The sequence below is a fragment of the Vanessa cardui genome, chromosome 8, assembly GCF_905220365.1.
Source record: "Vanessa cardui chromosome 8, ilVanCard2.1, whole genome shotgun sequence".
NCBI lineage: Eukaryota > Metazoa > Arthropoda > Insecta > Lepidoptera > Nymphalidae > Vanessa > Vanessa cardui.
The window spans coordinates 4,296,661-4,436,393 of NC_061130.1; the positions used below are offsets into that span (position 1 = coordinate 4,296,661).

Genomic DNA, 139,733 nt, shown 5'->3' on the forward strand with positions numbered 1-139,733 from the left:
AACATGTCAGAAAGTAGCAACAAATACTATATATATAAATAAAAATATAAAATAAATATTATGTCCACCCGAAAACGAGGCCGCCAGTTATAAATAAATTACAAAATAGCCAATAAATATTAATTAATTTATCAAATTTAATAAACTTTATTTTATTTTTAAATTTCACAAGTTTTATTAAGAACAGTTACTCGTTTCAGCTACACGCTGCTAGAATAAGATTACGAAGTAAAAGTTTCCGTTGAAAGACAAACATATAAAGAAGCGTTTCAGCAAATAGTTATTAGGTTTAGCATATAAACTACTTTATGGAAAATTAAAGAAAATACCCCGTTTTCTACATTACTTCTGATTTTACGTAATTCTCATTCACGCTTATAATATTAGAAAAAAAATGTGGGTATTTTTTTTAAAACACGAAAATAAAATTATTTATAATTATTGTTGATACAACAGTGATAACATTTTATATGACTTGAATAGGTGTCACGGATGTAAGATCACTAAGGGAGTATACTAATACGTAAAACATAAAAATATTATTTGTTGTGTAGAAAGTATTGATTATTTCTTATCACAGGATTTTCATAGAATCTTAATTGCATTATTATTATTATTATTTATGGAATAGGTTTGCGGACGAGCATATGAGCCACTTGATGATAAGTGGTCACCATCACCCATAGACAATGACGCTGTAAGACATACTAACTATTCCTTATATCGTCACAGCGCCACCAACCTTAGGAACTAAGATGCTATGTCCCTTGTGCCTGTAGTTACACCGGCTCACTCACCCTTCAAACCGGAACACAACAATACTGCGGACTATTGTTTAGCGGTAGAATACCTGATGAGTGGGTGGTACCTACCCAGGCGGGCTTGCACAAAGCCCTACCACCAAGTGGTATTTCTATTGAAGAATTCCGTATACATGATTCAGTGATGCTGATTCATTTAGACTATGTAAGACAGATTTTATTCTTTAAATGCCAGTTTTATAGGAGAAGATGAATTGTTGAACGGCTATTTTACTTACATGTTATACGTCTTTCGGTGCATTATGAAAAAAATGATGAGAGAATGTTTTTGTGATGCGCGCGCACACGATGTATACAAATTACACGATGAATTTGCTCGTTTGTTTAGCCAATTATCAAGTCGCAAGAAATAGACAACTTCACACCATATCTTATTTTAAAATATCTATTTTATTACAAATTTAAATTTCGAATGAGTGTTATAGCAGTGGCGAGTATAGTGAGTTGCATTTATATTTTATAATAATTATTCTTTTATTATGAACTAGCGACCCGCCCCGGCGTCGCACGGATGCAAGACTGATATTGACAGAATTTGTTTATTTCAGACATTACATTAGAAACTTCTAAAATTATCAGTGTTTCTTTGCCATATTTTACATGGGTTATATATCCGAAAACCGACCTCACTCTATCTATTAAAAAACATCTGCATCTGCATTTTAATGATCTAAGCATACATAGGGACAGACACTTTTTTATACTATGTAATGATACATAGATACATACCTATATACCTTACGTTTACAAACATAAGTATACGAGCCTTTTTCTTAAGAAAACAGAAGCATTCTAAAGATAAATAATAAAGATAAAATGCGTTCGTAAATATTCACTTAATGGCCGGCAACGCACCCACAAGCCCCTCGGTGTTGCAGATGTCCATGGGCGATGTCAGATACTTTCCTTATCAGGTGAGTTTCCTGCGTATTGCCACTTATACCATAAAAGATACATTTTCGTTTGTGACTGTAAATTAACTTATTATTTTTCTTATCATTCATTATCATTGATAAATTAATATTAAGTATATATAAGTCAGTCCATTTGTTAGTAACAGTAGCAACTTAAATACTATCTTAGTTTACCAATACTAAGAATATACAGTGAAAAATTAAATAAATAAACATAAACACAAAATTAAAACAAAAGAATATCTATTTCAATAGCCTTGACTCACCACTACGCCAATAAAATGCTCTAGCATTGGCTCGGCAAGCTTGGCACTGAACATTTTCAGAATTTTGTTAAAATACTTGAAGATATAATACGAAATTACAATTAAAAATAACTGTCAATAGGGCTTTTGTAGAGGAATAGTTATTCATATATTTATTGGTTAAATCTATGAGGAGGGTAGCGCTCATGTGCCGTCTTCGCAAATGTCATGACGCCCTTGTGTCGTCAAATCTACACGCACATACATATGTATACACAGTGTATCGCGCAAATATTATACAGACAATACGCTTCATTGATGTGTGTGTTAAAATTAAAATATACACATCGTAATTTAATAATAATAATTTGAATTTTCGTACACATTTATTTACTAACTATATTTAAACGATTTTTTTATTGCAGGTCATATCATATCTGTCGATAAGAGTAAAATATAAATGTTTTTTTAATGTTCAGTAAAGTAAAGTAAAGTAAGTAAAGTAACAGCCTGTACATTTCCCACTGCTGAGATAAGGCATCCTCTTCCATTAAGGAGAGTGTTTGGAACATATTCCACCACGCTGTTCTAATGCGGGTTGGTGGAATGCACACGTGGCAGAATTTAGATGAAATTAGACACATGCAGCTTTCCCCACGATGTTTTACTTCACAGCCGAGCACGAAATGAATTATAAACACAAATTAAGCACATACCTATAGTGGTGCTGGTCTGGGTTTGAACCCGCAATCATCGGTTAAGATGCACGCATTCTAACCACTGGGCTACCTCGACTCTCTTAAATTAGTAAGTAAGTTTATATTTACTAAAATAGTAATATCATATAATGTAGTAATACATACTTGAGCTATTTTATGTAATTCAAACCGTTTAATAAAAAGTCGACATGCACTCAATTAATATTGAATTTTCAGTCGTCAATTGTGCCATTGACGATATTAATTATTTAAGCACATCGGCATTTTAAATGTTTTATAATATTATATTATTATGAGCTTTAAACCTGTAAAAATATGAGCCGAGGTGGCCCAGTGGTTAGAACCCGTGCATGATTGCGGGCTCAAACCCAGGCAAGCACCACTGAATATTCATGTGATTATGTTCTGCATGTGTCGAATATCATAGAAATTCTACCAACCCGCATTGGAACAGCGTAATGAAATGTGTTCCAATACCTTCTCCTCAAAAGGTGAATTGTGAGCTGTAGATACAAAGATTTTTTTATATAGAATAGGTTAGTGGACGAGCATATGAGCCACCTGATGGTAAGTGGTCACCATCAAACATAGACAATGACACTGTAAGAAATATTAACTATTCCTTACATCACCAATGTGCTATCAACCTTGGAAAAAAGATGTTATGTCCCTTGTTACACTGGCTCACTCATCCTTAAACCGGAACACTACAATACTGAGTACTGTTGTTTGGCGGTAGAATAACTGATAAGTGGGTGGTACCTACCCAGACGGGCTTGCACAAAGCCCTACCACCAAGTATAATAATATCGACAGGATAAGACGATAAAGGAGCTTGAAAGTATCTTTATGCTGGAGTTTTATTTTTTAAACTTACGATTCGTTTCAAGTTAAGAGTTTGGTCTGCTAACAACTAAAACTAAGGTATCAAGTTATCTGAGATTTAGCCGCACTTAATCTTGGTTTCAAGCGGAATATATTCAAAAAAAAACTCTCGAAGTTTCAAACACCAAAGGTTTATTTCGTCTCCATTCACTTTACTGCAATAATTTGTTTTATAATTAATATTAAAATGCTTTTTTGTTGTTACGAGTGTACGATAAAAAATTATTTTATTTTATGTTTCTTGTGGTACCTTTTCTTTCCCTTCCTATCTATTATCTGTTCATGTCACATCTATCTCTTATACCCCCTTACACAATCTTTCCATAGTTTTCTTAGGTGGTTCATTTGCCCTCCCTACCTCTCCACTCATGCTCATCACACTTTTGGTCAAATGTCCCACTTCTGGACTAAGGCCTCGTCCTTCTTCATCGTGAAGTACGAGATAAATTATAATCTCAAAATTAGCACGTGACAATTCAGCGGTGCTTTGCTTTTTAGATATACGTGTTCTAATAATGGGTCATCCCGATTTTTAAGATTTTACGTTTAAAAAAAATTAACATCAAATTCCGCTCTTTTATCATAAAAAATAAAACAAGAGTAGAACGCATAACTATTTTCTTATAATTATTTAAAAATATTGTGATTATTGCCTATTTCAACCACTTAGTGGGCAATATTTCAAGTGTACACAAGTGTAAACGCAAACACGGATGCACTCACTATGCCTCACCTTTCCTGTAGTCTCTGGAGAGGGTAATTTGATAGATTGGCCCAACCCGAAACCCGAACCTAAGACCTTGGACTCATCAGCCTTATAGGCCATTAAATAAACGATATATATATGTATATACACTAGCGACCCGCCCGGCTTCGCACGGGAGCAATACTGATACTACGTATACTACAGAATTTGTTTATTTACGACATCACATAAGAAACTTCTAAATTAGTCAGCGTTTCTTTAATATATTGACCAAATATTATATAGAAAAACCTTCCCCTCGAGTCACTCTATCTATTGAAAAAACCGCATCAAAATCTGTTATGTAATTTTAAAGATCTAAGCATGCATAGGGACAGAAAGCGGTTACCGACTTTTATAATATGATATGATTATACTAAAGATTACAATCAGAATAAAATCATATTTATCATATTCTTTATCGTTTATTATTAATTTCGATGTTTTTTGTAAAACTGATAACGATTTTTTGAATAAGTTTCATTGACATTGAAACATAAATAGAATTATTCTCTTCAAAACATAATATTATTTAGAAGCTTGTATCCACTTCAAAGCAAGTTCTGTGTTAAATCTAGCAACTAAATTTTAAGCCAGTTTCAACATGCCTGAATTGGGCTGAAATTGTTTGAATACTTTTGGTTCTAGCGACCACCACTCCGATTGAACTGAAGTTATTCAAACAGTATAGAATATAAAAAAAGGAGATTCTGTTCTTTTATAATATAGTTGGACCAACCGACCACCTGATGGTAAGTAGTCATCAGCGAAAAGTCAGAAATATATATGATTTCTTTTGCTCCTCAGTCATATCATCAACTACGCGTCAATGACCTTTTGAAGTTAAGATGTTACATCCCTAGTGCGTATAGTAAAACTGTCTTACTGTTGCTGCTATGCAGTAGAATATATGAAGAATGAGTGGTACCTAACCATACAGATACTGCAACGTAGATAATTAAATAATGTTAAATGCAATAAAAATAATATTGTTTTATTACTTATAGTAGATTGATCAAAGCGTTTTCTATATGTATTTTTTTTGAATATAATTTATAATTTCAACATAAAATAACTTTATAAAAAAAAAAAAATATTTCTTTTTTACACTGAATTTTAACACAAAAAATTTCCCTTAAACATTACAGATTAAAATTAATAAAGACTGCTCTATAAATCCGCGTCGAACAGTGACGACAACGAAAGCCAGTCAATACAGATAATTATTTTCAATGCTTATTGTGATTTTGCAACGCGATGGACGCCATTTTCTCTAATCTACCACTCAGTACTCCCAGTTCCTCCCCAGAGTATTGTTATAATTCAGAGAAAAATATTTTCATCGAAATAATATCCCAGTACCAGTTTGTATTTTCTTTATGCTAATCAATAGAAAAGATTAACCCAAATAACAATTATTACATATATTTTTAGCGAAACATTATAGTTTATAAAAAAAAAAATCAATTTTTTTGTGGCGAAGTTTTGTCAGATTCCACCTTCTAATCTTCTATAAACCATTTATTTTGCTATACATACACATACATTACAACGATTATACACAAGAAAATAATTAAATTCAAGGAATACAGTGTAGATAGCAAGAGATTCATCTCAGTATAGTACGCTGTGCTCATGCACAACACTGATTTTCAGATGGCCTCTGACTATTGAGTGAAGTCTAGTCTTTTATCGTAACGCATAATTAATAATCGTATGCATACATTTTGCTATTCTTTCAGATAAACGGATTGCAAAAATGACAAATTAATACAAAGTCTCTCAATTCACGATTTCTACCCACTGTACGGTGACTTCAGCTTTTATTTCTTAATACAATATATATAGTTGTCAACGAAGATATTAAAATCAAAACGACAATGGAAGATTATATATAATTTTGAAGTAAAGTTTAGGTTCAGAGCACAATGTCCTTTAGATCTGACTTGTGCAGATTTCGTAGCAATTAATCTTTGTGATTACTATGTCATCTAGAGCGAGATTTAATATAAAAACAAACAAGGCTCATGTTAGCTTAAATATGCTAGGACGGGCATGAACCCGCAATCATTCGGTAAACTTCACGTTCTCATCCCAGATTACCTGGTTTCTTTGTTGTTTAATACATGCTAAACTAACAACCATATACCATAAAAGTAAAAAAAATATATATCAATCTCATTAGTAGTTGGAAAATTTTATACGATTATTAATTAAGAGTATCCAGATAGGCTACATCTAGTTTAAAATTAAATAATGTTGAATGAATGATATGTTACTTGAAGTTATTATTTTTTCTATTAATGTGATAATTTTGTCCATCACTTTAAAACCAGTACCGTCAAACAAAATTAGTTTAATACACCTTAAGACATTTTCTAAGTGATTTTTTTTTGGTGAAAATAAATAATAGATTCTAATATTATAAATGAGAAAGTCGGAATGCCTGTTACGCTTTCACGACTAAAACAAGACCGAAATCGGATTTTAGATTTGGAATTTCGTGTGGAGTAAGCTTGAACCCTAAGAAGGACATGACTTCTTTTATTTTTTATCTAATTTACCTTTGGGCTAATGAAGTTTTTTTGAGTCGAGATGGCCCAGTGGTTAGAACGCGTGCATTTTAACCGATGATTGCGGGTCCAAACCCAGGCAAGCACCGCTGATTCATGTGCTTAATTTGTCTTTATAATTCATCTAGTGCTCAGCGGTGAAGGAAAACATCGTGAGGAAACCTGCATGTGACAAATTTAATAGAAATTCTGCCACATGTATATGCCACATTGGAACAGCGTGGTGGAATATGTTCGAAACCTTCTCCTCAAAGGGAGAAGAGGCCTTTAGCCCAGCAGTGGGAATTTACAGGCTGTTGTTGTTGTTGTTGTAATGAAGTTCTTCAAGTCGTATGTCGATTTCTGAAAATGGCCGCGGTTTGAGCTAGTGATCTACATTTTATTGAAACCTACACACTAATCGCAAGCACCACGCTGAGACGAACTTTTATATAAAAACCGATTTTCATCAAACATGTCTAAGAACGCTCGTGTAAAACACCTACAATACAAAAAAAACTAAATTGAAATCGGTTCATTCGTTCGGGAGCTATGATGCCACAGACAGACAGACACGTCAAACTTATAACACCTCTCTTTTTGCGTCGGGGGTTAATAAAATAAACAGGTTTACTCAAAATGACATTCTTTTGGTCCATTGGCCAGCGCAGTCCCCAGATTTGAATCCAATGGAACATCTCTGGAACATTTGGAGCGCTAGATTAAAGAGCACAGCGTAACATCGAAAACGGCATTAAAAAATGCATTAGTACAAGAATGACATGCCATTACATTGAGGATTGAACTAAGCTTGTACGCAGCATGCCAGCTAGAGTTAGTGCAGTAGTTAAATCCAAAGGTGAATCGACAAGATTTGAAGTTTTTTTTATTATTTTTTGCGGTAATTTAATAGTAATAAATCAATTAAAAAAGAATAAGTTGTTTTTTTTATTATTTTAAGTAAATTATAGGGTGCCTAATACTTTTGGCGAAGGCTGTATAATAAATAAAAAAAATCATGCATTGAATTGTTTGAGTTTGAAATGCTTATATTGACGTTCTACACAACATTTAATTCAATTTCATAAGGCAGTAAGTATCAAACAAACCAAAGGTACGTATCCTTACTACTGTAAAGTTACCTTTCGTTTGAAAACGTTTCCTTCCCAGTTCAATTATTATCGGAATTAGTACAAGTGGGTGACGGTCGTGCTAACGAGATACGTTTGTGTGCGTGAGACGACTACAAGCAAACAAATACAAATTAGATTATATTTGTTAAGTTATTTAATTAAAAATAAATTAAATTAACGTGGAGGGGCGTACTTTCGTGAGTGAAAAGGACAGATGTTTCTAATCGCAAAGATTGAGACTTCTCCCAATACAATTGTGAAGAAACAATCTTTCAGCTACTATTGAATAGCGAATAAATTTAATTATCCAGTACTTTTCTTTATAAATAATAATAATAATAAATACAGTACAACATCACATACATTACTCTGATCCCAATGTAAGTAGCTAAAGCACTTGTGTTATGGAAAATCAGAAGCAACGACGGTACCAGAAACATCCAGACCCAAGACAACATAAAAAACTAATGAATTTTCTACATCGACTCAGCCGGGAATCGAACCCGGGACCTCAGAATAGCGTACCCATGAAAACCGGTGTACACACTACTCGACCACAAAGGTCTTCAAGGTTCTTAATATGAGCGTTGTCCCGGGTTCCATTCCCGGCCGAATCAAAATAGATCATCATTTCTTTTCTTTCTCTGTTTGTGGTACCGTCATTACTTCTGGTTTTCATTGGAATCAGAGTAATGTATGTGATGTTTTCTCATATTTATTTTATTTATTTACATTCAACTATCATGTGAGCAAAGACATTCCGTATATACAATCAGACGGATAATCAATGTTGTTACATTTACACACAAATAATTTTCATTGTAAAATTAAATACATATAAAACAAAACAAAACAAACAACAGCCTGTAAATTCCCACTGCTGGGCTAAAGGTCTCCTCTCCCTTTGAGGAGAAGGTTTTGGAACATGTTCCACCACGCTGTTCCAATGCGGGTTGGTGGAATGCACATGTGGCAAAATTTCTATGAAATTTGTCACATGCAGGTTTCCTCACGATGTTTTTCTTCACCGCTGAGTTATAAAGACAAATTAAGTACATGAATCAGCGGTGCTTGCCTGGGTTTGAACCCGAAATCATCGGTTAAGATGCACGCGTTTAAACCACTGGGCCATCTCGACTCATAAAACATTAAATACATTAAATACATATATACGAATAAAATTTTATAATGTCTACTATATACACAAACCCGTGGAATGACAAGAATGCCAGCGACATCCCGATGAATCGAAATTCTGGGAGATTTCAATTACAAGTGAGGATCAAAATTGTCCCGCTTAATTGATATTCTATGATCCGGTTTCCGTGATTAATATCTAATAACAAACATACAATATTCATCTGAGCGTTATGTAACGCTGATAATGTAGCGTCAGCAAAACATATAATTTTGGTAGATCTTTATTAAACTTTATTATTTAAAAAGACTACAGGGAAATTATACATAAGTTCAAATTATAATTATCTAAGCAACAACTGACAGATCTTAAATTCTTATTAAGAGTTATGTTTAATCATTAATAAAAAAATGATGAATAAATTAAATTAAATTAATAAATAAAATTGTCAGTTTTGTCTATGATTGCAAAATAAGTTTTTTTTATTTTAAGTTATATGGATAATGGATAGTCACCGAAATCAAAACACTTTTATTTATTTTTTGTCTCTTTCTGTTCTTTCAAGAGTCGATCAGAAAGTCGAACTTTTTAAAACAATGATAACATTTAAAATTGGTAATTTTTTTATGACATAGGTGGCGAACCAACAGGAGGCTCACCTGATGGAAAGTGAATACCACAATAACATTAAATATTGATCATAACGATACCAAACACCCCCCCCCCCCTATATATTCCTCCTTCTATATATTCTCTTTTGTTCCCTCTATATATATCACACTGTCAAATAAGCTACAAGGTAAGTGGACACCCCATAGATATTAGCGCTGTAAAGATAAACAATCTTTCCTTATATTGTCAATGCGCTACTATAATTCAGAATTGAGACGTTATGTTACACTGGCTCAATCCAGTTAAAACCGGAACACACCAATACTGAGTAGCGCTGTTCGCTGGTAAATTATATGTTACAGAGGTGGTACTAAAAATAATAGGATTGTTATTTTAAATACCAAGTAAAAGCTTTTAAACATGCTATTTTATCTGCCTTTAATAGATTGATAAATGATGCAATAAACTTTACTATATATCATATCGAGCTGAACAAGAATTCTCTGCAAAGTTTTGCAATATCTGCCAATAGTTTTGTCAGTGATTGTCAAACATAGCGCCTTGATGGTTTTATGTTATCTTATCTATACATATAATATCATTGGAGTGTCTGTTTGTAATATTAAAATAGCCCTTTTTTACCCAATGCATATGTATGTATTCATAGTCATTTTTTACAATTTTTGTCTCTGACTGTCTGTTTGTTCCGGCTAATCTCTGGAACAGCTGCACCGATTTTGACGGGACTTTCACTGGCAGACATATATATAATAAGGAGTAACTTAGGCTAGTTTTATTTTAAAATTTTACATGACACAGTAATGTCCAAATACTGTCCAGTAACGCGCGAAGACCTCGCGCATTTCACCACTCCACCGTCACTTCTGATGATTTAACATCACAAAAACTTCACACACAGAACAGGAAATCGTTGGAGTTACTATTAAAATAAAGTTAGTAACGTAGAGTGATATCCTTTTAATATCCCAAAGTTGAGCAAATACATCCTCACTTTTGAACTAGTCGTTTGAAGTATCACGTTGTTTTAATGCGGGTTGGTGAATACATCTACGTGATCCGACACTTGCGCCTGTTAAAATCTAGAATAACCCTTATTTCAAAAATGTAAAAATGATACGGAAAATAGTACAATGCTCATTCCACACCTAAAAACCTTGAGACGGATTATAAACACAAACTATATTCAGTAACGCGTGACCGGTTTAAATCCGTTATATTCGATTAAAATTCATATGTTCCGACTAAGCTATATTGGCTTTGAAATTAATGTGAAAAATTTTTTATGACGTTATAGAAATCAACAAACATTTAAGCAGCAACAGCCTGTAAATTTCCCATTACTAGGCTAAAGCCTCATCTCCCTTTTGAGTAAAAGTTTTGGAACATATTCCACCACGCTCTGTTCCAATGCGGTTGGAATACACATGTGGTAGAATTTCCATGAGATTAGACACATGCAGGTTTCCTTACGACATTTTCATTTACCGCCGAGCACGAGATTATAGAATTATAAACACAAATTAAACATATGAATATTCAGTGGCGCTTGCTTGGGTTTGAACCTGCAATCATCGGTTAAGATGCACGCGTTCTAACCACTGGGCCATCTCGGCTCTACCATTTAAACACCCATTGAAAATGTTGCTTTTTTTGCATTGCTTACATTTAGTTACCAATATTTAGTAAAAATCATAATAACAAGTACTGAAATTATTATGATAAATTTAAACAAGCAGCAACCACTAAACTTTTATTTTATGACGCTGTTCGAGTTAGCGAGACGGCTAAGTTTTGGGCGCTCAGAAATTTCTTTTTCAACTTGAAAGATTGAGGTTTGCTTTTGTTGAAATATTATATGAGACATGACATGAATTGGAAAAGTTAACAGTGAAGAATCTTTTTACAAGGGAAGGGTTGTCGGCACGATACAAAATGCTTATTAAAAACGTTTAAAGAAAAAATATTTACTTAGTGGTAGGGCTTTGTGCGAGCCCGTCTCGGTAGCTACCCACTCTGTACTGTACTGTATTGTTGTATTCTGATTGGAAGGATGAGTGAGCCAGTGAACTATAGAATACTAAGATACAAGGGACATAACAGTTAACTTACTCCTAATATTGGCGGCACAATAGCGAAGTAAGAAATAGTTGATATTTCCAATGGCACCAATGTCTATGGCGACCACTTAATATCAGTTGGCTTATTCGGCAGGCTGCCTACCAATTACAGTAAACAGAAAGTAATGAAATGCACTGCATATTCTGCTATGAGATTTACACATATTGGTTCAGTAGTTTTATCAGTTTAGTAATATAAGGAAAACGTCTTCTCATTTATTTCTAAAGATAACTTAAAATTTAATATCTCATTTAAAATTAAAATTTCCGTTTCAGAATTTTATGGATAAGGATCACCATATAACCTAACGAATCTGTCAAATCATTTTATGAACCGGTGAAGCATGGGTTGAATGAACTTTTGACACATGTGTACATGCATAATAAACTCCACCTCAGCCTTAGCCTATGCCTAGAAATAAAACATTCGCATACCCTTAGTTCCTGAGGTATACCGGTCGAAATAGATATACGTGTACGCGATACAAGATCGTTGGCAACAAATTGAAGTTAAAGATAAAAAAGGTCGGTCCGTCATTTTGCTAAACGAGTGGAAGCGCGGGTTGCGGTCCGGTCCCCGCGGTGCGAATCCTCCGAAATGTCTTAAAAAACTGATACCCCTGTCAATTCCACTTGCGATAATTTTAACAAGAAACCTTTTTACTGAAATACCGAAGATCCCTCTACATATGAATTCATCTTATATATGCACGTATATAAAACGATTTGTTACTCTATCTTATGTATAAAAATAGCTTTCAGTATAACTCTTTGAGGAATTCTATTTTACTGAATATAATGTCATCTATTTTAATGTTGTCTTAGATTTTCGCGATTATTACACATTGAAATAAAACTCACAGTTAGACTACAGTCTACCCGTGACCACGAACGCTGTAAAGTCCTCGAAACGTCGGGATGATAAAAATAATTAATATACGCGATTTAAATCCGTAAAAACTAGTTTTATTTCAATGTCATGTATTTTTTCATTGAAAAGTTTATTATACACTTTGTCATAAATAACAGCTTAAAGCGTTGTAATTCATCAATCTATACCGTACAACTGATTGCTACGTCGACTGATATACATTTGGGTACAGAGACTATGTTGACAGTAGTCTTATAGGGTATCTTACAATATATTTTGACACTTATAACATGCAGAATATGAGCTACATTTCTTTGTAATGATAGATGTATTTGAAATTAGTTCAAAAACAATGTTTAAATTTTTCTTTTGTGATAAATTATCTGGTATGGGACAGTGCCAATGTCTATCACTTATTTTCAGATGGCACATATGCCCATCGATGTAACTGGGTAAATAAAAATTATATATGCATATACATATAATAAAATTGGAGTATCTGTTAATAATATTAAAATAACTAATATTAAAGTACTCGTATGTAAACACGGTACATATACAAAAATAACCTTTTATAATATACCATTTTATAAATCGTTTTGGTTTTTAATTTTTTTATTTGTCTATCCGAATGTTCCGGTTAATCTTTGGAATTGCTGGATCTATTTTGACGCGGCTTCCACGGGCAGGTAGAAAGAAGTAACTAAGGTATCGGTTAAGGTTTAGGAAGTAAGTATTGTTGTACAATAACCTTTTTGTTAAATTCACGAAAGGGGCACAGGAAGTCGCGGGCACAGCTAATTAAAAAAGGAATTAGTGTAATTCAATATTTTGTAAAAGAACGTAAATTTATAGACATAATTAAGTCCAATATTTGGATAGTAAAACAAACACATCTTATTCAATTTATTACTGTACCGGTGCGGGTTAACCCGTCCCTGCTCTCACGGATACAATAAGGGTCGATAAAACTTTTTGACTGAAGTACAAACATAAAAATAATTTTCTTTTTCCGGCCAGGAAAGTTGAAATTTTCCGCTTTTCTCTACTAGAATATGCATGTGTTACACTTGTTATCACCCTCTTGAATCAATCTATTTATTGATGGAAATCGCATTAAAATCTGTTGCGTAGTTTAATAGATCTATGAAACTTTGTTTTATACTATGTAGAAATTTTATTGAATGCGTGACCAAGCATTCGTATATAATGTAGAAATATCAAGTTCCATCAATTAAAAAGAAAAAACATGGTAAATATCCCGTTTTTTATAACTGTAATAATAAAATATCCATGTTAATTTAAAATCTTAAAAAAATATTTACTTTTATTATTATTATACATTTCATATTTGGCTTTAAAACTATGGCTAATTGGTTCTTTTTTATGTAATAGGTGACAAACGAGCAGGAGGCTCACCTGATGGAAAGTGACTACCACCGCCCATGGACATCTGCAACACCAGGGGGCTTGCAGGTGCGTTGCCGGTATTTGAGGAAGGTACACTCTTTTCTTGAAGGTTTCCATGTCGTATCGATTCGGAAAAACCGCCGGTGAAAGCTGGTTCCACAAAGTGTTTGTGCGATATGTGCAATTGTGGTTAAATAGTAACAGCTCATAAACAGCTCTTAAGAATTTTGGAGCCAAAGGTCTAGTCTCCATTTGACCAGATCTAATCGCGATCTTCCGTTCAAAACCACGTGTAATAACTCTACCTCAGCTCATACAGTGAAATAAAAAAAAGTTAATCATACACGTAACACGTTTAAATGAAAACATTATCTATATAACAAGGAATCGTAAATTCAATACCGAATCGTTGGTAAGTTTTAATAAAGAAGTATTTGATACTGCTGCTATTGCAAAACAGCCATTCCTGCCTTACTGAGTCACGTTTATTCACCTGCTAAGAAATAGTTGGAAACTTAATTTAATACTATGACGCCGCGTCAAATTATTTCAAAAAAAAGAATTTATTTGTATTCTTTGATACTATCTTGCAACCAATTTTAAATTTAATGAATTGTATAAATATTGGTCAACATCACATACATTACTCTGATCCCAATGTGAGTAGCTAGCACTTGTGTTATGCAGAGCACGAGCAACATGGCGCGCTTTGGGGGAGGACTTTGTTTAGCAGTGGACAGCAGTGGGCCGATGATGATAATTGTGTTATGATAAATTAGAAGAAACGACGGTAGCACAAATACCCAGACCTAAGACAATATAGAAAACAAATGAACTTTTTCTACATCGACTCGGCTGGTAATCGAACTTAGGACCTCGGAGTGGAGTACCCATGAAACCGGTGTGCACGCTACTCTACCACGGAGGTCGTCTAATTTTGCGTTTAACTATCGTCGTGTCTAATTAATAATGAAGGCTAGGTTAGTTGGAATTAGATTTCCCAGAACCTGCCTATTCACTTTACTCTTGAAGGCATCCAAACTATAAATAGCAGATACTACAAATGCTAGAAAGGCATCTCATATGTGAATACGGAGAAACGTTGATGTGAAACGTTTCGTGCGAGTTGATTAGATGTCAACTGCATAAGGACGCCACTGATCACGGAGTTTCAACGTATGGTAGGGAAGATTATGATTTGACAAGGATTGACGAAGATTTTGATGTTCCTGTGTCGCTAGTCGAAATGGCCCAGTGGTTAGAACGCATGCATCTTAACCTATGATTGCGGGTTCAAACCCAGGCAAGCACCACTGTTTCATTTGCTTAATTTTTTCTTTATAATTTATCTCGTGCTCAGCGGTGAAGGAAAACATAGTGAGGAATACAGCTTGTGACAAATTTCATAGAAATTCTGCCACATGTGCATTCCACCAACCCGCATTGTAACAACGTGGTGGAATATGTTCCAAAAATCTTCTCAAAGGAAGAGGCTTTAACCCAGCAGTGGGAATTTACAGGCTCTTCTTGTTGTTTGTTCTTGTGTAGCTAGTAAAATGAAACAACTCTGTACACGAGAGAGATAAGTGGACTGTATATTTTAGTTGATTAAGAAGGGGAGTTGTTACCTCAAATTCTGGGCTCTTGGTTTTGAAGACACTTTCTTCTTCTTGGGAGCGCTCCCTTGGTCTTCGCACACTCGAAGAACACGCCAGAGAATGGGTGATGTTATAGGAGAAGGATAATAGTCCGTTAAACTAATTAATTTCGAAGCGCGGAGCACTCACATTGCACACGCGGCCCACACGAGAAGGGAAGTACGTCATACGACAAAATCATGCCATGGATAAATTATTGACGTTTCAATACACGCATAGAACCTAAATACGCTACAAACTCACATAACATTTAATTGTACCTCTAAATTAATTAACCAATCGATACAAATAATAATTATCACTTTTACAGACAAAAAGAACTTAATTTTTTTCCCCTCCCCGTTCAAAATCAACCGCCATTTTTTTCTCGTGCCAGGCAGTACCAGCTCGCCACACCACGCCACGAGAGGAATTGCCGGGAGCGCCACAATACGTTGTCGATAATCGAATCAATAGACATACTAATAAATGTTATTTCAATTAAAAAAAAAGTATATAAAAATCAAAGCATTACTAAATATTATTATTTCAATTAAAATTATATTTTAAGTATATTTAAAAAATCATGACGCTAACTTTATAATATTCTGTAAAAAAAAACGTTAAACAGACAATCTTGCCTCGTAGTCCCAGATTGATCAAACTACCTATGTTAGCTATTACTTGCCCATCATTTGATTCTTATCGTAAGAGGAAGAAAATGTTCTGGGTGTCAATTTGATTGACAGCGGTTTTTAACCCAAAAGTTTTTATATAGATGTAATGGAATATACACATCTATATTGTATTACCTATATAAAGTTATACACAACATTTAATGAAATATTACACTTTGTTTTTACAATTAAAAAAATATCTAGAATCTTCTAATTAGTACCATATTATACTGCCTGAATGTGTACGAAACAGGTACAATTTTATATTTTCACTCTTAGTTCAATGTCAAACCCTAAGCCATTGTTACTAATTTTAAGAAAGATGAGCGTGAAAAACTGCTAATTCTGTAATAACTACTCATAAGAACAACTAGAAGGGAACCAAATGACATTTATTAAAAAAATACCAGGAGAGAAATTTCTTCAAAAAAGACGGCTATCTTCAAAAAGACCCGATAACTTCGCAAAATATTTAAATACAAATGTACTCTGTATACCCTCGCTCTGATAATCCAATGCATCGGCTCATACCATACAACGGGCACAGGCGCAGAACCTTACCTGCTTTCTGAGGATTTCACATGCTTCCAACTTACCACTGGACTGTTACTGAGAATATTTCAATACAAAAACCCAATATTTTTTTATAGGTTTTATAGGATTTGAACCCAGGATGGCCTTACATCTAACCACTAGCTAGAATAACGAGGCAGTTATACATTAAGTAACTCTATATAAAGGATAATATACAACTTTATTAATATTTAAAAATAAAGTAAGTACATTTTTAAACAGTAAACAAATAGAATAAGGTAAACTTATTACTTTTTACCAAGGTATCCTCACTGCGATGCAATTTTTACAGGTAATATTTTTTTAAAAGGATTCTAAGTCTTAAGTTTTAAAAGTAAAGTGAGGCCGTAAATATCCCACAGGTGTAAAAAATACTTCTTTTCCTTTAAGGGAAAGGTTTTTTGGGATCTAGAATTACCCTGTTATATTTTTAAAGTATACAAATGATGCTTGATTAAACTTTACATTTACAACTTTAGGCTTATATAAAATCACTGCTTTAGTGGAAAAGAGCATAAAAAGCCTTCGCGAAGGTTCTTCACGGAGTTGCACTACCACGTGTGAAGTGAATTATAATTGCACATTAAACTATTGATATTTCAGTAATCCTTACTTATATTCAAAACGGCGATTTTAATTTCTCATTAATATATAACTAGCAACCCGCCCCGGCTTCGCACGGGTGAAATACTAATACTAAATATACTATAAAATTTGTTTATTTACGACATTACAAACTTCGAAAGTTATGAGGGTTTCATTTCTATATATATGTAAATTTATTATATACAAAAAACATTCATCTCGAATTACTCTATCTGTTAAAAAAACCGCATCAAAATCCGTTGCGTAGTTTGAAAGATTTAAGCATACATTGGGATATAGGAGCAGAGAAAACGACTTTGTTTTGTACTTTATAGTGACTAGCGATACTACAGAATGTCTGACTGACTATTTTGGAGACTTTTATAATGTTTACAACATTGTTATTTCGATTTATCGCGTGGGTTTGCAATATAAGCGCAAAAATATGTGTTTACGACATCATTTTAGGAACCTCTAAAATTATCAGTGTCTCTCTACTATATTGAGTCGTTATTATATATATAAACTTTCTTCTTGAATCAATATATACATTAACAAAAACATATTATAATCCGTTGTGTAATTTTAAAGATCTAAGCATACATAAGAACTGACAGCGGTAAGGGACTTTGTTTTGTACTATGTAATGGTTTAAGATTTATCATTTTGTAATTTAATGACATGTTAGGCTTGAGTTGGGATTGGACTTCTTACTTTGGCAATGCTAGCCATTGAAATGTTGAAATTTCAAATACGTAGTCAATACATTTCATTTAAGGTCAGAACGTGCCCGGAACAGTTATATTAAACGTAAAGCTAGAAATATTTAATATTGAAAAACATAATCAGAGCACTGAGTTGACATTTCTATAATTTGAACTGGAAATTTTTTATAATTTTCAGTAACACGTAAACTTAAAATAAGTGAAAATATAAAACAAAGGATGTACTCGAGCTCATTTAACTTGTGAAGTTGACAGTAAATCCTTAAAAAAAATATGAAGCTACATAGATGGCTATGCGATTGTAACCCTTAATGCCCCTACCAACAGACAACTAGGCGTCTTAGAGCCTATATGAATACATTTCCTAATCCTATAGAGGGGAACAGGAGACGCTTAGTACGGCGCAAGCTAGGCTTTGCCTCCTACACACAATTGTATTTATTATTTAAGCGCATCCAAAATATAAAATTAAATGTCCGTGAGAGATAATAGGTGCAAAATATTATTATTACCTTCGACATTCCAGCTATTTAATATATGGTAGTCCATTTGGGTACCACCAAGACATAATATCTTAGTTTCCAAAGTTGGTGGTGCATTGGCGATGTAAAGAACGGTTCATATTTACAGCGCTATTGTATGTGATGTCGTAAGCACGTACCATCAGGTGATCCATTTTTTTCGTCCACTTACCGTCCGTAGCCTTTACCAACGACGCTCTAAAAACGCTTCATACGAATAATTGAATATTCGTATGTAGCGTTTTACATCTTCATCACAACTCAGCTATTTAAGACAATAATGGATAAGCAACTTGAAATCTTTTTCTGTGGTTGGTCGTGAAACAATCAGTATTAAAAAAAATACTGCCCTGAAGTGACTCTGTTTTCAAAGAGGTTGACACACGAATTATCCGCCAAGGAAACTAAAATCATGATTATACCCCTATTCCATAAACACATTGCAGTCGTATTAACAGCAGTGTCAGATTTATAAGATTCTTAGCAGTTTAACATCATTCAAGTTTTAATGTAAACGATATACCGAGGATAAAACTTTAGTCGAATTTATAATTTTACAGAGAAACTGAATAGTATAAGAACAAAGTATTTATAGAAAAACGAAAAGCCAGACGAAGTACAAACTGAACAGAGCGCCAAGCTTTAGATTCTTGAATGAATGCAAGATGCAATCGGAGCCAGGAGGCACATGAGTTCTAGCCGCTTCTGAAGAAAGCCTTCGCCTTCATCTTACATTTCTAAATAAAAACCTAGCTTACTCGGCTTTTACAGTCTTATTCCCATTCCTCAGTATTTTTTTCTTACCTTAATTTATTTTTATTATTTAATAGATCCATTTAACTTAACAACAACAACAGCCTGTAAATTTCCCACTGCTGGGCTAAGACCTCCTCTCTCTTTGAAGAGGTTTGGAACATATTCCATCACGCTGTTCCGATGCGGTTTGGTGGAAAACACATGTGGCAGATTTTTTATGAAATAAGACACATGCAGGTTTCTTCACGATGTTTTCCTTCATCGCCGAGCACGAGATTAATTATAAACACAAATTAAGCACATGAATATTCAGGATTTGAACCCGCAATCATCGGTTAAGATGCCCGCGTTTAAACCACTGGGCCATCTCGGATCTTCATTAAATTTACAGTTATTATACTATCCAGACGACAAATGTCGTAAGTGAGACAGGTACAGTTAAAAGTAATAACATTATTCTATTACATTAACCAACTTATGTCCTCAGCTTTGTTTACGCTGTTTTTATTTAATTATGAAGCCATCAATTCGGCCATCGGGTTCCTTTTATTAGTTTATTTATATTCCTACGGCTCTCGCTATAGCGAAATAAAATGGTACGCAAAAAGTTTTATTCAGGTTGTTCTAACATTGTTTGCGTGAGGTTGGTACAAACAGTCAATTAACATTTTCATAATATTATAAATGCGTTGAATTATGCAATACAAAAATTTTCAATATTAAAAAAAAAAAAAGAATATTTTGATTCATTCAAATTTTGATTAAGAAAAATATGAGTTGCAATAATATAATGTTGTATCATTTAAATGATACTATTTCTGCAGTTTGAAATTATGTCATTTAATACGATGAAATAAAAACTGCTTACTGCTAAACTACTCAGTTTAATTGAAAAGAAATACTAAGTTTCCTCTCGGTTTATTTTCTTAGTAGACTTGTAGCAAACTTATAAAATTACCATTCAAAATTCTTATGAAACTTAAATGTTGGTTTTGATTTATTATATTAGAAAATCTTGAACAGTAATAAATAAGAATCTTTTATATTGAACAGTTAATATCACTGTTTATTTGCTATTTTCTTTTATAACTTCAATGGATAAATGTATAAACTGTTATGATGTGATAAATAAAGTATATATTTGAAATGTATCGAAATTCTCGATACCAGGGTGTCATCTGGAACGAGTCAGATTATATTTATTATTTAAGAATTAATAAATATTTAAGAAGATCGTAACAGCCTGTTACCGTTCCACTGCTAGGCAAAGAAGTAAGGTTATTTCACTACACTATTTTAAATCGACATTTACAGATAATTTGTAAACACAATTTGAATTTGTAGTACGTTACATAGAAAATCAGGGGTAATTTGACAAGGAAATTTGCCCGGATTTGAACGGCCATTTTCGATTCCTATTCAAAACTACCATTGGACTTTCTCGGATATGCCATTATATTTTATATTTAATCAGAAGTACCATCCACTTATTCCCTCTAAACAAAGTATACTTTTCTCATGGCTACATTTTAGATCGAGCCAATATAAGGGATATACTGTCTAAGAGTCAACGGTCTTTTATACATTGATGTTTTAAGAAGTCGGGCGTTTCCGGTGTAAGGAGTGAGGACAGTGTAAAAGCTAGGAGTAGAGTGTAGCTTGGAGTGTATATGCCCAAAGCACACTTAATGTTAATAACTTTTACATTGACTTGACTTAACTTGAGTTGACTCCATATTGTATTTAGTGCTTAGTGGCTAAAATACTGTATATTAATTGAAGATTTCAGTTGAGGACTTTTATGTTGTATGCTATGAAAGAACACATCGTGGGAAAAATTGACACAAGATATGAATTCACCGATCAGCATTAGAGTGTGTCAATAGGGACTCCAAATCTTAAAAGTAGAGGTGATTTTAGCGCAGCAGTGGGCTTAATTAAAATTATCTTAACTTTGTTTATTTTTTGAAATACATCGAATTTTCAACAAATAAATTAATAAAAACAGTGGATCTGATCTTAAGTCAATTTCATAATCACAGCTGCAAGGCCTTATGCATTCTATTGTTGCCAAATGTATATAAAATTAGACATGTTTGAAAAGTTAAAATTAAAAAAAAAAACATATATCAGTAGAACTATCTGATTATTCAACAAAGTCGCCCACATTATAGCCGATTAATATTTGTTAAAATACACACAAATTAATTAAGATGAACATCAAACAGACAAAATATTAAAGCAAAAATATTTTAAATTCAGGTGCAATAATTCCAGGAAGTCAGTTATATGTGGAATTGAATGAACGGGTGAGCGATGACCGCTCTCAAATGAAATAGACCGGATGTTTCGTTCGCGTTTATTTTCACATGAATCACAAGTTGCAGCCACACCGACGGAATATGCGTTGATAGTATTGCAGTTAGTTTGTTCGTATCCATTGCGGCGAACCGACGTTAAATAAATCCTGTCAAATACTCGTTGAACACATGAATAGTTTCTGCAGCATGTGTTACTTACTGTAATTAAAGCAAATTCAATTTATTTATTAACTAGTGACCCGCCCCGGCTTCGCACGGGTGCAATTATATGACATCACAGTACAAACTTCTAAAATTATCAGTGTTTCTTTATTGAATTGTCCATGTATTTTATATAAAAACCTTCTTCTCGAATAACTCTATCTATTAAAACAAACCGCATCAAAATCCGTTGCGTTGTTTTAAAGATTTAAGCATACACATGGACATCGGAATTAAGATTAGAATTAGCAGTGATTATTTATTTATTTATTTATTTATTTATTTGTAACAAAATCCACAGCTTATACAAAAGTTATTAATAAAAGAATTAATTATGATTAGAAATTCTGCCACATGTGTATTCCACTAACCTGCGTGGGAACAGCGTGGTGGAATATCTTCTAAACCTTCTCCTCAAAGTGAGAGGAGGCTAGCTCAGCAATGGTAAATTTACAGGCTGTTATTGTTGTTGATTAGAATTTTACATAAAAAAAAAAATGTGACAGTTTTTAAATTTTTCTCAAATTAGACAAAACCTTCCAAAACCTTTGCGAACTAGATCGGTTGGTTTTACTAGTCCATATCTGTTGACTTCCAAGCAGGATATATTAATATAAATAATTTTATTTAACTAACTTGACTTTGTATTTTTTTAATGTTGAAAAAGAGTAACTAATGACTTACTTGCCGGTTCTTTTCGGTATAATCTACTATTACTACTATTACTTGAATAAAGTTTATTTAGATTTTTTGATTTCATGCTTTCCTAATGGGTACATGTGTAGGTGTCCATTACCATCGAGCTACTTAATCAAATTTGACTCATATTTTGCTCACTGTCTGGTGTCTCAATCCGTCGGCTAATATTCACGAGTTGTACACACTGGGCTGTAACGGCTTATCTTGAGACCTGTACTGTAATCATGCGATTTGCTCCGATTTGATTTGTCCGCAGTGTTAACGTTCCATGACGTAATCATAATAATTATATAACTAAATACTAACCTGTAAATTCATATATAAAACGGCATATAGATTTATGTAATTGTATATAATTATCACTGTACTCGCATATTAACATTGTATCCACGTTAAATTTTATCGGCGTGTTTATTTTTATTTTTTTATGGTATAGGTTGGCGGATGAGCATATGGGCCACCTGATGGTAAATGGTCACCATCGCCCAAAGACAATGACGCTGTAAGAAATATTAACTATTCCTTACATCGTCAATGTGCCACCAACCTTGGGAACTAAGATGTTATGTCCCTTGTGCCTGTAGTTACACTGGCTCACTCACCCTTCAGACCGGAACACAACAATACTGAGTACTGTTATTTGGCGGTAGAATAACTGATGAGTGGGTGGTACCTACCCAGACGGGCTTGCACAAAGCCTTACCACCAAGTAAATAGTTTATATCTACTAAGCGGCGTTCGTGCTTACGAGATGTATTTCTGAGTCGATTTATATAAAAGTAAATTCATATACAGTATGACTAAAAGATGGGTTACTTCCCAAAGATTGGTTGAACGTTTATTTAGTAAAATAAAATCAAACTTTGCCTACTTTTTTTTATATTAAGCAAAATATTTTTTATCTTTTATATTGCAAATTTTTGGGTCTTTTTAACAAAAATATTCAAATCTTGCTAGGAAAAAAAAATAGGCAGACTTTGTCTATGACAACCTTGGCCTAAATAGTTTTGAATTGCCCATACTAGCTTCTCCTTAAAGCTTTGCACCCATCTTTAAGTCACCCTGTATATATTATTGGTTTGAAGTTTTCCGTGAAAGCTCCATCACTTCTTAAGTTAATATTTCTATAATTGTTTCTATATAACTTTCACTAAACAATCCAATCAAAAGCTGTTACTTAACCGAGCGCTCTTAATATTATTCAGCGAAATGTTGCACAGTAGCGCAAGCACTAAACTGAATACTAGCTACCGGCCTTGGCTTCGCACGTGTGCAAATCTGATACTAAATATAATACAAATTTATTTTATTTACGACATTACATTAGAAACTTCTGAAATTATCAGTGTTTTTACTTTATTGGCCATGTGTTATATACAAAAACCATCCTCTCGAATCACTCTTTCTAATAAGAAAACCGCATAAAAGTACTTTCCGTAATTTTAAAGATCTGCATTAATAGGAATATACAGCGGTAAGCGACTTTGTTTTATAGTATGTGAAAATTATATTCTAGTATAGTACGACACAACTTAGATGTAGCATCGGCAAAATTCGTAAAACCAATACGCTATCCCAAATTATCAATATTTATTTCTTATATGAATATGATCTTAACACAAACGTAATAACTTGTGATATCGTAGATTTACATGCACTTGCTTTCTCGAGTAAACTGACGCGAGAATCTATAGCGACAAATAGCATCGAACGGCGCGATGGGAAGCTATTTCTATTAGTTATGTAAATCGGGAGTAATCGCTTTTATTGAATTTGCCCATGTTACATCTAAGTTGCGTCGTACTACAATAATGTGCATTTACTTAGAAGCTAGACACTCGCTACTTTTTGTCGATATATTATCAGCAGTCCATCTAGACATCAAAAAAGTGGAAGATATTTGGAACAATCGCGGTCGCTGTATCTCTCTCGTTGCGATGTTATCTTTATATGTTTTATTTATTGTTTATCTTTATGTTATGTTTGTTCATATGATACAGTCGTTAGCCGTTGCCATAATTCCAAAGAAGATAAAGACTCGGACATATATACCGTAACTTCTCCACCCTGATATTTCATAGGACTACTATAATTATTACTAATAAGTACGAAGCGTATATCCAACCTCCTTACTGGTTCTAATTATTCTAAAGATATATATATAAATATATCATTAAATACGCGTTCAAAGAGAGCTCTAAATTAGACATCAGTGTATTAATTAACGTGTAAATACAAAAAAAGATATAAAGAAATAATTTTTACAAGCAATGCTATGTACACATGCACAGACAAGCATTAAATGAGTATATTCCTTCTTTATTACCTAAATGAGAAATTACAAAATGTAAAGTTTTACAACTTGCCGAAATTAGCACTCAATACCTATAATACCTGTAATTAAACGCATTAATTTCTAATTTTGTTATAATAATAACAATATATTGATAAACACTAATTTATGTAATATATATTCTACATTGTAATAAAATTTTATCTCGAAGTTTAATAAAACCTTTTTGTAAATAAAAAATATTAAAAACCATACGATAGATTTCGATTAAACTCGGAGCCTAATAACTTAAAGCCGCGTCAATATGAAACCTTATAATACCAGAAAATGAAAAGGAAAAGTCAACTGTCCGACCATATTTGACGTCCGCGCGAACGAAATCGTGTTCGAAATTTGTAATATATTTCCTTTTAAACATAAAATCACCTTTTCATTTTAATTCGTAATTTAAAATATTTTACGACGCAACGGTAATTATTTTTCTACTGCCATTTATTTTAATTTTGCCGCTTAAGTACTTTTGTCAATTCATTATACGTAAAAAGATAAACTTTGATTCAATTTAAAATTCTTTTGATACCAACTCGATTGAGTCATAATTTTAATTAGATCATTAGTAGATGTTACCTTTGCTTCATAATTAAAAAAAAAATAGAAATAACTGTTCGAATTTCAAAATATATTTTAAGATATAAAAATATTGTGAGCGAATGTATCGCCTGTATTGACTGGGCTAAAGAGACTTTATACTAGTTATAACTGACCTCAATACTTTTAAATGTATTAAAAACTAGCAGCCCTTCCCGAGTTCGTGCAAGAGTTTTTTAAATATTTATTATTTATTGCTTTTTTCCAACATGTCTATCAATTTTCGTTCTATTATATATATTCAACTCATTTTAACCTTCCTTATGAATCCCTCAATCTATTAGTGAAAACCGCATGCAAATCCGTTCAGTAATTTTAGAGTTTATATCGAATATACAGACAGACAGACACGGCCGTTTGACTTTATTTTATAACATGTAGTGGATGCAACATTAAATCAAATTTTCCAAATCAAACAGCAAGTTCAATTTTGACCTTGGATCAAAGACATAACTTAATGGTACACCTGATAAGTCTTTACTGATAACAGCTATAGTAAATATAAGTCCATACAACGCCACACTCACCATTGGACTTGAGACATCACCCGCATAACTCTACCTGTAATTACAGTGGATCACTCACCCTTCAAACCGAAACACAATGGTTAATTAACGCTTGGTAATTAATTGATACGTGCATTCAAGAATACAGATAAAAAATTGATAGTTTTTTAATCAGATAAGGGAAATAATAATATTGACTAGAAATAAATATAATACATAAGTCACTTTCCCTTACAGACTGTAAATATCTCACGTCTGAACAAAGGCGTCTTATAATCTTGGGGAGAAGATTTGAATCTCATTCCACCATACTCAACCGATGCTCTATATATGTTATATATATATATATATATATATATATATATATATATATATATATATATATATATATATATATATATATATATATATATATATATATATGTATATATTGTATATAGTCCAAGTCAAAGATCTTTATTCAATAAAGAAGAGTTACACTTACTTGACCGTCAAAAATCTACCACGGGTTCGGAAATTAACAGCTCGGCCTCCTGAGAAGAACCGGCGAAGGAAACTCAGCGGGATTTCTTTAAAAGTAATTTTTAATAATTTTTATTTCATTCAATAACATAAAAGATACTTCCGTTATTTTAATCAGCCTGAAGGCAATCTTTATACTATATATAGGCATCACATCCCACAGTGTGAAATCTACTAAGATGTAATCAGTATTGTAATATCCTGTAACAGATAGATCGCAGTATTTGTCACAATTAGTAAACATAGTGATGCTTGTCTGGGTTCAAACCTATAACATTGAGTTTGGATTCAAATCTATCAACATCTAAACCACACAGATCAATAAAACGACTTTGCGAAATGCTTATAAAATCCGCTTTGAAAACAAGCATTCAGTATAATAATCAATACCTATACATGTATATAATGTAAAATACTAATTAGAAAACTTTTTCGATTATTCGTACAAACTTCGTACGTAAATAATACGTAACATTACAGCTGATATATACGTGAAGCCGACTTATAAAGGAACGGATACGACACGACATCGATATTGAGTCGACAACGGCTTCGGAATTTACAGCCTCAATAAAAGTATCGCTTTTATTGTCGAACACACAATTCGTCCGGACAGCTGTAATTGCGAACTCCCGCTTTGTCTATTGGATCGACAATTTAACCTCCATTTTTAGCGCCGTTTCAACGCTCTGTTTTAGTAGAATAAGTTAAGTCGTCAAGTTTACGAATTATTGAATTTGTAACCGCTTTAATCATTTCACAGTTCACATTTTTTATATTTCATAATTAATACATCTCGTTTAATCTTCTTTACTAATATTATAAACGTGAATGTAATTCTGTCTGTCTGTCTATCGTTCTTTCACTACCAAATCGATGAACCGAATTTGACGAAATTTTGGTATGAAGCAAATTTGAACTCAAAGAAAGACAATAGACTACTCTTTTTTATCTAAAACATGACGAAAAAACTCTTAAAACGTTAGCGAAGACTCGGTCGAAAATAGTTATTAAAGAGACTTTTTTAACGAAAAATACAAAATGTACCTTCCGTATTACTTAAACAACTCCAACAGCGTAGTAGCAGCCCCTATGTGAACCCTATGTGTAATTAGAGCTCATTAAGGATATTTTAATGTGCCAAACTAGTCAATCTAATACATCTAAGCTACCCGTATTCTAGTTGAAAATCCACTCACCAGCAAATGCGTTTCCAAGAGTTGACGTCGTGAAGGCCGCTGGCTGTAGCAGTCTACCCATTTCCTTTTTTATGCAGCTTACATAGTACGCCGGCCCCGAAACAGGACAAAAAATTACAAGTACAAAAACGTACGCCTTTTGTATAATTTAATTGAATTATTGAAGTGCTGATAGCTCAACAGTGTATAGGTCGCCTAGATATGAGAATGTAGCAGATTTGATCCTGACCCCATAGAATATCATTCACAGTTCCAAAATAATATTCAAGCTTAGCTGAACCGGAAAATAGAAGTAATAGTAATTCCTTGAGGAAAGTTATTACTATGAATTGATTTTCATAAAAATATGTTACGGATTTTTTTATTTTCGGAACGATCTGGACTAACTCTGAAAACAGTAACTAACATTAAAAAACGTTGTCATAAAAAAAATAAAACAACTGTAAATAAAAATATATTTTCATCGTCTAAAATAGAAATGGCTTGGACACTATTTCTTGAGTAACAAGTTTCTGTTTGATTTTAATAAAAACTTTGAGAGATCGTTATTTTCGATTTCGAGAATTGTCCGGCTGTATAGCGTTCGAACTACGATACACTAATTGGGTTGAGGAAATTTACGACGCTTCATCATTAAAGCTTCCTTTGATTTTCGCGTTACTCAATATTGAAAAATAATGTTATTTTTAATTAACAAACGACTCATTTCATACGCTATAACTATTAATATGATCTTTTTGGGACTACATTGTATAAATATAAAAATATCGGTCGATCAAGGCGTTTTTTCCATACTCAATATGAACTGGAATCAGTTATAACAATTACAATAACATGTGACTCTACTATAAATTTACATCACTTTCTTGATTAATAATTTAATAATTGTACTCTATATTTTTTTTCAAATTGAATGAAAATAATCAACAGGCTTTTGGAGTCCAAATTTATTTTAACTTTAAAAGAATGATACTATTTATCACTTTGCTTACAAACAATTTAATTGCTTATTATAAACATCAGTTCAAATATAAATATTTACAAAGGAGATTTAATTACGATATAGTAGTTGTGTTAGCCATTCCGGTCTCGTCCCTTGAGGCTTATATTCCGGTGGACTTAGAGCCAGTGGAGAAGCGGCATCTGCTAAAGCCACTGAGGACGAAGTTTCTGTAACAGCTATACTGGGTTTCCCTTTAAGAATTGATCTCAACTCCTCGTTTTCAACAGCCCTAGTTCTTTGCAAATTTTCTCTAGTTTCTTTCATTCTCGAAAGTTGTTCCCTTAATGTTCTATATTCTTCTAAAAACTTTTCCAGCTGTGATGCTCGAAAGTCGAAATCTTCAAAGGGCTGGCCCGTACGCGAGTAGTCCCGAAGACCTGACAGATCCAAGAGTGGTGTAGCGGACGGAACAGACAATTGCTCCCTGGATGGTGAAGCTGGTAGGCTGGGGTTACGACGCATGCGGACACCGCCCACGGAGAGATCTAAAAAACTATTCGACCGACGTCCACTCGATCCTTGTCTGCTTTTCTCATAGCTTCTCTCGATAAATGTTATCGAATCACCTCCGGAACTATTTCTGCGACTACTTAAGAGAGGACTACGGCTATCGCCATCTTTTCTTCGGGGTATTGTATAAAAATAATAAGGATCGTGTTTAATATCGTTTCGAAAATATGACGATGAACCTAAAGCACTCATTTCTATCAGATCGGGATAATTCTTTTCACTATCACTACCAGATTGATCATTATCGAGGCGGTCGCTTAAACGAGGGCGCGGACATGATCGAGGATTATTATTAAAACGATTATTTTCTGATAAAATTTCAACGTGGCCGCTTAAAATCCCCGCTGATTTGGAACTCTGCATTGATTCAGACGTTGCGTCAGTTCTGTAACAAATTACATTTAATAAAATAATTTATTTTATGTTGATATTCTCACAACAATAAGTCAATCAAAACATTGGAAACATTATAGTTTCTACGATTATAGCCAGTCCAAATAAGGGTTACATTTATTAGGAAAAGAAAATATTTACACATAAAATACTAACAAACTTATTGCAGACACATAAAGTAAAGTAAAGTCACAGCCTATACATTTCCCATTGCTGAGATAAGGTCTCGTCTTCCATTAAGGAGAGGGTTTGGAACATATTCCACGACGCTGTTCCAGTGCGGGTTAGTGGAATGCACATGTGGCAGAATTTCGATGAAATTAGACACATGCAGGTTTCCTCACGATGTTTTCCTTCACCGCCGAGCACGAGATGAATTATAAACACAAATTAAGCACATATTTATAGTGGTGCTTGCCTGGGTTTGAACCCGTAATCATCGGTTAACTGGTCACTGGGCCATCTCAGCTTCAGTAACATTTTTACATTTGTTTTATATCGTTAATTCTTAAAACTAATCGTCTATGAAACTCTTATAAAGATGCTATTTAGAGAATGTAACAAGTACCTTATATTAAATTCACTCAGTCGCGGTATGTGCAAATCCCGCACCACCTCCCCGGCACTGGTGGACGACGGCTCAATGTCAGCTCGTCGCCAACGGGCGTCGGTTGGTGTAGACTCTCTCCGGTCTTTTACTTCATTACGACCATACACTTCATATTCATCTTCAGGGTCATGCGAAGGTACGTTTCTATAGTCACCTCGTTTTCGATTGATATCAGATGTGACAACTCTAGAAACATCTTCATTCGTTTTCGAATTGACTTCTATTTTCTCGTAACTATTATCATTATGGTTTGATGTAACTATTTGTTCATTCCACCTATTTATTTGTCTCTTTTTACGAGTTTCGTACGCACATAATACTATTAAACACGAACTTAACACTATTACCGCAGACACTGCCATTCCTGCCATGAGTGCCTTTCCACCGAAGCCTTTATTAAGGGGTTTCTTTTCTATTATTAAATTTAAAACTACTTCTGCTTTCCCAGCTCTATTTTCTGCATTGCATGTATAAAAACCAGAATCTTGTAAGTCTGCTGAACGAATGGTCAAGTTACTTGTTTGTCCCTCACTGCGCAATGTAAATGTTCTGCCTGAATTAAAATTGGATGATAAAGTAGTATTTGCGAGGAGACGTCCGGCACGCACCCATCTTACTCTAGGCGCTGGCACGCCATCTACTTTGCATACCAAAGTAACCTCTTCCCCTTCTACCCCTTTAAAATTGTTTGAGCTTACTGATACTTCGGGAAGACACGCGAAATCCTCCAAGTCGAGACGATCCCATGATTGTGACATTAATCGCGCCGGCAGAGCGCAGTCGGGCACGACGGTTGAAGGAACGTTTTTTCTTATCATCCAGTCTCTCATTGGTCTAAGATCACAATTACAATCCCACGGATTATTTGCAAGTTCCAACCCTTTCAAGGACCTCAGAGGTGCTAAAACTGCGACATGGAGTACGTGAAGTTTATTTTTACTAAGTTCCAAGTACTCTAGAGAACCTTCCAAGCCTTTGAATCCACTTGGATCGATTTCTGATATTTTACACGAACTAAGAGTCAATCTTACTAAATGAGGCAAGAATGAGAAAGCCTCGCTCTTAATCTTTGTTATCGGGTTACCACCCAATCGCAGTTCTCGTAGTTCAGGTATCGATTCAAAAGCATGTGATGGCACAGACTCGAGGCGGTTTCGGGAGAGGTCAAGCTCGACCAGATTAACAAGAGCTCGAAATGCGTTTTGTCGTATTACTTTCAAGTTACATGCAGATAAATACAGACGCTGAAGATTAAGTAAACCAGCCGATGAAAAGGCATCGTCACGTAAATTTGTTATTCGGTTTTCTGTAAGGTCCAGTAGCTGGGTGGTTAAGTCTAGACGCGGTGGGACAGCGTTGAGTCCAGCGCGAGCACACAGGGCGGACTCTTTCCCGCTCCGCCACTTGCATTCGCAATGCCGAGGACATTCGGCGGAGACGGCTACCGCCAACGCAAGCATCAGCAGCACCCACATTCCACGCGCCTGTTCAGCCCGCGCCACACCTGCCGTCTTCACTGCCGAGCGTCATTCCCTATACGACCACGATCCTGGAAACAAAGTTCTATTATTATTTAAAATTATGATATCAACCGTTTTCTGGTAATTTAACTTGATATTATTTCAGCAAATATGTAGTCATTCAAATTAATTAAGTGGTTTAACTGGTTACAGAACAAATCATATTATTACATTATTCTATAGATATATATATATATATGAAATATAATGTAATATATATATATATATATGCATTATTACATATTTTCAATATCGGACAACAACACATCCATTACTCTGATACCAATTCAAGTAACTACACCACTTGTGATATGGTAAATACCACAAATACCCATACCTAAGACAACATAGAAAACTAAAGAACTTTTTATACATCGACTCGGCCGGGAATCGAACCCGGAAACTCGCAGTTACCCATTAAAACCGCTGTACACTGTACTCGACCACGGATGTCGTCTAAAAATATACATTATTTTTTTAAATCAAATTTTAAGAGTAATACAATCTAAAACAATGTATCTGCAGATGATTCTCATACTTTCCGTGTCACGAAAGAGATCATTAAATAAAAACGATAAAGAAAAGTTCATTTCATTTCCGCTATTCTGTAAAAACTTCGTACCTTATCCGTCAAATATTGAAAAACGACTCACGGTGATATGCCCTTTTTGATACGTTCATACTTTAAACGTAATCATTATTTTAGCCGATCTCGCTTATCAGTTTTCAACATTTCAGGATCGTATGTTGAATTTTTCTTACAGAATATTTGATATGATTACTCCAGAATGAAAAAAAACTCAATTTAATAGTAAAAAAAATGCTTTTTTGACATTCCTCTAAAAAAAGTACAAATAAAAATAAATCAGTTGTTTTTATTTTACTAAGTTGGCCAACCTGTTGTACGGTAAAATGTACATCCCTATATCCAATAACGTATACAATATTTACTTATTTTAAAAACATTGTCACTTGTACATTAACACAATGTTAAAAACCGATAATATTTTATTTAGCGTTTCTGTTAAGAAAATATTTATTCGTAATCCGCTTATTTATTGTGAAAACATTTTAAAAATACATTTCAAACAAACAATGCAGCATAATATTCGAATTGTATAAATATAAAAGCAACTGATTTAAATACGAATTTGACGGTTTAAATTTATTTTATTATGTTTGCAACACTTTGAGCAAGTCAGCAGAAAAAAAAAATAAACGGTAATGATATCTTGATACATCTATTTTCCTACTTATATCATATGCGGTAACAGTATCTATAACCGATTCTAAATTAGTACGAAATTAATAAAAATCTTTGATCCTTAATTGACATGGTAAGGCATTATGTAGGCCGACCGGAGTACATTAGAGTAAAGTAAAGTAACAGCCTGTACATTTCCCTTTACTGCGATAAGGCCTCTTCTTCTATTAGGGAGAGGGTTTGGAACATATTCCACCACGCTGTCCCAATGCGGGTTGGTGGAAGGCACATGTGGCAGAATTTCGATGAAATTAGACACATGCAGGTTTCCTCACGATTTTTTCCTTCACCGCCGAGCATGAGATGAATTATAAACACAAATTAAGCACATGTTTATAGTGGTGCTTGCCTGGGTTTTGAGCCCGCAATCATCGGTTAAGGTGCACGCGTTCTAAACACTGGGCCATCTCAGCTCGTACTGGGGTATAACTAGTTATATATTCTACTGCCACACAGTAATACTTAGTTTTTTTGCGAAACGTTTGTATGAGTATATTTATAATAATAAGTCAGTATAACATGAACAAGGACAGCATTTTTTTATGGAATAGGTTGACGGACATCGGACGGCTTATGTCATCTGATCGTAAGTGGTCACCATCACCCATAAACAATGACGCCGTAAGAAATATTAACTATTCCTTACATCCTCAATGCGCCACCAACCTTGGGAACTAAGATTCTATGTGCCCTGTGCCTGTAGTTACACTGGCTCACTGACCCTTCAAAGCGGAACACAACAATACTGCGTACTGTTGTTAAGCGGTAGAATATCTGATGATTGGGTGGTACCTACGCAGGCGGGCTTGCACAAAGCCCTACCACCAAGTGCATCTCAGTTCCCAAGTGTTTATCTAAGAAATGATTAAAATTTTACACGGCAAAAATGTCTATTGTAGTCGAGACCATTTGGCCGTTCGCCTAACAATGCCGAAAAATATATAAGTATATATATATATATATACTCTCGGGTGCCTGGTAATAAATGTGAAGTCTGATTGTTGATCTCAATTAAAAAATTAATATTGTCGATTTAAACATAAGTGTTTATTTTTATTACGTAAAATAAGAGACTTTTTAATTTTTTTAATATAAATTTGTAGAAGAACTTTAGTTTCATTTTACTTTTCATTCATATAACTAAACAGTTGTAAAATAAATATAAACACATTATTTGCCTTTCTGACTAATGAAATAAGTAAAAAACAAGCATTTTGTTACCGGGTCCCACAGACCCACCAGGCACGCCATGTGAGTTTTACCCACCAGGCACCCGAAGGATTAAACCACGCTTATGCTACCTTGATCCAAGTTAAAGACAAAGTAATATCCTTACTACACACAAAATTACACTTCAGTAATATTCATTTATTTCTTACAGCTATAAATATGAAATACAAATGCAATCCATTTTACATTCGATTAGATTACAGAACAATTAAATAAATTTATTTTGTCGATAGCTTGGTTAAGGTTGTGCAAGTTCTATACGTATTTGGCATTTTGTTGGCTTAGTTCGTTTTTGTCCTTGGTAGTACAGATAATGAATACTAATATATTGTCCCAAGAGTAACCTTAGCCTTCAATACGGTATTATGACATTCGATTCCATATCATAATTTATATCACATTATTATTGCATATTATGAATATAGCAGGGTCTATTGAATTCACTTTATTACAGTGAAACGTGGTTAAGTGGGACCTGGATAAGTGAAATACCTCCATAACTGAAACTCATGCTGCGGTCCCATCACTTTGGCATTGTATTACCTCTGTTAGTGGGACTAAGCAAACCTCTATAACTGGGATTTGTCATTTTGTTTTATCATTATAATAACCTCTACAAATGAGACAGCACGTAATTTTTCTATGCATAAACTACTGTAACTGAGATAACATTGTTTTGTATTTTTACCAACACATTATTTTTCTACCCGCAAATTCCGCACTTAACTATGTATGTAATTTGAGGTATCAATGACTCCAAGTTTTAGATTTGCTTTACTACCATAATGATGTTTATTTGCAAAATTTCAAAGCGCACCTCTATATCTGAGACAGATATTTATTTATACTTGGGTATCTGGGACACTGGGTTAGTGTAATACCTCTATAAGTGAAACAACATTGCAGGTCCCCTGAAGTTTCACTTAACCAGGTTTCACTGTATATACAATTATATTATTGTAATTAATTGATCAATAATTTGTAAAACCGTAATTAATATTATTTCATATGGCATAGCATTTAATACTGGCATGTAACACTATTTCTTATTTTAAATATGATTGAGTTGTCATTAGAAAACAATTGGACGATAGCGTGGCATTTTAATGAAAGATAGAGAGATTGGAGCATCATTGCAAAACAATAATATTATATTGGCCATCCCGAACTACTGAAATTACAATATATTCGTTGGGTATTCATAATATTAAAATATATAGTCATATATATATTGTCTATAAAATAAAACATGGTATTATTTATTTTCATGTTCCTCGAAGATAATTCTAACTCACCTCAAGATCTCATTGTTGTAAATTCATAGAACATTCGCATAATCTGCAACAAACAATAAAAAAATGATTAAATTCTCATAATATTAACTTTCAAACTGAATTTACTACAAATATATCGTATAGGTACCACTCACTTATCAGTTATTTTAACGCCAAATAACAGTACTCAGTATTGTTGTGTTCTTCCTAATTTTGTCTTCTAATAGACAATTAGCAGTTCCCTAAATGAAGAGTCTTAAAACCGCATACTCAATGCAACGAAAAAATTGAGAATATTAATGAAACTAGTTACAATCCATCCATTACAGTCCATTTTTAAAACAGATTAATATAATAGTAACAGCCCGTAAATTTCCCACAGTTGGGCTAAGACCTGAGTTCTCCTCAGGTTGAGATGGAATGCACATGTGGCAGAATTTCGATGAAATTAGACACATGCAGGTTTCATCACGATGTTTTCCTTCACCGCTGAGCACGTGATGAATTTTAAATACAAATTAAACACACACATATATATATTCAAACCAGGGTTTGAACCCGAAATCATCGATTAAGATGCACGCGTTCTAACCACTGGGCCATCTCAGATCATTTATTATTATAACATAATGGATAAATTCAATGATATACTAATTTGTTATTCTATCCGGTCAACGTTGACTATCAAGTGGATACAATATTCCTTTGAAATATTGAGATCTTAAGAATATTTATTATAATTCTCGTGCATTATCTTTTGTCAGAGATATTATAATTATATTTGATATACGTTTTATAAGAGAGCTTTAGACGGTCCTCGCTCGGGTAAGCACCGCTGAATTATCATTTATTATTCATCTTGACGTATCGATGATCAAGGGAAATCGCGAGACCTGCCTGAGGATTGGATGCTAAAGTTAAGTAAAATAAAGTAACAGCCTGTAAATTTCCCACTGCTGAGATAAGGCCTCCTCTTCCATTAAGGAGAGGGTTTGTAACATATTCCACCACGCTGTTCCAATGCGGGTTGGTGGAATGCACATGTGGCAGATTTTCGATGAAATTAGACAGATGCAGGTTTTGCCGAGCACGAGATGAATTATAAACACAAATTAAGCACATATATATAGCGGTGCTTGCCTGGGTTTGAACCCGCAATCATCGGTTAAGATGCACGCGTTCTAACCACTGGGCCATCTCAGCTCTCCGTTGGATGCTAAGCTACCACACATGTAGGTATAGGGTCGAATGAAAGGCGTTTTATGAAATAAGACTCCCAAAATCCTAATCCTCATGAGGGAATTGACCATAGGCCAGGCGTAGATACATATTTTTCGGCTTTTTGAAATAACAACAGTTACAAAAACTGAATGTAAATTTCCCACTATTGGGCTAAGGTCCCTTTGAGGAGAAGATTTGGAACATATTCCAAAACGCAGTTTCTATGTTGTAGGAGTAATATACGTGAGTCAGAATTTATAAGAAATAAAACACATGCAGGTTTCCTCACGATATTTTCCTACACCGCCGAGCACGAGATTAATTTATAAACACAAATTAAGCACATGAATATTCAGCGATGCTTGTCTGGGATTGAACCCGCAATCATCGGTTAAGATGCACGCGTTCTAACCCCAAGGCCATCTCGGCATACACGGCTATTTTTGAAAGACCTGCAGAAATCCTAACCTTATTTCCTTAATTGAGGATGGCTGTAGCCATGAAGCACATATAAGCTTCAATCGATATAAAAACGTATTTTCACTCGCTAAGAAATGAGATAGCTAATCGATCTTTCTTACGTTACAGAACACCGTTGGATTTGAATTGCTAATAACTACGAGACTAATAAAGTTAACTACAGTCGAGTCCCCAACGAGTAGATCATGTCTGTATGAGTTCGTAGAGCAGGATTTGTTCTACCTGACGCTCGGACTAAGATACAGTACATGTTTGTGATTGTTTCGAATTTGCATTGCGTAAAGTTTTAAATTAGTTTAACGTGGATATATGTTTAGCTAGGATGTTGATTCAAGTATCAAGTAGGTATGTATATGTTGATATAGTAAAGAATTAACAACGCTCTTATAAAACCCAAATTAAGATATCAAAATCATTTTCCAGGTTAAAGTAAAAATCAATCAATATATTTTTTGAAATAAATAATGGACAACATCACACACTTTACTCTGATCCCAATATAAATAACTAGAGCACTTGTCTTATGGAAAATCAGAAGGAACGACTGTACCACATCCACCCAGACCCAAGACAATATATAAAACTAATGAACTTTTTCAGCATTGACTCGGCTGGGAATCGAACCCGGGACCTCGGAGTACGGAGGAGCGTACCCATAAAAACCGGTCACACTACTCGATCATGGAGGTAGTCATATTATAAACAAAATATAAAAAAAATATAAATTATATGTCATAATATGAATCGTCAATATTATCAGAATTATAAATTAACATATCAGGAAAAAAAATGTTTGATACAAAACAGGAATACAAAAATTTTAAGGTCGAAAAAATAGGAGGAGTACAACAGTGTCAAAAAGAAAATGAATATAGCGCAAAGCGATTACATAGCTGGTCCGTCGGGCATACGTCCAGCGACGGTACACGCGCCACGAATCATGCAGACGTCGGAAGGCAATCCAAAGAAATATTAAAGAGATTCCTTATTATGTCATATAAAAAAAACTTGTTATAATTTCATAATTGTTTTATTAAACATTTGCTGTGCCCCGAGACCTCGTACGCGTATGAATTTAACAAAAAAAATTGTTGTAGCCTAAGTTACTCCCTATTATATCAGTTATCTGCCAGTGAAAGTTCCATCAAAATCGGCCCAGCCATTTCAGAGGTTAGCTGGAACAAACAGACAGACAGACAAAAAATGTTATTTTGCTATATATACCAAATATGGTAATGAGTAAAAAAGGGCTATTTTAATAATTCAAACAGACACTCCAATTTTATTATATGTATGTATTATTAATGAAATAATTTCAGTTTAAAAATGTATCATATTTATTATTTTTGATTATGACGTTTATGTTTAATTTATATTTTCAATATTTACATTGTGTAATATACAAATGCCACGAGACTACCTGTTAGTAGTTCAAATTTTGCATTGATAATTTTGAAAAGTAATTATTTTTTGTATGTGATATTGTATCTACTGTACTGTCTTAATGAAAATAAAATAATGACCATTTGAAAATAATGAAAAAACTACAAGGCAAACTAATTCTACTGACGTCATACTTCACTAATTTGTATGAGATATTATCAATGTGTAATTATAGAAAATATACATCATCATAGTCTGTGGATTTCTAAAGGTTTTGTAATCTATGAAATGAGAACATTTCGGGAGATGAAGTGGCGAAATTATGTGCGACGTAGTCAATGACAAAATTAACGATCCGCGCTTTTCTCTCAGCCGCAATTAAACACAAAAACGAAAATTTAATTATTATAATAGAAAAAACCCTACTCACGAATTCGTTTTGGATAGGACCGTAATTGATTTAAATTTATAAGAAGTGATAGATTGTTGTATACAACAAAAACAACAGCCCGTAAATTACCCACTATTGGACTAAATCCTGCTCTTCCTTTGAGGAGAAGTGGAACATATCCCATAACGCTCTTCCAATGTAGGTTGGTGAAATACACTTGTGGCAATTTAATTAAAATTAGGCACATGAAGTTTTCCTTCACCTCCGAGCACGAGATGAATTATAAAGACAAATTAAGCTGTTGAATATTCAGTGCTGCTTGCCTGGGTTTGAATCGGTATTCATCGGTTAAGATGCACGCGTTATAACCACTGGGTCATACCGGCTTTATTTCGGCGTATCGGCGCAGTGGAAGCGTATTGGGCCCATTGTTGCATACAAATACATATATATACTAATATTATACATGAGAAAGTAAATCTGTCGCTTACTACTTCACGCTTAAATTGCTAAATGATTTATATTAAATTTGCTTTAGAGATAGTTTGAGTACCCGTTAAAAGACATGGCTTTTTTTTCAATCACCCCTCGAGGGGATAAATGGGGGCTGACGGTGTGCTATAGGTAAAGTTTTATGAAATTCGTTCTGGTAAAGCCGGTTCGGCTAGTATTTATACATATGTATGTTACTTTCATGTTTATGTCGCCAAGCCTTTGTCGTAACTTAGGCTTTATAATCAAGTCAAATGGTTTTGCTTTTAGGAATATCGTTTTATTTTTTATAAAGAATTCTAGCAATTCCCCAAATTAATTAGGGAATTACTAATGTTCCTATTTACCCCTCCTTTGAAGCTTATCACTTGTGTTAGAAGTGGTAGTGACAATAGCCCTAGGGTTTGTTTTGATCCTGCAACTTAGCAGCATTTTCAACCGACTTCAAAAAGGAGGAGGTTATCAATTCGTCTGTATTTTTTTATTTATATTTTTATGTTTGTTACCTCATTACTTTTTACTGGGTGGACCGATTATGATATTTTGTTTCTGTTTGAAAACTAGTGCCTCCCGGGGGCCTCCATTTTAATTTAGTCCAGTTCTGATGATGATATCCATATGAAAACGATATATGTCTTAAACAAATAAAACTTGCATTATGTGTATGCGCGATAAATGGGTGAATAACTCAAATTTGCGCCAAACAATTTTGATGTTTCTTTTTTTTATTATAAATAATATACTTCGAGGGTAGTTTGGTGAAAGTGTGGTAAGGTTCTGACCATAGGGTCTATGACAAAGTAACTCAAACTTGGAATCCAAGGACTTTTTTGCCTAAAGCATGACAGCTATCTCTCACAAACGAGAGCGAGAGCCACGTGCGACAACGATATATAGATGAATTTATATTAAAATATTATATAGAATTTATAGAGATATAGTACAGGATCCGGGGCCTATTTTGTCACTTGATTACTATCAAGCTAATTTTCCGTGAGTAGCTTCATTTTGATAAGACGCCCAACAATTTCCTGTGCGAAAATTCTCGATATTGGTAGCTAACAGAGGTAGCAATAATAAAATATGTCGATTTGATGATTCTCAAATATTAATTACTAACTGGATTGTTTTTTATTAAATCTTAAGATAATTATCTAAATTATTTGAAAAAATATTTGTCCTACAAAATCTATGGTTTCATCAAAGAGTCCTCCCCCTCCAACATGTATTGATAACGAGATCACCAAAAATTATTACTAACCAGCTGATTTTTTTTTTATTACTTAGTTAATATATATATAATGTCACGGTCATATTGTCCTACAAATTCCGTGGTATGTTATCCCGGTCCTACGATCAGAAATTGTTAATACCATAAGACCATTTTTCTCATTACTAACTGTAGGATAAAAATATTACATAATAGGTTAGTGTGTTCAGTGCCCAAATAAAACAATGTCCTACAAAAAAACAGGTATGTATCACTAGTCCGACAAAAATTGTCATTTTTTCGTTTTCCGATTTCTAACATAAGATACAGTGAGAAAATCTTTTTTTAAATTTAAATAAGTTTATTTTTTTGAAAAATGAGGTACAAAAATAAATCCAACCATTTTGGAACATCGCACTCTCCTTCATTTAATACTTCACTATCAATGAAATCAGTTAAAGGTTTTTTTTTAATTTTCAATATATTTTTTCGATATTTCAAGGCGAAATCCTGTGCTTCTTGTTGAAATAATATATTACTGATTTCTTCATCATCGGTTGTTTCAATATCTACATCAGATGAAATAACAAATTGTTGATTAGAAATATTAACCAATGATATTTTGTGTCTTAATTGAGCTTGTATAAAATCCTTAAGAGCTTTATTGCTAAATGTGGTAGCTTCTAAATTTGCGTGGTCATACATTTCTTTCACAAATTCAGCATAACAATATTTCAAGTGAGCTAATGACATCACTCGTCGATTTATAATAATTTCTTGCTGAATATAATTAATCAATCGTTCTCTGGCAATTTTATGGCCTTCTCGTTTCGTAGCCCAATCATTACTTGGAGGTGGATTCGTTTTCCTTTGGTATTTCGCAAAATAATTCACACTACATATATTGTGATACGCCAAAAAATCATCGTTAACCGAGTTAGTTTCGTCTTGAATTTTTAGTAACATCTCTATATCACCCAGTTCTGTTGAATAATTTTTAATTTTTTCCAGAAAGGACATTTTGTTTTTAATTTTACGACAGTAAATTTGTCGCCCTTTACGTTTTATATTGACTTTTTCACAAAAAAAACATTTCTTTGCTGACTCATCATCTCGAAAACTTTGTACATCTACTTCACAATCTGTATTGTCCCCCTCAACAGTATTTTCCGAGTCTTCGATATTACTGGTTTCATCATTTACTAATGTTTAAATCGACATATTTTATTATTGCTACCTCTGTTAGCTACCAATATCGAGAATTTTCGCACAGGAAATTGTTGGGCGTCTCATCAAAACGATGCTATTCACGAAGATTCAGCTTGATAGTAATTATTTTTACATCAATGATCTGTACTACTACTTTTGACCGTAGGACCGGGATAACATACCACGGAATTTGTAGGACAATATGACCGTGACATTATATATATATATATATATTAACTAAGTAATAAAAAAAAATCAGCTGGTTAGTAATAATTTTTGGTGATCTCGTTATCAATACATGTTGGAGGGGGAGGACTCTTTGATGAAACCATAGATTTTGTAGGACAAATATTTTTTCAAATAATTTAGATAATTATCTTAAGATTTAATAAAAAACAATCCAGTTAGTAATTAATATTTGAGAATCATCAAATCGACATATTTTATTATTGCTACCTCTGTTAGCTACCAATATCGAGAATTTTCGCACAGGAAATTGTTGGGCGTCTTATCAAAATGAAGCTACTCACGGAAAATTAGCTTGATAGTAATCAAGTGACAAAATAGGCCCCGGATCCTGTACTAATACAAAATACATACTAAAAAGTACATAATTACATACATTCTATTCCCCTTACAAATTAACAAGTTGTGTTTCCGCGACGTAACATCAAGTTCACCTAATTATACAATTGTAATTAGACATTTTTTCCGTTATATAATGACAATAAACTTTATTATTTCAACTCACATTCAAATAATAAATAAAAATTATATTGTATAGTGTATACCTTGTTAACACCTCGATTTTTGACGTTTTGCAAGACAGTGTGGCGATTTATTAATATTATTTAAAAAACAATTTTTGTGACATCAAGAATTGAAGAAATACAACTTAAATAATTTGAGGCATATTATCTGATATCTTTGCTATTTGTTAACACATTAAAAATGTTTTCGTTTTGTATATGGAAATTCATAAAACCATACAATTTATAATTATAATTTTATCTTAAAAACGACTCTAATGTTATGATTGCGATAGTAATTCACATGCGAGTGCATCTTACTTTTGAGAGACCTAAGATGGCCCAGTGGCTAGAACGCGTGCATCTTAACCGGGTTCAAACCCATGCAAGCACCACTATATCCATGTGCTTAATTTATGTTTATCATTTATCTCGTGCTCGGCGGTGAAGGAAAACATCGTGAGGAAACGTGCATGTGACTAATTTCATCGAAATTCTACCACATGTGCATTCCACCAACCCGCATTGGAACAGCGTGGTGGAATATGTTCCAAACCCTTTTCTTAATAGAAGAGGAGAGCCTTATTTCAACAGTTGGAAATTTACAGGCTGTTGCTTGCTTGCTGACTTTTGAACTGAACGGAGAATATATTTCGTTTTCTAGACATTCGTATTCGTCAAGAATAACAAAGAAATCACATTCATTACTTTTATATGTCTGGGTCTAATAGCGGCTTATTCGTTGAGCGCTATAAGCCTTGACTCGAAGTTACCCTACATCAATGTCCCTTTTCGAAGCAATGGATAAATACATACGATATGTCATACGGCATGGATTTTAAATAAAGAATCTATTCTTTTTTTAAAACATCTGCAATACGAGTAAGTTTTTTTTGTTATAGATTGGCCGACGAGCATATGGGTCATCTGATGGTAAGTGGTAACCCATAGACAATGATGCAGTATGAAATATTAACCATTCCTTACATCGCCAATACGCCACCAACATTGAGAACTAAGATGCTATGTCTCTTGTGCCTGTAGTTACCCTGGCTCACTGACCGTTCAAACCGAAACACAACAATGCTGATTGGCGGTAGACTATCTGATGTGTGGGTGGTACCTGACAAGGCGGGCTTGCATAAAGCCCTACCACCGAATAAATATGATTTTTAAGATCTCATGGCTATGTAAACTGGCCTACTCAAATTCTAATCTGATCTGAGTTGAATAACTGTGTGGTACCAACTCAGGCGCACAATGCTTTACTTCTCATCGATATAAACATTTAAATAAAACATTGGTGTACCCGATTGACATTACCAAAACAAATAAATTAATTGTCTACTAATTTTAGGTTATACAGTATTAAGCTTTACTAGACTGATTTAATTCGTTTTTTTATAAATGAGACAACATCACAAACATTACTCTGATCCCAATGTAAGTAGCTAAATCACTTGTGTTATGGAAAATCAGAAGTAACGAAGGTACCACAAACACCCAGACCCAAAACAACATAGAAAACTAATGATAATCTTTATCGACTCGGCCGGGAATCGAACCCGGGACCTCGGAGTGGCGTACCCTTGAAAACCGGTGTACACACCACTCGACCACGGAGGTCGTCAAATTTTTTTTCAGAGGTTTTTGATAATAATGTTATTGGAATCACGACCTTATTACCATGTAATTACAGAATTTGCTTAATTTTTATATGTAACTTTTCTAAATCATAATACATAAAATAAAATGCCGTTCGAAATCAAAATCTTATTCGCATAATATATCAATGTTGGATATTTGAATCTATGTGGAGATTGTTATTCGATTTACGAGAAAATCTCTTCAAACATTTAAAGAGATTGTTGGACTTTGTTTACCTATTTCGCTAACAGTCCCATATATTTATTTTACAGCAAGAAAAGCCTTGGACTTGTATCTCAATATTATCTTGCCGTTTTATTATTTCGTTTCTTACTTTTCCAATTTCTTGCTCTTACAAAATTTATCTTTTTTTTTATTCGAAACCTTTCATTTGTTATATTTAAAACATAAATAATAAAGTATGTTATTTATTGCTTGTAATAAATTATATATTTATTATATAAAAGCTGAAAACAACATAAGAAAAGCATGAAATCTCTTCCCTAAATATATAATTTATTGCCGAAGCATTATTAGAACGATTCTTGGATGTAATACTCGTTGACTTCCAGACGGGATATATTACAATACATACATCTATAAGTGTATTTAACAAACATGACTGTATTTTTAAATGTTGAAGAAGAATAACTACTGAGTTTTTTTCCGGTTGTTCTCGGTAGAATCTACTATCCGAACCGGTGGTTAGATGACGATTTAAAAGTGCTTGTAATAGCCTACTTGAATGCAGTTTATTTAGATTTTTGATTTTGCACGTTTATTTGTATGCCAAAAAACTTTTAAAGAACTGTCTTCCTATAAATGAAACTGCATTTACGCCATCTTTATATAACGCAACGTGTTATTCGCGTGTAACTATTGAATAAGTAAGGGTCATTCCGTTTGTAATTGTAATGCGCCCTTTTCGAAACACGCCATCGCGTGCTCAGCATGATACATGACTACATGCCACAGCCAACACTGGAGGTCCGTATTTTCAATATATTTTGCCTCTATTCAGACTTGTTGCACTTTTTATGAACTTAACATCTTTATTTTTTTTTAATTAAAAATAAAATCTTCCTCATTGTAAAAGTCATATTATAAAGTTTAAAATATATAAATTGAACTTTTTAGGTACGCTCGAATTTTCTTCAAAACGTAAAGAACAATAGTCTACTATTAACGGTTCCTTAGATTGTTTTTATAATACATAAAAATTGGACCACATCACATACATTACTCTGTTCCGAATGTAAGTAGCTAAAACATTTGTGTTATGGAAAATCAGAAGTAACGAAGGTACCACAAACACCCAGGCCCAACACGACATAGAAAATTAATAAACCTACATCGAGTCGGCCGGGAATCGAACCCAGGACCTCAGAGTGGCGTACCCATGAAAACTTCGAGGTCGAATCGAACGAAAGGAGGTCGTTATTTGATTGAATGTCTATTAAACAAAATTAAGGCGTCAGACCTTCGAAAACGCGCTGACTTTATTTTTGAAGGATTCGGATTCGGATCCGGATGATTAGTGACGACCTCCATGGTCGAGTGGTGTGTACACCGATTTTCATGGATTTGCCACTCTGAGGTCCCGTGTTCGATTCCTGGCCGAGTCGATGTAGATTACCATTAATTTTCTATGTTGTCTTGGGTCTGGGTGTTTGTGGTACCGTCGTTACTTCTGATTTCCATAACACAAGTGCTTCAGCTACTTACATTGGGATCAGAGTAATGTATGTGATGTTGTCTCATATTTATTTATTCGTCTAGAAAATAAAGGTGCTTAATCAGTGCTCATTCATTACGAAAACTAGCATTGCAGGGATGTAATAGTTACATTAGGCCAAACTGGTATTCGAACCCAGGACGTCGGTTCTGCTGACTTATATACAGCCTGTAGACCATCGAGAGAGCAAAAGAAAAAAGAAATTGTATTCGCAATTCGAATTGCAAAGGTGCTAACCTAACTAGGTATGGCTGGGGATCGCTTGGCGCGACCCTGTTTGTATTAATGTAATTGTATGTATAATAAAATAAAACCCTAATTGTACCCGTGCCAAGTTGAAGCTCGAGGCAGTTAGACTTTTATAAAATGTACGTTTCAGATATCTTTGTACTCGAAACAAAACTTATTGTACCCGTTTTAGATGTTAGTATTCTTCAATATCTGAAGATCCATGTTTTTATTATTAGTTGTTGAAGCTTATATTTAGTGTTTTCCCGCAGGTTGGTCTTCAGGCGTTTGATTAGGTTAGATTATCAAATAGCCTGGTAAATGGTAGCTTCCCATTTTTAAATGTTAATTCAAAAGTACTTGTATAAAGTATATTTTTATTTGGATTTTGAATTTCTATTTAACTTATCTTTAATTATAAATTATTTTCAACTGTTTGACCGTGAAAGAGCAACCGATAGACAGTCAGACATAATTAATTTCCCATTTATAATGTTAATATAGTATTTATTGAGGAATGGTAGAAAATATATTTACATATACATATTTAGTTTTATGCAAACCACCACAAGCGTCAGTCGAAGCACATCTTTAAATAGACAAGACCAACAATGACCCCAATATGTAAAAACGTTTTATTATTCACAAAACAATGAATGCAACCGCTTTGCTACTGAGGAAACAAGTGTGGACGGTCAACAGAAAAATAAAAAAATCAACAATCTTTGATGAAAAACTCACAACAGCTTAGAAATACATTTTTTATATAATCGAATACATTATTTACAAATTGCTATGTTTGGAAAATACGTTATAAATATGTATTCGTTATAACTAATCACTATTAATTGTAAAACAAGGTCACCCAGCTGCATCTGTCTGTATGTTCGCGATGAACTCCAAAACTACTGAACGGATTTTAATGCGGTTTTCGCTGATAAACAGAGAGATTCATATGGAAGGTTTAGGTATATCATTTATTACGGTTCTTGTGTAAATGAGTTGAAATAGAACGACAACTGTTAAAACATTTGACGACCTCCATGGTCGAGTGGTGTGTACACCGGTTTTCATGGGTACGCCACTCTGAGCTCCCGGGTTCGATTCCTGGCCAAGTCGATGTAGATGATCATTAGTTTTCTATGTTGTCTTGGGTCTAGGTGTTTGTGGTACCGTCGTTACTTCTGATTTCCATAACACAAGTGCTTCAGCTACTTACATTGGGATCAGAATAATGTATGTGATGTTGTCTCATATTTATTTATAACATGTCGGAAAAAAGCGACAAAATAATTAAAAAAAAGAACCTTATATCCACCCAATGGAAGCCGGGACGGGTCGCTAGTATATATTAAATAGCACAATAAATTAACACGAAATATAAAATAAAAACAATTGTTAGTATATTTTATAAATAGTATTTGAGCACGAATTCGTGTTACTAATATTCGTAGCAGTTAATGTTCTCGGCATAAGACATAAATAGCAAATTAAAAGATCGAATACGCGTAATGTGCTAGAATAGGAGACTGCCTACAAAACCTTCTGACCCAGATTCTTCGGCACCACGACATTCGTGTCGTTGCACTTTTAAAAACAGTCAAGTTCGAAACGCTTTCTCGTTTTGTACTTTGTACTAACAGTTAAAAACTTACACCACAGACATACTTCACATTTGAAAATGAGAATATTTAGACCTGATATCATTATAAAAAGTTCTATCTTTGTTTATTAAGAAAATAAATGTAACTTTTGTTCATAATGATACAACAATAACAACAGCCTGTAAATTTCCCACTGATGGGCCTTCATCTCTCTTTGAGGAGAAGTTTGCGAACATATTCCACTCTGTTCCAATGTGGGTTGGTAGAATACACATGTGGCAGAATTTCTATGAAATTAGACACATGCATGTTTCCTCACAATGTTTTCCTTCACAGCCGAGAACGAAATGAATTTATAAACACAAATTAAGCACATGAATATTCAGTGGTCCATGCCTGGGTTTGAACCCGCAATCATCGGTTACGATGCACGTTCTAACCACTGGGCCATCTCGGCTCACAATAAAAAGTTTTTAAAAATACCTACCAAGTAAACAATACCTACCTCAATCTGTAGTGTAATAAACAGTTTAAGAATTGATAAGTTACGTTGGTGTTCCAAATAGGCTTTTTAATGAAAGAATAATTACCTGGGGACTACCGTACTTACCTACATCGTTGAAAGCCTTGTTAAGTACATTATGCAGGTATGTTAGGCAATCTAGACTTTAGGTCTACATTGCCTACCTGATTAAATACTGTATATTTTATAAGGTACAAGATTCTTCACCGGAAATTGCGTTAACATGTCATGAAGGTGAATTTATTTTGATGACTTCCGTGGTCGAGTAGAGTATACCGGTTTTCATGGGTACGCCTCTCCGAGGTCCCAGGTTCGGTTCTCGGCCGAGTCGATGTAGAAAAAGTTCATTAGTTTTCTATGCTGTCCTGGATCTGGGTGTTTGTTGTACCGTCATAACTTCTGATTTTTCATAACGCAAGTACTTTAGCTACTTACATTGGGATCAGAGTAATGTGTGTGATGTTGTCCTATATTTATTTATTTAGATTTGGCTAAATGTTTTGGGCGTGACAATTATCTCAATTTAATGACTTTACTGAATGCATTAAAAAAAGTTACATAAATAGTATTTTTCAAGTTTATTATAAGTTTGAAATACGTTTCGCTTACAAACAATAAAACCAATGCTTTACTACTGATACAGCACAATTACATTAAAATAAAATATAAATACACTTCTGAATAAAAAGCTTACATTAGCATAAACATGGAGCAAAATAACAAATTAATGATTTAAAACAATAATTATATACAATTAAAAGTTATCCTTCGTGGAAATCAAAAAATGTCAATGCTGAGATATTTTTTTCAACAATCTTGTAAAGAATTTTATAATGCTTACTGTTAGGTATAGTCGGGGTAAGAAAAGGTTCGTTACCTTAAGATCTATTTTCGTGTCCTCGCTATCGAGAATGACATATTGCGTCGCAAAGATTTGATGTTTAGATTCAAAATGTACTAAGAGTTTAAGATTGATAAAGTAATTAATTTGAAAACTGATGAAGGTTTTCTCACTCTGACTGTACATATATTTCATTTATAAAACATGAGAATTTAATTTATTATTACTTTAGTTAAAATTAATCTACAGCATTCTATTATGGAATCGAAAACCCTGGCCCGTGACAGATGAATGTCGAAAACTTGATGTAACTCGTTCATAATTCGCCTCTCATGTTTATACAATGTTTATTAATAATTCTACGAATAGTCGATACGTTGTGGATGCATATTATTCTTAATATATATATTATGCAGACTTGGCACACTGAATTGAACGTTTTAGAGTATATTTTTAAAATATTGCTTTATAATTTCACTGCTTAAATGCTGTTCACACTATTTACAGAATTTCTCATTACTTTTAGCAACACTTGCAAAAGTCCATTCACTGAACAACTTATGTTATTAAAAAAATATTAAATTCATTTAATATTATTATTTATTTATTATTATTAAGACACACCATCGACTTATCATAATAACTAACACAATATTATAATGCACTAAATATACAATCCAGTATGATTTGTCTTTACAGGTGTATACAACATTGTTGGCATTTGTTTGTGTGCGATTACATGATGCTATTAAAGTATCATCTAAATAGTATAAAACTAAAACAAAACAAAAAAAAGTAAAGCTAGTTGCAAACAAAGTTAAAAATTAAGAACTAAATTAATAACAATATTAATCCACTTAATCTAGATGAGATAGAGAAGAAAAGTGCAACAAATAATTATTAACTATTACTACAATCATTCTTCGTCATAAATAACATCTAAACACTTTCTAACAAATTTAGCACAATCTTGAGGGTGAAAGATATCGATGTCACCCTTAGACGAAAATTCGTTATATGTTGCCATGAGTCTGTTCAAAGGAGAATATTTCCCTACGTTTTTCCTGGAACTTTTCAGATTAAAAATATTCGTAATAGGGTATCTTGGAATAGATCTAATATTAATTAACAAGTCATACTTATGAAGCATAATTATAAAAATCTAGTGTCGTTGAGAATGTATTCATATTGTATTCTTAAATTTATTTTTTGTTTTATTACATCGCGCCATTGTCTGTGGATTGTGGTGACCACTTACTATCGGGTGCCTCTTTTCTCGTCTGGCAATAAGTCAAAGTGTATGAAATATGTTTGTATAATCTAAACTGAACATAGATGGAAGCTATAGTCCCCCAGAGAGACATCCTTGCGGCTACTGTGGGCGGAGACCTCTCGCTGCCGAGCGTTATCAACGCCGTGCTCGATAACGAGATATGCTGGTCAGAGATGCGCTCCTTCTGAGAAAGTTTCATGTCGCAGAAGGAAGGAAGCGGGAAGAGAATACCGCCGCAGAAGACGACGGGGAGGAGGAAAAGGCGCTACGTGCGCCTTCCCCGCCTCAATAGGCGCCGCAGAGACCAGGCTCCCAGTACCCCGGCAATCCTCCCTAGGTGTTGGAGGCCCCGCCGAAAGACGGATAGGGCACCGCTGGTTTTCTAGTAAGTAAACCCGGCGTACTTGGGCTCACTCGGTGCCCAGGGCTCCGGGGATTCCCACACACCCCTCCACTTTCCAACACGTTGGGGAAGCGCCTAATGCGTTTTTCCAGTGAGAAAAAAAAAGATGGAAGCTATAGTCAATTAAAAATGTCTATAATAAAATATTTAAATAGTATACAACGAAATCGCGTTTTGTTATAGTAAGTGCGATAAATGAGGAATTTTCTTATATATTGTTTGTGTATATTACGTACAAAATGTGCGAAATATGTATGACAGTGTTTTGTGAAAGAAATCGTACGGTTTCATGACCGATGCCTTAATCTTAAAAGATATATCACCAATATATAGAATACTGTAGATCTTAAAGTGACCTATAAAAAATACAATAGCAATGGAATCTGTCCTTTTCAGGTACAATATAACTATAATTGTGTATTTTTTTATTGATTACAGATTAATAAAAAATGTAATACGACGTGTATTTAATTGTATCCAATTTATTATTAATCGTGATTCTTATGTGTTTGTTACGTTAGAAATTTAATATACCTAGATTAAAATTGTTTTAAATATTAAAACTTTTGAAATAATATCTTGCGTCAAAAAATTTTGCACCGAAAACATTGGCTTTGAAACAAGTTGCCCGATAACGATAACAAATTAAATTAAAATTTTAATTTTCTCACAATACAAATAACAATTTTATTATTAAAAATTAATGATGGCTCTCATTTTTAATATACATATATATTTAAACTTATATACAAATAAACGATATAAAAGAAATATTTCCTTACAAAGAGCGATTCTCATTTCTTCAACTTAATATTTTTCCTCAAGCGAAGCCGATACAGGTTGCTAGTATTCCATAAGCAACTAAGTCACTGTGGCAAGATGTCACTGAAGCCTACAAAGTAAAAGCCTATCCGTATTTCAATTAGCGCTTCCTAAATCCCGAACTACGGAACCCCAGCATATTACATCAGCTTTTTTATTTCCTTTACACAGTGATTATTACATTGACCCAAGATATTATAGAATTGCTTATACCTACCAGAAAAATATTGTAATGCCTGCATATTTTTCACGTAGCGTTTATTAAAAATATCTCGAAGAACAGCATTTTGACGACCTCCCTGGTCGAGTGGTGTGTACACCGGATTTCATGGGTACGCCACTCCGAGGTCCCGGGTTCGATTCCCGGTCAAGTCGATGTAGATTACCATAAGTTTTCTATGTTGTCTTGGGTCTGGGTGTTTGTGGTACCTTCTTAACTTCTGATTTCCCATAACACAAGTGCTTTAGCTACTTACATTGGGATCAGAGTAATGTATGTGATGTTGTCTCATATTTATTTACATTATATTTATATTTTACTGGCCCAACCCGGGATTTGAAACGATCTGCCGCCTTATAAACTCACTACTAGACTAATGAATTAGTATATATAATTGCAATTACTTTTTTTCGGTTGTAACTCATAGTATGAGTTTTTCTAATTCCAAGTTTTTAAATAAACATTAAATTCTCTAGACTAAACACGCGGTCAAGAGTGATACAGTAACTAGTTTTAATTCATATTTATATAAATTTAAACTTTTAATGTTATTAATTTTTATGTTAATAAAGACTAAATTAATCAATAAATTAAATTGAATAATACTTTTTAAAAAAAATCATAGTAGTACTGACTGAACAACAATTATGTATAATATTGTAAATTTGTTTATTTGAAAAGAGCATCTTTGCAAGTTCCTTGCATTTTCTTTTCGTTATACTGGAGGCTCAGACTTCTTTCCGAAGCGGTCTTTGTTTTTACTGTGGATTCTAAACGTTTCATGGTAAAATACTTTAATAAACATATGATTTTATTTTATTAATTGAATAGGCTTGACTCATGAAATGAAAATATTGAATATTTCCATATCATAGTACTTATATTTATTTTACTTTTAATAAAAAACAGGTTAAAAACATGTTTGAATTGAAATAGTGCAATGTTCGAGGGTCGTCCTATCTATATTAATAATTGTGTTTTTTCTCTATCTAACTATCGATAGTAATAGTTGAAAAGTCAATAGCACAATTGTTTACGGACTGTTTAGCGATGTAAAAGTAGCAGAGTCGACATCTGGGCTATTGTCGTCCCCAATCTTAACAAAATATAAGCTAAATGGAGAGATAAATAGGAATATTAGTGATTAGTTGTACTGTACTGTTACACTATTATAGCACATATATAATATATGTATTATAATAGTGTATATAATATATGTATTATAATATATCAGATTTTTCATTAGAATGAATGTACCTGAAAGGTGAAATGATTTTCAAGAAATTATCCAATTGAAAATTGTGAATGAAATAAACCTACTATTTTCGACTAACTATTTTCGATTAACAATTTAACCACTGTACTCTAAATGGTTCTGTTATTCATGAAAGCACATCAAATAATAGAAGGATATTAAAGATAATGCCGAAATGGTCTAGTTGTTAAAACCTATATTAACCGAAGATTATGTGCGTAATTTGTGTTTATAATTCCTCTAAAGCTTGCTGAATGAAAACCTCGTTAGGAAACCTGCATGTGTTTAATTATAATCTGTCAATTATAGCTATCTAAATCTTTTCTTGAATTGCTTTACGTTACATTACCCCTTAAGGGTCCAATTACGTAAAATTTGGCGGATATCCTCGAAAAATGAACCAGCCTTGGGAACTAAGATGTTACGTCCCTTGTGCTGTAGTTACACTGGCTCACTCACCCTTCAAACCGAAACACAACAATACTGAGTACTGTTATTTGGCGATAGAATAACTGGTGAGTGGGTGGTACCTACCCAGACGGGCTTGCACAAAGCCCTACCACCAAGTAAATAGATAAAGGTTGATGGTCAAATACCGCATTCCAATTCGTTTTCGTGTTCCCGATTCGTTCTCCCCGACAAGAAGTTTGACGTATATTCGTGTCACAGCGAGCGAGCTTACAGTGTAAGCTTATACATCCACGTGTATTTATTTATGCTCCAGCATGAAACAATGGACGACGTATACATCCGCGTTGCATCCGCTAAGTCTTTATAATTAATATATGTATTAAAGCGGTGACAGACTCATGCTTCCGTTGTTAAATCTTTACTGATAAGACGGCGGAGATGGATTATCTTATAATGCATATAAAATGTATAGCAAATAAGTATATTACGGAGATCTGCATGGTATAAAATGTACCTACGATGGTATTTGTACTTCTATTGATTGTTTTTTCACCTTTTTTCCGCAGTACAAATCTTCTGAAAGGCACCTAGTCTGGGAGGGGTTGAACATTGTTATATGGGATACCTTTCATTCACTAAAACCACTGTGATGGCATGGCATCCTCGAAGCAGTGGACCTACAGCTACTACTCTTGGGGACAAAGGTCACCTCACCCCTACAATACTGAAAGACTAATCCAAGACTCGTCCCTCACCTCAAACACGTGTGAAGCTGCGGGCAGAAACTATTGCTAAATATATGATAAAAGTGCAGTAGGTATTCATTGATAGATTAAAAAATTAACTTCCCTACTCCAAAAACACTACGCTAATTGGAATGTGGATAGATCCACTTTGTTGGTTTCCCTAAGACATTGCCCCAATAAAAATGCTTAATAACTATTTATCAACTCGTCCCAACGCCAGCCACATTACGAGTTATATACATGTTAACATTTATTAATTCAAATAAAGAGGTAAAATTTGTTTCGTTATGCGTAGGCGTAAAATTCGAAACGAATGTTCTAATTTTAAAAAAATGTTTCAGTTGTAGAAATCTACATTATTCCTGAGTGCTCTACGGTATAAATTATATTTATGTATAACATGTTCTTTATTAGTAAATACCGTGTGAAGCTGGCTCTGTTAGCAATTTCTAAACTAATTCCAGTATAATATACCAGTATAATCTCAATTGTACCGCAGTAACCTATTTTTCCTCTCGTTTATATGCATCTGTTTCTACATCTTTACTATCAGAAATTGACCGATAGACTGTTTTTTTTAATTTTCAAACACCACCTCCTACTTTGTTTGTACTCGCCGTGGTAAACAGTAACCATAAGGAGCGATTTCGTGATACCCCCTAAGAGACCAGTAGAAACCGTAGGGTTTTAGTAAGAATTCCGTCGTGCAGTGGACAAGACTCTTTTGGGATTCCATTATTTTCATAGTTTACGTTTACTATGACACGGACCCCACTAAACTACTCATTTACCCATTATTATGGCATCTGCTATAGATGTGACTGGCCTATTGCCGTCAACTTCATCATTCTCTGGACTATTTCAGTTCCTTCAGAAAGAGAGCAAGCAATGTCATAACTCTTTAGGCAACCTTGATTTCAATTACTTAATGCAGCAGTCGCATTGTGTCCACCAGCACAATCACCCAAACCCAGGACAACATCGAAAACTAATGAACTTTTTCTACATCGACTCCGGAAATCGAACCCGGGACCTTAGAGTGGCGTAGCCATGAAAACCGGTGTACACACTACTCGACCACAGAGGTCGTCAAATATATGTTTTACCTCTAAAAATTACAGTAATGAATGGGTTTACATTTTACTGGATATATCATGATAGTTGATTTTGATAGTATCGTCAGTGGACCAAGATTGCCGAGTTAGGACACGTGAATCTTAACTTCATCTGCTTAATTGAGTTTATTATTCATCTCGTGCGCGGCGAACTTGAATGTGGTGAGTGAAATTTTTACATGTATCCAACACACATTGAATCCAACGTATTTGGAATAAGCTACAAACTTTCCCCTCTAACGAAGAAGAAAGTTCTATCTATGTTAGTTTAATTTAATACTTGATTATGTTGGGAACCCTTTAGAGAACTATCGTGACACGAATCGCACATTTTTTAATTCTTTTTATTTTCAGCGTTTGATACAATAACGCTCGTACAGAAGATTATCAGACATACAAGTATACCTTAAAATTTAATTATCTTCTAAACCCAGGGCCGTATTTAGGGGAGGGCAACCGGGGCAACTGCCCTCGGGCGTCCATATTAGTGGGGGCCACAATTTCAGTAAGTTAACAAATACCGAGATATAGTCAAATTATAATGATGTTATTATTTAATATTTTAAAAGTTACCGATACAAGTAAATAAATTATATCTTACTGATTGAAATAAAAAAGTAAGTCATTCATGATAATACAATTATTAGGTTGTTCACGCTTCTGTTTGTCTAGGGCCCTCACTGCTTCGTGGCCCGTGGGCCTCCAGACCTTTAAATCCGGCGCTGTCTAAACCCCTAAAAGGCGAGCGAATCCTCGGGACAAAACTAGTTATTAATAAAGCTAACACACTCGTATAAAATATAGCAAGATAACTGTCTAAGACTCGACTCAAAAAGTAATTAAAACCAGAACTTCCCGTACAAGATGACAATAAAATGAAACATAACAAACGTTATTTGCACTTAGCGACTTATAATTGCTTTGTTTGGTGTTGTAAAAGAATATTCGAAAGAAATAATTATAAGCCATGGCCAAGTCTTTGATAAGTAAGACTTAGAATAATAAAAGTTACGACATAAGTTAGAATACGCTCTCGCTTTTCGAGAATTAGGTTTTTTTTCTCATAATTTTATTAGTAAAATCGTTGAAATGAATCTTTGGAAAAACGAACTAAAAAGTATAAAAGATTCTTGACTCTAATCATGATCTTTGGAAAATTCTGGTGGTCATATGTGGTCTTCATCATTTCTATTGGATCACATGTTACTATCTGAATACAAGCACTTGAGTTTTTGATGAAGAGCACTACACTACACTACATGTATTCCTATAATAATACTAAATACAATACACCAGTGATTCTAGCGCCAAATAACAGTACTCAGTATTGTTGTGTTCGCTTTGAAGGGTGAGTGAGCCAGTGTAACTACAGGCACAAGGGACATAACATCTTAGTTCTCAAGGTTGGTGGCACATTGGCGATGTAAGGAATAGTTAATATTTCTTACAGCGTCATTGTCTATGGGTGATGGTGACTACTTACCATGAGGTGACCCATATGCTCGTCTGCCAACTTATTCCATAAAAATAAAAAAAAACAAATAAAACAAAAGCATAATGAGTCACCTGATTTTTAAAATAGTCTTGCATTCAAATGAAAGCAAATCAGTTGAAGGATATGAACAAGAAGCGTCAGTCATATTTATTTAAAAACGACATAAGTTCTGCAACCGTTTTAAGAAATAAAGAGAGTAATTAACTCATTAACTAACTTTACTGAACCGCCCTCCTGGAAAAGTTGCGGTCTGTATGCCACAAAAATTCTTTACTTGGTCAGCACCATCCAGTATTCATGTTGCGTTACATATTATCTACACTAATATTATAAAGAGGAAAACTTTGTTTGTTTGGTTGTAATGAATAGGCTCAAAAACTACTGTACCGATTTTAAAAATTCTTTCACCATTCGAAAGCTAAATTAATCCCGCATAACATAGGCTAAATTTTATTTTGAAAAAAAATAGGGTTCCGTAAGAAAAAAACTACCAGAAAAGATGATTTTTTGCGTATGATGAATAAACTATAAAAGATAGAACTATAAAATGTTCTAATTAAGTGTAGATCTCATTAATATCTACAAAAAAGTCCACGACACACTATACCTATCTATGTCGGGTGTAGCACAACAACCATTTTTTTATTTAAAAAAATTGAATTTTTTTGGGGCTACATTAAAACGCGTTTATTTTACTCATGCTATTAATCCTTATCAAAATAAATTATTTCATCACTAAGAAAAGTTTATGTAGATAATACTTGGTCTTTGAATGATTAAAATTGGACGTTTGGTTTTTAAGTTATGGCGAAATTAAAATATTATTCTGCTGCACGGCCGTCCCGTTGCAAAGTGGGAGTCGCATTGGCGGGGGTGCGCATGCGGGAGAGTCTCTCTGTTGTCTTTCGCGCAACAGTCGAGTGTCGATCGTTCGCAACGCCTTGCCGAACAAAATATAAGGACCTCTCATTTGCGCGAAAGAGAATCACATTGTCCACAAAAACTAAGGGAGTTGTTCGTTATCATACTTTTATTTTGTCAACCATCGGAACCATTGAAGTTATGGGATACTTTCAAAGATCACTTCTGTGAAGATATTAGACACCGTATCAGACAACAAAATCAGGATAACAGTTTACCCTTTACTGAAGGCATTTACAATGAAGGATTAATTGTAATAGAAAACAAACTTCTGAGATTAAACGACAAAAATTTAGGTGATTTTGGATTACCTTCTCCTGTTCGTGACCATACTATTGACACATTGAAACAATAGTATAACAAAAATGATTTAACAGCGTTTGTTGATGATAATGTGCCGAAATTAGTACCAGATCAAAGACTTGCTTATGAGACTATTGTGGACAGCGTGAACAATAACAAAGGGAGATTATTTTTTTTTGTACGCACCAGGAGGCACCGGAAAAACTTTTCTCGCAAATTTGATACTTGCTAAGATACGGCAATCAGGGAAGATAAGGATTGCAGTTGCTTCGTCAGGAATTGCTGCAACTCTCTTGAACGATGGAAAAACTGCTCACTCTACGTTTAAACTCCCGCTCTCCGTATCTTTAGATCAACAGTCTACGTGTTCTATTCGGAAAAATGGGCCTCTTGGAAAGTTACTGCAAGACGCGTCGTTGGTAATATGGGATGAATGCACCATGAGTCATAGAGCTCAAATGGAGGCCGTAGACCGTACTTTAAAAGACTAAGAGCTCGATCTATCGAAGCTCTGGTGATGTCATGGGTGGTATCACTTTTGTATTTGCTGGAGATTTCCGACAAACTCTTCCTGTCGTCAACAGATGTACGCGAGCAGATATTATGAAGTCATGTTTAAAATCGTCTTACCAATGGACATCTGTTCAACATTTGAAGTTGCGCACCAACATCCGAGCTCATCTACATGGACTTTTGAAACTTGGAGAAGGAAATTTTCCATCTTTAAATTTGGGTATCGATTATGCGGTTACTTTGGATGAGTCCCTAATAGTCCATAATTTAGATAGTCTGATAGATGCTATATATCCTGACATCAAAAACTTACATCAATATGATTTTAGTTGGCTGTATTGTAGAGCAATAGTTTCTCCCAGGAATGAAACAGTCAACGAAATAAACAATTTAATTATGCAGAAAGTACCGGGTGAAGTTAAGTGCTATAAATCCATAGACACCGTCACTAACATCGAGGACACAGTGCACTACCCGCAGGAATTTTTAAATTCTCTGAACCCCGCTGGGCTACCACCCCATGAACTGTCGTTAAAAGTTGGCACGCCGATAATGCTTCTCAGAAATTTAAGCCCCCCCAACATGTGTAATGGCACGAGACTTCTTATAAAGGAGCTAAAAGATAACTTAATAGTAGCGAAGATTATCACCGGCCCTGCAGCTGGTGAATTAGCTCATATACCAAGAATACCAATGATTCCCACTGATTTGCCAATATCATTCAAAAGGCTACAATTCCCAGTGAAAATTTTTTTCGCGTTAACTATAAACAAATCACAGGGTCAAACGTTTAAATTAGTAGGGATCGATTTACGAAAAGAATGTTTTGCGCACGGGCAACTTTATGTTGCCCTATCACGGGTCGGGGCTCCAGGCCATCAAAATATTTTGTTACCTGAAAAAAATTTAACGTCAAACGTTGTTTATAGAGAAGCTCTACAATAATAATCGCTTTTAATCTGTTCTTAAACAACGGGTTGCACTCAGAGACTGCCGGAAGAAGTAAAAACTTAGTACTTAATTACATTTAAATATTGTCATCATTACACTCTTTTTCAGCAAGCATGGGTTCGGTGACAGCAGGATGGAAAAACATTAAATCAACATGAGTGAAGAGAGATAATGAAAAAGAATACGTGGTTGACAGCTGTCACCGAACGCATGCTAGCTGAAAAAGAGTATAATAACTATAACATCCACATGCTCGATTGCCCTGTTGTGTTTAAGAGGCACTCCAAACACCTAGAACGGCCACTCCAAACACCTAGAACGGCCACTCCGGTCCTTAGAGGGCATAATGGCCTCCGACCCTAAGAACCTCATCAGATTCGTGGCTCATGTTGGTCTGGCTGAGGTGTTGTGATCAAGAATTTGAGGTTTATCACAATAGATCCAAGCGCCGGTTGCAGTAATTCTTCAAATGTGACCGTGCCTCAGCAGTAGGGATATTAGAAGAGTGATTATGAACCGTTATCTACACGGGCGAAGCCGCGGGCGACCGCTAGTCTTTCATAAAGTATTATATTTTATTTTACATTAAGGTGGCATTAATAGGCATAAATAGAATCCATTAATTTATGTTTATTATACTAGGATAACCCACTGGATATTGTCTTAATACGTATACCACAATTTTGGTGATCGGATGAACGGAACTAACATTGGCGATAATCAGTAAAACAAGTCGATCGATTATGTATATTAAGATTCATACATATGTAAGCGCTATGGCTCTATAGGTATCTCCTTGGTAAGGCTTAGTCAACCACGCTACAGATATACTGAGAAACCTCAATACTTAAATATTGCTTTTCCATTTATAAAGCGAGTAAGGCAGGCTAAGTTGCCGATATTAGGGACGAATCAGTTACCTGAGATTAACCGAAAACCTGTTTTGATTATTTGTACGCGTGGGTACCATCCAGTATAATTTATTCCACCTTCAAATTTGTTTATCTGTGTTTCGTTTTGTGGGGTAGGTAAGATTAGAGCACATTTTAATGTGTCTTGTTTTGTGGTGAATTAACTTTATACTCGTAGATAATGGTTTAATCCTCAGATTTTAAACCAAAAGGCAATTGGAGCACAAGGAACTTTATTTGAAGTCAATTCCAGGAGAAAACAAGCATCTGGTAGTGGCCCCGCGTCTTCTTATCATTACGCTGAAAGTCATTGTATAATCTGTCCTTGTATGGGGCTTCGCACAGGCTCGTACACGCACTTAATGGACAGACTACCAACACGGCTACTCTCGCCTGTGACTCTCGTATTACTCACGTGGTGCGAACGAAACTGTCACTATCTGTGTGACTACTGAACGAATGACAGAACGAATGCTTGTAGGAATGAATGAATGGATGAATAAATGCATACACTACAGTCACTTTCACCGTCATTTGTAGGCGACCGGCAAATGGACCTCTCTAATTGTAAATTGTCACCACTTCTCAAAGTCATTGGTGCTGTAAGAAATAATATCCACTCCACGATTCCAGTTCCGATTCCCGATCGAATCGATATAGGAAAAGTCCCAAGACGACATAGAAATCATCAGTTTTCTATGTCGTCTTGGGTCTGGGTGTTTGAGGTGCCATCGTTAGTCTGATTTTCCATAACACAAGTGCTTTAGCTACTTATACTGGAATCAGACTAAGCTATGTGATGTTGTCCAATATATGTATATAGATATTTTTTATATTATTAGCAACATTAAAAAATATTGCTAATGCTATATTGACGTTAGATAGAATAATGTATGCGTATTTTTCAAAATAAGTTTTCAAGTAGCAATTAAACTTCTTCTTTGTTTGATTGAGCTGAGATGGCCCAGGGGATAGAACGCGTGCATCTTAACCGATGATTGCGGGTTCAAACCCAGGCAAGCACCACTATATACATATATGTGCATAATTTTCATTCGTGTTTTCATTCAGTTCATCTCATGCTAGGCGGTTAAGGAAAACATCGTGATGAAATTAGACACATGCATGTCTAATTTCATCAAAATTCTGCCACATGTGCATTCCACCAACACACTCGTTAATGGAAGAGGAGGCCTTATCCCAGCAGTGCGAAATGTACAGGCTGTTACTTTACTTTACTTTTGTCTGATTAGTTACGAGGGTACCAAGTTCACGTAAATCACATAAATACGAGCGAAGATACAAATCGATAAGAAGTTAAAATCAACTAATCTAGATTTGCTTACAGACTGCCTACGTTAGTTAAATACGAGTAAAGCTAATATGAAGTTTGTATATAATACTACGATATTGTTTGTGTTGTTCTCTTATAATTGGCATAACATAATATAAGTTATTATTTATTTATTAAATGTAAGTTGTTAAACCGCTGGAAATACAAAACAGTAAGTAAGTAAATAAGCGTTACTTGCTGATACGGCTTTGTGGAAGCCTATTATATATACTCATTAGATATTCAACCGCCAAACAACAGTCCTCAGTATTGTTGAGTTCCGGTATGAAGGGTGAGTGAGCCAGTGTAACAGGCACAAGGAACATAACATTTTAGCTCCCAAATTTGGTGGCATATCGGTGTAATGTAAGAATTGGTTATTACTACTTCCACTAACTACAGATACAAGGAACATAACCTCTTACCTCCCACGGTTGGCGGCGCATTGGTATGATGTAATTGATTATTATTACTTCCAACGTAACCACTCACCATCAGTAGAGTGATTACCATCAAAGTGATTAGGTTAGGTTAGGTTAGTTAATTATACAATACACCATCTATTATTTTGTAAATATCTGAAACTTGAAAATAAGTCGATTTTAATCTCTTAAATACACTTACATGAATATGGTGTACTGATAGCTGAAATGAATGAATTTCGAAGCACGTAAAATAACGAAGATAAAACCGGAATCGAACATTATTCTGAGTCAAAGACCGAAACAATACAAATGCGTAGGTCATTGTAGGTATGTACGTCGCGTTTTCATTCAAACGCGAGCTATACTCACAGCTGACGTATTACGACACAACTTAGCTGTAGCATCGGCAAATTCAATAATACCGATTACTGCCGATTTACACTATTAATAGAAATAGCTCCCTATCGCGCGATTCGATGCTATTCCTCGCTATAGATTCAGTTCAACCATGTCGGCGAGTCAAATTGACGAATATATTAGTTCATATGATATTACAAGTTATTACGTTTGTGTAAAGATCATATTCACGTAAGAAATAAATATTGATAATTTGAAATAACGTGCATAATTCGGATGTGATCCGTTTAACGAATTTTGCCGACGCTACATCTAAGTTGTGTCGTACTATATACCTCACTATTACGCACGCGCTCTACTATGGTTTCATTCGGTGTGGATTTTACGTTCTTCTATAAAATTAATGATACATAATAAGTACGTTCTTCATATATTTCATGTTTGTATATATAACATTATAACTTGAATACTCAATTTCTTTCATGTGTAGTTAGAAATAATTTAATAAGAATGGTTCGAGATGAACTTCGAAGGCGGTAAAGGTAAAGTAATCGTGAAGAAAGTTAAATGTATCAAATGAGCTGTCATATGAGCATCCACCAACCCGCATCACGAAAGCGTGGTGGAATATACAATTTATTTATTTTTAGTAGTTATATTACTATAACAAAACGGATTTATTAATAATAATTGCATGTTTATTTTAAAAATTATGGAACATTCTATGTAAATCATTTCACTTATCAATAAAGCAGCAAGTTGCTCCACTATAAATCCCAAGAGTTTTAAAAGTGTAAATTCAAATCTGAACTCTATAATCCTTAATTCCTCTGAAATATCGAAACAGTTTCCGCTGACACTAAACCTATTAAGTCCTTTCATTACTCGAGATAATTAATCAAGAACGCGCTTAGCTCGACTACACCCTTAAATGTATTTTTGTGTATCAATCCATCTTCCAACAACACGTAACATGTATCTCAGACGAGCATGCAAATTTATTCCCCTCGATTAAAATGCTAACGCCGTTTAAACGAAGGCCAATTATATTAGTGTCAGGAAGCGTTTCAACAAATTGGTAGTACTGACCCTTATCATCAGGGACAGTTCGCCAACAACATTAGTGTTGTCACGGCTTAGCAGTTGCGAACGTTTATAAAGGTCAATTATAACAGCGTGTAATTGCTTCTTAATGTTATGACATAACGAAATATGAGGGAGAGAGTAGATGTTGCCATTTCGCCGGTTATCTCTTAAATTACGTAATTAGACAAGTATTTCGGATTTTGTAAGTGGCATACGTGGGTGAAACGAAGTGTTATACGTTATATGTAATTGTATGCATACAACAACGGCCTGTAAATTTCCCACTCCTGGGCTAGAGCCTCGTGTCCCTTTTGAGGTGATGGTTTGAAATATATTCCACCACGCTGTTCCATCCCGCATTGGAATACATATGTGGCCGAATTTATATGAAATAAGACCCATGCAGATTACCTCATGATGTTTTCCTTCACCGCCGAGCACCAGATAAACTATAAACACAAATTAAGCACATGAATATTCAGTGGTGCTTGCCTTGGTTTGAACCCGTAATCATCGGTTAAGATGCACGCGTTCTAACCTTGTGACAAATGCACGATGGTTTAATCAATTTACTAAATAAAAGTAACTATTGTAATAGATTGTAAGTTCACAGACTCTTTGATTAATAACCCAAAATGTTTCTTTATATACCCTACATAAGCAAATAGCGACTTGTACTTTTATATATAGTTTAACAAAAGGAATTCATTTTATTATGTCTCCGTGAAGCTTACAATGGATTCGTCTCTTTTAGAAAAAGACAAAACAAGAATTGAAAGCAATGCTACGAAGCGTCACAAGAAATCCGCTAGTCACTATTGGTGGAACAAATTGCTGTACTATATATTATATAAATGAACATAATGAGACCGAAATGACTTAAGAGATAATCATAGCTGAGGTTACATTGACATTATTGAATTGAATCCTATAATATAATGACTTTTAAATAAAATGCCTATTTTTAATATCTAAAATGTGTGTTGATATTTTTTTATTAATATAAATAACGTAGCGAAGGTTTAAATATATTTTTATCATAAACTTATAGTAGTTTAGTCAAGATAGCCCAGTGGTTAGAACGCGTGCATCTTAACCGATGATTGCGAGTTCAAACCAAGGCAAGCACCGCTGATTCATGTGCTTAATTTATCTTTATAATTCATCTCGTGCTCTGCGGTGAAGGAAAACATCGTGAGGAAACCTGCATGTGACAAATTTCATAAAAATTCTGCCACATGTGTATTCCACCAACCCGCATTGGAACAGTGTGGTGGAATATGTTCCAAACCTTCTCCTCAAAGGGAGAGGAGGTTGTTGTTGTATAAACTAGTAGTTAGCCGAGGCTTCGCTAGCGTTTTAGAGATTGGTTGTTACGTTTTAGACAGAAAAGTATCCTATATCCTTCTTTGGAGTTCAAGTTTGCTTCATAACAAATTTCACATTTATAATATCAGTATAGTTATAGTTCCATAACATATGACTTTCTTAGCAAGTAATAAGTACAAATAACATACAGAAATGTTTACAGAATGCGAGGCCTTCATTGCGACGTCTTAATAATAGCGGTTCTTGCCACATGTGAGCTTGACAATATAGTTCATATAGTAAGCATATGTATACAAGTATGTATGTACCGTTGATACTGGTGTATTTGATTTAAAAAAACTACATCCATTACTGTGGGATATATTAAGCTAGCGATCCGTCCTGGCTTCGCACGAGTGGACATAATTATATATATATATATATATATATATGTTATTTTTGTTGCATTTGAAGACATGTACTTTAAAATATTTTTCCTTGTAATTTTTTTTTCCAAAATGACGTTAGTACGTCAAAAAATGTCGTTCTATTTCAACTTATTAACACAAAAACCTTAATAAATGTATACCTAAAGCCTTATGAATCTCACTCTCTATTAGTGAAAACTGTATGAAAATTCATTCCTACTGAATGGAGTTTTTGAATTCATTTGGAGTTTATCGCGTTATACAGACAGACAAACGTGGCCGGGGGACATTTTTTATAATATTAAGTGACGAAACATTAAACCTACTACAAAAGTTACTGTAATGCTACCTTAGGTTATTTTAAAGGTAAATAATATTAGAAAATATATGTAGATAAGGTCTCTCTATTAGTAAAGAAACTGGAAATTGCATCCTTTTTGAGGTAAAGATTTGTATCAAATTCCACCACGCTGCTCGAATAGCGGTTGCTGATTGTAGCAGGTTTTATTCCAACTTGCAAGTTTTCTTACACAAATTAACCACCTATAGCGTGTCCAGATTAGAACCCATAATCTGTGATCAAGGTTGACATACTTCTAAACTCTGGACCATATCGAGCTGAAAACGTTTAAACAGATATGGAATATACCAGAATCGTATCTTGATGGGGCCCCCTATAAATAATTGTTTGGGGGCCCTTAGGAACGGCAAAGATTTCTCACAAAAGTAATGTCTTAAAATTTAAATAAATATTTATTTATCATAATAATCTATCTATCTGTCATCATCATGATTATCTGTGTGTGTTAATTATATATGTCTGTCATCTGTCATATGTTTGTTACTTACGGGCGTCTGGGGCCCTTGTAGCCCGGGGGCCCCGTATAATTCATACGAAAGATACGGCAGTAGCTACGACTCTGGAATATACCATCAAAGGTAATTTTGTCTAATGGTCAACTGACAAGCTGGTGGCAACTTAATACCAGGTGTTCACTCACTTCGAAGAATAAAATATTAACCAATACATACATCGTCACCGCGTCACAAACTAGGAGAACTAGGATGTTATCTTTACTATCTATCTATTATGTTATCTATCCTACCTTTAATAACACTGGCTCACTCCTTCAAAGAGTAATAAGCAACGCATTAATCTGTTTCGGTAGTTAAGGAATTCATCAGCTCATAATATTTTTTTATAATGTTAGATTATAGTTGATATTGTGTGAACTTTATTGTTATTTTGTTTTCTTATGCTATATGTATATAATTAATAGACCACTAAATAGTGGACTTCCCGTAGCCATTAGTGTCGTAGGGAATTTTACCCATTCCTTACATCGCCAATGCGCCATAAAACGGGAACTATTATCATGTCCCTTTTTGCACTGGATCACTCACCCTTCAAATTGAAACACAAAAATGCTAATTATATTGGTTGGCGATAGAATATGAATTAGTGGTTATGACCCCATCTGTCAGTTTGTATATATTTGTACGTTCAAGTATTAATATCAAAATTATAATTTTTTTTTAATTCATAAAAGGAAAAAGTATCGAATCGAAATACCGAGAATAATAAACGTTAATAAAGTTAATACTATATAAACAAAGCTTAAGACTTAAGCTAGTGTTCTAATTTTAAACGGATACAGATTAAAATAAAAAAATGACGATTTCAACTACAGCTTCAACGTTGTGTACGCAATGTTATGGGACACACGCCGGTCTGTACATTGTTATGAGAGGCGGCCGTCAATAAACGCAAAATTGTCAGCCCACACGTACAGAAGGAATCCGTAGGTATCCAAATTTAATCAAAGTTACACATACATATGTATAAGTACAAAATAAATGTATATGTACCATAACTATACATATTGTAGATATAAATTTAAGCATATTTCTTAAAAGTACAGCCGACTTGAAACATCTGTGTCATTCTTTTATGCAGACGTTTTATTTACCATCCATCCCATGATATACTACCGACCAACCCCGGCTACTAAATATACTACGATACCACATTAAAAACTTCTAAAATTATCACTAAATATTGATAATTTTAGAAGTTTTTAATGTGGTTAGTTTAATTAAACTTGCTATATTGTATGTGTATTATATACAAAAACCTCTTGAATCATCTATTAAAAAAAACGCATCAAAATCCTTTGTGTAATTCTAAAGATCTGAGCGTACATAGGGACAAACAGCGGTAAGCAACTTTGTTTTATACTATGTAATGATGATTCAGTGTATGATATAGATAATCTTCTTATATTAGCAGCTTTAATAAATGAATTTGAATAAAGGATTATAATCCCGTAAATTTTAAACTCCTTATCAAAGTCCTTCACTCATTTTGAGTAAAATACAAGGGGCGGATTTTCATAAGAATTTCGGTTTTCACACGACATGATTTACTGCCTTTATTAGACACATTGAACCTCATTATTAAAAACTATGTCATATCACACATATTCAAAAACATACCCTCACGGTTCTATTATATAATAATTTGTATCCTTACATATATATAATATAAGCAAAGATGAAACGATACAGTTCTTTGAATTATTATTTGTCAAAAAGCTAACTTTTGTGCCTTACAGAGAGTATAATAGTTAAGGCTTTAAGGGCATTGTATTAAGGTTCTGTACTTTGAAATACTCGTATATATTTTATGTGCCTTTAACAGAAATAACTCCTTCCAATAGTTTAGTGAGAAGTTTTTATTACAGAATAAAATTTTGTCTCGCATAAAATAAATGATATTGTAAATATCATATTTTAAAAATTGAACTAAAAGTTTTAATGACGTGTTATTCGAGATTTTACCTGAACGATGATAACACTAAACTATCTTACAAAAAAGTAATATCGATCGATAAAAACTTAAAGATTCTTTTTTTAAATAAATGTTTTATTAAACATAAAGTTTAAGTTAAAGACTTATCTTTTTTATATATTTTTATATAAGGGCGTGAAAGTTATCAAAAATATATTTTCACGGTAGCTGTTTTTATTTTTTTATTTATATACAATTAGGGACTTTGTGTTAAAAATTCTGACGTAAACAAATATAATACTACCAATAATACACTCATATCAGCTTAGTTATAAAACGACATTAATTTAAATAATTGTATTTACTAACAAGGCTTTGTATTTTTTAAATGTTTAAAAAGAGTAACTACTGAGTTTCTTGCCGGTTCTTCTCGGTAGAATCTACTTTCCAAACCGGTGGTAGCTTCGCATAATCGTTAATTGACGATTCAAAAGTGCTTGTGAAAGCCCTCTTGTATAAAGTTTATTTTGATTTTGACAAACACCAGAATTCATTCTTCCGTTCCTAATATACTACATATATAATATAATTTCTGTTAATAACAAAAATCGATCCTGCATTACGTCCTTTCAGAATCTCATTTAAGTAACGCCTCTTTACGAAATATCAAAGTCATTACTATAATAGTTAAGACTAACTTTCTACCAGTATTCGTAATTATAAGCAAACATACTTCCAATCAAACCGAAGTTGATAAGAATGAACATAATTGCATATTTAACATATTTTTGAGAGTCCTCCTAGGTAAAATGAAATGAAAAATATTAGACTACTTAAAAGTCGATTTACGATTACATAATGTAGTTATAATTATTGCTATATTTGGAGTCGGTGTCTCAAAAATATGTTAAATATGCAATTATTTTTATTACTTTTTAGTACATTTTTATTTGTTTTAAAATAGTGTTTTGTTTGAAGTCGGTTTTTCTTTTTGTTCAAATTTTATTTATTTTTTGATTTTAAGTGAAGCTGATGTAGACTAACATTATTTTCTTTAGCTAACATTATCTTCTTAGGCTAAATTGTAGGGCGGTGATAAAATCTGATTCATGAAACTATTCATGTGTATTCCAAATTTCATTAAATTATAATCGACAAGCTAAATAACAAATAATATTTTGAAAAATCACCACAGAACTTTCTATAACAAATCAAAATAAGTTCATATATGAAAAAAAAAAGATATTTACAGGCGATTTGAAAACCGCCTCCATGTTTGAAGTCGTTTCAAACATTAAGGCGTCACTGTGGTTAGTCCTACTAAACAGAATATACCATACTAATTCGACTTGGATACTAAGTCGAATTAGCGATTTTTAGCTATAATTAAATCTAGCCCGAAATTACCCTGAGAAATAGAATCGTCTAACCAATTCCTCGACCTCCGCGGTCGAGTAGACCGTCGAGTAGCGTTTACACCGGTTTTCATGTACGCCGCTTCGAGGCCCCGGGTTTGATTCCCGGGCGAGTTTATGTAGATTATCTTCTTCTTCTATGTTGTCTAGGGTCTGGGTGTTTGTGATACCGTCATTACTTCTGATTTTCCATAACACAAGTGCTTTAGCTACTTACATTAGGATCAGAATAATGTATGTGATGTTGTCCAATATTTATCTATTAATAATTTGCATCCTATATGGTGGTCCGATTTTGATAATTTTTTTTGTTTGAAAGGTAGTGAAAGGTAGTGCTTCCCATGGGGTCCCATTTTAATTTTATTTTTTCCGATGATGGTATCCGTATGAAAACGACATAAGTCTTAAATTTGTAGTATGTATGTGCGCGATAAATAGGTGAATAACTCAAAATTGGTTGGCACAATTTTGATGATTGTTTTTTTATTATAAATGATATACTTTAAGGGTAGTTTGTTGAAAGTTCTGAGCATAGGATCCATCCAAATTAAGGGAACGGGAGGGAACGGAACAATTCTGAGTAGCACGTTAGCAATACTCGGTCGAATCTTTTATTTATGGGTTACTTGGATATGTGAGTCACCTTCCGGAACGTGGTTATGTTCATGTAATTGTTATAATAATATTATAACTAGCGACCCGCCCCGACTTCTCACGGGTGCAATACTAATACTAAATATACTAAAGAATTTGTTTATTTACGACATCACATTGCAAACTTCTAAAATTGTCAGTGTTTCTTTACTATATTGTTCATTTATTATATACACAAACCTTCCCCTTGAATTACACTATCTATTAAAAAAAACCGCATCAAAATCCGTTGCGTAGTTTTAAAGATATAGGGACAGAGAAAGCGACTTTGTTTTATACTATGTATTGACGGAACTCCTAAACGGCTTACAGATAGGTGGCGATTTGGGGCAGAATTTCTTACTGTCTTTAATCAAATTTTGTGTATATGATGTGATGTCATATGATGTACGACATAGCATACGAATAGCTCTTTTGCAAAGTTTTTTACTGAGGTCGATTACAGCTCTTTCGAGGGTGGTACCTTGTAGTTTATGCCGCATGACGTATTAAAGCCGCATTTTCGAAAGTCTAATTTTGCTTCATTCGAAAGTTTCTTTTGAAATTGTCCCCGAAGTAGTTACTGATTCATATAAACGGCACGCTTAATCTATCCATATTAAGAAAATAATGTTAGTCTACATCAGCTTCACTTAAAATCAAAAAATAAATAAAATTTGAACAAAAAGAAAAACCGACTTCAAACAAAACACTATTTTAAAACAAATAAAAATGTACTAAAAAGTAATAAAAATAATTGCATATTTAACATATTTTTGAGAGTCCTCCTAGGTAAAATGAAATGAAAAATATTAGACTACTTAAAAGTCGATTTACGATTACATAATGTAGTTATAATTATTGCTATATTTGGAGTCGGTGTCTCAAAAATATGTTAAATATGCAATTATTTTTATTACTTTTTAGTACATTTTTATTTGTTTTAAAATAGTGTTTTGTTTGAAGTCGGTTTTTCTTTTTGTTCAAATTTTATTTATTTTTTGATTTTAAGTGAAGCTGATGTAGACTAACATTATTTTCTTAATATGGATAGATTAAGCGTGCCGTTTATATGAATCAGTAACTACTTCGGGGACAATTTCAAAAGAAACTTTCGAATGAAGCAAAATTAGACTTTCGAAAATGCGGCTTTAATACGTCATGCGGCATAAACTACAAGGTACCACCCTCGAAAGAGCTGTAATCGACCTCAGTAAAAAACTTTGCAAAAGAGCTATTCGTATGCTATGTCGTACATCATATGACATCACATCATATACACAAAATTTGATTAAAGACAGTAAGAAATTCTGCCCCAAATCGCCACCTATCTGTAAGCCGTTTAGGAGTTCCGTCAATACATAGTATAAAACAAAGTCGCTTTCTCTGTCCCTATATCTTTAAAACTACGCAACGGATTTTGATGCGGTTTTTTTTAATAGATAGTGTAATTCAAGGGGAAGGTTTGTGTATATAATAAATGAACAATATAGTAAAGAAACACTGACAATTTTAGAAGTTTGCAATGTGATGTCGTAAATAAACAAATTCTTTAGTATATTTAGTATTAGTATTGCACCCGTGAGAAGTCGGGGCGGGTCGCTAGTTATAATATTATTATAACAATTACATGAACATAACCACGTTCCGGAAGGTGACTCACATATCCAAGTAACCCATAAATAAAAGATTCGACCGAGTATTGCTAACGTGCTACTCAGAATTGTTCCGTTCCCTCCCGTTCCCTTAATTTGGATGGATCCTATGCTCAGAACTTTCAACAAACTACCCTTAAAGTATATCATTTATAATAAAAAAACAATCATCAAAATTGTGCCAACCAATTTTGAGTTATTCACCTATTTATCGCGCACATACATACTACAAATTTAAGACTTATGTCGTTTTCATACGGATACCATCATCGGAAAAAATAAAATTAAAATGGGACCCCATGGGAAGCACTACCTTTCACTACCTTTCAAACAAAAAAAATTATCAAAATCGGACCACCATATAGGATGCAAATTATTAATAGATAAATATTGGACAACATCACATACATTATTCTGATCCTAATGTAAGTAGCTAAAGCACTTGTGTTATGGAAAATCAGAAGTAATGACGGTATCACAAACACCCAGACCCTAGACAACATAGAAGAAGAAGATAATCTACATAAACTCGCCCGGGAATCAAACCCGGGGCCTCGAAGCGGCGTACATGAAAACCGGTGTAAACGCTACTCGACGGTCTACTCGACCGCGGAGGTCGAGGAATTGGTTAGACGATTCTATTTCTCAGGGTAATTTCGGGCTAGATTTAATTATAGCTAAAAATCGCTAATTCGACTTAGTATCCAAGTCGAATTAGTATGGTATATTCTGTTTAGTAGGACTAACCACAGTGACGCCTTAATGTTTGAAACGACTTCAAACATGGAGGCGGTTTTCAAATCGCCTGTAAATATCTTTTTTTTTTCATATATGAACTTATTTTGATTTGTTATAGAAAGTTCTGTGGTGATTTTTCAAAATATTATTTGTTATTTTGCTTGTCGATTATAATTTAATGAAATTTGGAATACACATGAATAGTTTCATCAATCAGATTTTATCACCGCCCTACAATTTAGCCTAACTGTAGAAATATTTTGTCATATATGTGTGGACAAGCAAATGAGCCACGTGATGGTAAGTAGTTACCACCTTCCATAGACTAGTGTAAAGAAAGAAATATTAACCATTCCCGGAACTAAGATGTTATGTCCCTTGTGCCTGTAGTTACACTGACTCACTCACCCTTCAAACCGGAACACAACAATAATGAGTGTTGCTGTCCCGTGTTAGAATATCTGATGAGTAGGCGGTACCTAGTCACAGGCTATAGTTTTGAATAAAGTCCTATCACCAAGTTGTAATAATAATATGTGGTACACTATTTAAAAATACCTATTATAATATTACATTAAGAAATAAGTATACTTTGTTGCTATTTTCTACAAAAAATAATAATGAAAAAGTAAATATAAATCCTATAGAATTTTTAACATTACACATTAATGTTGCCATAACTATAAAAATGATTATTTAAGTCGAACGTACTAAGAAATAATAAAAAATTACGTCATAAATTTTATGGTATTGTTGTATACTTAAATTAAAAAAAAAGTTGAACAAAACTTTTCGACTCTTGGTCACGTGGCAATTTAACGATGCTTACTTAGTTCGGATCTAATCCACCCTCGGTACCGCGATGCACATGAATCTCCATTTACATAAAATTATTACTTACATAGAATGCTTTATTTTCAACCAGTTTAGCTACACTACTAATTATTGTGGCTAAAATACCACACAGTAACAACAAGATAGTTAATGTTTGAGATAACGTTAAAGCTTTAATATATATGTATGTATAAATAAAGCGTTATAAGATTTACGCCACTAAAACTCACACACCTACAACTTTCACACACATGTGCATTTAATTTTCGATGCAACGATATCAAAAAGACTATATAATCAAATCAAATCAAATGTATATCATTCAAGTAAATCATTCTTTCTATAAATAAAATTTTAACAAAAAGAAAAACCGACTTCAAACAAAACACTATTTTAAAACAAATGAATATGCACGAAAAAGTAATAAAAATAATTGCGTATTCAACATATTTTTTAGAGTCTTCCTAAGTTAAATGAAATGAAAAATATTAGACTACTTAAAAGTCGATTAACGATTATATCATGTAGTTATAGTTATTGGTATATTTGGAGCCGGTGTCAGCCACGGTGCCCTTGCCCCAACAATCAAAAGAAAGAAGCGAGCCCCTTGATTGATCCAGTATATTATTGTGTAAAAGGTAATTTGTAAAAAACATATTTGTTAAAGTATTCTCGTATTGTTTTTTGATAGATATACTGTAGGGTTTTATTGGCTGACACCGACTCCAAATATAACAATAATTATAACTACATGATATAATCGTTAATCGAATTTTAAGTAGTCTAATATTTTTCATTTCATTTAACTTAGGAAGACTCTAAAAAATATGTTGAATACGCAATTATTTTTATTACTTTTTCGTGCATATTCATTTGTTTTAAAATAGTGTTTTGTTTGAAGTCGGTTTTTCTTTTTGTTAAAATTTTATTTATTTTTTGATTTTAAGTGAAGCTGATGTTGACTAACTAATTTTTTTTAATATGGATAGATTAAGCGTTCCGTTTATATGAGTCAGAAACTACTTCGAGGACAATTTCAAAGGAAACTTGCGAATAAAGCAAAAATAGACTTTCGAAAATGCGGATTTAATACGTCACGCGGCGTAAACTACAAGGATCCCTCGAAAGAGCTGCAATCGAACTCAGCAAAAAAACTTTGAAAAAGACCAACTATATTTCGTACATCATATGACATCACATCACATACACAAAATTTGATTAAAGATAGTAAGAAATTCTGCCCCATATCGCACCCTAACTGCGAGCCGTATAGGAGTTCCATCACTACATAGTATAAAACAAAGTCGCTTTCTCTGTCCCTATATCTTTAAATCTACGCAACGGATTTTGATGCGGTTTTTTTTAAAAGATAGTGTAATTCAAGGGGAAGGTTCGTGTATATAATACATGAACAATAAAGTAAAGAAACACTGATAATTTTAGAAGTTTGCGATGTGATGTCGTATATGAACAAATTCTGTAGTATATTTAGTATCAGTATTGCACCCGTGCGAAGCCGGGGTGGGTAGCGTGTTGATTATAATATTCGACTATGATAATTACATAACCATAACCACATTACGGAAGGTGACTCAAATATCCAAATAACCTATAAATAAAAGCTTCGACCGAGTATCGCTAACGTGCTCCTCAGAATTGTTCCGTTCCCTTCCGTTCCGTTACTTTGACATGGATCCTGTGCTCAGAACCTTACCAAACTTTCACCAAATTACCCTTGAAGTATATATTTTATAATAAAAAAAGAATTATCAAAATTGGTTAACGTGATTTTCAGTTATTCACCTATTTGTCGCGCATATACATACTGCAAATTTAAGACTTATGTCGTTTTCACATGGATACCACCATCGGAAAAAAAAATAAAAAAATGGGACCCTACGGGAAGCACTACCTTTCAAACAAAAAAAAAATTATCAAAATTGGTCCACCCAGTGAAAAGTTATGAGGTAACAAACATAAAAAAAAAAAAAAAAAAAAAAAAAATACAGACGAATTGATAACCTTCTCCTTTTGGAAGTCGGTTGAAAAAGAAGGTAACATATCTAATTAGACTACTATCTAAGTAATATGTTCCAATCATTCTCCTCAAAGGGAGGGGAGGCCTTAACCCAGCAGTGGCAAATATGCAGGCTGTTATACTACTATCTACATTATATCATATCTACATTTTCTACTTTAGCAAAGTCAATATATCTTTCTAAAGCGTATATTATTATACCTTTATTAAAATCCTCATCATTTAATCAATAATTAAAAGAACTCGTGTAAAAATAATACGTATTAAAAGACATACGAGAGGACAAAAAGATAAAACATTCTGCAAGATATCGATGAAACGACCACTCTGCTTTTCAACCGACTTCCAAAAGGAGGAGGTTATCAATTCGTCTGTATTTTTTTTTTTTTTTTTTTTTTTTTTTCCTCATAACTTTTCACTGGGTGGACCGATTTTGATAATTTTTTTTTTTTGTTTAAAAGGTAGTGCTTCCCGTGGGGTCCCATTTTTTTTATTTTTTTTTCCGATGATGGTATCCATGTGAAAACGACATAAGTCTTAAATTTGCATTATGTATATGCGCGACAAATAGGTGAATAACTGAAAATCACGTTAACCAATTTTGATAATTCTTTTTTTATTATAAAATATATACTTCAAGGGTAATTTGGTGAAAGTTTAGTAAGGTTCTGAGCACAGGATCCATGACAAAGTAACGGAACGGAAGGGAACGGAACAATTCTGAGGAGCACGTTAGCGATACTCGGTCGAATCTTTTATTTATAGGTTATTTGGATATTTGAGTCACCTTCCGTAATGTGGTTATGTTTATGTAATTATCGTAGTCGAATACTATAATCAACTAGCTACCCACCCCGGCTTTGCACGGGTGCAATACTAATACTAAATATACTACAGAATTTGTTTATATACGACATCACATTGCAAACTTCTAAAATTATCAGTGTTTCTTTACTATATTGTTCATGTATTATATACACAAACCTTCCCCTTCAATCACACTATCTTTTAAAAAATACCGCATCAAAATCCGTTGCGTAGATTTAAAGATATAGGGACAGAGAAAGCGACTTTGTTTTATACTATGTAGTGATGGAACTCCTATACGGCTCGCAGTTAGGGTGCGATATGGGGCAGAATTTCTTACTATCTAATCAAATTTTGTGTATGTGATGTGATGTCATACGATGTACGAAATATAGTTGGTCTTTTTCAATAATTTTTTGCTGAGTTCGATTACAGCTCTTTCGAGGGATCCTTGTAGTTTACGCCGCGTGACGTATTAAATCCGCATTTTCGAAAGTCTATTTTTGCTTTATTCGCAAGTTTCCTTTGAAATTGTCCTCGAAGTAGTTTCTGACTCATATAAACGGAACGCTTAATCTATCCATATTAAAAAAAATTAGTTAGTCAACATCAGCTTCACTTAAAATCAAAAAATAAATAAAATTTTAACAAAAAGAAAAACCGACTTCAAACAAAACACTATTTTAAAACAAATGAATATGCACGAAAAAGTAATAAAAATAATTGCGTATTCAACATATTTTTTAGAGTCTTCCTAAGTTAAATGAAATGAAAAATATTAGACTACTTAAAAGTCGATTAACGATTATATCATGTAGTTATAATTATTGTTATATTTGGAGTCGGTGTCAGCCAATAAAACCCTACAGTATATCTATCAAAAAACAATACGAGAACACTTTAACAAATATGTTTTTTACAAATTACCTTTTACACAATAATATACTGGATCAATCAAGGGGCTCGTATCGCTTCTTTCTTTTGATTGTTGGGGCAAGGGCACCATGGCTGACACCGGCTCCAAATATACCAATAATTATAACTACATGATATAATCGTTAATCGACGTTTAAGTAGTCTAATATTTTTCATTTCATTTAACTTAGGAAGACTCTAAAAAATATGTTGAATACGCAATTATTTTTATTACTTTTTCGTGCATATTCATTTGTTTTAAAATAGTGTTTTGTTTGAAGTCGGTTTTTCTTTTTGTTAAAATTTTATATTGATTGTTTTATACTATTTGTTTTATAAATATATTTTAAATAATATTGCGATAAAATGTTTATTATGTCAACAGAAATGCTCGGATGTATTGTTCAAGTTTAGTATTATTATTTTTATTTAATCTACGATATATGGATAAACATATAACAAACAAAGACATAAATCAGTTATTAGATACCAAATATTTCGTACAAATAAACGTGCTACGTAAACATAGCCTTTTGAACACTATTTTGTCTTAAATGAAGACCTATTCTATGTCAAAATGTGTGGTAAATCAGACTCTTCTGATCTAACATGCATCAAAATTTTAATGAATATAGTAATTAACAAATTTACAAAAACAAGAAATGTCTTGTAATCAAGCTTTCATTAGAATGTAACAGACGAAATAAAATTAATTAACATTATTGAGCAAAAATTAAATGATACATTTTTTTTTATAAAACCTTAAGTTAATTGAAACAAAAGATACTTTCAAATAAAATTTTTATACAATAGAAAGAGATAGATAAAAATAAAATTTTAACAAAAAGAAAAACCGACTTCAAACAAAACAGTATTTTAAAACAAATTAAAATGCACTAAAAAGTAATAAAAATAATTGCATATTTAACATATTTTTGAGAGTCCTCCTAGGTAAAATGAAATGAAAAATATTAGACTACTTAAAAGTCGATTTACGATTATATAACGTAGTTATAGTTATTGTTATATTTGGAGCCGGTGTCAGCCACAGGCACACGCTTCAACAATCAAAAGAAAGAAGCGATACGAGCCTCTTGATTGACCCAGTATAATATCGTATAAAAGGTAATTTGTAAGAAACATTTCTTAAAGTATTCTCGTATTGTTTTTTGATAGGTATAGTATAGGGTTGGCTGACACCGACTTCAAGTATAGCAATAATTATAACTACATTATATAATCGTAAATCGACTTTTAAGTAGTCTAATATTTTTCATTTCATTTTACCTAGGAGGACTCTCAAAAATATGTTAAATATGCAATTATTTTTATTACTTTTTAGTGCATTTTAATTTGTTTTAAAATACTGTTTTGTTTGAAGTCGGTTTTTCTTTTTGTTAAAATTTTATTTTTTTTTTGATTTTAAGTGAAGCTGATGTAGACTAACATTTTTTTCTTAATATGGATAGATTAAGAGTGCCGTTTATATGAATCAGAAACTACTTCAGGGACAATTTCAAAAGAAACTTTCGAATAAAGCAAAAACAAACTTTCGAAAATGCGGCTATAATACGTCATGCGGCATAAACTACAAGGTACCACCCTCGAATGAGCTGTAATCGACCTCAGTAAAAAAACTTTGCAAAAGAGCTATTCGTATGCTATGTCGTACATCATATGATATCACATCATATACACAAAATTTGATTAAAGACAGAAAGAAATGCTGCCCCAAATCGCACCCTAACTGTAAGTCGTTTAGGAGTTCCGTCAATACATAGTATAAAACAAAGTCACTTTCTCTGTCCCTATATCTTTAAAACTACGCAACGGATTTCGATGCGGTTTTTTTTAATAGATAGTGTAATTCAAGGGGTTAGGGTAAGGTTTGTGTATATAATAAATGAACAATATAGTAAAGAAACACTGACAATTTTAGAAGTGTGCAATGTGATGTCGTAAATAAACAAATTCTTTAGTATATTTAATATCAGTAATATTATAATATATTGCACCCGTGAGAAGTCGGGGCAGGTCGCTAGTTGATTATAATATTCGATTATGACAATTACATGAACATAATCACGTTCCGGAAGGTTATTCAAATATCCAAGTAACCCATAAATAAAAGATTCGACCGAGTGAAAGTAAAGATTCTAACGTGCTCCTCAGAATTGTTCCGTTCCCTCCCGTTCCCTTAATTTGTCATGGATCCTGTGCTCAGAACCTTACCAAACTTTCACCAAACAACTCTTAAAGTATATCCTTTATAATAAAAAAAGAATCATCAAAATTGGTTAACGTGATTTTGAGTTATTCACCTATTTGTCGCGCATATACATAATGCAAATTTAAGACTTATGTCATTTTCATACGGATACCATCATCGGAAAAAAAAAAAAAATGGGACCCCACGGGAAGCACTACCTTTCCAACAAAAAAAAATTATCAAAATCGGTCCACCCAGTAAAAAGTTATGAGGTAACAAACATAAAAAAAAAAAAAAAAATACAGACGAATTGATAACCTCCTCCTTTTTGAAGTCGGTTGAAAAGAGAAAGAGAAGAAAGATCGGGTGGATGACGTTTCTCCTCATGTTATAATTTCTGCCTGTGTGGCTGTAAGCGCACAAGAATCTCTTTCCAAAAACTGAACATTGTACTTCATTAAATATAGATATATGCGAATTTTTAGAACATACTTTACCATTAGTTTTCTATGTTGTCTTGGGTCTGGGTGTTTGTGGTACCGTCGTTACTTCTGATTTCCATAACACAAGTGCTTCAGCTACTTACATTGGGATCAGAGTAATGTATGTGATGTTGTCTCATATTTATTTATTTATATTTATACTTTAAATCATCGTTACGATTCTTGCTCATTTTGAGTAAATGGCGAATTAACATATACACACACCTCAAACTTATATTATCTTTGCTCTTCCTTTGTGAGGTCGGTTAAAGAAAACGACACTGCCCATTCGTTCATATCGACATCAAGTGATCGTTGTGTACATTGTAATTTATGTCAGTATTAAGTTCGTATTGATTTTTGGCCCGTAAATATAAGAGTTTTCGCTATATACACATGTAATTGTATCGTACTGTTACAAAACGGTAATACAAAAAAACATCAATCGTTCGAATATAATACCATCATCAATAGATATTATATAAATAAAAATTTTAACAAAAAGAAAAACCGACTTCAAACAAAACACTATTTTAAAACAAATGAATATGCACGAAAAAGTAATAAAAATAATTGCGTATTCAACATATTTTTTAGAGTCTTCCTAAGTTAAATGAAATGAAAAATATTAGACTACTTAAAAGTCGATTAACGATTATATCATGTAGTTATAATTATTGGTATATTTGGAGCCGGTGTCAGCCACGGTGCCCTTGCCCCAACAATCAAAAGAAAGAAACGATACGAGCCCCTTGATTGATCCAGTATATTATTGTGTAAAAGGTAATTTGTAAAAAACATATTTGTTAAAGTATTCTCGTATTGTTTTTTGATAGATATACTGTAGGGTTTTATTGGCTGACACCGACTCCAAATATAACAATAATTATAACTACATGATATAATCGTTAATCGACTTTTAAGTAGTCTAATATTTTTCATTTCATTTAACTTAGGAAGACTCTAAAAAATATGTTGAATACGCAATTATTTTTATTACTTTTTCGTGCATATTCATTTGTTTTAAAATAGTGTTTTGTTTGAAGTCGGTTTTTCTTTTTGTTAAAATTTTTATTTATTTTTTGATTTTAAGTGAAGATGATGTTGACTAACTAATTTTTTTTAATATGGATAGATTAAGCGTTCCGTTTATACGAGTCAGAAACTACTTCGAGGACAATTACAAAGGAAACTTGCGAATAAAGCAAAAATAAACTTTCGAAAATGCGGATTTAATACGTCACGCGACGTAAACTACAAGGATCCCTCGAAAGAGCTGTAATCGAACTCAGCAAAAAAACTTTGAAAAAAACTATATTTCGTACATCATATGACATCACATCACATACACAAAATTTGATTAAAGATAGTAAGAAATTCTGCCCCATATCGCACCCTAACTGCGAGCCGTATAGGAGTTCCATCACTACATAGTATAAAACAAAGTCGCTTTCTCTGTCCCTATATCTTTAAATCTACGCAACGGATTTTGATGCGGTTTTTTTTAAAATATAGTGTGATTCAAGGGGAAGGTTTGTGTATGTAATACATGAACAATATAGTAAAGAAACACTGATAATTTTAGAAGTTTGCGATGTGATGTCGTAAATACACAAATTCTGTAGTATATTTAGTATCAGTATTGCACCCGTGCGAAGCCAGGGTGGGTAGCTAGTTGATTAAAATATTCGACTATGATAATTACATAAACATAACCACATTACGGAAGGTGACTCAAATATCCAAATAACCTATACATAAAAGATTGGACCGAGTATCGCTAACGTGCTCCTCAGAATTGTTCCGTTCCCTTCCGTTCCGTTACTTTGTCATGGATCCTGTGCTCAGAACCTTACCAAACTTTCACCAAATTACCCTTGAAGTATATATTTTATAATAAAAAAAGAATTATCAAAATTCATTATCGTGATTTTCAGATATTCACCTATTTGTCGCGCATATACATAATGCAAATTTAAGACTTATGTGGTTTTCATATGGATACCATCAGCGGAAAAAAATAAAAAAAAATGGGACCCCACGGGAAGCACTACCTTTTAAACAAAAAAAAAATTATCAAAATCGGTCCACCCAGTGAAAAGTTATGAGGTAACAAACATAAAAAAAAAAAAAAAAAAAAAAAAAAAAAAAAAAAATACAGACGAATTGATAACCTCCTCCTTTTGGAAGTCGGTTGAAAACAAAGTCGCTTACCGCTGTCTGTCCCTATGTATGCTTATATTTTTAAAATGACGCAACGGATTTCGATGCGGTTTTTGTAATAGATAGAGTGATTCGAGAGGAAGGTTTTTGCATATAATATGGACAATATAGTAAAGAAACACTGATAATTTTAGAAGATTCTAATGTGATGTGCTGTAGTTTATTTAGTATCAGCATTGACTACGCACGGACGTAGCCGGTTCGGTAGTCAATTTTATATAAGGATAAAATTATTTGAAAATATAATTAATTAATGGCAAATAATTTCCACAAACAATACTTCGTTCGAGCTAATTAATAGTGACTGAAGCTATGTGTAAATTTATATATAGGAGATAATTAGAACATCAAAATCATATTCGTATTCTTTTTTTTATTATATTAATTATAATTTTGTAATTTAATTTCATGAAGCTTGTTACAACGGTTCGTAACAGAAATCAGATGAATTATTAATAAATACTATACTTATTGTTTTAGGTTATTATTTGAAATCACTAATTAGAATGTATTGATCAAATCTTACGAATTTTAAGCTGTGTGAAACTACCCAAACGATAAAAATATAGTTTAAATTTCGAACTCACTTTTTATGTAAAATACTAAATCCTAAATTGTGTTATTAATTCTAAATGAGTTTGTTTATTTGTTACCTTTCACGTTTTAACTTAATTGCAATTTACACCGACTAAAAATAAATGAGAGGGTGCAATAGTATGATGATATTGAAGAGTTTAAAAAAAGTAGAGTTCAGAAAAAGTAAACTATATTATTTGATAATAGCATATTATATCTAATTTATAATATCAGTATTAATAAGATTTATGATGCTATCACAGTCGCATTGGCCATAGTGATTTATCAGCATTCAAAATCTTAATATTTAACAAACAGTAGAGCTTATACTGTCATAACATCTTAGTTCCCAAGGTTAGTAGCGAGTTTGCGATGTAATTAATATATCTTACAGAGCTAACTATGTGTGGTGGCCGCTTGTCAAGTGGCTAATTTGCCCGTACACTATGTTATAAAAATATAAAAAAGTATTGCCGGCGTCATGACGTTACGACTTGTATAGTAGTTATTTAATTTTCATTCGCATATAAAACCTTATTGGAAATATTAAGTAGGTAATTTTATGGCACTGGCACCATTTGTTGCCATGAAAAAAAAAAAGTAAAATTATTGAATATAATAAAAAGAAAACGCATGGTTATTACATAATATTAATTTATCTTTTATGTGCATGTTGTAAATGAATTAATAATATTTGAATGTTTACAAAACATATACAAATTAGCTTAGTTAGTGAATTTAACAATTCCAGTCAAAATTACTGACTGACGATATTAATTAAAAGTTATTCTGTTTGTAATTGAAAAACTAGCATCAGATTCGATTTAGTTTAAGCGTCCCACAGCGCCTGTATGTATTGTATCTTAGAAGAAGACAGTCGTGTACGGTCCACTTACCAGATGACGCGCTAACAAAAATAAAACTAAACTTAACAAACTTACTTACAGCTGGAGCTTTGTACAGACTCATTTTGTGTGGGTACCACCCATTTATTTATTGAATTTATTTATTGATGAGCTGAGATGACCCTGTGGTTAGAACGCGTGCATCTTAATGGATTATTTCGGGTTCAAACCCAGGCAAGCACATATATATATATATATATATATATGTGTGTGCTTAATTGTCTACACTAATATTATAAAGAGGAAAACTTTGTTTGGTTGGTTGTAATGAATAGGCTCAAAAACTACTGGACCGATTTTAAAAATTCTTTCACCATTCGAAAGCTTAATTAATCCCGCATAACATAGGCTAAATATTATTTTGAAAAAAAAATAGGGTTCCGTAAGATATTTTGAGTTTTTCGGACAAAAAAGGAAAAAAACGACTAGAAAAGTTGATTTTTTGCGTATGATTTTTTTTTTTTTTTTTTAAATATGAGACAACATCACATACATTACTCTGATCCCAATGTAAGTAGCTGAAGAACTTGTGTTATGAAAATCAGAAGTAACGACGGTACCACAAACACCCAGACCCAAGACAACATAGAAAACTAATGGTAATCTACATCGACTCGGCCGGGAATCGAACCCGGGACCTCAGAGTGGCGTACCCATGAAAACCGGTGTACACACCACTCGACCACAGAGGTCGTCAATGATGCCTAAACTATAAAAGATAGAACTATAAAATGTTCTAATTAATTGTAGATCTCATTAATATCTACATAAATAAAAATTTAACAAAAAGAAAAACCGACTTCAAACGATCAAAGTTCGGTTTTTCTTTTTGTTAAAATTTTATTTATTTTTTGATTTTAAGTGAAGCTGATGTAGACTAACATTTTTTTCTTAATATGGATAGATTAAGCGTGCCGTTTATATAAATCAGAAAGTAGTTCAGGGACAATTTCAAAAGAAACTTTCGAATAAAGCAAAAATAGACTTTCGAAAATGCGGCTTTAATACGCCACGCTGCGTAAACTACAAGGATCTCTCGAAAGAGCTGTAATCGAACTCAGCAAAAAAAATTGAAAAAGACCAACTATATTTCGTACATCATATGACATCACATCACATACACAAAATTTGATTAAAGATAGTAAGAAATTCTGCCCCATATCGCACCCTACCTGCGAGCCGTATAGGAGTTCCATCACTACATAGTACAAAACAAAGTCGCTTTCTCTGTCCCTATATCTTTAAATCTACGCAACGGATTTTGATGTGTTTTTTTTAAAAGATAGTGTGATTCAAGGGTAAGGTTTGTGTATATAATACATGAACAATATAGTAAAGAAACACTGATAATTTTAGAATTTTGCGATGTGATGTCGTAAATAAACAAATTCTGTAGTATATTTAGTATCAGTATTGCACCCGTGCGAAGCCGGGGTGGGTAGCTAGTTGTTTATAATTCATTTCGTGTTCGGCGGTGAAGGAAAACATCGTGAGGAAACCTGCATGTGTCTAATTTTATCGAAATTCTGCCACATGTGCATTCCACCAATCCGCATTGGAACAGCGTGGTGGAATATGTTCCAAACCCTATCCTTAATGGAAGAGGAGGCTTTAGCCCAGCAGTGGGTAATTTACAGGCTGTTACTTTACTTTACTTTTTCTATATTGAAACAGTTCACCATCGACGTATCACTAAACACTTAAAATTAAATATTATAGATAATATTCTATTTGATAGGTATTTAGTGTACCTAAATATAAAATAAGCTAGTAGTAGCTAAATAAGTGTTTAAGTTTGAAAATTGCACCAGTGTAACTACAGGCAATTGGCATAGTTGGCAATTGGCATATTGGTCCCGATGTTGATGGTATATTGAAAATGTAATGTGATATTCCTTGTAGCTGCAATTTCTATTGGTGATGACTACTTACCATCAGGCGGAATATATATATATATATATATATATATATATATATATATATATATATATATATATATATATATATATATATATATATATATATATATATATATATATATATATATATAACTAATTATATACTATATAACTAAACCATTTTTTATTGTTTCTTTAGTCAAAATGCGTCATTATAGCGTTGCCTTTTAAAATTAACTGGTGCTAAATAACATTTAAATGTAATTAACTATTTAAAAAAGCATTAAGAAATCAATGGCTGAGAACAAAAGATCCTGACCAATTTTTTTATCCGAGTTATAAGAAAAATATTGTAAATGGTGTATCTGTATTCAGCACACGTAACTTAAAACGTGCTTCGTTTGCCGATATTTGAAACAAAGCCAGCCTTGACATGAAAACACAAATCAAACTGAAGCTATGAATGTACAGCTTACGTTAATAAAGAGACTAAACTCAAGACAGAGATGCCTTGAACTCATACACTCAAAGAACACTTCGTATGTAATGACTATAATTCTCACCTTTTTATTGAGTGACAAGCTTATAAATGTAGTCTTGGAATGCAATGCCTATGTAAGTTATGAATACTCCTCATACACACTCACACACACACGCACACACACATACGCGCGAACGAACGTACCCCCTCACACACGGCTATAACTCTGCTTCTCCTTATTGAGTGACAATTTATGAATGTACATATATAGTCTTGGAATTCAATGCCTATGTAAGTTATAGATATATCTACATCTACATACTCACACATACACACACTCGCGAACGTTTGCGAGCACACACCCCCCCCCCCCCCACACCCACACACGCACATACACAAAAAATCAATTAATTTTTTCTCTAGTCTTAGCTGTCGACCTGGTTGTTAAAAATCACCAAGGCCCATACATTGGTACATGCTTGGATAAAACCTCTTCTTTTAGGGACATAGTTTGGAGATTATCCCATCCTCCAATGTGAGTTTATGGATACGTGTGATAGATTTTCATCCAATACACGAGTGTTTCCTCGCGATGTACTGATAAGCCTATAGCGAGATAAACTAGAAACGTAACATAAACACACGAAAATTCAACGCTGTTCGGATTTAATAAACCCACAACTGTTAGTCAAAATCACTTATTACTACGGAGATACTTGGGCTTTATGTATACATAATATAATTTTAAAAATTTTGTATGTTTTTCGACGCTGTACGCTTTGAACAAATATGTACACAAACAATTGGATCGTCCGTTTGGTGTCCAACGATGTTTTTGTTCTTTTTCTACACGCTTGTTAACTTTTCTTTTTATGTTATGCGTTATAAAGAGTATTTGTAAGAGAGGAAGTATAAAGTCGACAATATATTTAACGATGCATGATACGTTAAAAATGGTTAAGATTTAATTGTAGAGCACAATAAAAAACTACGAAAAAAGTTCTTGTAAAACATTTCGAATCTCATCAGATATCCCAGTTGTTGTGGGGAACAAAATTTACTCCTTTTTTTAAGAAGAAGGAGCGCCCCTTAGCACCCTGTAAATCTTGGTCGAAAAACTCTAGTGAATTTCATTTTCATTTATTTGCCTAATATCCAACGAAATGACTGGACTATTTTTACATGTTAAATTTCCTGGTAAAACTTAAAAACAAAGGTAATCATATAATCTAAGTTTCAAGCTTGTGTTAAGAGTTTCACACACACTAAGATATCTTGTAAGTACAGGCATCACTCAACACTAACGAACGGCGATAATTTAGCGTGGTCTTTAAGGGGCCTTTGTGAGTGCATGGATCTATGAGCAACCACAATTTCAAAAATTCCAAAATTTTAACACAGCATCGTTCTCCAGCTTGTTTGACAATGCATTTGTACGCAAATTTTCTTTGAGTGCAACGCTCAAAGCCTTCAGAATAAAAAATCGAACGCCTAATGGACACTTGAAAATTTTGAAAGATAAAGTTTAAAAGATATTATCCCAAAAGAGCAGATTGTATACATTTGTTTCCGTAATTTATTGATTGGGACCATAACAATTAGCTGAAACGAGAATCTCTGATGAAAAGAATTATATAATTCTACGGATTCCAGAATCTGCACAGACTGCATCAGGTCTGGATTATTATGCTATAGTAATATCATTGAGGTAACAGTATTTTTTTATGGTATAGGTTGGCGGACGAGCATATAGGCTTGATGGTAAGTGGTTACCATCACTCACAAACAATGAAGCTGTAAGAAATATTAACTATTCCTTACATCGTCAATGTGCCACCAACCTTGGGAACTAAGATGTTATGTCCCTTGTGCCTGTAGTTACACTGACTCACCCTTCAAACCGAAACGTTGTGTTTCGGTTTGAAGGTTGAGTCAGTACTGAGTACTGTTATATGGCGGTAGAATAACTGATGAGTGGGTGGTACCTGCCCAGACGGGCTAGCACAAAGACCTACACACCAAGTCAGATTAAATCAGACCATTAGAAGTTGCTCTCATACCTTCAACTTGAAAAGAGTGTATTATGATCTTTGAACAGCCGAACCATATATTTTAAGTTCTGGGTTTTTATCACCGGTTTTCCTCAGATTTTTTTCAAACCGAAAATGTTTAATCTGAGAATGGATAGTAAGAATAATGCTTGCAAATCACGGAATTTAATTTGTTTAATTTTACTCATTGCTTCCATCAAGACGCGTTTAGGAGCTACCATAACACAGACAAACACACAGACACGTTAAACTTATAAATCATTTAACCTCTTTGCATCGAGGGTTTGAATGAGAAATTAAGTGATAGTTTAGACCGTTATTGTAACAAAGTACTAAAATTATTCATGTATAAAGTATGTTAGAAACGTAACACAAGTGATGCTGATGAAAGAAATAGCTCAATCGACGAAGCCCTCGTTCTCTCGGTACACGTTGCCAGAAAATACAATTTCATTGTATTTGTTGGTAACATGTGGCCTCTCTACAAAAGTTGGAATATAGTAAAATGTAGACAATTTATTTTGTATCGTTTTTCATATGGCGTCCTTGTATAGAATATAAGTCTGATTTAAAAGAATTTATACCTATGTATCGTATTTGTGGAATATCAACTACTTTTTTTTAATGGTTTATTTGCCCATGAGCAAAAAATTTATATCTCGCAAAATCTATACTAATATATTAATATTATAAATGCAACATAGAGACCCTATGTTGCATTCCCTATTTTTATGCATATTTGTTTGTCTGAATTATCTATGAAACAAACTTGAATTCGAAGAAAGAACATTGGCTACTTTTTTTATGCCCAACATGCGAGGACCAGTCTAAAAAGGCAAGCGAAGCCTCAGATGATAACTAGTATTCTATAATTTTTGACGTAAAAATAATTACAGTAACAGTACTATACTGTAAGAATCTGTAAATTTCCCACAGCTAGACTTAGGGCCTTTTCTTCCTTTTGAGGACAAAGTTTGGAGTCCATTCCACCATGCTCCAATTTACACATGTTGCAGAATTACGTTGAAATTAAACGTATTCAGATTTTTGCCGAGCGCAAATGAATTATAAATACAAACTAAGCATATGAAGATCCAGAGTTGATTGCCTGAATTTGAATCCGCGATCAGCAGTTATGATGCACGCGTTCAAGCCACTGGACCATCTCGGCTCTTAATATGCTTATGATTTTAAATTATTAATAAGCTCATGAGCTTATAGTGCACTTTATGAATATAAATTTTAATCAAACTAAGCTTCTTTTTCTATGTCTTTAAGATTAATTCTTGTGAGTTTTATAATTCATCTCGTATATATATATATATACATTTTTTTTTAATGTAGTTTCTTCACTCACACAGCCATAACAACAAAAGAATAAACTTATATACATACATGAACAGTACTAAAAATTCCAAGTGTTTAAAAAAGGTTGAATCAATAAAAATAATAATAAAGAAGTAAGAAAAACATTAGGAGTAATAACATCTGCACTCGAATCGTATTCTTAAAAGACACTTTCAAATACAAAGAAAAAGTTCTTTCAAATCATAACAGAAAAATAAATCTCCACATTAACCGCGGACGGCGCAAATGCGAAGACAGTCGTAAAGTTTTCGTAATAGCGAAAGTAATAAACAGAAATACGCACGAGCGAAAAAAAAATGTCCAAGAAAACAAACCAGCCGAGTTTCCGCTTTTGTCCTTTCAAAACAGTCGCTCTGACGTCTCACTTCGGACACGCGTTTGTTCTCACTGAGAGTAATTCACGAGACACAAAGAAAGCGTCCGTAATGACATTTATGTTTTTTTTAAGACGAGTAATAACATCCTACGTTCTTATGAAACTGTTTTTTTTTTATTATTTTTACTTTATCAAATAGCTTTACGTGATACAAGAAGAATTGGATTTAATTTTTGATTTCGTTCATCGAATTGTACCACTGTGACGTCACAAAGGTAATAAAAACAATCACACGTCACAAAGGTAATAAATAAGCTCCACTTACTTATTATTAAAATTACTGAGTATTAAATGTTTCATATCACATAATATTTAAGTTTCTGTCATTTAAGTGTATGTGTACTATAGTATGTTTATGGATGTGTGTGTATTGTACTGTTTTTATGTTATATTTTTAAGGTATTTGCCCTGCCTTAATCCTGGATATAGTTTGACTGGTAGAGATCGCTCTAAGTGATAAGGCCGCCTTTGCATACTTTATAGTTTACCTGTTATTCTTTTATATTTGTTATAAGCTAGTAGTTGCCCATGGCTTTGCTCCAGTTTTATGGTGTTGGTTGTCATGTGTTGGGCAAAAAAAGAAGCCTATGTCCTTTTATGGAGTTCAAGTTTGCTTCATACAAAGTTTCATCAAATTTGGTTCAACGGTTTGGTCGCGATACAGCGACAGACAAATAGATAGAGTTACTTTAACATGTATAATATCAATGTAGATAGTACGCAATAAATAAATATATTATATATTAATATAAAATTAAAACATATTTATCTTCAATAATAAATTAAAGTAGCTTAAAATATGTTAGTTATTATGAATGTAATAAAACAAATAAAAAACGTTTCTCTTCAAATCGAAATTAAACAGTATCTTTAAAAGACCTTTTAAAACTTAACAATAGCGGTAGATGCACTGCAAATGATCACTTCGTATTTCTTTACACAAAGTAGATGCAAACTAACCGTGTTCCTTAGATGCTAAAACTTTTAAAAACAATAAAGATGAATAAACATTATCCAAAGATGCATTACCTGGACTGAAAGAAACGCAAACCGACTTCTTGATTACAAAAGTGAAAAAACACTTTGTGTTTTAAAACATTATTACTATCTACACTAACGATACTAATATATAACGAGGCGAGATGGCCCAGCGGTTAGAATTCATCTCGTGTTCAGTGGTGAAGGAAAACATCGTGAGGAAACCTGCATGTGTCTAATTTCATAGAAATTCTGCCACAAGTGTATTCTACCTACACGTAATGGAACAGCGCGGTGGAATATGTTCCAAACCTTCTCCTCAAAAGGAGAGGCCTTAGCCCAGCAGTGGGGAATATACAGACTGTTGTTGTTGTTAACGATACTGTTCAGAATGAATATTCTACCGATGTGTAAACTTTTTTACGTCAAGGCGAAAAATCCTGACTTTATTTTGTGGATTTTTAAATACACGCCGTTACGCTGGGAAAAATATGGATTGTTAGTCGGAATAACACACATCGTACGAATATGCCAATTTGCTCGCGTGTTGTAGGAAAGTTTTCGGAACCCTTTCAATTTATAAATTCTAATCTAAAATCTATCGGTGTGGCTTAAACTGTTTCATATTTCGACATAAAGTAACAATATTTAACATAATAAAATAAAAATAATTAATGCTTTACAGTAAACGTTAAATATTAATAGCCGAGATGGCTCAGTGCTTAAAACGCGTGCATTTTAACCGATGATTACCGATTCAAACCCAAGCAAGCACCATTTCATTCATGTGCTTAATTTGTGTTCATAATTCATCGCGTGCTGGACTATGAAGGAAAACATCGTGAGGAAACCTGAATGTGTCTAATTCCTTAAAAATTCTGCCACAAATATATTCCATCAACCCGTATTGGAACAGCGTGGTGGAATATGTTCCAAACATTTTCCTCAAAGGGAGAGGAGGCTCAGCAGTGGGAAATCTACAGATCATTGTTGGAGTCGTTAAATATTAACTGATACTTAATTAAAGTAAAATTGTATTACTTTTAAAACTAAAAGACATGACTGGGGCTATAGTCATAATCCTATTGGTCCTTTGGCTTGCTTGCTACAAAACCCGAAGTCTTGAGTTTGACTCCAATGTTTCTTTTTAGCTTCGCCGTTTCGTAAGTTCAAATCGTTTGTAAAAAATTCATTGGTAAAAAAGGCATATTATTCGATACAGGATTTTATAGATCTTAGAAAAGCGTAGAGGATATATTACATACGTATATAATTGTATTTAACTAACATGACTGTATTTTTCAAATGTGGAAAATGAGTAACTACTGGGTTTCTTGCCGGTTCTTCTCTATAGAATCTACTTTCCCAAACGGTGGTAGCTTCACTTAATTGTTAAATGACGGTTCAAAAGTGCTTGTAAAAGCCTACTTGAATAAAGTTTATTTTGATTTTTTTTCCGTCAAGAAATTTCTAAACATTTTCTAAAATGGCGAATTTTCGTCCCATCGAATTATGATAAAATGAGAATTAAAAATTTACCTTTTTCTCTTGAGACATCATTAAATCGTTCTCTAATACCGAAATCCGGTACACAGTTTTATATTCGAAAACGTTAAATATTTATAGAAACCTTTCCGTAAATATCGAAGCTTGGAAACAATACGATAACGTAATATAAGAAGGCTTTCTGCACAAACATGCGCTATCTGTATAATCCTTAATCACCTGCACTAACTGGAGTGAGTCCCATATCAATAATTCATAACATAGTTTGTATAATATGTGCTTTAGTTAACGAGAGTCTCCCGCTGCGACGTATGTAACTATTAAATATACTTTAAGAGGTAATCCCCTCGGTATTGCTTCCATTTTTTATATTTTTTGTTAAATTGTAGTATTTATTTACCCTTTTTTCTATATCTTTTTAAAGCGAAAGGTTTGCACTGTGTATATTCAAAAAATTTTAGCTTTCCACCTGAACCTTTTTTCTCTTTGTGGCGGAGCTTTGTACGACTGTCTAGGTAGGTACCATTTCACCATATATATATATATATATATATATATATATATATATATATATATATATATATATATATATATATATATATATATATATATATATATATATATATATATATATATATATATATATATATTAATTTTGATAACATCACACACATTACTCTGATCCCAATGTAAGTCGCAAATACACTTGACCACGGAGGTCGTCAAACCATATATACTCCACCGTGAAGCAGTAATAATAATTAGTATTGTTGTGTTCCCATTTAAAGTCGTAGTAACTAAAGACATAAAAGCTATAACATCTCTGTTATCAAAGCTAATGGCTCATTGGTTGCATAATTAACGATTAAAATTTCATGCGTCGTAATTTAGCGGGTAATGGTGACCATTTACCACCAGGTGGCCCATTTGTAGTTATTCTACCACTTCTGATTTTTTACGAAAAAAACTCTTTCCTCACCGGCCGCAGGCAGTCGGTCTTACTTTTATAGCACGTCAATATATTATTACATCAACAGTTAATACATACTTTATAGTTAATACAATAATTAACAATGCACGTACTATATAATTATTGTAAACGTAATTAAGTGACAATAAAGAACAAAAAAGTTTATTTATTTATTTATTTAAAATACTTTATTGCACAACACATTACACGACAATGGGTAATAGAGAGACAAAAAAACAACAAATGGTGCGCAAAGGCGGTCTTATCGCTTGTAGCGATCTCTCACAGACAACCTTTGGTGACAGGAACTTAAGACGAGAGAACAGGTAAGTGCAAATAGAATTAATAGTTAAGAGATAATAACTTTAATTTAAGTAGACTAATATTGCAGTATAATAATAAACTACACACAACTACATCCAAATAGTACACATATAATAATATAATATACATATAATATATATCAATATATATACATAATTATAAACTACATATTATTTCATACTTACATACATTCTTGGGATATGGACAGATAATAGTTTTTCAAGCGATGTTTAAAGATGGACAAGGATTTCGATTGCCGAATATCGTTGGGTAGTGCATTCCAAAGTTTGACGGTTTTCACAGTAAAAGAGCTACTGTAAGTTTGTGTCCGGCTGCAGGGCGTTACAAGCTTATTATCGTTACTAGAACGCAGGTTGAGTATACTGTCACACCCAAGAAATTTGAAGCGTTCTTTCAGGTAAGGTGGTGTATGTTCAACATATAGCAAAGAGTAAAGAAGAGATAAGGCGTGCAAATTTCGTCGAAGCCTGATTGGCAGCCACTTTAACTGAGACCGATACTGCGAGACATGATCGAATTTACGTAGACCAAAGATAAATCTAATGGCTAAATTCTGCAGTCGTTCTAATTTGTTTAGAAGGTTCTCAGTTAAGTCAGTGTAGCAGGCGTCGGCATAATCCAATATTGGAAACAGGAACGAATTGGCTAAGTTGATCTTAGCCTTGATTGGCAGTAGATTTTTCCATCGCCTTAAAAAACCAATGATGGCATACATCTTACGGCTTATTTCTGCAACCTGAGGGACCCAGGAGAAGGAAGCATCCAGAATTAGCCCAAGATTTTTAACCGTTTCTTGCAGTGGTAATATGTGGCCATCAAACATTATTGGAGGTAGATTTTTGTCTTTAATCCTCGACAGAAGCTTAACACTGCCAAAAACAGCTACCTGTGACTTCCTCGGATTCACTTGGAGCCCGTAAGATCTACACCATTCACAGATTTTTGCCAAATCATTATTCAACGTTGCAACCGCCTTGTCGATACCGTCCAAAGGAGCGGTAACATAAATTTGAAGATCATCAGCATATAGATGATAGGAGGAAGAGATAAGTGTGGAGAGAGTATTGATGAAGATAGAAAAGAGAAGGGGAGACAGTACACCACCTTGCGGGACACCAGAAGGAATATCTAAATAAGTCGAGATCTTACCATTCGCCTTTATGCATTGCTGTCTATTTAATAGGTAAGAGCGAAACCAATCTACAGCAGTAGGGTCTATGTTTAGAGATCTTAGGATTGCCAAACATATATCGTAGTCAATACTATTAAAGGCGTTTGAAAAGTCTAGGAGAGCTAGAACAGTTACAGATTTATTATCAATTCCACAGCGTATATCGTCACATACTTTAGTGAGCGCAGTAACTGTACTATGGCCTTTTCTAAACCCAGATTGGAAAGGAGAGAGGATTTTGTTAATTGAGAGAAATTGGTTCAGTTGTAAATGAACAACACGCTCCAGCACCTTTGAGAGAAAAGGAAGAACAGATATGGGTCTAAAATGAGAAGGTAAAGAAGGATTGGGAACTTTAGGAATAGGGATCACTACAGCTTTGCGCCATAGAGATGGGAAAGTACCAGTTGATAAGGAATAGTTAAATATATGACATAAAGCAGGTAAAATGCTATTAAGGGTAAGCATAATCAGACTTCGACTTATTCCATCACAACCAATTGAGTCTGATTTGATGCTAAAGATGTGCTTCTTTAATTCGCCAATGGTGACAGAACTGAATTGGAAGGAAGGATTATAAGGGGTGGGCAGTGTATTGAGATAATTGATTGTATTAAGTTTGTCTTGTGCATTTATAGAGGAAGAAGAAATGAAATGTTTGTTGAGATCATTGAGATCGAAGTTAAAAGAATAATTTTCCCGTTGACGCCCAATTCCCAATGATTTTAAAAACCGCCAAACTTTGGATGTATCGCTATTCTCAATAGCATTTGCAATAAACTTACGCTGAGCATCACGGCAGAGCTTATTACAACGATTTCGCAGCTGTTTATATTTTTCCAGGTTACTGGTTGTCGCATTTCTTTTATATTTGGCCTTCGCAACATTGCGTTTGACCATGAGTGTTCTAATGTCCTGAGTTAGCCAAGGTGCTGGTAAATGCTTAAGCTTTATAGGTCTCAACGGAGCATGTTTATCTAATAAATCAGTTAACAAAGAATTAAAAATACTCATTTTTTCGTCAATTGAGCTGGCATTATAGATAGCAGTCCAGTCAATATTGTTCAAATCACTCATAAAATTGGTGTTATTGATCTTTTGGAAATTACGCCGCATCACTATTGTTGGTTTTGGCCGCGGAGGCCGAATTTTATAGGATAAATAAACTAAGTCATGGTAAGAAAAAGCTTCAGCGGGGAACTGACCATGAGTGTCAACATGATTAAGAGAGGAAACAATCATTAAGTCCAACAGCGAGGGAGAACAATTCGGAAAGAAATGAGTTGCATTCGTTGGGAGTACATTAAGGTTGCAGCTATCAACTATATACTTTAAGCGTCGGGCACGTTGGTCATCCTTAAGTAGGCAGGTGTTGAAGTCGCCCATAATTATCGTGTGATCAACGGATGTACTAAATTGCTCTAATAAATTTTCAAAATCATTAAAATAATTAATATTGAGTGACGGACTGTAAAATACGCCCAGTAGTAGTTTGATATGTCCGAATAAGACCTCAATAAATATATGTTCCGATGACTCAGAGTATTGTGAAGGAGATTTATTTAAAATTGTAAAAGGGATGTGGCTGCGGAGATATATAGCTACACCACCGCCACCTTTACCTATGCGGTCATTCCGGATCAGGTGGTAGCCAGGCAAACAGTAAGAAGTTGAGGGTAAGCTTGGTTTCAAAAAAGATTCGGATACAAGAATGGCATGAATATTTTGACTATCGAAGGAAGACAGGAAATCAGAGTAATGTGAAGGAATACTCTGCGCATTTATATGCACTACATTAAAGTTTCTAGAAAAACCGGAGAGATTTGATTCTAAAAGAGAATTTAGAGGAAGAGAAGCACTATGAAAACTATCATCACTTGATAATACTGAGTCGCTGTAGTAGGTACTATTATCATTCAAATCGCTTACGCTGTAAAGGTTTGAAATCATACTATTCATATAAATAAATAATTGATGTATATAAATATATATGTATTAATTAAAATAATATATATAATAGAAAAAATAATTATAATAATACTAAAATACCAAATAAATCAAACTACTAATATTAAGTTCTCGATAAGCTACTTCTCCATCCCGCCAGCAATTTGTGAGTAAGAAATTACAAAAAAAAAAAAAAAAGTAAAACAAATATACCTAATATTATTATGAACATTATCACATCACATCGGATATGAAATTAAGAAATAGAGAAGTAATAATAATTTAAGTAACATAATAAATAATTTTGTAAAGGCAACACAACGTAACCAATAAAACACAAAACACGATTTAAATCCTAATAGTAAATCTTATAAAAAGAAAGAAAAAAAAAATAATAAAACAATACTTAATAAAATAATGCTAAGTAGATATTATTAAAAAAAAAAAAAGAATGTTAAATAATGCAATGCTATATGACAAACTGCAATAGTCCAAAACCAATTACTAAACGCAAATCAAACGTCAGATTGATGACATTAACATTATACCTTCAGTTATAAAATTATACCGACATGTTTACAAATACAAGTTAATACTAAACGGAATCCGAAATATAATTATAGTAATATGATCAAAGTAATGAAACTAAAATAGAATAACTAAACAACTTATGCTAATGAATAGTAAAAACAAATTGAAGGATCGAGGACGAATACGCGGTCTAACAATACTATAGCTTACTTTTTAATGGTTCTCTTGCTTCGTATGGCCAGAGTTGAATTGGCAGATTTTGGATTTGAATCGGTGGAACTGGTTCCAGCAGCAGCTACAGCAGCAGAGTTAGTTGCCAAGGGAATGTCATTCGGTGTGCGATTGATTGCGTTGAGCTCTGCTGTTGTGACAATCCGGTGTCGTTTACCGTCTGACCCGGTAACGACAATAACACCATCCTTCGTCCAGCATTTAGAAACTCCGTACTTCTGTCTTGCTGCCATAAACAGATCATGCCTCTCTTTAGTAAGGAACTCTGACAGAGTCACACCAGTATTTTTAAGAGACGTTTTCGAGTACCAGATTTTATTTCGAAGCATTACGTCACGGAATTTTACAAGAATAGGTCGAGGCTTATCTCTGGAAGAGTGACCTAATCGCTGACAACGACTGAGCTTGTCTATCGTGAATTCTGGTACCTTAAGATGTCCTGACACAACATTTGACACTACCAATGGCAAATTCTCTTTTTTATCCTCGGAAACTCCATGCAAGAGAAGCATCTTCCTTCTGCTTCGCATCTCCAGCTGGTTGTATTGCTTCGATAGGAGTTCCACTTGCATCTGAAGACCTTCCAATGCAGACAGAACAAAGATTCTGAAGGCGTTAAATTGGGCTGCAATGTTGGAGTTTGGACTCGTAGCCGGGATAGGACTCTGAAGAGATTTTTGAAATTCAGCCATTTGTGTATTAAAGTGTTCGGTCAGGTCCTGAATTGAGTGTTTGATGGACTCCATAGTGCAGTTACTAATTTATAAATATATTTATAATATATATTTAAATATATGCTCAATGTTCTCGGTTTTAGTGGCTATATCAGTGCTATGGAGATTAGCTGGCAGGTAGGAAACAAACTTAGCACATTTCTACTTGTGAATTATTATTCATCCAATTTATATTAATAAAATTTATAAGAGCTCAAATAAAAACGTGTTGTCTTTTTTTTGACACCTACCCGAAAAAAAAAAGTTATGATATTATAAAAAAAATATTACTAATTATAATATTCTTCTGACTGAAGATATATATAGTACAGCAATATGCGTTATATGCAACCCGGAATATTTCTAAAGAAATTTTTGTCATTTTCAAATTTAACAAAGTATTCAAAGGTGTATTTAAAAGTTCTTGGTGGTAAATTGAATGGGACTATGCCCCCCCCCTTGAACTTCAAGTTTGCTTCAAACCAAATTTCATCTAATTCGCTTCATTTCATTCAAGGTTTCTTCGTAAAAGACCGACAGAGGGACAGACAGATTTGCTTTTACATTTATGATATTAGTATAAACTAATTAATCTGATTTAGAAATAAGTGCTCATAGTTATCAAATCAATACATTTACTTCCTAAGAATTCCATATGCACGTTTACATACGTATGTAATTAATAAAATATATTGATATTTCTTCGAATAGTTTTATTTGTGTGTGAAATCAATCAAAGCAATAAAATACAAGTCGTACCTTTTTCTAAAACAGTTTCGTAGTAATTTAATATCGAATAAAAATTTGACAAAAATATTTGCTTACAATATTTGCTCGTTGTTCAATATTCGTCATTCGAGTTGCCAGATTTTTCTCATGAATACTTTAGTAACACAGAAGTTCTGTGACTCAGATTCACAGTTTTGCAATTTTTCTTATCGAACAAAGTAATCACGACATATGCCGTAAGAAATATCTGCGGTATTTGTTCAATGTGTCATATATTTTTATTTAATTTCTCACAGATCTATATTACAAGATTGTGCCTTGCATTTTACAACCCCAGGTGGTACCAGTAAAAGTATCAGGTTTTCTGACAACTGTCAGCTGTGTTTAACTTCTGTCTCAGAAAATGTGTATTCGTAATAGAAGGTGCTCTGTATTTTACAGCGAAGATTGCAGGTTCAATCCCGAGCTAACAAGTGGAGAAATATCTTGTAATAAACAACTCGCATGTGTGCAATATATATATTAGACCAATATCTAAGTGTGTCATTGAACAAATTAATCGAATTCTTTCATTCATTCATTCAACAAACAGCAATCAACTACAACAATCAACAAATAACCCCATTACAACAACAACAACAGCCTGTAAATTCCCACTGCTCGGCTAAAGGCCTCCTCTCCCTTTAAGGGGAAGGTTCGAAAAATATTCCACTACGCTGTTCCAATGCGGGTTGGTGGAATACACACGTGGCAGAATTTGTATGAAATTTGTCACAGTCATCACGATCAGCTCAGCGGTGAAGGAAAACTCCTTCACCGCTGAGCACGAGATGAATTATAAAGACAAATTAAGCACATGAATCAGCGGTGCTTGCCTGGATTTGAACCCGCAATCGTCGGTTAAGATGCACGCGTTCTAACCACTGAATAACCCCATTAACAAGACGTAGATTTCAAAATGTTCTGAGAACAAGAGAAGAATATTACAACCCGAACTGTCACGTTGCTTACAATCTATATGGTTCATATACGTCACATACAAGTGGGACGAGTCTCAAGGCAAACTAACGAGTTAAAAACTAACTTGTTGCCAACTTCTGCCGTCGTTCGCTATATCGCTAAACTTACACGAATAGGAAAATGTTTTGTGTCAAACGATAATGTTACGTCTTCTATTTACAGTCGCGAGGCTTACAGAAGTGACGTAATGGATGCATTTATTATGACGTCACATTTATCTTGCAACAGCGTAGCGCAACTGATGTTTTATTTGCGAACAATTAAATTAAGAATATTTTTTATTCTAGACTTTTGTAAGTACTTTTGCATCGCTGTTACAATTTTAAAATATATATTAATTTTATAAATGTGAAAGTAACTCTATATATCTGTTTGTCTGTCGCTCTTTAACGATCAAACCTCTCAACCGAATTTGGTGAAATTTTGAAACTCCAAGATAGGACATAGGCTACCTTTTTGCCTAACACATGACAACCAAAACGCGAGCGAAGCCTAGAACGATTACTAGTATACAAACAACAACAACAGCCTGTAAATTTCCCACTGCTGGGCTAAGGCCTCTTCTCCCTTTGAGGAGAAGGATTGGAACATATTGCGGGTTGGCGGAATACATATATGTCAGAATTTCTACGATATTAGACGCATGCAGGTTTCCTCACGGTGGTTTTCTTTACCTCCGAGGTCGATAAGCACATAAATATTCAGTGGTGTGGACACCGGCTCCAAATATAACTATATAATTATGTATAATCGTAAATCGACTTTTAAGTAGTTTAATATTTTTCATTTCATTTTACTTAGGAGGACTCTAAAAAATATGTTGAATACACAAATATTTTATTTATTTTTATTGCATATTTATTTGTTTTAAATAGTGTTTTATTTGAAGTCTTAAAATTTTTATTTATACAAGTATAATATAAATCTAAACATATTTTTTTGTAATTCGTGTCTTATTGTTACATATTTGTATATGTAATGTTTTTCATCTCGCCTTCTTGATATAGAGAATAATTTCGTAAGCAGGGACGGAAATGTGTAACAAGAAACTGGAAAAGCGCGCGCTATTCGATTTGACCAATGAGCGCGCGCCGTGCTAGAGTTAGAATAACAACCCATTTTCATAGAGGATATCATTTTACAAACGTCATTTTACATACGTTGCAAAGATGTGAGTATGGTCTTACACATAGTATGCGACTACGATTCATGTAGCATTAGGAGCTGTTTGAAATATACTCTTCTCTTTCACTCTTCTTCTTATTCACGAATGAAGGAAATAGTCAGCAAATGTAAACAATTGGACCAGTAATAATTATTATAAAACTACATAATTTTTCTATACTGTAGAAAACGAATCTTGTTAAAATTTGGGCCACGTTTGCATGTGATATCGTTCTTCGTACAGATGCATTTCTGTAGTAGACAGGAATCATTTGTCATTATGAAACAATAAAGATTTGTATGTTTGGACTTGGGATCCCGATGGGATTTCCTGAGCGAAGCGTCTCAGGAACGAACATCCGCAATTGTTAGACTCTAGATCTAAACTAGTCTGTCCTCCTTTTGACTCTTTGGTCGTAGCAAGTAATTAGTTCCTCGTATACAATACATACAAACTGAGGAGACTACGGAAATTAAAGCAAAATTGACACCATTTCCATAAACATTACTGTCATTACCTAATTACCAAAATACTGTGCGTGATTTGACAAACAGCAAGTCTGGATATCAATTTTCATATTTAAAAACAAAAAAAAAACTTCAGTTTTTATCTGTACCCCATTTAATAATCCCTTGATTATTACGATTATACGACGGAATAATTTTAAGGATATTCCAACAACTTGTACTTGTAAATTATATGCTCTAAAACAGATAAGAATACATTATCTGATAATTTGGTTGAAACTAATAAGTAGTATAACCTAAAACCGTATAAAACGAATTGTAGTACTGGCTGATATAAGTACCCTATCTTTTTTTTAAATATATCCTAAAATTACTACCTTTGACAATTTATCAACAGTCATTGTAGAAATAGTTATAGTTATAAAAAAAAATTTGGAATGACATTTCTTGTTCTTTTTTTGAAATGATAAATATAGAAACTTGTTTATTACGACGTGCAGCTAAGCGAGATAATAAAACGAACCGACTCGCAGCTAAGTAAGACACTAAGCACTAACGATCTACCCCAACTTCACACAAAGACTATAATACTGACTTTTTTGTTAAGTGCTGGTATGTTATACAAATACTGAACAAGTATAAATTGTCGAAAATTCTGTTATAGGTTGTCTTAGTAATCATTTTAAAATATAGATTATATGTATTTATTTTAGTTTCCCATATATTATTATTAGTAAAAGATTAAATAGACTATACTAATTTCATTCATTTTTAATATAAATACACGATTTAGTTTTGATTCAATTCAAATATCAGTTTTAGTTTTTATTAAAAAAAAAAAAACATTCTCAATATTCTTAGCAAACATCTGCCTGTAAATTTCGCACTGCTGGGTTAAGGCCTCCTCTACCCTTGAAGAGACGGTTCGAAACATATTCTACCACAATGTTCCGATGCGGGTTACTAGAATACACATGTGGCAGACTATCTATGAAATTAAACACATGCAGATTTCTTTGCGATGTTTTTATTCACCACCGAGCTCGAGATGAATTATAAACACAAATTAAGCACATGAATATTTAGTGGTTCAGTGGTGCCTGCCTGGGTTTGATCCCGCGATCATTGGTTAAGATGTACGCGTTCTAACCACTGGGCCATCTCTGCTCTTCTAACCACTGAGCCATCTCGGCTCATATATTCTCAGCGTAGGCACAGATTGTACAAGTATGTATATAAAATGAGAAATTTACTTTTATACACATACATAAACACAAAATTCAAATAAAATGAAACACACTAAAAAATTATTACTTGTAATTTTGAGATTAAATATTTTTAAAGTTTTTTTAAACTGCACATGTAGTTTGGCTTAAGTTGCTTCACCGTAATTCTGTAAGAATTCACTTCATTTGTCGCTTGTGAAATATCGACAACTGACGTTCAGTGGTACGCGATATTGATAACAGTATCCTGCAAATTTTATAATTACTTATTGCATTCTGACATTTCACACCCGTGTTCTGCAATGAGATTCTATTTTCTTGTTACAAAATATTCCTACTGTTTCATAATTTGATAATACCCATAATAGCAGACGTATGTTTTTTTAATTATTCATGGAATAAGTCGCTAGCAGAAAAATCATACGAATCTTTGAACAACGATTACACACTTTGCAAATATATTTTACTGAAGGGCTCATGTGTTCTTATACCAAAATGTCCTGTAATATCCCTAAACGTACTAAGCTATAGATCCTTATGTAAATAAGAAGGTATTGTGTCATGTGTGTTTTTGATAGTAGGTTTAAATCGATCTCCTCTGCTCAATCTTTTTTAATAATCAGATTTCTTTTTTTATTGATTGAAAATACATAAGCAGAGGACCTACAAATGTACATACATATGTATATGAACGCCATCTTGGATAATTTTTATTTTTATAAAAATGTAAAAATACAGTTCAAATAAGACCATATGATATTTAATTAAACATTTTCATCAGAATTTCAAATAATTATTTTACAAATAACCGCGTGGAATATTGCCAAGAGTTCTGACAACGCTTACCCCCTTTCAATCGTAACTCAGAACCTGTGGACAAAAATTAACCGGACCTGTCATCAGTGGGTGCAAGTGGAGAGGCGGTATTGATATGATGGTATGATGGCTATTGTAATTATTATCATGGTGGGCTGCCACCATGATAATAATTACAATAGCCATCATTTCGATGAACAATAAAATTTTAAAATATCTAAATACTTGAGTATAGGCTTAAATGTGTAATAATATTATAAATGGGAACTAATATTATACATTTGTCTGTACATATATCACCTGACGACTAACCTCTACAACGCCAGCAAAGAGATCTTATTCCTAATATTTTTAAAGCAATTATTGCATTCTTTATCCTCGTAGAAAATACACTCTGAACAAAAGTGCGTCGTGGGAGTTATTGAAAAGATAAACATTTAATGAATCAACTCTAATACAGACAGACTGTATTATATTAAGTAACAAAATTCTATTGGATTATTACTTAGCAGATTTTAAATCTTTTCGGACACAAATATTTTGTGAGTGACGAAAAGTTTATCCATTTTTATATGGATTTATATACATATATAACAGGAGTATACATAATAAAAAGGAGTCAGGCATCAAGAGTCGAGATGGCCCAGTAGTTAGAACGCGTGCATCTTAACCGATGATTGCGGGTTCAAACCCAGGCAAGTACCGCTGATTCATGTGCTTAATTTGTCTTTATAATTCATCTCGTGCTCAGCGGTGAAGGAAAACATCGTGAGGAAACCTGCATGTGACAAATTTCATAGAAATTCTGCCACATGTGTATTCCACCAAGCGTGGTGGAAAATGTTCCAAACCTTCGCCTCAAAAGGAGAGGAGGCCTTTAGCCCAGCAGTGGGAATTTACAGGCTGTTGTTGTTGTTGTTGTTGCAGGCATCAAGCTCGTTATCAGACATGATTATATTCGAGATATAAGTCTAGTAATATAAGTCATCGTAATATCTTTTCTTCGATATCCATTTAAATATCCCCTTTTTTCGCTGTCGTTGTTCGTGTTCTATGTCATATTCAAGTCGCCAGTACGAACAATTAAAAAAAAAGACGAATTGATAACCTCCTTTGTGAAGTCGGTTGAAAATAAATAAATCCTAATAAACTTTCTGACACTTCGACATATATAAATAAAATATGAGACAACATCACATACATTACTCTGATCACAATGTAAGTAGCTAAAGCACTTGTGTTATGGAAATCAGAAGTTACGACGTAACGACGGTACCACAAACACCCAAATCCAATACAACGTAGAAAATTAGTGAAAATCTACATTGACTCGGCCGGGAATCGAACCCGGGACCTCGGAGTGGCGTATCCATGAAAACCGGTGTACACACCACAATTTATAAGCTAATCAGAATATTTTTTTGTCGTCAAAAGGTCAAGGGCGTTTAAGGCGCGTTTGTGTTCCCGCAATATCATGTACTATGGTATATTACTTCGGGGTAATACTACTGACGTAGAAACAAATAGACCTATTAGGGACCATTTACTATTTCAGAGCTCAAGACTTCCGAGGGTGTTTTTGTAACAAAGTTCATATGTTTACAGCAGCATCATAGTATATTATATATATATGAACAAATGATATTTATTATATTTATGGAAACAGCACAAATATTTGTATAATTAAGAGAAGTAAAGAATAACTTGCAAATTTGCCATTTAATCCTTCCTCGAGAAAGATGTTAGCTTCTAATTATTCTGCAAATAAATGTATATATATAATAAAGTTGAAGTGTCTGTTTGTAATATTAAAATAGCCCTTTTTTACTCAATGCATATGTATGTACATACACCAAAATAACATTTTTTACAATTTTTATCTGTCTGTCGGTCTGTCTGTGTGTTTGTTTGTTCCCGCTAATCTCTGAAACGACTGGACCGATTTTGACGGAACTTGCACTGGTAGATAACTGATATAATAAGGAGTAAGGCACAGCTAGAACATAATTCAAATAATGATCAGCCATTTAAACATCTTATATAAAAAGCAAGTGTCGTATCGTACATATATATATATATATATATATATATATATATATATGATAGATGTATATATAATAAAAACGAGTGGAACTAGCTTTAATTGACTTTCTTCCTTTGTAAATGTACTACTTAATACAGTTTTAAAGTTACATTATAAAGTTATAATTATAGTAATATCATTTCGTGATCGCGTTCTGTGGTGAATTTGTACTTTCAGCATAACTGCTGTAATCAATTACTAGTAACCACTTGCGGATTCGCTTGCATTTTAAGGTATTGTTTGTCATGTGTTAGGCAAAAAATTACCCTATATTCTTTAATATAGTTCAAGTTTGCTTCATTCCAAATGTCATCAAATTCGGTTCAGCGGTGTGTGTTCGTGACAGCGCGACAGACAAAAACTTTCACAGTTAAAATATTAATATAGATTATGTTAATCGTATTATAAGTTGTGTAAGTCGAGAAAAAAAGGTCGCTTCACTACAAACATTACAGAAACATAAATAAGCAACGCAGTCGAACAGCGCCGGTTAGACGGTCTAGTTAGGTCTTTGCTAATCCGCTTACTATGTAACGAACCGACTGGCCACGATCAAGTAACAAGGCATTGCACTTTGACTCGCATTATATATTTTTATGAACTTCCGACTGCTCCCATCGTATATAAAATTATTGTAATAAAATCATAAAGTCGTCCATGGTATAGTTCCATATTTTAGTATTATGTGTTTATATTTAAATTAAATACAAATCCAAAAACAAACTTTATAAAATGAGGCTTTTATAAGCATTTTTGAATCGTCATTTAACAACTATATTAAGTGAAGCTACCACTGTCTGTGAGAAAAGCCTTGAGCATGGATGTGGACGGATATAGAGGTAGAGGACGACCAAGGAAACGATGGATGGATTGTGTGAAAGAGGATATGGTTAGAAATAATGTTACTTGTGAGATGACGTCTGACAGAGAAGTATGGAAGGAGAAGACATTGTGCGCCGACCCCAAATAATATTGGGATAAAGGCAGGAGGATGATGATGACCACTGACTCGGTAAGTAGATTCTACCGAAAACCACAAGAAACTCAGTAGTTACGCTTTTTCAAAGTGTAAAATTATAGTAATGTTAGTTAAATACAATTATATATGTAAATATGAGAAACAATGTTAAGAGCCGGTGCCGCTGCGGAAAAAGCTGAAGCCAAAAAAATAACTAAATATTCGTGTATTATATCTAATTACTTTTATGTTCCATTTGCTGTCGAAACGCTTGGCCCTTGGAGTAGTGGTGCAAAAAGCTTCATCAAAAGTATAACACCTCGCCTCATTGCCTCCACTGGTGACAGGAGGGCTGGTTCGTTTTTTGCCCAGAGGATCGGAATTGCGAATCAACGGGGAAATGCTGCTAGCATTCTTGCCACCATTCCACGCGGTCAAGATTTATACAGTAACTAGTTGTAGTTCATATTTGTATATATATATTTAAGCATTTAATGTTGTTAATTCTTATGTTAATAAAGATTTGATTAATTATATATGTATGTAATAATATATCCTGGAAGTTAATAAGTAGTAATAGATGAGATTCCAAACACAATTATTAGAGTTAATAATTAATTTTAATAATTGAATTGGGAATCTTCATGGAATTGTATCATAAGTAAAGGATACGGCTCTTCCATTAAGGTGAGTTTTTGGAATATATTCCACGACGCTGTTCCAATGCGGGTGGGTGGAATGCACATGTGGCAGAATTTCGATGAAATTAGACACATGCAGGTTTCCTCATGATGTTTTCCTTCACCGCCGAGCACGAGATAAACACAAAATAAGCACATATATATAGTGGTGCTTGCCTGGGTTTGAACCCGCAATCATCGGTTAAGATGCACACATTCTAACCACTGGGCCATCTCAGCTCTTTCAATTCCTCGCTAGTATAGTGGTAAGTATCATTTATTAAACAACATAAGACCCTCACGAGATTACTTTTTTAACTAAGTACAAATAACATAATAGCAAAATAAAAGGAAAACTCAAAATGATAAATATTTACCCACACTAAGATTTAGTTCATATACAAACACTGTGGTCTAAGTGTGTGTAAACGGCTCAAACATTATCCGTGGATAATTCATTCATTACAGTTAAACTTAACATACGAGAACCTAAATGCACGTTGTAATGGAGTGCATCCGTAAAGTAAACTTAAACAGTAAAATATTTAAATTATGTTTTTAAAAGAATCAGCTGATAGTGCTGGTGTATTAAATCACCAAGATTTAAACACAAAATTATTGTTCAAATTGAATACCGAACAAAAATAGTTAACAACAACAGCACAACAACAACAACAGCCTGTAAATTCCCACTGCTGGGCTAAAGGCCTCCTCTCCGTTTGAGGAGAAGGTTTGCAAATAATAATATAGTTAACGATTCTTGTATATTTTAAGTTATTAATGAACAGTGGCCTAGTCAATAGATGTAAAAAAATATATCAAAAACATTTAAACGAAGATCGCCAATGCCATTTGGAAAGGGCCAGCTTTAAGTCTTCTCCTCAAAAGGCGATCGGGTTTTAGGGGAGCAGTCAGGATTTTTCGGAGTGTTATAATATGACTGCCTTTTACGACGATTCAGAAGAAAATGATGCAAACCAGCTGGCGCTGGGCTATGACCTCGAAGACTTATCCTAACAAAATCAAGGATGTTATAGAATAATAAGTACTTGATTCATATTAAAAGTACCCCGACATGACATAACCTAGAGTACCCCATCAAAACGACTTATATAATAGTACTCATTAAAAATATATGAGGAGATTGAAATCAATAAAAAGACAACGTTCTCTTCACGGTCTTTATGGCAGTGTGATAAACATAAAAATTTGAAACCCGTCCCAGATTGGTACGGATAGAATAACTACATAAAATGTTTATATTGAAGAACAAGCATGTAATAACAGAATATATAATATTACATTTGAGCAAAGACCTTAGCTGGTGTAGGCAGAACACCACAAAAAAGTTTCATAAAAATAGGTTGAATAGGTTAATTAACCAACATAAGAATATTATTATTTTATTTAATTAAATTGCAAATTGCATACTTTTTATTCACACATACTACTTTTACTTTTACACATACTTTTTTTCAACATTTATAATAAATCCTTCTCTAATACTTCTACGCATAGTTTGATATCAATTATAAAAAGAAAGTTTAGCATTTATAACTAAGTGTACCAGGTAAAGTGGTAGTGGTGGAGGTGCTAGGACTCTGGACAAGCCCCACTGGGTAGATACCACTCACTCATCATTCAATCGTAAAGCATCAATACTGTATCAGTATTGTTGTGTACACCAGCACACAACAGTACACAACTATACTATTAAGGCGCGAAGGGTGAATCAGGATAACTACAGACACAAGACGCATAATAACTTGGTAAATTTCTTACACACTAATGTCTATAGTCAATAGGCGGTGGTGGGCTATTTGTCATCAAGTGGTACATTTCACAGTTCACCAACCTACCACCTATTTTTTTAAGGAAAAGTTCCTTTAAAAATACCTAAAAGACAGTCTTAGTTCCATCAAACTTTGAATTATTGTATCATTATTTTCTTTCATCAAATTATTTTAGAAACTCGATACTGTGCCAAGTTTCAAAGTGACACTACCTTTAAAACTGGAAGAAACTTATAAGTTGTAAGATTTTATAACAATGTCCAGACGAAACTAAAAGTAAAGAAGAAGTGTCATGAATCTCCAAGTATTTATTTTTGATGAAATTATACACCAGGTCAAATAAATCGCTCAAAGACGGGTATCGTGATCCTCGTAATTTAGTTATTATTATTGCCCCAATCACTAACAAGGCCCTGATTTCAAATGCTGAATCGAACGGATAAAATTAGTTGGGGTTTTCTGACTATTAAATAGTCGATATGGCCCAGTGTCTAATTTCATAGAAATTCTGCCACATGTATATTCCAGCAACCCGCATTGGACAGCGTGGTGTATATGTTCCAAACCTTCTCCTCAAAAACAGAGGAGGCTCTAGGCCAGCAGTGGGAAATTTATAGGCTGTTGATGTTGTTGTTGTTGACTAGAAAATAGCTGTGAGACCACCTGAGAAAGTAGACAGGGTTACTTAAGGCGAAGCACGTAAAGTTAAAGCACTTGATTTCTCTAATTGTATCCGATTGCCGTTCCATTGGATTACGAGACGGGGATAGAGGGAGAGTGTTTGTCTATACTTGCGCACTGCTATATCACCTACGAAATGGACTAGTCTTGAGATTGGCATTGGATTGGAACGCATCATTTTCATTCACTCATTGTTCACTATTGTTCATCGTGAATATTGTACAACTAAATATTGACTATAGTTACGCATACAAGAAAACAAATTATATAAACAATGTTTTTCGCGCCTCAATTAAATAGTACTCAAAATCGAATGAACAAAGTGTCGTGTTAAATATACGTGGTCAGAACAATTGAACAAGCTGAACACATACGAGGCAATTGTATTGAATTTCTGATAATTTTCATTCGCTACAGTGTTCTGTGACTGGCTAATAATTTTATGGTGGCAATTTAGCAATTAAATTTGGTTGCGGTGGTGCAGTCGTGAATAGAATATAATTTATATAACGTACCACGTTGTCAGGCGAAACTGTTCCGATATATTTTTTATTTTATTTCGTCAATGAGCCGAGATCGCCTAATGGTTAGAAAGCGTTCATAGAACCGATAATAGTCGAGTTCAAACCCAGGTAAGCTACCACTAAATTTTCATGTACTTAATTGTGAAAAAAAGTGTCTCTAATTCATTTGCGAGATACATGAAAGGAAACATGTGTCAAATTTCCATGAAATTCTGCCTCATGTTAAACAAACAACCTGCATTGAAACAGCGCATTTGAAGAATACATCGCAAATCTTCGCGATCTTCTATTCAAAAGGAGAGAAAGCCTTAGCTAGCATAGTCATTGTTATTTGGTGTTTGAAGACAAGAATTACGCCTTAATAAAGTGTTTCTCCAAATTAAAACCAAGATTTCTGATTACTGATTTGATATCTAAAAGGAGAAGACATATATTTGTTTAACTAATCTGAGCACCTGAACTCTGACCAATATTAAAGTTAAAGCTGTAGAACGTGATATTTCATTATAAAATATAAAACATTACGTAGCTTTGCACATACTATTAAACATATCATGATATTAAAAAACGTTCCATACGTGTCCTGACATTAATATCCACTAGACATTTACGACATTTTATTAAAAATATAATTATAATATAATAAAAATATATTAAATGTACGGTTCGTACATAAAAAAATACCTTTATCGTCTTCATAAATTAATTGAATATAGATTTATTTATTTAAATATGCATGAATGAATATAAACGAAAAACTTTTAATTTACAATTCATTGCACCCACGGCTTGGCTCAAAACTCTCGAAGACAACAAGCCGCAACAATGAAGTAAAGTTACAATTGCTTCATTTAATTATTCTACGAAGCAAGGAGTATAATGCGTTTCTTGTTCAGGTACGTATAAAGCTTTATACAACATCTCCTGCAGACTTCTTCATTGCATACAAATTTGCATGTTAAACTAACAAACACTGAACAAACATAACGTGAGGAGCGTATACGTTGGCCTAACAATGGCGTATTCGAGTGCTGCGTTACTTTAGTTTTACTTTTTTTTTAAGGAGCAGATGGGCAAATAGGCCACCTGGAAAGTGGTTGCATGAGATCATGTCTATAGCCATGTAAGATGTTACGCTTGATAGAGATATGTTACTTAGTGGGAAAATGCATACGAATATGTATGAGTTATATGGCTCAATCAGTATTCTCTGAGAAACAAAAATAGACCAGATAGCGTGGGAGTAACTAGACAACTGACTGAACAACAAGTTTAGCAACGAGCCATTTGTGATAAATTACTTTGTGGTAGGGCTTTGTGCAAGCCCGGCTGGGTAGGTACCACCCACTCATCAGTTATTCTACCGCCAAACAACAGTACTCAGCATTGTTGTGTTCCGGTTTGAAGGGTGAGTGAGTCAGTATAACTACAGGCACACGGGACATAACATCTTAGTTCCCAAGGTTGGTAGCGCATTGACGATGTAAGGAGTTAATATTTCTTATACCATCAGGTGGCCCATATGCTCGTCCGTCAACCTACTCCATAAAAATAAAAAATAAAATAAAATCAATTTTTCAAGTATTAAATTACAATGTTAAAAGCAGAGTAATTTTTAGTTTCAAACTTAAGAAATATTGTAATACTTTTACTTTAGTTTCGAAAGACTTCATTTCTGTGTTTGATTGTACTTGATTATTTACGATTTGAAAATGCTAATTTCTCGTCTACCTTAATTATATTAACTCATTAAGAACACCTTTACTACAATTTGTTAAAGGTTAACTTTATATCTAGACATCTATACTCTTTATTTCAGATAATCTAATAAGACTTTTCATATCACAGTGCAGTGTTGAATACTGAGCAAACATATCTTAGGTACAATAAATTCTTTGGAGATCATTCCACCACGCATCAACCACAAACCCTCAATGATTTCGTTATAAGTTATATAATACTCACTGTTGCGTCGCAATATATTTACAAAAATATTATGTATATTCACAGTAACATTGATCACTTTGATAAAATCAGGGATAATCATTGTATGCGCACTAGGAGTAAGGATAAGCTTATAACAGAGAGGCTTATGGCAGAGTATCCGCTTCTATAATAAAATTTCGCAGACATTTTTAACTTTGCCGTTTAGTAAATTCAAATCGTTTGTAAAAAAACATTGGTAGAAAAAGCATATTATTCAATACAAGATTTTATAGATGATATAAAAGTGTTGAGCTAATACCTGTTGACATCCATGCAGGACATATTAATTTAAATAATTGTATTTAACTAACATGACTTTGTATTTTCAAATATTAAAAAGGAGTAACTACTGAGTTTCTTGTCGGTTCTTCTCGGTAGAATCTACTTTCCGAACCGGTGGTAGCTTCACTTAATTGTGAAATGACGATTCAAAAGTGCTTGTAAAAGCCTACTTGAATAAAGTTTATTTTGATTTTGATATAACCTCTAAAGATATTCCGGAATACACTGGTTTTGATGATATTTCTCTTTATCACAGAGCTCTGGACGAAACATAAATTTAGTACATGAATATATCAGTAGTCCTGACCTGGTAGAGCTTATTGAAATTTGTGGTTCGGTTCGCGTCTGGACACCTTATGGAACGATTCGATTGCTTCTTGTTGTTTTTAAATCATATTTTATGTGACATCACATTTTTAACTTATAAAGCAAAATGTTAAAACTTTTTGGAACGTATAATTTGAACAAGACATTCGTAGATAATGTCGAAATATCGAGCTCCACCGAACAAAAATTAAAAACATGGTAAATATCCCGTAAATAATAACTGTAATAATTTTGGTTAGTTTTTTTTTCTTTTAATTTTAGAGCAATCATATATTCATGGAGGATTTTTGTAACAATTGGAATATAGACGACAAGTTTGAAACAACAATTTTTTTATTTTCAGCTATGAGATAGTTGACCTATAGTATGTACCTACTTGGTGGTAGGGCATTGTGCAAGCCCGTCTGGGTAGATACTACCCACTCATCAGTTATTCTACCGCCAAATAAGAGTACTTGGTATAGTTGTGTTCCGGTTTGAAGCGTGAGTGAGTCAGTGTAACTACAGGCACAAGGGACAAAACATCCTAGTTCCCAAGGTTGGTGGCACGTTGATGATGTAAGGAATAGTTAATATTTCTTACAGCTTCATTGTCTATGGGTGATGGTGACCACTTATCATTAGGTGGCCCATATGCTCGTCCGCCAACCTTTACCACAAAGAAAAAAATACACCAGAATAAAAAAAACATCTGTGGCGATAATATACAACTAAGATTTGAAGATGGCAACATCTTAACCCAAAAAGTTATTTTTCATGAACGTATCTTAAAAATGTGTTCATTAAAGGTAAAGTTAGCAAAATTATGAGTAATGGCTCATTCATTTCGGGGTGATATTTAGAAAAATATGCAAAACTTTGCCCATTAGCAATTACAAAAGGAATAAACAAATTAAGATTTTCCAAAAACGGTCTCGTTTTCTTGTGCAAACGCGTCAACGTTATAAACTTGATACGACAACTAATTGACTCCCAAAACTCTATTATAATTATTTAATTATGGAAGTTTATGATAATGATTAATTTTACACACGCTCGGAAAATGATTTGCTTTTAGACTACGGCTTATTTAAGCCTAGTCGAAATCAGTATATCCATGCTCGCTATTTTATTATCAAATACCTAAAACCACTTCGTTAGAAATACCTCAAACCTAAGAACCTTTTATCAACAATTAATTTTGACCTTGTACAATTTATATGTTTATTTCAAACGACCGGGGGGCAATCGTTTCTTTCCCCAAGTGTGCTATGATCGAAAAAGTAATTAGTTTCACGAAATCCTTTAACACAAATCGGTTACAATGTTTGGGTTTCACAATTTAACATTCCCGACCGTTTTTTTTGGGTCCTGTCTGAAAAGTATAGTATGACACAACTTAGATGTAGCATCAGCAACACTCAATTTAAATTATCAATATTAATTTCTTATGTGAATATGAACTTTTCACAAACGTGTAATATCATATCACCTAAATATATTTGTCAATTTGACACGTCGTTTACATGCACTTTCTTTCTCGGGTTGAACTGATGCGAGAATCTATAATGACGAATATTGTCTAATGGCGCGATAAGCAGCTATTTCTATTGGTTGTGTAAATCGGTAGTAATCGGTTTTATTGAATTTGCCGATGCTACATCTAAGTTGTGTCGTACTATACCACAAAATAATTATTAGCCCTATAAGTGTAGTCGGATAACAGACGTAACTAGACTAACTGACCATAACGCACATAAAAATCGTTAACATTTATTACTCGTTAATTTGAAAATCGTAAAACAACAGTTAAATGTTGACGATTCAGAGAATACTATAACAATTTAAAGTATTTTTGTATCATATAAATGTTTAAATAAAATTACAACACTTGCTATAAATATTTTAGCATTATAAAGGAGATTACATTTTTTCCATTCCATTGTTAAAACTTGTAAGTTTTATATATTAAAATTAATAAAAAAAATACAGAGAGCAAAATTCGATAAATGAACGAAAATTCTTTTAATTAAGATGAATTTAAGACAAGATTATATCAACAGAACAATTTATCATATAGGTTTAGAGTTAGCTGGTAAATCTGATGTAATATCTGATCCCATCAATTCTCTCATATCTTGACCTTCACTCGGAATCTTGACCTGACAATGGTGTGATCTAGATCTACCCTTAGCTACCGACGAGGTATTGTTGACACTTTTATTGAATGTAGTTCAATAAAAGTGTCAACAATACCTTGTGGGTAGCTTTCACACTTTCTTGTATACGCCTCCCTATCTTATTGTATCTATTCTAGCATACAGAATATAAGTTACGATTAGACAGAGAAATGTTGCCAGAACTCTTGGCAACATTCCACGAGGTCATTAATTCTACAAGAATTATTTCCAATTATTCAAATGTTACATGTTTTATAAATATCATATTCTTCCGCCATTTTTATCTACCGCCTTTTTATATCTACATAAGGATCTCATTTTTCGTACACATATTTAATATAAATGCCTGATTAAAGAAAATCATTTACACATAATTAGCGAGTTTGATAAAATTAGTTTAGAATATATAGCATATGTTGTTCTGTAAAAGATAAATTAGATATCCATTTAAAAAACAAACCACCTTACAACTTAATTTGGGAAACAACATTTAGCTAGTTAAAATATAATTCAATTTCGAAGGGAAAAAAAAGGCTATTACAAAAATGCTAATCCAAACAAAACAGTGAGCAAGGAGGAAATGTTTCATCAGACCATCGGGATTAGAATAAATAAACAAGAGATTTCTTTTGTTTGTTTTGTTGCTGTAATTGCTTCCATAGATTGGGCACGGTGAACAAATTCGGTTAAAACAATCGAATCCAATTGATTGGACTTTTGTATCGTTAATCAGCTGCAACCAATTACTGATAAGAGCACTTTCCACTCAATTAACTACGTTATAAATGCTCCTGTTTACTTCTCAAATCAAACTTATTACATTCAACTTTTGATAACGTTAATATCAATTTATATGCTTGCACAGTTTTATCAACAACAACATCCTGTAAATTTCCCACAGCTGGGCTAAGGCCTGGGCTAAGGCCCCCTTTGAGGAGAAGGGATTCTGTTCCCGCAGGTACTAACCTGCGGGAATACACATGTGGCAGAATTTCTATGAAATTAGACACATGCAGGTTTCGTCACGACGTTTTCCTTTATCGCCAACAAATTTAGCACATGAATTCAGTCATGATTTGACTGAGTTTGAACCCGCAATCATCATTAAAATGCACGTGTTCTTACCACTGGGCCATCACGGCTCTTTATATATCGTATAATTATTATTAATACAAATGTTATGCTATACCAGTTACCGTGTTTACAGAGCACGACCTAAATAATCGTATGAAAATAATTGTAATTCTGTTTAAAATAGATTTTAAAAATTACACCGCATAAGCCGAGTGTGTATTGTACGTTGATGTTTCTATGTCAGAAGACTTCACGCAAGTGCCGACATTAACTAGACGATGTTTTTTTTTAAATGGATGAACGATATGTGATTGCAAAGATAACTGACATTAATCTTTTAATACTTACTAATATTGCAAGTGTGAAAATACCTTTTTAAAATTCAGTATTATCGATACTTAGTAAATCGATAAAAAAAATTTAAAAATCGATATAGATATTTACTAAACCGAGTTTTATTGCCGAGTGATAAAATCAAGTGATTCTTAATCGAAATTTGCTGTTTAAGGCCGGGGCAAGCGCTACTGCGCTAAAACATAATCATAAAAATCATCATATTATATCAGTATGTAAAATCTAATACCTAGTAGTTTTATTCGTACAGACTTATTAGACCTATTATAGTCGTGAAGAAATCCTTTCACGTTTTTATACTTGCTTAACCCTCAATTTGTATATAGTAAGTACTAAACGTGCTTACATTACACAAGCATTTGTTCAAGATGGTAACTTGCGGTTTAAATTATTATTCCATGCTATTCCGTAAGTCTCATGATATTTTATTCTCGAAATGTTAAAATCCAGCTCAGAGTGATAGGCTATTTTGATTCATAAAGTAACAGCCTGTAAATTTCCCACTGCTGGGCTAAGGCCACCTCTTCCATTAAGGAGATGGTTTGGAACATATTCCACCCCGCTGTTCCAATGCGGTTGGCAGAATTTCGATGAAATTAGACATATGCAAGTTTCCTCACGATATTTTCCTTCACCGCCGAGCACGAGATGAATTATAAAGACAAATTAAGCACATGAATCAGCGGTGCTTGTCTGGGTTCGAACCCGCAATTATCGGTTAAGATGCATGCGTTTTAACCACTGGGCCATCTCAGCTGATTTTGATTCATATACCTTTCAAATGTTATAAATATAAAAGCCAAAGTCGTATATCGCTTTCTAACATAGTTTACACGTATATGTGCTTTGAAATTTCGAGTTTCACATTCAAAAATAACTCTGCAATTATCGTGAAATGAAAGTAAAAACATACATGTATATATATTGAAATAACTGTTACATTTAACAGTAGGACTCAATAAATATTACTTACAACATTTATATTAATCTCTCAAATAAATATATCTCTTCAAACGCCCTATTGATTGACAATTTGTTAATATGTCGTATTACTAACACTACTCCACTAATTACTATTTCAAAATAGGGATCAAAGGATTAAAAGCGGGAGTCTAATCAACTCGAAAGCGAATCCAAATCATTATATTGAATGAATAGTGTTGCAACTGCTTTTTAAAAAATTCGAAATTCAAAAACTATTCAGTGTTGAATATTTTTATTCATAATTCGAATATAAATACTTTTTTGAATGTAAATTGTTTTGCTTTTATACAACATAATCATTACTGAAACGAATTTTAACCAATAAAAAATTTCTTTTAATTATTAATAAATATTGATACTTATAAAACGATTTATAAAAATTACCCAGTAGGTAATGTAAAACCCTAATAGCAAATGAGGCCACAGGCATCAGCCAGTCAATTATAAACGAAAATAAATGTTCAAAATGACAGAAACGCCACATGTACATTAAATATTGTAGTTCGCTTATAGTTTTGCAGTCGTTAAATACTAGTGGCTGAAAATAAATAATCAACGTTTACAACAGTTTTTTTTTACAAAAAACAAGTAAATTTACTAGCACGTTAACTATTAGTGAATAAATTAATTAATATTCAATCAAATTTTACCATAATTATATAATTAGAAATTACTACTATATTTGCATCGTTTATCTAAACTAATTAATGTTTCATTTCTGAAAATTTAAACTAAAAGTTATATTGTATTCATAATAAAACAAAGCCATTTATATTGATAATGTAAGAAAAAGAAGAAATAAAAATTCGGCGAACAACTATTACACTTTTCTACTGTTAGAAATAATTATAATTCTTATTTTAATGTCTCATTGCTTTGGTATTTCAATTCAAAAGAACCGAGAAAAAACAACTGTTCTAGCCGATAAATATTTAACGTATAAGCCTTAATTCTATCAAAGCCACGACCTTATAACGTTGTTATACAAAATGCAAAGTAGCATGCAAATTTTATCACTTACATACACGAAAGCAAGTCTTTGAATCGCGAGTACATACACGCTCCACATAAAACGCCGTAGACGCGTTTAACTAGTATAAACTAACAATATGAAATGTATAAAATTTCATTTTAATAAAATCGAAAGCGATTCTTACCTTATTAAATGTTGTGATCGTATTAAACCACCCCGACATCATTTCCGCCGTACTCAACTCAAGTTATTTGGTTCACAAATCTATTAAATCACTTTAAAAAAATCACACGATTACACGAAATATTTATTTATTCGTCTTATTATTTTATATATATTTATTACACAACTTATCACTCTGAACTTGTAATTAAAAACAATTTTATATTTAGAACGATGTTACACAGTTAATATAGGTCGTCTGTACGATACGTCGTTCACTTGCCGCTGCCTCCGTGGACTAAATATCCGCCCGCCCAAAAGCCACGACTAACGCCGAAGGCAGTCGAACTTATCCGAGCAAAAGCGATTCTATGTAAGCCACTCGATGAAGTGGTAAGTTTTTACGAGTAGCAGTTTGTGAGCACGATGCGGACAAATATGAAAAGATTCTTTGACACCTGTTCCCTTTGACTTTTCAATTGGTATTGATTATTCGCTTCGGAAAAATGATAATTATTATGAGTTGTTCAATTAAAACAATGTTTTTAAGAGATCATACAAAAGCATCATGATTTAAACGTTTATATAGCGCATTTTAATGTATAATTAAACTATAATCTTTACGCTTAAACTAATGAAAAAGATAAAGAGCTTTGTTTAAATTAACTTGTTTGTTTTACTTTAACTAAAACTATACTAATATATTTTCACAAATTCAGGAACTAATAACCTGATACGGATTACAGGACTCTTGAGTATGAGTATTAAAAATTCAAATCTCATATCACAAAAACATTGATAAATAAGGCATAGTGCACAATACAAGATTATATCTGTTGATAAGATAAATTTAATCTAGTTAAATTAACAGAGTATGTCAATAAAGTACAATTACGTGTTTTTACAAAATGATGAAAAAGAGTAATCACTGCATTTATTACCGATTATTCGAGGTGGTATGATGTGAAATGAAAAATCAAAAGTGCGTTTATGACCCTACTTGAATAAAGAATATTTTAATTTGATTTCGAATCTCGTACCAATAAAATTTATCGAATTTTTCTGACCAGAAATCCGTAGCTGCCCGGAGTTAGAAAGTTGGTAGCCTTACATTCTCGTATCTCGGAAAGCACGTAAAGCCGTTGATCCTGAGCCTGATCTCTCTTTGGCCGTGTTGAAATACCATACCATCTGATTATGAGAGTGTACGACTTCATATGCTCACATACAATAGTCCAACCTTAAAATATCACCACCACCGTTGATAATTGTTTATGAATGAGCGTCATGGCCGAATATGAATATATTATATTAATAATACAATAAGTAAAATAATAATAAGAGCCGAGATGGCCCAATGGTTAGAACTCGTGCATCGTAATCTATGATTAGGGCTTCAAACCTAGCTAAACACAATTGAATTTTTATGCGCTTAATTTGTGTGTATAATTTATTTCGTGCTTGGCGTTTCAGCAAAATTCTGCCACATATTAATCCAAACAACAACAGCCTGTAAATTCCCACTGCTGGGCTAAAGGCCTCCTCTCCCTTTGAGGAGAAGGTTTGGAACATATTCCACCACGCTGTTCCAATGCGGGTTGGTGGTATACACATGTGGCTGAATTTTTATGAAATTTGTCACATGCAGGTTTCCTCAGGATGTTTTCCTTCACCGCAGAGCACGAGATGAATTATAAAGACAAATTAAGCACACGAAACAGCGGTGCTTGCCTTGCGAATTAATCCACCAAACCTCATTGGAGCAGCATAGTGGAATATGACCCAAACCTTCTTCTCCAAAGGAGAAGAGGCCTTAGTCCAGCGGTGAGAAATTTACAGGATGTCAATGTAAGTAAAATAAAGGATTTTTTAAAAAAATATCTATCCATTTTTAGGACAGATATTGCCACTTCGCATTGAGTCTATTCACTTCCGCTTGACTTTGATAGTACGACCTAACGTCTCAGAAAAACTTTCGAATCAAGTTTCGTTTTGATGTTCTTCAGTGCAGAACGAAATGAAATGTTAATTTCTCTTTAAGTCCATAATATTATCTGAATTGTACTTTCCAACGATTGAAACCGCACTCTTTATATTAAGAAAATACATAATTAACCTCTTCTCTTCTTATTGAGAGGGTTTTTATTCTCGTTACAATTATGCAGATAGCCAGTGTTGATGTTATCATTGTCCATATTTCATAAATTTTGTTACCTGATGGGAAGTTGTTTAAACTGATGGTAAGTGGTTTTAATGTTAAAAAAGAGTAACTACTGAGTTTCTTGCCTTAAATAAAGTTTATTTTGATTTGATTTGATATGATTTGAATCATCATCATCTGAAATATTAAACATTCCTTACATCTCCAACGCGGCACCAAACTTGCGAACTAAGATGTTATGTCTCTTGTGCCTGTAGTTACACTGGCTCACTCAACCTTCAAACCGGAACACAACAATAGTACTGCGGTTTTCGACATAGGAGTACTGCCGTTTGGCGATGGAATATTTGATAAATGGATGGTGACCCAGAAGGGCTTGCACAAAGTCTATCAAGTAATATATGGTCTACAAAACTTATCTTCACCAATAAATGAGGAGGTGTGTACAAAAACTAATACAATATACATAAAACTTATATCAGAATGAGCAGTGCGTTTTAAAGTAAAAAAAATGTATATTCTTTACCACGCGATTCGAAGAAACTCTATACAATAGATTACTTAAGTTCCGCCCTCTTTAAATTTCGACTATTCACGTGACGATCGTAAATTTTATGTTTTTCGTATGAAATAAATTACGACCTTGAATGTTGAAATACCAAGGCTTTCATCAACATGCATTCCCAGCTATGATATTTCAGTGAAAGCTCATATTCTCGTTATCGATTCATCAAATTATTCCTATTCCTTTATTTATTCGAGTACGTTGAATATCTATTATAATCTGTTGTTTTTGCCTTTGTTATCTGTCGTCGAAGTGATCGATCACTTTGCGATAAGTCGGATCTTGTTTCGGCGTTTTTTTTTTTGCGGAGATTTTTACAAAGACCGTATACTGTGTTTACCGTGTTTGTATATATGTGTGTATTTTTACAAGTATATCGGGAAATTATGACAGTGACATAAAATTCTTGTAGTGATTTATGAACGTTACTTAATATTTACTAAGTTTTAATAAGTATATGTCGCAGCATCAGATTATTAAATACATCAATTGAAATAAGTTTAGGGATTTGATTCTGAATGAATTATGTCAGGCTTATAACATGTCATCAACAATCCAGCTATATATAGATTTGATGTATTATTTCGTGAATAAGATGATAAATCCGAGTCAAAGAACCTTGCCGGCTACTGGTCTTATGAATTGTAAAGTCTATGAAGACATGTTCATCGAATTAACATAAATACGGATAAAACAAAAAAAAGGTAATCAAAAGAACGGACTATATGCCTCTAGGACAATAAAAAAAATCAAACACAATTTAATCTAAAGTAAAAAATCCTCACAAAAACAATATGCTGGAATAATTAGAAAAAAAAAACAACAAATAAAAAAGATAAGATCCACCAAAGGCAATCCTCTGCAGCAATCTGTGTATATACAAATATAACAATAAAAAAAGTATAACAAAAGTCAAGCCTTAGTCGCATAATTATGAAGTATAGTTTTCTTTAATAACAGTTGAATATAAAATAAAATGTATAATTAATGGAAATTAAAAAAAAAAAAAACAAAAAACGCGCGCTTCTCCGGTTTTCCGTTACACATTTCCGTCCCTTATCACTAAACCACTCACACATAATGCATTAAAGCGAGACGAAAGACATTTCATACACATCAAAAAAACAGAACATGTCAAATTATTAAACAATAATAATATCCATGCGCTCATTAAAATACTTTTGAAACAGAAATCAGATATCAAAAGCAATAAATATTTGCACGGAGTTTATAAAGGTCTTCTGATGCTTTCGCCTGTATACAGCTGCATATTTGCTTCATAAAGCGGCACTGCAATTAAATCGGGATCTACTGTTACGAGTTCTCTTGAAAAGTGTACAATGGTGTTATATGGTCCCCGTTTTATATGAACTATATTAAATGGCTGCCGTTGACAGTACCTTTATTATCGTTTATTATGTACCTTGATATATTTACTATTGTGAATCGATATTATATATACTGCATATCCGTATCTCAAACGGGACTATTAATTATATGATATCATTACATAGTACAAAACAAATTCCCTTAACGCTGTCAGACCCTATGTGTGCTTAGATCTTTCAAATCAAGCAACGGATTTTGTTGCTGTTTTTATTAATAGATAGAGCGATTCGAAAGGAAGATTTTTGTATATTATAACATGGACAATTTAGTAAAGAAACACTGATAATTTTAGAAGTTTCTAAATTATCAGTGTTACATAACATATGTAGTAAGTAAATAAACAAAATCTGTAGTATATTTAATACCAGTATTGCCCGTGCAAAGCTGGTCGGGTCGCTAGTACTTCATAAATTAAAAAGAAATAAACTAAGTAAATACATAATTTACAATTATTTTTTTATATATGTAAGCAATAGTATACATATATACATGTATATGACTGTTTAATTGCCGTTGAGTCGACTGACCTCGTCAATGTATGAGAAGCAAATTATAACACTGATTAAAAACTTTAGATATTCAATTTTCAATCGATAAATTTAAAGAAATATTACACAAATAAATAAGAAATACTACACTTGGTGGTAGAGCTTTGTGCAAGCCCGTCTGGGTAGGTACCACCCATCATCATCAGTTATTCTACAGCCAAATAACAGTACTCAGTATTGTTGAGTTCCGGTTTGAAGGGTGAGTGAGCCAGTGTAACTACAGGCACAAGGGATATAACATCTTAGTTCCCAAGGTTGGTGGCGCATTGACGATGTAAGGAATAGTTAATATTTCTTACAGCGTTATTGTCTATTGGTGATGGTGACCACTTACCATCAGGTGGCCCATATGCTCGTCCGCCAACCTATACCATAAAACAAAACAAAAACACAACACAACAGTATATAAAAGGCTATTATGCGGTAACGTTAGGCTGATGGGGAGGTCAGCATCCTGTACGCAATATCCTGAATAACTGGTTATAAACGCATATCCTCAACTGGGAGGTGAACAGATATAGTTATTTAGCCTGAACTTCCTTAATTTTCACTTAATACAATTGACCATTCCAAAACGTCATTATTTTCAGCAAACTAAGACAATATATGGTTACGAACGTTTCCGGAATTAAACCGAAATTTCGTGCTGAAAACGCACTAATATAATAGTTTCAGTTTTTGTTAATAAAGACTTTTGATTCATTGCTGGCTAGCATTTCTATCTAGATTTAATTTGAAACTGTGTTATTATTTTATGATATTGGTAGGCGAACGGGCAAATTTACCACCTGATGGTAAGTGGTCACCGCCACCCTTTGACATAGCGTTGATCAACTATTCCTGACCTTATCAATACGTCACCAATTTTGGAAGTTACACGGGTTGCCTTACCCTTCAATCCGGAACACTACAATTCTCAGTATTGCTGTAAAATATTTGATAAATAGGTGGTACCCAGATTGGTTGCACTAAACCCTAGCCTCAAATAAGAATTTATTTACCTAGTATTGAGCACATTTGTATAACCCATCCGAAAATAAAAGCCTCTTTGATGAGGACCCCAAATCTGTGGTAGGAAACTTTGAGTCAAGCTTATTTGAGTGAGACCGAAGTTAGTAAAGTTTATTGAGCCTTTCCAATAGTCCCTAGCATTTTAATCAGAACTTAAAAACTGTACCTTAAGCATCGCGGTCGAATTCGTCAAATGAAATTAATTCAATGTTTCCAAAACTAAGTTAATCTTTCGGATTATGAATTACGACCTGAATTGATATAGACAAGCTTTGCTTTCCGATCGTACCTGCATTGAAGATTTAATATACGTGTAAAATTTAAAAGTATAAATATTAATGGAAGCAAAAAAAATCTGCGTTTGACCCAATTTAGTAGATTTGGAAACATCCATAAATTAGTTTTTTGAAAAATTTAACAATCAAATTATGTATTTACATTTGTAATGTTTATCCACTCTGGACATTGCTTCTGAATAACAAATAGACGAAAATAAAAGTTGGTGAAGTAAAGTTGACTAAGTAGCCATATGGAGAAGTAATGCTTAAAAAAAATAATTTATATCGACTGACCGAAATAAATATATGAAATAATTTATAGACAGAGTCACTCGTGCTGAGTGATTGATTCGATTCTGTTGTGAAATTAAAAAAAAATCGTAATAAAGAAAGTCACACATACATGAAGCCTGCCCTAAAAAGGAGTATCTTTTTAGGGCCGTGGTATAAATAGACCGTTATTTCAACTCACAAACAGACGCTTTAATATTACTTATTTTTAGAGTTAGACTATCAAATAAACCGTCTGGATAATTAAGTTTTAGTTTTGTCAATTAATAAATTCAAATGTTATGATAAGGAAACTTTGATTCATAATGCGTTATGATAAAAAGGGTGCAAAACGTGCACGTCCTACATTTCGCATCTGTACATATTATACAATAAACAAATTCTGTAGTACGAGTATATTTAAAACCAGTATTTCACCCGTGGGAAGCCGGGAAGGGTTCCTTGTATATTATAAATTAAAGTCCTTCTACTGAATATGATTTTCATACGGTTCTTACTTTCGGAGTAATGATGATGATGAATGGATAATGATGATTATTGATTGATTATATTTTTAAACTATAGATTATACAATCGATAAATATGAGCCTTTGACGTTCGATATTTAAGTTTCATTAAAAAAAAAAGTAAAGTCTGTATATTATACATCGCAAACAAAATCTAATAAAGAAAAATGTCTTCCTATAACCAAATTTATTCTATGAGAACAAAAATCCGTTTGGCCCGGAATCACGTTTCAACACATCCAGATAAATGGAATTTTGTGAACACGTACACCATATCCGGGAGTTTCATAAATATAGTTTTCTCTCTTGTCAGTCATATCATTTTATACGAAATTGTAAGAAAAAACACTCGAATTATGAAATTTAAATAACAGTTATACGATCTAATAAAATTAAACTATTGACAGTGCGAAATGTGTGCACATTCAAAAAAAAAATCTTTAAGAAAGGTTTACTATGACACACAAATTACCTCCATTACCCAGACTATTGCAAAAGGGTTACAATAAACAAAAAAAATAATTTAAGAATAAATAATAAAGTGTGTTGTAGGTTATATAATAAAATATAAAATTGATATACTTAACGGCAGTTAGTAGGCATTATTAGACAATAAATAACATCCAACATAGCTCCTAAATCAAAAACAAAATACGATAAAAGCCGACAGGTCTGGGGACATTAAATGTTGCCACGTTTAAAAATAAAATTCCTGCTTCATTAACAATGTTATGCCGTTTAAAATTTTTTAAGGGATAGATATCGGCAGAATAATTACATTTATCTAAATTCTACAGATAAGAATAAGTTTAATTATGATTGCTATTAATTTATTGGAATTATCTACCAGTTATAATTATTTAACTTAAGGAATTGATTTGGATACCGTTTCATGAATTCGAATTGTTTCTAATAATATACCTAATTCAAAATTGATTATTAATTTATTCAATAAACTATTATTATATATTTCTAATTTCAAAATGTTTATATGATATTAAAATACAATGTACCTTATAACTTATTCGTTTTAGTTCTATTAAGTTGTGACGTAGATCGTACAATTTATTGAAACCGTAGGAAACTTATAATGCGAGGAAAATTAGTGCAGTTAAAACTCAATTTAAGGAGCTCGGTGAGTGAGAATATTGAAAAGCCTCTTAAAGTTAGAGTTCCCTGCGGGAAAATATTCTGCGTCAACTAGGACCTCCGTCACGTCAACAGGAGAAATGCCGCTATGATTGTCTCTAAAGATAATATAATTGAGAAGCAAAAAGCTTTATAGGTCTTTGATTTATACCCAAGTAGCAGTACACCTCGTTTACAAATTAGCACGTTGATCACGTGACCTTGCAATGACCTTTCAAAATCATAATTTTCTATTTATTTTTTATGGCTCTAGTCTGTTTATCTGAACAGTTTTTCAGGTAATGATGATTAAATTAATTATTAATATTAATTTAAATAATTGTATTAACTAACATGACTGTATTTTTTTAAATGTTGAATAAGAGTAACTACTGAGTTTCTTGCCGGTTCTTCTCGGTAGAATCTACTTTCCGAACTGGTGGTAGCTTCACTTAATTGTTAAATGATGATTCAAAAGTGCTTGTTAAAGCCCACTTGAATAAAGTATATTTTGATTTTGATAAACAAGTAAATTAAGAGTTTGGGAATCATACGACAGATACAAAAAGTAACTTTACCTATATATATTTCATTTATCGTAGAGTGTATGGGAAAACAGATTTGCTGGAAAGCAAGTACATAAAACGGTAATGAATTGATGTCCCCTGACAGATTTCCGTTACGCCGGCCACTCTAATGGAGAATAGGAAACTACGTAGTATATACTCGTATTATAGTCCGCTAGTGTATGTAAACACAAGTGTGCACTTTATTACATCAGTCTCAAAATCCTATCATCAGAAAGAGTCAAGAATAGGGCCAAATATTTAACGTGATCTATGAGACAAGCTCTAAATTCAAACCTTTGAAATGCTATTAAAAATATATTGACAGAATATCGCAATAATATTTATATGGACGAACCCACGTTTTGAACTTAGGACATCAAAATCTGCAACACTATAAGCTAGCCACTACACAAACGCAGAACCGAATAAATACTCTTCAAAATGAGGGATTCTACAGCGGATCTTGAGCTCGTACATTTGGTACGTTGATGTTATATTCAACCTAAATGCTAAAAATGATGTCACCTCCATTTATCCAATTACGTTTCTAGGTTACGCTGTTTTACGATGTCATTACACGCTAACAGGTACACCTAATCCTCCTTTCTTCATATTTCATACTATCCAGTGACGTAATAACGTTATATTGAAAGTCTTGCCGGACCTTACAAAAATATAGAATTGAAAAAGAAATAAAAACAGTTATTTTTTTGTAATAAACAATTCTTTTTCATTTTGTGTATGCGAAGACCAAATGCAACTGAATTTTAAGCCAGTTCTACACAACCAATTGAGCTAAAATGCTGAACACATTTTCGGTACTGGCAACAATACGATCTAGGCGCAGTTACTATATTCGAAAAAGGAATCGTTTTGCTTTCGAATAGTGGAATTGTCTAATTGCCGTTTCCAACTTTTATAGAAACACTAACCATACTGTCCTTTATTTATTTTTATCTTCACTAGCATGTTTCGGTATACGAGACTCAGCTTAAACATTTTTCGATATATTGTCTATAGACAAAATGCATTAGGAACAAAAAAAAACCAAATTAGCTAATCCTTTCAAAAATATATCATAAGGAAAAATTGATATGAAAACTTTTTGGTATGTTTATGTATACAAAAATATCATAATACTGTCCTACAGCTGTTACAGAACTAATGATAATAGACGGGATCACTTTCCTCTCAATAAAGCGTAGCCATTTTGCATAGCAATAGTATAGTAATATCGCGCCAATGTCTTATAAGATAAGTTAACTAGAAAACAAAGATTATGAAAAATTACGAATTTCAAGATAAAATAGAAGCATAATGGGAACTGTTCAACTACGAAGGAAATTTATCGTGAAATAATCTATAATCAAAAAAACTTACAAGCACTTTTGAATCGTCATTTAAGAACAAATATATATATTTTTATATTAAGTTAAGCTACCACCGGTTCGGAAAATAGGTTCTACTGAGAAGAACCAGCAAGAAGTGTTACTCTTTCTCACCATTTCAAAATACAGTCATGTTAGTTACATATAATTATATATGTTTGTAATTTATCCTGCCTGGAAGTCCACAAGCATTAATTCCATTTTTATCGTCTGCATAATCTTGTACCGAATAATATGCCTTCTTTACCAATGTACTTTTTACAAATGATTTTAATTTATGAATCGCCAAACTTAAAAATATCTTTGCCAATTTAATGTTGAAATTTGATATTCAGTTGATTTCAAACAAATTTCATTAATTCAGCAATTTAATGAATCAAATTTGTCTGGTGGTCTTTCATTGCGAAGCGAATTAGACAAAACATAATTTGTGTTATCATTACTAGCCTGTAAATTTCCGATGACTCGGCTAAGGTTTCCTTTGGTTTTGAAGAGAAGTTTTGAAAGTAATTCCAACACGCTGCTCCAACGCCAGTTGGTTACATATATAGGTTTCCTCACGATGTTTTCCTGCGCCGCATGGTATCATATTTGTATTGAATTTAATATATTCGATCAAACTCAAACTCAAATAACTTTATTCAATATAGAAGCATTACACTTTCTTATTGATGGTCAATTAAAACACTACCACCGGTTCGGAAAAGAAAATACCCTGACCTGAGAAGAACCGGCGAAAGAAACTCTGCGGGTTTATTTTTTTTTTGTCTCATATATTATCAATTAGTACGTTTTCGATACGTACCTTATCTCAAACTTTTTTTTTTCGCTGGAAAAACACTTTACGCGCCTACAAAGTGGAAGGGTGTGTGGGACTCCCCGGTTTTCTGGACGCCGAGTGCGCCCAGGTCCACCGGGTTTACCACCCACTAAAAACCAGCGGTACCCTCTCCGTCTTTCGGCGGACGCCACGGGATCGCTTACGCATGCTACCGTGACTACCTTATCTCAAACTTGTCCTAAACATCGCAAAGTTTTTATTTTCAATAATTTATTTGAAATACCTTGGACTTGATTTTAAAATATATATTCATGGTCCTAGGTCCTGGTTCATGTGCTTAATTTGTCTTTATAATTCATCTCGTGCTCAGCGGTGAAGGAAAACATCGTGAGGAAACCTGCATGCGACAAATTTCATAGAAATTCTGCCACATGTGTATTCCCCCAACCCTCATTGGAACAGCGTGGTGGAATATGTTCCAAACCTTCTCCTCAAAGGGAGAGGAGGCCTTTAGCCCAGCAGTGGGTATTTACAGGCTGTTGTTGTTGTTGTCCTATATTCATGTGGAAGAAAGACAATAAATATTTCGTTTTTCATTATGCAAATGATGAAGTTGATTGCATTCAGATTGATTTAAAAGTGTCGAGGAATAAACCGAAACGAATGAAGGTGTGACAGCCGAAAACGCCGGGCGAGTGTTAAAATTCCACGTTTTTGTACGAGACCATACCAACGGAAATAAGATTTTTTAAAATTCGCCCCTCAAAGTGCTATTCCCATGACTTCATTTGAGATTACGTTGAATATGCATTTACAATATTGACTACCAAATTTTCCCGCTCCAAAATTACAAAAAATAATCTCTAGATTATCAATCCCGTAAATAAGCTTTTACCAGTAAAAAGGTTTTACATACCATTTTAATAGAAAGAACGCTACTATAAGGTTTTAAATAAATGTTTTTTTTTGCCAAGTAAATTTTAAAAATTTCGAAACGTTATTAACGTTAACACAGTAAATCTAACGTAAGCGACGGACAAATCAATAATCTAAAATAATTATAAGTTAAAACTTATTTTTATAACAATATGACTTATAATTTCGGTTTCGAGATATTTACTATGTTGTTTTTTTTTCGATTTCGATTTCGTTTTTTATAGCTCAATATTTCGATATTATTATAAAGTCGAAATATCGAGCTCCACCGAACAAAAATAAAAAACATTGTAAATATACCGAAATCAATAACTTTTATAATAAAAATAACCATGTTAATTTAAAATCTTATATTCGTAGATAATGTCTAAATATCGAGAACCAACGGATAACAAAAAAACATGGTAAATATCCTGTAATTAATAACTGTAATACTTTTTTATTATTATTAAGTACGTAATGTGATTGCAAACATCTTAAAACCACTGCCTTAAAACCATAATGGTTAAATTTGGTTTCGAACACACAAAAAACCCGGACAAGTGTAATTTAGACTTTGCGAATATATAGAAATTACGATGTTAACACCGATATATTTTCATTGCACAGAATTTTAGATTTCACTGACAGACAGACAAACAACGAAGTAATTTTATAACGATCACTTTCTCCTTTAGAATTATGGAAACCTAAAAATACTTATAAATAAATGTCTTACAGATAATAGAGATAAGCTCGCTTCAGTAAAACAGATGCCGTTTATATAAAAGATAAAATAACATTAATAAAAACTAATCTATAAATAGTAAAACAAGACGCGGCTTTCCTCTTTTTGTATCTTCGTTTATTTCTTCATTATCACTTTAACAATTTTGATAATGTTTTTACTTATAATAAGAGCAGTAAACAAGAAAAGTTTTTTATATATATTTATTAAGGTGGCATTGACAATTTAAATTACTCAAATTAAAATTTCTAATCCGTGAACAAAAGTTATGTTTAATGCTCAAATTATGACACAATATTTTTTTCTATTCTTCATATTATTCACTTGCTGTACATACTTTTTATGTAATTTATATACCTAAATATATATTGCGGTCATTATATACAAATAAAAGACCGAGAAATGCAAATAAACCGTGATTTTTGTATATATTGTAGGGAGGACTTAGAAAAGTTTAACTTAAAATTGTCGTGCATTCGCCGCCATACTAAAAAAATGGCTCAATTTAATTATGTACATTTCTAAATGTACATAGCGACTGGACTAAGAGTTTCAAAGTACAAAAGGACTAAAACAAACAAGCCAAATTTATTATCTTTGTGTGCGTGACAGCTAGGCTTGCTACTCAGCAAACTATTACTTTATTATATTTACTAGTGTGCGTGTAATTAGTGTTGCCAGCTGTTGAAACATTTTTAAATAAATATTTTAAAATAACGCCTCCTTAATTTTCTCTTTATTGATTGCACATGTGTAGGCGAGGAGGTTAAATAATGTTGTATATAACGAAGATATTTACTTGAAACTTGTTATGATGAGAGTGAGCTCGAAGTTGGTTCGTTCCCTACGGTACGGGGATGTCAAAGATCAAAACAGTTCGATTCATCACTGGTAACTCCTTACAGGCTCTCCCTCAGAAATTTATTGTATACGTTAATTGTAAACATATATTTAAAAATCACGTAATTTATGCACAATACACATGCGAAACCGGCAGTGGCGGATTTACAAACCTGCCGCTAGTAGGATATTTAATTTTTGCCACCCCTACTTTTTTTTGCAACATTTATGATTTGTGTTCTCTCGTCCTCATTACATCGGTTTCTTCCCGTTATTAGTATGATTATAAACTAGGTGATATTTCTGTCCGCGTGCATCTTAACCGATGATTACGGGTTCAAACCCAGGAAAGCACCGCTGAATTCATGTGCTTAATTTGTGTTTATAATTATTTTGGTAGTTACTAGATTAGTTTTCTAACCCGCTATGTAGTGACGAGTATACGGATTACGGACATAATGTGTATACTTATAATTATAAGTTTCTTTTTTAATTTCTGTAAGATAAGAACAAATTTGGCCCCTCTAAATCAGTCGCCCTAGGCTCCAGCCTACTTAGCCTATTGGTAAATCCGCCACTGGAAACCGGTAAATGAATCAGGTTAAATTGTGAACAGGAATTCTTTGTATAACTTAGGTGAGCACTAAGCAATTGTTTTTCAACATTATTTATCTCCTTTAAGGGATGAAAGATTTATTTTAATCTCAATTTATATTTCTTTTTTGCAAATTCATCACCTAAAAAACTTAAACGAAGACTACTTTATTAATTGGTGTGTGCTAAAGATAAAGATTTTTTATGGAAATAATCATTTTTGAAGGTTAAAAAGATACAGATATAAAGCCTTCCGTTTGAGTATATAATATTCTGTGTAATGGTTTTGAAAGTACGATTTTTAACACGATGAATTTAGGGTAAAGTCTGCATAGTAGTTCGCCATTTAAGATGTGTATATCGATAAAAGTGAAGCTAGTTAACACAAAACTCTAATGCTCCAGAAAATTCTTTAGGCTTCTGAATAATGTATTACCAAGGAGATATCCTATGGAGTACACTGCTAGTTCCTATAAAAAATAACTTAATATATTTTGTCTTATTATAATCATTATAAAGTATAAAACAAAACTTGCTTACCGCTGATTACACAACGGATTTTGATGCGGTTTTTTTAATGGATAGATGAATTCAATAGGACGGTTTATATGTATAATACATGCACAATATATTATAGAAATATTGATAATTTTATTTTTTAAAGTGATGTCGTATATAAACAACTTTTTTGTGCTCACAATGCAAACGCTGGCTAAACCCTACAAGATAGATCAAAATAATGTACTACAATATTGTACACCTTAAAAAGGTTGCAAAAAAGTCCACGATGGTATATGTTTATCTCTTAGGGATAACCCTCATCAACCATTTATTTTCCTTTACTTTTTACGAGAAATAATGGGTAATTTTCAAAGCGATTTTAAGCAATACAGCATTAATTCTTATCCAATTAAGTTTAAATACATTATGCAACAATTTGGTCCTTCACGACGTATTATTTGAATAAATATTTTCGAAGATATTTTACATTTAAAAGTCAAGCATAGCGGTTTGTATTGTTTAATGCCTGAAAAACTGAAAACGCTGTAAGACATTCTGTACTATATTTAGTATAGCACCCGTGCGAAGAAGGGGCGGGTCACTAGTTCATATCGTGATAAGTACTTTATTTCAATTGATAATTCTTAATTCTACCTTAGTTACGTTAAGTAACTAATTTTAAGAAGGTACATAATTTTTTTTATGATTATAAAGTTATTTCCTGTACCCAAAGGTATCGAAAATCAATTTTATCTCTAAAAGACTTTTCGACCAATTTTCTTTGCAGCCAACTTTGTATCGTATAATTTAAACACATGTTTATGAATATTTTAAAAACATATTTAAACGTTTCATAAGATCAGTGAACTATTAATAATTAACGTTACTTATGTAAGTCTTGCAGTAAATAATGTGATAAGTAACTAGAACACTATATTATTACATAATAACACTTAACGGTATTGTAGGAAACTTACTCGTACCTACTTGTTACTTAAAACTTCATGCATTGTGGCGAACAGAGCGAAACTTTTCTTTTGTTTCAATTCTTACACATGGCTGGAGAATGTAATATGACGATTTTTTAAATCAAATTTAAAATATAAACGCATTCTTTTTTTAAATTTCATTACACGTCAAATAATTTTATAAATATAACACGAGTACTAATCTTATCTATTATATAAAGAATATTTTTTGTATAGTGATTGTATAAGTAGTCTGTCTCACTCTTTTTAATTTTAAATTAGTAATGATAAAAAGAGATAAATCACCCCTTCAAGGTGTCTGTTACTCCTTACTAGTAAAATCTCTAATAATAATATAAATGCGAGAATAACTGGGACCATCTTTCGTTGCTTTTTCACAAACAAAACATAGAACCAAATTAAGATCAACAACAACAACAGCCTGTAAATTCCCACTGCTGAGCTAAAGGCCTCCTCTCCCTTTGAGGAGAAGGTTTGGAACATATTCCACCACGCTGTCCCAATGCGGGTTGGTGGAATACACATGTGGCAGAATTTCTATGAAATTTGTCACATGCAGGTTTCGTCATGACGTTTTCCTTCACCACTGAGCACGAGATGAATTATAAAGATAAATTAAGTACATGAATCAGCGATTCTTACCTGGGTTTGAACCAGCAATCATCGGTTAAGATGCACGCGTTCTAACCACTGGGCCATCTCGACTCGTAATTAAGAACATATACTAAATTTTATGCCTAACACTTGTACAACCGCTTAAATGCGAGTGAAACCGCGGGCCACGATTAGTTTTCTAATAATTTGAAAAACAACACATTTATAGCGTTTTATTGCGTGGATTTCACTTTACAAATCGTATAGTACATCGGATAAAACCATTACAATACAAATGTACTTAAAATTTTAATTAAAAAAAATATAGATAACGAACATAATACCCATTCAAATTTGCATAGACAAAGCATAGACATATCTAATGAAATATTATTCAGGCTTGAACTAAACACATAAGCAATGCAGTCTCTCATTTGCAGAACATGCATATAGTACAATTTATATTCAAATCATCATCACAGCAAACATACAGCACCTTGTAATAGTCATGCCTCGGGCAAGTTGATTATTATAGACTGATGTATTGTCTTGTTTATTCTACTAAGACTTCGAAATCACCATGAAGGTTTTATTGTTTTAAATGTTTAAAGGGTTCCAATGAATTGACAGCTCGAAATTGTTCCAGTGCTAAAAGCCTCTCTTCTTGAGGAGAGCCGAGATGGCTCAGTGGTTAGAACGTATGCATCTTAATCGATGATTGCGGATTCAAACCCAAGCAAGCATCTCTGAATATTCATGTGCCTAATTTTTGTCTGACACCTACATGTGTCTAATTGCATAGAAATTCTACCACATGTGTATTCCACCAACCCGGATTGGAACAGCGTGGAATATGTTCCGAACTCCTCAAATGAAGAGGAGGCGTTAGCCCAGCAGTGGGATATTTACAGGATTGTGTTGTTGTTGTTGTTGTTGTGTTAAGGATGATCGGAAGCTTACTCGAATACCTCGTTCTAATGCACATGAGACCTATTTCATTAGAGACATACGAAAAGTCAATGGAGCTTGCTCCGTTTCGAACCCGCGATATGTCATTAAAATTCACGGTGTCTTACCATGGGGCCATCTCGGCTCGCATTTCATAATTTTGCAAATAAAGTATGAATGAATAATTTAAAAGTCTCTTATACCTGTTTTACATAATACATATTTGAATAATGTTATTCCAGCTAGACTTATTGTCTCAATAATTAAACAAAGACCAGTTTTATTCCTGACCAGTGTTCTACAATGGAATTTAAAAAAACATAAGTATTGGAATTTCAAAGATGTAAATAAAATCGTTTTTATGACAATGCCATAAGCATATTACAGGCATTTATACTAATACCAGTAGTCGCCCGCGGCTTCACTTGCTGCACTCGCGTTTTAGGGTATTGGCTGGGATGTGTTAGGCAAAATAGTAGCCTATATCCTTTCATGGAGTTCAAATTTGGGTCATACTAAATTTCATCAAAATCGGTTCAACAATTTGGTCGTGAAAGCGCAACAGACATACAAATAGACAGAGTTACTTTCACATTTATAATATTAGTAATATAGACTAAAACAAAAAAAAAAAAAAAAAACAATTTATTTTTTAAATAAACTTACTTACGTTTACATACAGGCCTATATCCTATTTATACCCACTCAATATATTCTGCCGCTAAACTGCTATACGTAGTATATATATATTCCGGTTGGGAAGGTGCACCAGTATAACTAGAGCTAAAAGAGACTTTACATGTTAATTCCCCAGGTTAGTTAGGCATGGACGATTGAAACTGGCTGATATTTCTTAAATTAACAATATTTAGGACATTTACCATCTGAAGGGTAAATCGGCAGTCAAAACCTTACTTATTTAACATTTGCGGCTTTGGCATCTATTCAATGTTAAGCAAAAAATAACCTATGTTCTTCCATGGAGCTAAATCTTGATTCATACGAAATTTCATCAAATTGGGTCCATCGGTTTAGCCTTTAAAAGAGCAACAGATAGATAGTCAGTTGCTTTCTCATTCTGTCGAGTCGCCCAGTGGTTAGAACACGTGCATCTTAATCGATGATTGCGGGTTCAAACCCAGGCAAGCACCGCTGATTCATGTGCTTAATTTGTCTTTATAATTCATCTCGTGCTCAGCGGTGAAGGAAAACATCGTGAGGAAACCTGCATGTGACAAATTTCATAGACTTTCTGCCACATGTGTATTCCACCAACTCGCAATGGAACAGTGTGGTGGAATATGTTCCAAACCTTCTCCTCTAAGGAAGAGGAGGCCTTTGGCCCAGCAGTAGGAATTTACAGGCTGTTGTTGTTGTTGTTTGTGTTTCTCATTCATAATCGCTACATATTATAAAACGAAGTGCATCGGTCGCGTCTGTCGGTCTGTATGTTCCCAATAAACTCCAAAACTATTGAACGAATTTTTATGCGATTTTTATTAATAGATAGAGGGATTCATAAAGAAGGTTTATGTATATAATTTACAAAGGTTTTTGTGTAAATAATTTGAAATAGAACGAAAATTGTTGAACATCTCGGAGGAAAGCCACAAAAATGAACTTATGTTTACCCGTGCAAAGCTGGAATATAAATATAATATATTTTTTATGGCATAGTTTGGCGGACGAGCATATGGGCCAGCTGATGGTAAGTGGTCATCCGTAGACAATGACGCTGTAAGAAATATTAACTATTCCTTACATCGTCAATGTGCCACCAAGCTTGGGAACTAAGATGTTATGTCCCTTGTGCCTGTAGTTACACTGGCTCACTCACCCTTCAAACCGGAACACTTAATTATGAGTACTGTTATTCGGCGGTAGAATAACTGGTAGATAAAAGATTAGGTGGTACCTACCCAGACGGGCTTGCACAAAGCCCTACCACTAAGCAAAATATATATATATAGGTACCTATAAATATAATAAGAGATCGGATAGAGAGCAGTCCAAGTTTGAATAGTCAGCACTATTCATCGTTCTATACACGACTAGTTACATATGTTAAATTAGAACTGCGGTTATAAGAACGGGCCAACTTCGATGATAATACTACGAGCAATTATGTTATTTTCCTATCTCTAAATCAATAAAAATAAGGCTCATTTCACAAATGCTTCGTAATATAGCAAAAAAAGTAAAGTAACAGCCTGTAAATTACCCACTACTGGGCTAAGGCCTCCTCTTCCATTAAGTAGAGGGTTTGGAAGATATTCCACCACGCTGTTCCAATGCGGAATGCACATTTGGCAGAATTTCGATGAAATTAGACACATGCAAATAACTTTCACACATAAAAATAACTTTCCTTTCAGAAACTTCTTCGTGAGGATAATAGTAAGGATAGAATCCTGCATTATTCATTGCAGAACATGCTGTGTGTGCTGTGCTCTGTTATAGAGAGTTTCTCGGATTCGCTTATTAATACTTTATTCAGGCTATATTAAAAAATGTCATATTTATAACTTAGCTATTGAACTGTTTCCCTTTCTAAATTTTATTTTAAATTTGTATTAAGTATGTCAGTTTAGTAAATAAGTGAGATTTTTTTATTGGTTTTTAATTTTAGTTAATTTTGTGAGAATTTTAAAGAGCGACCTTTAGTACGAATTCGCTCATATTCGAAGACGAATGTCCACCAGGATCCTTTCTGGGGATTTTATTTCGATTGATTTGAAATAATTTCTTTCTTTTTATACATGTTCAGAAAGCTAAGAAAACGGTTATGTTTTTAAAATAATCTGCAGGCCAAGTTTCATAAAGGTCTTTTTAGTTTTTGAGGCATTTTTGAGGAAAAAATATTGAAATAAATTCGTTTTCCGTCTCGCCTCTTTAAATTTGGACCGATAATTATTATTTAAATATTAACAAATATCCAGTGTTTAATCGTTTTTTATAAAATAAAAGAAAAAAATAGATTTTATTGAAATTTTTTTTTAAATAAATTCTTAAAGTGGCATTTTTGACAAATTTTGAAAAAAAATAAAAAACGTGATAACTCACAAATGGACAGTTTTGAATTATGCAAATGGGGATTAAAATTATTGCAAATAGTCACCCCCATCACCTCCTAACGGATATACGTCGAGTTACCAATAACCCAGTATATATAGTGGTACTTGCCTGGGTTTGAACCCGAAATCATCGATTATGATGCACTCGTTCTAACCACTGGGACATCTCAGCTCATACATAATATAGATAGGAATCTTTTTGTAATTTTATTTTATTAGATAAACTTGTTTACAACATTGCTTAGTCGTAATCTAATAATAATATCGTCCTGAATGATTTCGGCCTTGGCTGCTCCCAAGGGAGCCAGACGACGACGTAAGACATATTATTGTGAATAAGTGTGTGCGAAAACACAAATACTCTCTCGAAACTCACTCCAACACCGACATAAGCGACACCAATTATTAAATTAATTGGACACACGTATCAAAATTACATTTCACCGAAAGTTATATGCCAATGTTTCACGAGTGAGATTCGAAGTGAATTATAATCGCTATGCTATATAAAAATAAGGCACATCAAACTTCCAACTCGAAAAAATAGACAATAGGCCATCTCGACTCTTATTTACATTTTAGTAGTAGTAGTAATAGTATGAAAAAAAAGTCACTTACCGCTGTCTGTTCCTATGTATTTCTGAGATCTTTAAAATTAAGCTACGGATACTGATGCGTTTTTTTATTTTGTTTGGCTTAGTGATTCGAGAGGAAGTTTTTTGTACATAATACATGGACTACATAGTAAAGAAACGCTGATAATTTTCATCAGTATATTTATATTAGTATCAGTATTAGGGTACAATATGAAACCAGGTCGGGCGGGTCGCTTGTAATATATAAACC

The 139,733-nt window shown here is 33.3% G+C and overlaps 2 protein-coding genes across 2 annotated transcripts; both read right to left on the bottom strand.

Annotated features, from left to right (window-relative positions):
• Positions 1-29,077: 29,077 nt before the first annotated feature.
• LOC124531992 lies at positions 29,078-119,349 on the bottom strand. The gene is made up of 4 exons (XM_047106605.1): positions 119,092-119,349; positions 35,872-35,914; positions 30,521-32,111; positions 29,078-29,944 (listed from the first exon to the last, which is right to left on the bottom strand). Exons 3-4 carry the CDS (start codon positions 32,035-32,037, stop codon positions 29,098-29,100), a joined length of 2,364 nt encoding a protein of 787 aa, XP_046962561.1. The 5' UTR covers positions 32,038-32,111; positions 35,872-35,914; positions 119,092-119,349; the 3' UTR covers positions 29,078-29,097.
• LOC124531993 lies at positions 97,879-98,842 on the bottom strand. Its single transcript, XM_047106606.1, has one exon. The coding sequence runs from the start codon at positions 98,657-98,659 to the stop codon at positions 97,889-97,891; it is 771 nt and encodes a 256-aa protein (XP_046962562.1). The 5' UTR covers positions 98,660-98,842; the 3' UTR covers positions 97,879-97,888.
• Positions 119,350-139,733: the final 20,384 nt, after the last annotated feature.

Coding starts and splice junctions, on each gene's coding strand:
- LOC124531992 (XM_047106605.1), bottom strand. CDS start 32,037: ATGTGGGTGCTGCTGATGCTTGCGTTGGCGGTAGCCGTCTCCGCCGAA. Junction 29,945..30,520: donor CTGAGTGAATTTAATATAAG/GTACTTGTTACA, acceptor AATTTGTTACAG/AACTGACGCAACGTCTGAAT.
- LOC124531993 (XM_047106606.1), bottom strand. CDS start 98,659: ATGGAGTCCATCAAACACTCAATTCAGGACCTGACCGAACACTTTAAT.